Raw genomic sequence first — 121,896 nt, forward strand, 5'->3', positions numbered from 1 at the left:
GTTTGTGTGTGCAGCTGTTCAGACTGAGAGCCTCTGTCCGCAGTGTGATGCGGCTGCCCATCAACTCTGCCACCTGCTCAATCAATCAATGGCTTTGAAGAAAATGTTAAAGTTTGTTGGTTGAGAGCCCTTAATGAGTCATGAAACCATCTCTTTATAGTACAGCTGTTTATTTAAAATGAAATGGAGTGATAATTATCCAAGGCATGTGTTTGCTGCTGTAATAGGAACCCTGAGAGCCCCAGGAGAGGAAGGCTTGCATGTTGCTGGAATTATTATGACAGTATGTTCTGTTTACAATAAAGCAACTTAAATGCAGTCCAACTATAATAGCATTGCCAGCTCCACTCTCCTCCAAAAAAAGCTGTGAGAACAGTTTAGTAATCTTCTGGAGTGGAGCAGTTCTGTTGCATCACCAGTCCAGTCTCCATAGGTGCTGGTATCAGACTAAAAGGAAAAAGAATTAGCATTTATATAGCATATTAGGACGTCTCATAACATTTACAGCCAATTAAGTTACTTCCAGGTGTCATCAGTGTAGGAGAAGTGACAAACCGTTTGTACTCAGCAACTCACACAAACAGCAATGTGATAATGACCCAATAATCTGTTCCTCAGGGGGTGTTTGTGGGCTAAACTTTGGCCTGGATGCCAGGGAGAACTTTGAAACAGCAGCATGGGATCTTTTGATGTCCACCCAAAAGAGAAGATCGAGAAATAACAGCAGAAAGTGCCGGAGATACTCGGCAGGGTAGACAAGGTCTGTAAAGATGGGCGGCACAGTGGCCCCACTCGCAGAGCCTCTGCTTCACAGAACCAGACACCCGGGTTCAATCCCGTGTAGAGTTTGCATCTTCTCCCTGTGACTGTGTGGCTTTCCTTCAAGTGCTCTGATTCCCTTCCACATCCCAAAGATGTGTAAGTTGGTAGGTTACGTGGCCACTGTTGCCCCTAGTTTGTAGGTGAGTGGTAGAATCTACAGGAAATCGGTGAGAACGGGGGGGGGGGGTGGAGGGGAGGGGGGAATAAAACATGAGATTAATGTAAGATTAGTGTTGATGGGTGGTTGATGGTTGGCACGAATTTGATGGGCGAAAGGGCCTGTCACCTTGCTGTATCTTTCTCTGAAACTCATGGGATGTTGACTTTCTACCTCATCTGAAAGCTGGGACCACTGACAATGTTATATTCCCTCAGTGAGGCACTGCAGTGACACTTTCATATATGTTCAGCACTTATTGTCACCTCAGTCCACATATACACTGTGAATTTCACTGCCTTTCAGGCAAGTTGCAATACTATGGTAAACTTGCTGAATACACAGTAATTCCAAACATTTATTGTTTGTTTTTTTTCACACCGAGCTGTGGTGATAATGTTAGTCACTCACTACAAACCTGCAAAGGAGATAACTAGGGGTGTTTAGAAGAATCTACCTCTTCTGCTTGAGCACAATGGAGGCCCTTGCCAGAATCACTCCTGCAGCTTTAGCTCAATGTGTTAAGTAACATAGACAATAGCATTGAGGCTCAGGCAGACCACAAACAAGCAGTGTTCAATCTTGCACCTCCTTCGGCCTCCCTCTAGGTCTCTAAGGTAGAGAATTTCAAAGGTTCACCACTCTCTGTGTGAAGATATCTCTCCAAGATATCACCTCTGTTCTAAACCACCTAACCCTTGATCTGAAACTGTGCCTCCTAGTGCACAACCACTAATTCCACCCGAGCAATTACTTTAACCACGCAGAAGAAGGAGTTGGATTTTCTTCCTGTTGCACTCTTTCTTTTGTCGTCTAAGATCTTAGGACTTTGTTTTGTGTGACCCACAAGCCCTTTTTTTTTGTTAGTGGAGAGTGGCTCAGAAATTACTGTTGGGGATGTCAGTCAACAAACATTAAAGGGATGTATCTCAGGGCTCTCTGCTTGACTACAGAGTGAAGTGTTGAAGAAAGTTACCAAGAAGCAGGAGTTCCAACAAACATGACGATTTGTTCCAAAGGCTCCTTAGACTGACTGGAAGCTTCGAAAATCAACTTTCAAATCAAAGAGTGGTCAACCAATTGACGTTTGTTGTCAAGAGGTAAAGCTTTAATTTATCAACTACCCTTTCCCAACCAAATTATATATACTACAAGGGCCAACGCCATAAAGCCGCACTCCCAATAGGAGCAGCACCCACACAATGCTGGGGCAGAGGTGGGCTCATACCTCTGGTCCACACCTACTTTGAGCGCCATTTCTCAGTTAGTGGTATGGGGTGGCAGAACGAGTCCATAAACATGTTCATATGCTAGAGTTTTGCCCATTGTTTTAATTATCCAATTAAAGTAGCTAATGTCTCATCTTCTTAGACAGTCCCTCAGTCTTCAGGATGACTTGCTTCTGCTGGAGAGTGGAAGATACCTGTGCACAAGTTCTTTCAACGACAGTGTACACAAACAACCACACAGTCTTGTCGGAATCCAATAGCAAGAAGATCCAAGATGATTGGAGAGCAGGCTCTGCTGCATGGACGTATCACACACATGCGCAGTGATTTTGAGAGCCACTTGGATGGCTTGTGTGAAACCTCATGCCACTACCTCCCCAACCCCACACGAAGAATTGCCAACAAAAGGTAAGATAAGATCTCTTTATTAGTCACATGTACATCGAAACACACAGTGAAATACATCTTTTTGCATTGCGTTCTGGGGGCAGCCTGCAAGTGTCACCACGCTTCCAGCACCAACACAGCATGCCCACAACTTCCTAACCCGTACACCTTTGGAATGTGGGAGGAAACCGGAGCACCCGGAGGAAACCCACGCAGACACGGGGAGAACGTACAAACTCCTTACAGACAGCGGCCAGATTTGAACCTGAACCAAATGTTACTGCTTGACTTTACCATTGAAACAACTATTTTGATTTTGAACAATAAGTATTGATTTTTGATTTGCATTGTCTGACTTTAATACCTTAAGCAGGGTAGCAGCATCAATAAAGCCTCACAATAATTACATCTGTGTTATAGTAGACAAACTAATGTGTTCAATTCTATCAGTGTGTGTCCATTTATATTGGCAACAGTAATTTCAAGGTGTACCTTCTCAGTTGAATTACATTCTGAATACATCTGAAGTTAGTCAGTATGAGATAGTGAAAACTATCTCTCACTATAACAGTTCTTCAGCCACTTATCCGGGCTGCCCAAAACTTGTTGGTCTCCTAGCACTGTGAGATGTCCGTAGGGGAATGCTGCCGAGTAGCACATTCCAGGCTACAGGAATACATGCTGAGGGATGCACTGAAGCTGGGTGCAGCCAATGCAAGGGCTCGGTGGGGAAGGACGACTGTTTAGGGTTCTTCTGCCACAGGAGAGGGAGGGGCGGGGTCAGGCGAGGAAGCCCCTTAAAGATTGTAAATATGGGAGTGGCATAGGTGCTGCGGTTTGTGTAAAAAGTAACACTAATAATTGATGTACATGAATGTAAGGGTTTGCACTGCTTTATTATTGTATATAGTTTGTCTTTTATTATGAATAAAGTTTATTTTGGATAAAAAAAAAGCTCTTCAACCACTTAACGAGCTGAGCAAAATCCATGAAAAACATCCTAAGCACATTGAACAAAGTGAAACTGTAGCCATGGCGAGATCCACAAGACTTGTTGACATAACTAATTGAAGATAACACTTCTGAGACAGGATTTTCTGATGCTTGGCACATCTCACTTTGTAAACACACACTAATACAGCAAATATCTGTTAGACTGATGGGCAAAAGAATACAGAGTAGATGTGAGGCAACTTTTATTTTAATCTTTTGACCTGAACTCACTGCCTACAGTCTTGGGCTTTCACAGGGAACTGGATGGGTACTTGAAGAAAAATCACTTGAAGGGCTGCAGGTAAACAGCAGGAGGATGGTTTGCAGGAATTAGTTCAATGGCTCTAATGGCTTCCTTCCATGCTGTGATGATTCAGTGATTCTTTGGTTCATTCTCAGGGCATGTGGATCACTAGCAGGGCCAGCATTTATTGCCTGTCCCCAGTTATCCAGGGCAAGCAGTCACAACTCTTCTGCTAGGATGTTGACGAGGTGGGTTGGTAGCCATTTGATACAATTGTGTGGCTGGCTGGCTAACTTCAGGGAGCCGCTCAGAGTCAGTGAAGGACTGGAGTCACATGTCAGCAAGCTGGGTTAAGACAGCAGCCCTTCCTTCTTTAAGAGACATTGGTGAGCCTGTCAGTGCAGCTTTACGTGGTCACTTTTACAGATCCTACATTTGCGGATTAAGTCTTGAGGATCGGGTCACCATTCAGGGTGACAGCCGGGGGTTTGGATCAGCCAATCAGAATCAGTACTTGGGGATCAGGGTAGACTCCAAAGTGCTTAGGTCACCAATCAGGATCAATACCTGATGATTAGGTCATCTCAATAGGATGAGTGGGAATGGGGCTGGTGTACAGGGTAGATTATTAGGAGTTGGGTCACCATTTGTGATCAGTCCCTGGGGATCAGCTTGGTGATGAGGTAGGAAGCCATAGGTTGGGGTGGAGGGAAAAATAGAAAGGCAGATTACATAGTGAATTATCGAATGGCATTGATGTGAGGAGGAACCTGGTTGTCATTGTAAGCAACTCACTGAAAGTTAACATTCAGATGCAGCAAGCAATTAGGAAGTCAAACAGAATGTTGGCCTTATTGCAAGAAAACTTGTGTACAAGAGTAGAGATGTCCTGCTCCAGTTACGTAAGGCACCCATGAGACTGCATCTGCAATACTCTGCAGAGCTCTGGTGTCTACCTCAGAAGGGATGTACTCGCCATTGAGGGAGTACAGGAAGAGCTCACCACATTCCTTCCTGGGCTGGTGGATTTGTTGTACTAGATGAGATTAAATAGACAGGCTGTACTATCTGGACTTTAGAAAAATGAGAGGTGATCTCATTGAATCACACAAAGGTAGTTTGACAGGGTAGGTGCAGAGGTGGTGTTTCTCCTGGCTGCTGCATCTATAACTAGGGGGTCACAGTCTCAAGCAGGGGTGGACCATTCAAGATGCAAGTGAGAAGAAAGGATTCTCCTTCCAGAGCTCAGTTGTTGAGTAAATTCTAGGCAGATGGATTTGTTTTCCGATATTAAGTGAACCAAGGCGTATGGAGTTAGTGCAGGAAAGCAGTCCTGAGATAAAAGATCCACAGTGCTTTTATTGAATGACAGAGCAGGCGTTCTGAATAACCTAATCTTGCTTCTATGAGAGATCAAGGCCTTCATCTTAGGTCTCAGGGCTGGTGGGTCAAAGGATCCAGGGAACTGGGGCCTTGAGATCCTCAGATTGGGAGGTCAGTGGCCTCAGGGACTGATGGGGGGAGTCACACCCAGGCCAATCTGGGGTCATGGGGTGCATTGGCAGGTAGAGTTTTAGGGGGTGATACCAATTTTGGAGAGAGGACACAAAGATAGAAGGTGAGTATGGGACCCACCTTAATGGGGTCCCAGTCCAGCTGTGGGATAGAAGCACAGATATCCCAGGAGAGGAGGACTATGGTCATCCCAAGGGCAACATGGACTAATTTTCTAATTTGATGCCACTGACGCCTGGAAATGGCTGGTCAAAATGTCCTTACTGTGCTTCAGTCTGGGGAAGTTTCTTTTCAATCTGGTGGCACTGAATGAAACAAACGTGATTTCCGGCCCATCCTGGCCCACAGGATCTTCTTCCAATTCAAACTTTCTCAGGGGCACATGGTGATGTGAGAAATGGAGGTATGTCAGCATTGTGGGTAAATTACTGGTCTAATATCCAGAGACCTGGTTCAGAGACGTGAATGCAAAGCTGGTATCGGCAATGGGGACCGTAAAACTACTGGAAATGGGATCAGAGTTATGATGGGGTAAGAACCAAATGGTTTCCTGTTAAAGACAGTCTGAAGAAATCCTTCAGCATTAAAGCTTCTGCTTCTTTATCTTCTGGAACTGACATACTGCAAGTTGTTATGGACTTTTAAGTTTATTTCATGATCTTTAATAGTTTTTTCTTAATTTGATATCATATTCCATTTAACATTTTACCCATTTATTTTAAACATTTATTACAGTGTATTTTAAATCGATTACATCTTAACTTTTGATGTTAAATATATGTCTTTTTTTTAATTTGCTTCAACACCTAAAATAGTGGTCTTCAGGTTTTCTTTATACTGCCTGGCCTGGTTAAATACCCAGCCTCGTGTTTCTCCATGGGTGGCACTTCTCCAAATCTCCTTGGGTAAGGTCAATGAGAAAGGACTCATGTCCTTTCCCTTCATATACACTGATCTTCCATTGTTATCTGTTCTGCTTCAACTGAGCTTTTCCCACATTGGCTGATTCAGTGTCAGACCCATGTCCATTAAATGCAGGACTGGTGAATTGATGCACATGAGCAGCACCATCCGCCTGTGCCTCTTGGACCTTAAGTGCTCACCCCTGGAAGTGTGTTTCACACGCTCCACCCACCTGTCCCTAGGACCTCCTAGGCCAGTGTTACCATTCCTCACTCCACCACCCTCTGTCACCTTCCTGCCAACTCTTCCAAAATGTTTGCACTCACTGGCTCCCTGTACAAACTCCACTGAATCAGAGTAATGTACAGCTTGTCCCCTTTCGACCACATTCGCAACCAAACTGCTCTCCTGCTCTTTGACCACATTCTCAATCAAACAGTCACTTGTGTCTACAGCTTATCCCCTGCTAAGTGATCTCAACTATCCCCATCCCATCTGCCGAGTTCTCACTCTTGATTATATATCTCCTTCATGGCTCTGCATCTTACTGCCTCTGCCACCTCCACCGGCCCTACAACCCAACTTATGCCCTCAACTCTTCCGAATCTGCTCCGTCTCCCCCCTGCCTGTATCATCAAACCCACTCTCTCGCCATTGTTCTTCTTAAATCCTTCCACATGATGTCCTTCTTTACACTTTAAGAGCCTCTGCAAAACCTACCTCTTCAACTCAGCTCCGGTCAGTGCTCCGAACTCTCTCTTAAGTTGACACGACTTTCTCGATTTCTTCCCCTGACCTCCTTTCTTCATAAACACCTCGGGGATGTTTTGCCCTCTATCAATGTTGTCGCACTCAGTTTGCTCTCATCAAAATGTTCTGTGGTTTAAAAAGTCTGCAAGATATTAAACATACTCAAAAACATCACCCGGATCTTCTGATGTATAAAGTACACATGGTTCCACTTCCTGTGTAATGTTACCACATTTCCTGTTTAAACAAACAAAGAATCAAAACAATTGTTTCTTCCTTTCCCGAACAAACATGACTGGGGTGAATGCCGAGTTCTGCTTGGGTTCAGCTTCAACTTGGAGGAGAAGTTCATGACCAAGGGCACAGCCAGCAAAGGCATGGATCCAAGGTTCTTTTTTAATATTTTATTTTACTCAGTTTTTATTTGTATCAACTCACCAGATAATTTTCATCCTGACTTGAGGGGAAAGTGTTGAAGTTCAAAGAGATCTGACTGATCAGTGGTCACTTCCCGACAGACCCAGAGCTCAAACCACAGCTGTGCATCAAATGTCTTCACGAGTTGCTTTCATCAAGGTTGTTCTCATCTGGATGCCTCTCCTGGTCCCTTGTGTCTAAAATCAGGGCAATGGTTTTCCTGGTCAGTCTGAGGAGCCAGCCAACAGCAGGTGTAAAACTTACAAACACAATTGGTTACAATTTTCAACACATTGGGAAGGAATTTAACCTTAAGGAGAGGCTCTATTTTAATTTTTTTTACTGGATATTCATCCACCTCTAAGTACCTTTGAACCACTGACCTCCTCAGCCATTTTAGAAGGCAGGTGACCACATTGCTACATGGTTAGACAGGTAAGGATTGCTTCTCGGAAGGACATCAGATAACCGGATGGGTTTTAAGGCAATCAGGTAGTCACATGGTTATCACTGCTACAATTAGATCTTCAATTCCAGATTTATTCAATTAATTGAGTTTAAGTGTTGGGGGGATTTGAAATGTCTTTGAATTATAGTGCCATGACCAGTTACTGGTCTGATAACTTAGCCATCACACTTTAATTACTAACTGGGTCGGCCAGAAATGGTTGATGCTTTCTATTCCAATGGGAAAATGTTTCCAAACCATAGTGCACCATGAGGCAAAAAGAATGCATCACCATGGAGGCAAGTTAAACAACAAAGAGAATTCCAGTCAAGTGCCGTAATAAAAAAACCCTGCAGCTGTTTGGGGAAAACAGGAGTATTTACATTTCATGCAGCTCAACTGTTCCTTATCACAGTACTAAGTTTCTGGGATATTTAAAATATGACTGAGGACTATATTTTCCCTTGATTTTAATGATTAAAAAAGTCTTGCATCCACATATCAATTTTCACAACTTGGAGTCCTGACTGTGTTATAGCTAATGAAGGATTTGAAAGTCTTACCGCTATAATGTGGGAAGCAGCAGCCACCATGCCCGAATAGCCCAATAACAATCCAGAGGTAACCGGCAGATTCAATGATTTTGGTTGATGAACAAGTATTGACCAGGACACCAGGTATAACCCCACTGTTCTTCTTCACAATAATTCAATGGGATCACCTGAATAGGCAGATGTGCCTCAGCCAAAAGACAGCACTTCAGCAGATGTCAACTGCGATCCAGAGTAGGATTCAATGCAAGAGTACTGCCCACTCAGCCATATTCAAGTAAATGGTACTCAAGGGAGTCAGAAAGAATTAGTCATAGAGTCACGGAGTTGTACAGCACAGAAACAGATCCTTCAGTCCAACCCGTCCATGCTGACTGTGATGTCTCTCTACACGACTCCCATTTGCCCGCATTTCTATCCAAATATCTTTTAAATACTGTAATTGTATCCACTCAGTGCACTTCCTCTGGCAGCCTGTTCCATTGAACCACCACTCTCTGTGTGAAAAACTTACCCCCCAGATCTCCTTTAAATTTCTCCCCTCTCCCCTTAAATCTGCGCCCTCCAGTTTTAAACTCCCGCCACCCTTGGAATAAGTGGTGGTGTGCTACCTCCTTCAGCTGTGTGGTGAAGGTTTGCCCATACCGTGGTTGAGTAGGGATTGGTAACTTTCCCCTGAGCTGGAATTGTATTTGTGATAGAGGGCAACTTGGAATTATTCCCACTGTCCTTGTCTCCCTGGATGTAAGGGATGGGGAGAATGGTGGGGGAGGCATCACAGGAAATCTTGGCAAAGCAGATGCTAGACGAAAAATGGGATTAGTGTAAATGACTGCTTGATGGTCAGCATGAACATGGTAGGCCAAATGGCCTCTTTCTGCATTGTATGACTCCATGACCAAGTTGCTACAGTGCATCCTGTTGGAAATGCCATCTATAGATTAAATTAAGGGTCCCCTGACCTGTTAAGATCAAGCAGGATAGTTGCACAAAAATATCCGCCAATGTTTATCCTTCAATTAATGTCCAGCCATAGATTATTTGGTGATTATTTGTGGGAGCAAATTGGTTGCTGCATTTTCCTACATTGCAACAGTGACCTCACCTTATAGGCTATAAAGCTCTTTGGAACATCTTGAGGCCATGAAATGCACTAAATAACAAAAGTCTTGTAGATACAGTATCTACAGCATTCCAATGGTGGCTGCTCAGAATAGTTGGTTAGATAATAAAATATATTAATCATATTATGTGACTTATTGGTGCAGCTTGAATGGTTCTTACACACTGCCCCAATATGTGGGAGCTGATTTGTTGCTGTGATGATTGGCACCCTGTTTTAAAAGACCTGAAAATCATCAGAATCAGAATCAGGTTTATTATCACTGACAAATGTCATGAAATGTGTTGTTTTGCAGCAGCAGTACAGTGCAAGACATAAAGGCATAAAAATTACTATGTTACAAAAATAGTGCAAAAGAGGAATCATTATTGCTTACGTGAAGATAAGGCCTTGTGATTGGTTTCACCCAGCCCCATCGTAGGAAACCAAGGAATCCCAGGCCAGGCCGAGGGAGCAGAGGACCAGCATCATTGCAATCCTTATCCCTCTTAACTCTGCTTTTGTGCCCAGAATCTGTGTGTTCCCCAGACATTAAACAGAAGATCAAGCCTCCTGCCTTTTGTAAGCTGACCTGATCCTGACTCTCACTATAAAATGAGCACCAACCCTGAATCCTTTCTGCTTACAGTAGTATTTCATGTTTATTCATGGCCTTGTCTCAGACATGCTTTATCTTTCCTTGTGTCGCTATTCAATAATTGTTTATATCTCCTACAATACCAGGCAATGCATTTGGTAAAATCTATTAAACATTTGTAAATGTCCTGGTGATCTTTTTACAGTTTGCCAACATTGAGGTAATAAATCCAGATTAAAAGATTATGCTTTCAGTAATTGGAATCTGTCAAAACTTGACGGATGAGAATGGACACTCAGTCGTTGAGTATATTCAATAGGTTTTTGCACACTGAAGGTATTGATGACTACGGGGATAGGCCAGGAAGGCAAACTCAGGGCAAAGGATGAACCAGGACAAACAGTAACACAGAAGTATGCCAGCTCTTGCTGCTATTTCTTATCTGATACTCCTATTGACACAGATAGAGGCCATTCCACTCCCCATCTTCGTATTTCCCTGTATCCCTGAAACTTATTCAGCCTCACATATGCCGATAAACTCCCCCTTTTGATTCGTTTTGCCATTAACCTAGATTAGTGGCTAACTTACAGTAGAGAATTAACACACGCTACGTCTTTGGAATGTGGGAGGAAATGGAATGGTCACAAAGTGAATGTGCAAAGTCCACACAGACAGCACCTGAGATCAGGATTGAACACAGGTCCCTGGAGCTGTGAGGCAGCAGCAATGACTGCTGCACCACTGTGCCACCCATGTGGAAGGGTCGTGCCTTTGGAGAGTATGGTCTGTCTCCATTGCTTTAATGCTCTTTCTTTCCCTGTTTTTCCCTTTCTGCATTTTCCTCTTTATCCTTTTCTGCTTCCAAACTTTTGCATGGGAATTGGTGGTCAGGAAAGGGGCCACATGTTGGCAAACTGTGTGGGGTTGGGGTGGTCTGCTGGGAGAATACAGACTGTGGTGCTTAGCAGTTCCCTTCCCATTAGATCTCCCTACCATTCCTGCTCTCACACCACCTACCCTGCTAACCGCCACCACCTCCCTCATCACCTCCATCTGCACCTTAGAGGCAATCGAACCAGGATTAGCCCATTTGACCCTTTGTACATCCTCACCATTCAATACTGACATGGCAGATCTTGTCCCTCAGAACCACTTCCCTGCTCTAACCACGTATCCCTGAATTCCCCTAATATCTATAGCTCTCTCTTGAATATGCACAATGACTGAAAACTCACAGCCCTCACATGTACAGAATTCCAAAGATTCACAGCCTCCTGGTCTTTCTTATCTGTGTCCTGGATGGTCCACCCCTTTGAGTCTGTGACCCTTGGTTCCAGATATCCCAGGCAGGGAAAATATCATCCCTGCATCTACTCTGTCAAGCCCCTTAAGAGTTCTGAATAATTCAATAAGACCACCTCTCATTCCTCTAAACTCGTGGTTACAAGCCCGGTTCACGTAATCTCTCCTCATATGAGAAAACCCACCATGCCCAGAATCAATCCGGTGAATATCCTCTGCACTGCCTTCAATGCAAGCATATCTTCCCTTAGGAAGGGGGAGCAGAACACCGCAAAATATTCCAGATATGGTTTCACCATGGCTGTATATAATTTGAGCAAGTTTCCTCTACTCTTGTACTCAAAACCTCTTGCAATAAAGGGCAACTTACTTTCCCAATTACTTGTTGAATCTACCTGCTAGTTTTCAGAGATTCACATACAAGGACGCCCATATCTCTTTAAACAGCAGTACCCTTCAATTTCTCACCACTTAAAAAAACCAAAGTGGATAACCTCACATTTTCCTCCATTTTAATGCATCTGTTATTTCCTTGTCCATCACTTAGCCTATCGATATCCCCAGAATCTGTATCCTCCTTGCAGCCCGCACTGCCACCTAGTGCTGTAATGAAGAACCTGCACCCAGTGTGACAACAACCATCCAAGAAGAGCAGGCAGGCATCCTCCTGCTCTGAGGCTTGATTCTCAAAGGAAAAGTCTTTGTTTACTTTCAGCCTTCCAAAATTTTGCTATCTGCCCCCTTATCGGAGTTTGAGTCCCACTCTAGAGACCTGAGCACAAAAATCTAGGCTGACTCTTCAGTTGAGTATTAAATGAGCACTACACTGCTGTAGGTGTAACATTAAACCAAAGTCCTGTATGTCTTCCAGATGGCTGTGAAAGATCCTTTGGCTCTGTTGTGAAGGAGACCTAAGGAACTCTTCCCAATATCCTGACCGATATTTATTCCCCAGTCAACACTGCTAATGCAGATTACCCAGTCAATACCATATTGCTATGGGAGCTCTCTGGGTGCATGTTATATTTTTAACATTACAACAGTGTTACATTCATCTGAAAGATCTGAGGTTATGGCAGGTGATTACATAAATGCAATTCTGTCTTTGGATTTTACAAAGTTAACATCTACATGAGCCCAGAGCACAAGACGAGCTAAGCTCCCATACCTGAAAGTTGATGGAGGGATTTAGTCCATAAAGTCCATATAGAGCAAAATTTTCACAAGCTTCCAAGTTTTTGTTTGTTTAGTTCTTCCATGGTGCAATCATTTTGGAAAAGGCTCCTATCCCCTACAATGAGGGAGAACGGCTACTCACATTAGAAAATGCAGATACAGTAATGCAGTGACCATTTCCCTGTTCATTATCCCTCTCTCTTTACTCCTTATTTCTTGTCCAAACCCTCGTCTTTCATTTTTTGCAAATACCCACCTCTTCCACTAAATTAGTAGCAATAACATCTGGGAATGTAGGAATCTAAGATTATCTTTGATCTTCATACATGTTGAAATGAAATGATGCATACGTGCCTGGAAGACGATTATCAGTAAGACGAATAAAAAGTTTCTGACGAAATAACTGCAGGACAAGCTGGTTCCCTAACGCCTAAACAAAATGTCAGAGCTAATACAGCCAGTGTCTGGAAATAATTGCATTGACAGGTCGTTGACCTGTGTGTTAACATTATGAAAGGCTCACCAAACACAAAATACCATTCAAAATATACCACAAGCAAAAATTAGGTACAGATGGTACCGTAGGAACATTTTTCTTTCCCAAAGAAAAGCAAAGATTAGGCAGACATAAAAGTGATTAAATAAAGAAGGCCAAGAAGTATTTATTTATTCAACAGTTTCCTTTTATTCATAGATTAGCCAAAGCAGCTTGGCTTTGTTTATTTTTCTAATATGCAAGGCAGTCATTTTTATAGTTGAACCTTATGTTGATAAAGTAGTTTGGAAACCAATCTGTAGGCTGATAACCTATAATGGGACAGCTTTTGAATTCAGTAGTAATATACATTTATATAAAGTTACAAGACCTGCAGATTGGAGTGGAAGCTGCCAGCGAATGGTGCACCGGAGCACTCTGAAGCCTCACTTTCTGCTCCTGTTGCTCAGGGAGGCTCAGAATGTTCTTTTATATAGTAAGAGGGATGGAAAACCTGTGATAACAGTCCCAGCTGGTGATGGGACAACTGCCTTGTGGAATATATTAGTATCACTGGCAGCAGTTCATGCCAACTGGTCATTGATGCCAATGGTTAATGACACTCATTGCTTCATTTACCCCCTAGGCAAAATACATTTTCCCTACAGTAAGAATTAGATAAAACAAGTGATTTGATTGTGGCAGCTGCTCCATAGGCAACAGAGGACTGAACATGAGGCAAGGTCACACTGATAGCTCACACTCGCCTGCACCTTTGGCACAAGAGTTATGTCTACAGGTCAAAGGGTCCAGATTCAGAACCCTGTCAAAAATAGGAGAACATAGTAACAACTTGCACTATCAAAGTGCCTTTAGCACACTTTGAATACTTAAGAAGATAAACAGTACTTCCATTTGTTTGGCAACCTTTAACAAGGTCATGATCAAAAATAATCACTAGAAGGATAAAGAACGAAGGGTTATAAGAATGTGGAATGCTTTACCGGACATAGGTACTGAGGCAGATACTACATCATTTAAAAGAGAACTGGGTAAGTGTTTTTCCATTAAATGTCAAGTGCAGACCAATCAATGTGACATCACAGCTGGCAACCAAAAATCACGAGGGGAACTTGTGGAGAAATAATGGAACTATGACCATAATTATCTGAAATTTCATGAAGGGGAAACTTGTTCCCGGAGGCTGCATGTTAATATCCCTCTGCAAAAGAGACAGGGAGAATCCAGGAAATGATGAGCCAGATGAAGATGTCTTGGCTTTGGCAGGCTTTCAAGAAGTTTTTGATAAGAAATCAGTCTTATAGCAAAGCTGGTGTGGCAGAGAGGTGGGAGGGGGGCAGTAGGACAGTTCTTGGACTTGAATGGGACTCTGTCTGGGTCTTTTGGGGGCATTTACCTTCTGCAGCAAACCCCTTTTTTGCTTTAACTGGAGCAAGTGATAATAATCTGGAATATTCTGCCAGATACAGTCATAGAGCAATACAGCATGGATACAGGCCCTTCGGCCCAACCAGTCTATGCCAACCACATTACCCATCCAGCTAGTCCCAATCCTGCATTCGGCCATATCCCTCTAAGCCCCGCCCCTGCATGTACCTATCCAAGTGCTTCTTAAGTGATACTATTGTACCTGCCTCACCCACTTCCTCTGGCAGTTCGTTCCATATACTCACCACCCTCTGCATGAAAAAGTTGCCCCTCAGGTCCCTGTTAAATCTTTCCCCTCTCACCCTAAACCTATGTCCCCTAGTTTTGGACTCCCCTACCCTGGGGAGAAGTCTGTTACCATCCACTTTATCTATGCCTCTCATAATTTTAAACACTTCTATAATGTTGTCCCTCATTCTCCTACATTCCAAGGAATAAAGACCCAGCCTGGCCAACCTCTCCCTATAACTCAGGCCCTCTAGTCCTGGCAACATCCTCGTAAATCTTCTCTGCACTCTTTCCAGTTTAACCACGTCTTTTCTATAACAGGGAGACTAAAACTGTTCCCAGTGCTTCCATTGCTGCCTCACTAATAGATTCCTGAAAAAGGAAACATTTGGAGAGTAAAGTGCAGGATCTTAGGACTAAATAGGAAGTGCCTTCAAAAGTGCTAGCAGGAGTATGATGGGCTCAATGGCCTCACTCTCTGCTACTTCGTTTGCTGTGACGAACAGAGAAGGGTTACAGCTTAGGGCAGAAGAGCACAAATTCCTACAGAAAGGCTGGCTGCAGACGGGGTAAAGTTGCATGATTGAGATTACACCTTTCTCATGTGCAAGGGAACTGTGGCTGGATCCTGGCCTTAAACTCCCACCATTCACTGTACAAAGTAGAAAGCTCAAGTGACACACAGTCCAGGCTGCCTACTCAAGGCAGGGCCGTATGTCCACCAGCTGGCCAGGAACCAGAATGGGTCAGGGAAGCAGAGTTAATGCTTCAATTCAATGACCTTTCTTCAGAAGCCCTGAAACACCAACTCTCTTCCTCCCTTCACAGATGCTACCTTTACTGTTTTCATTTCAGAGTTTCAACATCTGCAGTTTTCGCTTTTCAGGAATGGGAGAACAGTTCATCTACACTGAGATCTATTATCAGGAGAGAGAGCCTGGAGGGAGTGGGAAAAGAAAGGTTTTTCCAGTAAATTTCTCAGATAATTTAGTTAATGCAGAAGTCTTTTCTCCTCTCATGCTTCCATGAAGCTTCTGTGTAAACAGGTAGCAGTAATGATGGTCATGAATGGTATATCAGGGTGAAGCTGATGCCTTCAGAACAAGTCTGTTTCATTGAAACAATACAAAATGAATATTTATTGTTGATTATTTCTTCAAACCTTTGTTGAACTTGACCTTCTGTTAAACATGTGGCAGGTCAAAGTTGAATATCTACCCATCCAACTGAGCAAACAAATCATAAGTCAAGGGTAAGGTCTATCTGTCTATCTCAGTTTCCCTGTTGATTGTAAACCTCCACAGATTCTAAAAGATGTCATTTGTCTTCACTGCTGTAGTGAACAGAGCAGTCCAATCTGAAAACTCAACCAGGTAACTGTTACCTCTCCCTGTAGTCTCTTTGGATTTTCCCAACTTTGTCCGTTATACCATAAGACACAGGTTATGCTTTTAAGAACATTGTAGCTTTCTCCTTCTTGGCTTACATATTTTGAATGTTTTCAAGTTCATCAGAAAGCACTTCAGGGTACATATCTAGTTGATGCAGATAGTTCCTTTATACTCCTGATCTCTCCCCAGTCTGGCGATATTCAATAGCCTCTCAAATTGGATTGTTGACCTTGAACAATCAAAAGCAGGAGCTTTGCTTCACTTTCACCACTTTTCACTCTAACTTCTAATTTCACTTTGATCATTTTCCCAAGATGGGAATGGAGGATAACAGATGACCCCTTGAGCTTTATTATACCAACAGACTAATGTTGTTTAAATTCCTGCTCACACATTACCAGCACTACAGCACCAATGTCTATTTCCATTGACACTCTCTCCCCTTCAGTGTACACTGATGAATGGAAATAGAAGGTATAATTCTGATTTAGCATGAGCAGCTGATGCAATCCATCCAAGTCACCACCTTCTTCACCTGTTTAAGTGTTCAGTGCCTTTTACTATTCTTTTCAATAGGCTTCACACTGTTTGAGTTTGCCATGGTCTTGTTTTGCTTTCAAGTGAATTGTCAACAGATGTCCCTTGATTTCACAATATGCAAATGGACTCTGTCTGCACACACTAGACTGATGTTGTGTGCTGAAACTACAATGACTTCTCTCCTTCAGATTGTTCATCCTTTTTCCCCAATGACGAAGTAGAACTTGGCCGTGGCTCATGAACACTCTGAACCTCACTGAGTGCTGTTGCAAATCCTATGCTTAATCATCACAGATTTCACAAACTACATAATCCCGCAGCACCTCCTCCAAATTTGAACCACATTTCCAGTATTTAGCAACATGACTCAAACCTGACACAAAGCTCACAGCAGTTTCATCTGGATTCTGATTTCAGCTGATAAATTTATACTGTTAAACTGTAGGACTGGGAACTTGTTAGCCAAATTCTTCAAATTTATTACCTCCTGGTTTTGCTGGACCCAGCAAGAATTTTAGCACCTATTTCTTCCTTCCTGCAATGTCATTTGCAGTGAAAAAGTATTCCATCCTTTTCAACATATCCAACTGAACTAGTGAGAGAAGCTGAAGCACTAGTTGTGGCCATTTTAACTTGACTACACCATAGCAAAATTGATGCAAGCACAAATGATTAAATCAATTAAATTCCACATGGTCTTAGTGAGGCACGCTTCTCCACAACTGCAGAGAAATAAGCCAGGAATATCCAAAAATCTAATACAAGCAAGGAACACTTAGTCCATCCTCATCACTAATTATCATAACAGTAGCAATCAACGTATTCAAAGGTGGAGTAGAAACAACACACTTTATTCAGCATTTAACTCATGTTCCACCCTATATAAGAAGCCATTTTTATTCTGCAGCCATTCCTGAGAGGCCACTGATGACAACAGGATCACAACATAAGGTTCGCCTGGGGCCTTAATAAGTCTGCCTTGATCAACACAGAAGCAAATCAGGATTCTTTCCTTTCAATATTGGAAATCCTAATTGAGGGGCAGAGCCCAGAGTAAAAGATAAGAACATATGGATGAAGAAAGAAAGTGGATTTAATCTGTAAAAGGAATCAATTGAAATGTACAGATGTTCTTAGTAACACCCTCTGTTGAATTCAATATAATTCTGTTTTGCTGGCCTGTGGTTTTCTCAGTGATCTTTAAGTAGAAATTGATTTAATCAGCCATAGGACATTCTCAAGAGAAAAGAGCTGCTTGATTATGAGATAGACTTTCTTCACTTTGTTATCACACCTGCCATCCACCCCAACTACCCAGCCACTCCCCTCACCACCCTATACCCATCAGCTGTCTCCCCATTTGGACCTACCTTGCAATAGGCTGGCTCAGGTTTCAGGATACCCAATATTGCACCAACATATAGTTGATAAAGGCACACATTCGACACCCTTTTGAAAGCAAGGTAATGATGCCCTGCAGTCACCGATTGAGATTCCTGCTCAGTGGTTAACATCAACCTCATAGAATTTTCCAAACTTACTGAAGACTTAGGAATAGTCAGAACAACAGCAGAGTATGCACCTAATATTGTTCTAGAATGTTAAAAAAGTTAAGAACATAAAAATCAGTGACTTCACAACAGTGTTTCTAATCTGTTCAACTTATTTTTTTAAATAGCATGTAAAGAATGATTGAACATACACCCAACGTCAAAATGTATAAATTGCACATATAGAGTACAATTAGCAGGAAGTTTATGTTAAATCTTTATAAAATACCAAATAGGCCACTAATGGAGTATTGCATCCATTTCTGGTCATCATACTTTAACAAGGATCTGAAGGTTCCAGCGGGAGTGCGAAGACACTCACTAGAATGGTTCCAGTGTTAAGGGATTTCAGCTCCAAGTTTACATTGGAGAAGCTGGGATTGTTCTGTTTGGCTCTTAACAGTCTCCTCAGTTCTGGGTAATTAGGGATGAACAATATTTTCTGGTATCACAGCAGCTTCTACATCTAGTGAAGGAATCAATGAAAAGAATTAACCTAGTCTTCTCCTTTCATGTCACGTCTCAGTTCAGAACATTCCCTCTGTTAAGAATACATGCCCATCCCCATTTCTCCACCCATAGCTGTTTTCCAGTCAGCATGCAGTAGGATGCTGAGAGTGAATCACACCTTATAATGTTACTCAAAATAGCCAGTGTCGATCATGACTGTGTGCACACATTTTATCTATATACACTCCCCCTACATTTTCATTTCTCTCCCAAATCTGAGTGCTGCTTCCTTTCCCCCTTACCCCCAGTCACTCTCCATTGGAACTATTTTAAACCTGTATCACATCTTGGTTAGTCTATATCTTGGAATACTGTGCACAGCTCTGGTCTCTGTATTATCCACTGCCTCTGACTCCTGCTCCTTCCTTTAATCTGCAGTTGGATTCTCTTTGGATGAGTGGACAATTATTTTTTTTTCAAACTACCCAATAAACCTCACTTCTCTTTTTCATCATTCTCTGCACACACTAATTTTACATTATTATCAGTGTGCATCCTTAATCTCTGGCCCTTAGCCTACTCTGTTCTATACTATTATATCTATATAGTTAGCACTAAAACATACCCTCTCTCCCTGTTGTGTGTTCCCTCCAGCATTATCCCATTATGACCTGATATCCTCACCTGCAAGAACAATGAAGATATGGCTCATTGCTTCTCTCTAGGTTTCAGTTGTTGTTGCACAATGATTCTAGCTACTGACCACATTCCGGTGATATATCCCCACAACATATATTATCACAAAATAATGGGATACCTCTGTGACAACTGGAGTAGTTAAGGGATCAATACCTGTATAAGTCTGTTAAATCAGGAGGGAACCACAAACTCAAGAAACTTGTGGTCAGAAATGCATGGGAAGCTAATCAAGTGTCAAACCAGCAATGCAGTGTTTTACTGTAATCCCGAACTTTCAAATGATTCGATAAAGAAGATTCTAGAAGTTGAAGAGAGATTCAAAATAAACTGATGCTGCAGCAATGGGCATGAGTCAAAGCTCCCTGGCCCATTACTTAAAGGTAATTGGTTATATGGAATGTTACTAATTCTTTAAAATATAAACAGAAAGAAACAGAAATGATGTACACTAAAAATAGTTGACAAGTTCCCAGAAGAGATTACTTATCTGTAATGACGCGCTTTGGTCCAGTGACAGATGGCTCAGTATCTAGTGTGTCAGCTGACAGCGACATTGCTATTCTTTCTGGCTCAGAATAATCCTTCTCCATAGCGGCTTGGGAGAGCTGTAGGTTAGGAATGGGGCTTTCAAATGACTTCTCGATCAGCTCCTCTCGCTCATAGTTAGAAAACACCTGGTTGGAGCTCAAAGTCTGAGAACATCTATCTTGTTACATTTTGGGTTCCTTCCTTTTTTAATCTATATTTTGGATGAAATAAGTGATTCAAATTTCCAAATTGTTTTGTTTTCTTACAAATTTGCCTCTGCAGGTTGCTAACAATTAGCCTTCATTTGCGGTACTGTCATCTCTAAGATGGAGAATTATGGCCCAGAGGTTCAGTGTGTTCTCTGGAGTGAAGCAGGTTCAGGACACAATCTCTGCTGCTGATTGACAAGGCCAGAGATGTTCCGGATATTTCCTCAGAGCCAGTGAAGTGTCAGCAGAAAGGGGTCTCTGCTGGTATTAAGGCAGCTATCTGGTAAGTGGGGAAAGATGAGTGATCAGTTCTGGTGAAAGGTTATCGAGTTGAAGCAAAAACCTTCTCCTCAAACACTGCCTGACCTGCTGACATTTCCAGCTTTTCCTATTTTCAAAGGGAACAGGATTTAGTTTTTTAAAAATGTCTGATGGGTTGAGACAGTATGATTTTCTTCTCTCTTGCAGCTGGCAGAAAGGTTTGAGAGGCTCACTCCACAAAGTCTACGCTCCTGATGATGATAGTTCTCCCCAGGGGCATGCTTATGGCTCCAGCAGGTGAATGAGAGGAAAATAAATGACGCCAGCCCCAGGCAGGAAAGAATGCACAGTGTGGAAGGGGAGGGAGACTAATGGGCAAGAGGTGTCACAAAACTCCTTTTTTTGGCATTCCTTGTGTTGGGCCTTCCTTTTTTGGTAGTCCTATTCTCATATTGCTGTCAGCTGTGGCTCATTTGGTTGCATTTTCACCCTGCATCAGAAGGTTCCTGGTTCAAGTCCCGCTCCAGAGCCTTGTGCATAAAGACCGAACTATCTCTCCTGTGTGAACTGAGGAAGCGCTGCACTGTTGGAGGGGCCTGTCTAAAAATTTATCGCAGGCAGTTGTGCTCAGTGCACAATATAATTGCATTGAAGCCAATTGGATGAACGGTAAATGAACTTCAGAGGCAGAATACAATGCACTGATCCAATGCAGCTACTTTAAATTACTAATTGTGGATAAATTTCTAGTCAGAGATTAAACAGAGGTCCTGGCTGCTCTCTCAGTGCACTATTTTGAAGAACAGCCAATATTTATCCCTCAATCAACTTCGATAAACAAAACAGATTATCTGCTTTTATCAAATTGCTGTTTGCAAGACTTCTTCCACACAACTTGGCAGCCATGTTTCCTACATCACAAGAGTGAGCAGCATTTCAGAAGGACTTCATCTGCTGTAAGGAGTTTTGGAATGTCCAGAAAGGTATAAGTTCTTTGTTGGCTAGTTTTGATATTTTTCTTGTCTGTGGTTTGCATCAATTTGAAAGAGTCTGTGTATTTCATAGTAACTTTAACAATATGATAATGGCATCCCCAATTATGTATTAAAGCTTTCATCACCTAGCCTGAGAACTTACAAATGACAATCCAAAAATGGCAATGAAGACATCTAGAATAACGACATTGCCAACAGATTTGAGTACTCCCAGCAACCTTCAGCGATTATGATCTGATGGGTCAGGGAAAGTTGCAAGAACCCTTAACTGGGAAATCTAATTGACCAACACACGTTAGATGTAAGCACAAAATATATTCCGACATTTGTCGAATGGTATGTTCAGTTTCATGATCTTCCCTAAAATGGACATTTCCATGGTGCCAAATCAACTGAATGAGATTGTTATTCCGACATCACTCAAACTTATTTTCAGAAAAATTATTTTTTTTTAATTCTGAATTTCCAGTCTTGGTTAGAGAGCTTGGAATGTATGTTTTGAATTGGAGCAGCTTTAAATTTGAATTTGAAATATATCCCAGGAAAGGGTCCAAATTGCACAAGTGGTACTTCAGTCTGAGGTTTGTGCTATGAGCTAATGTCCCCTGAGACCTGGATGGAGACTGTTAGGAATCCATTTCAATGAGACAGGCATACAGGCATCCATTTCTGAATTAGATTGAAGTTCGTATCCCGGGGCAGGAGAAAGCACAATACTTCAAAAAAAAAATTGTCATATGCTTTCTAGAAGTTGTTTTACTTTTTTCCAAAATGACATGGGCAGAAATTATGCCACCCCAATAAACAGTGCATGATCTTCCCCAGTTAGCTTAATGAATGAAGATATCACACATTATAGCTTGAAGCCATGCAGATCAAGAGCCGAGTTCTCAGCAGTAACCTTCATTGGCCACTGACGTCAACACAGCACAGTACAAGGAACACTGAACCAGTGGAGCATTCAAACATAAGAAAATGATGGGATAAGAAAAAGGCAGCAGATCTGTTGAGCCAGCTTCATGCTGTCATGGGGTACCTTGACATTGTGGCATCCCAACAATTATCAGCTTCCATCCACCATGTTACATCCACCTGTCACAATATCACCTGGAAGAGGCAAATTAAAATCTCTGAAGCAATTCAGGGAGAAAAATTATTTGACTTCCAAAAGTGATTAAAAACAAATTCTGGGAAATAACAGTATTTGCCTTAATTATCTTTTGCAGGTTGTGATGTCAGCGACAGTAAGGAACTCATCAAGATGCTTCTAAATTCATGCACACTGCTCTGGGAAACTTGTCTCCAAGGCTGATGACCCTCTGTGAAAAGTAAAACGTCCAGACATTTAAACCAGTTCTATGCTTACATGATTTATATACATGTTCCCTGGTCCTCTCTATCCAATCCAGTTCAAATAAATTAACTAACTAAGCCAAATCCATTCCTGTCCTCATTTTAAACAAATTAAATCTCAAACAAATCTCCCTGAATTCCCCAGAGTAAAGTTCAAACTCTCTCACCATCATTGCAGCTAAGGCCCTCCAATTAGGTACGAATTTGGTAGCCTTTCTCTAGAGCATTCTTAAGGCCTCTCTTGCTCTCACCAAATGAAGGAAGTAAAACAAGGGACACTATTCAAAATGCCATCTAATCTTGATCATATACAGGGACAGAACGACCGTTTCTCTGTGTTGGATTATCTTATTGGTACTTCCTAATAAATTGCTATTTGTTACAGACTTCAGCATTGGTCATGAACCTTTGGGATTCATGTAGTCTAAAACTCTGGCTTTTACTCCCATACAATAGGCTTTAGGTTGCAACTATGTATGATGTGCATCGGCCTGGAGCTGGACTGACACACATACACAGCACTTGATTTATTAACTGGCAAGCCCTGAGCTATTCTCTCATCACAACCACACATTGTATACTCATCTCATCTAAGGCCCTGCTTCCTATAATTACTTTGGTGTCAACTGTGAACTTGCAAGACCTTTCATCCAGAATATTATTAAAAACCAGGACCAAAGACCAATACTGATCACAATGGCATTTGATTAGTAACTGGAATCAGTGCATTCTGGCTATGAAAATTTGGCCAGTTCCTTTTCTGACATCAGTCCATTAATTCCACAAAGTAGTGTGTTTAGTACTGTCTTCAAAAGAGTGACTGCGTCTTTAAATCTGCCACATCATTAAACAGAATCATGTGATCAATTGGTCTTCCAGTTGTAGCGACCGTCCACGGAAGATTGACAAACTCATCTGGAAGCCCTTTCACTAAACAATCATGCTGTGCTGAGCTCTGACTTCTGAGTCTGTTTAGTTGCTCACCCAAACAATACAAATAAACCCAGACAGTATACACAGGACTCCATTTTACTTAGTCTGAAGCCTGATTCCTCATCAAAACTTTTTGTGCCATTGGAATTTGGAGTTCATATCAGTTCTCAAATGAAACTAAAATTTTCCAACAGAATTGCTTCAGTATAATGTTCATTAAGGCAGTGACTGCCCCTGTGCCATTACTGCTTGTACTGGGTTAAAGTGGTAGTGCAGTGGTTAAATTACTGGATTAGTAATCTGGAGGTTTGAACTAACGAGCTAGAGAGCAGAGTTCTAATCCCACCAGTAAATTCAATTACTAATCTGGAATTTAGAAACAACAACTGGTCATTGGTAATGTTGACCACAAAATAAACCAGTTTGCCAGAAAACCGAACTGCTTCAACGACACCCTTAAGAAGAGGAAATCTGTCCATCCTTACGTGATCAGTCCAGACCTACCACATGCAGTTGACTTTGAAATGACATAACAAATGACTCATTTCTGGGTGGCCCACGACCACCTTGGCAATTAGGGATGGGCAATAAATGTTGATGTTGCCTGTGATACATAGATCCTAAAGGATAAATAAACAAAGTATAAGTTTTCATATAACCCCCCCTATTGTGCCTACTTGAGCATGCTGCTTATTGTCTACCATTATTTCAAATTGCCTGAGAATTATCAGGAGGGCAGGCACGGTAGTGTAGCGGTTAGCGTAATGCTTTACAGCGCCAGCGACCCGGGTTCAATTCCGGCCGCTGTCTGTAAGGAGTTTGTACTTTCTCCCCGTGTTTGCGTGGGTTTCCTCTGGGTGCTCCGGTTTCCTCCCACATTCCAAAGGTGTACAGGTTAGGAAGTTGTGGGCATGCTATGTTGGCGCTGGAAGCGTGGTGACACTTGCGGGCTGCCCCCAGAACACTCTACACAAAAGATGTATTCCACTGTGTTTCAATGTACATGTGACTAATAATCTTATCTTATCTTATTTAAATATTTGTTATATCACCCACTCAGCAGGTTTCTGCTGCAGGCTTTCACCTTGCATCTTGTAAGTACAGAACATGCTTCTTTCTATCGGACATGATATGACAATAGATGAGACTATAATAGAGGTGCTCAAAATTATAAGTAGGTACATGGAGAGCAACCATTGCCAATGGCAGAAGGGTCACAGCCAGAGCATATTGATTTAAAGTTGTGAGTAAGAGAATCAGGAGGAGGGTGGTATTTGTTATGCAATGAGTTATGATCTTAAAACAAATTTTTAATGCTGGAAGGTGGGATTAGGCTGCGTTGCTGTTTATTGACCAGCACAGATATGATGGGCCAAATGGCCTTCTTCGGTGTGATAAATTTTCTGTGTTTTCAAAAATGGATGGAACTATGCAGCAAGTCTGTGGAGAGGGAAACAATATTTTGTATTATTATAATGATCTGCCTGAATGCAATGCCTGATAGGGCAGTGAGAACAATTCAGTCATAACTTTTAAAGGAGGTGAAGACTTGAGAAGCAAAAAGAAAACAATTGCAGAGCTATATGTAGAGAGCAGGGCAGTGAGACTAATTGAGTGCTCTTTCAAAGAACTGGGCTAGGTACAATGGACTGTATAGCTTCCTGTGCTCTGTGTGAAATGACAGCTTCACAGTTCCAGTTCTTAAAGTACACCTGTCATCTGTCACTTTGGTAAGTTGATGCTGATAACTGCAAGAGGCATCCCTTTCATGACATCTAATTCTGTTTCCAGTTGACTTTGAAAGCTTTCAACAAATTTCTTCCTTGTCTTCTCCAACATGACAATGGGAATCAATATTAGAAATCCAGGAATCTGGGACAGAAGTGAAAATCCAAAAAACTACAGGTGCTGGAGATCTGAAATACAAACAGAAAATGTTGGAAACACTCAGCAGGTCAGGCAGCACCTATGGAGAAAGAAACAGAGTTAATGTTTCAGGTCAATGATATTTTGTCAAAACTAAGGCCCTGTTCTGCTGCTGGCGGGCAAGGTGTGCCTCTGAGATTACGGATCCATAACATGGACCTCCATCCCACACTCAAAGCCTTTTGGCCTTGCTTCTGGTGGAAGCCACAGCCCAAAATGAGTTGCCAAAGCTACGATCACTGTGTTCCTTTAGCTGGAATTCTACTGTGCTGTCTCCAGATTTCTTACCTTACAGAGCTGGTCTAATTGCCAAGGGCACTTTCATTTTGTTCCTTAAAGTACTAATAGGTTTTGAGTCTATTAAATGTGGGTTGGTTTGTTTTTTTATATGCTGACAGTAAAGGTATGGTGGAAGGGAGAAAATCAATGCCCAGCAGAGCGCAGCACTGATGTATTGGATAATATTAACAGCAGAAAAACAGACCTTTCAGCCCACAGATCTATGCCCATCGTTATGCTTCCCACAAGCTTCTTTCCAACTTTATCTTGTCTTGTTAACATATCTCTGTTTCTTTCTCCCATGTTTAGGTATCTGACTTCTTTTTAAATACATCTGTTCTACTCTGTCAATTGGTCCATGTGGTCCCAAGTTGTACTTTCTCATTGCTGCATGAGTAAAGAAGTTCCTCCTAAGTTCCTTATTGGGTTTATTGGTAATTATGTCATGTTAAGTTAATGACCTGTTGTTTTAGAAATCACACAAACATAAATAGCTTCTCCACACTGACCTCCATGAATCATTTGCTTTGCTTGTGTATTTCCTTCTGATGCTATTGGAATCATAGTTATTCCTCTTTTGCATTATTTGTAACTTATAGTAATTTTTATGTCTTTATGTCTTGCACTGTACTGCTGAAACAAAACAACAAATTTCATGATGTATGTCAGTGATAATAAACCTGATTCTGATTCAAAAAATTGCCAGGCCCAGGAAGTCCCCACAATTTCTGATCGCCTCTGCATTAACAGACAATCCCAGCCAGGGTATCAATATACATTCTGTAACCTGAGTTTGGGATAGGGATTTGCTTTGGAGAGAGCATTACTCTGTCAATGACGCTTTCTTTCCAATGTCCCATTAAACCCAGGTCACTTGTTCAGGTAAAAGATCCCATTGCGATATCAAAGAGAAAAGAGTTTTTCTCCGGCAAAGTTCAACCTTCAGCCAATCAAGAACAACTAAACTAACCTAATATCTCATCTGAATCCTCAATGGACCTCAGCTGTTGCATTTGCTAATGTGTAGCACGCCAAAAGTAATTTGATGCCTTTGAGGAGGTGAGAAGTGCTGCATAAATTCAAGCTCTTTTCTTACAAGAGCCTGCAAATGCTGAAATCTGGAACAAAAAATCAGAATGCTGGAAGAACTCAGCGGGCAAGCATCTTCTGTGGAGACAAAAGGTGTAAGTTGACGTTTTGGGTCGTGTCCCTACATCAGGACTGCAGAAAGAGACATCATTTGAGTTCCATATCAAAACCCCATAAGTAATAAGGGCAATAACAGAAGATGTATTGAAGTAATAAGTGTAACAATGCAAGCTTACTGTGCTTCGAATGAACATTCCCATGTGTTGTAAACAAAAAAAGTGCTGGAGGAACTCAGCGGGTCAAGCAGCATCTGTTGAGGGAAAGAGATAGTCAATGTTTTGGGTCTAGAGCCTGCATCAGTCCTGAAATGTCAACTATCCCTTTGCCTCCACAGATGCTGCTTGACCTGCTGAGTTCCTCCAGCAGTTTGTGTTGTGCTCCAGATTCCAGCATCTGTCCCCATGTGTTGTAATGCTGGAATGGGGACAGAAAGCTGATTAAAGGATGGGACTGACTGCCTGATACTGCCAGCAGTGCTTTAGTTTCAACAGCTGCTTTGATTTTCCTTAATTGTACATTGTGCCTAATTCCATTACCTCACCTCTGCTGGAGAGAGAAGAATCAGCTGTGAATAAGTCTGATTGGAAGAAGTATTTTTGAGGGGGCCTCAGTGTTAGATCCCAGTAAACTGTTCTGCTGAACAAACACCTTTAAATGAAGAGAACAGTGTTTTACTCCACTGTGTTTATGAGAACTCAAGGCATAAAAAGGATATGTTGGTTCAGGGAAATAGCAGGATGCTTTGCTAATCGAGCACCATGTGGTTGTCTGTTTGTACATATGACTTAGAACGTGAGAAGAGGCCATTCAGCATTAAAATTCTTAACCTTTGGCAGACTGCCTCTCCCATTATTGCACCCATCTGTACTTTGTGTAAACTTTGCTTCCATTGCCAAATTATTCATCGCTTGAGTAAAATTCTTCCTAATATTTTCCCCCAGAATGTTTGGGATCTCGACAGACCATTCAGGAAGGCACAGTGTGCCTTTGAGGTGTTTTCCAACATGGAGAGAGGGAAGCATCGATGTGTCCCCATGTGACAGGCCTGTTAAAGTACAATGAAGTCAAGAAGTGAAACCAGATACTGGTGACCCCTGCGTTACAGAGTGGTTGCGTTCCCAGAAAACAATCTGTATCACAATTTTCCGTGACACAAAATCACACCGTCTACGCATGTGTCAAGAAACACAAGTTGAAAAAAATAAATTTTGTGTTTAACTATATACTTTTTCCACATAAATTCTGTAAGACTAAATTATATTCTGCATTTCAAATCTTTGAGCAGAGATTTGTGAATTTTGTAAGCGCAAATTTCCGTTACCCAAATGGCTGTATCACTGGAGTCGTCTGATGCTCACCTCTGCCACAAGCAAGGGAAGACAGTGTAAAGGTACTTATTCACAAGGAGAACATTAAACACTAAATGAAAATCAAAAAACTACAGATGCTGGAAATTTGAAACTAAAACAGAAAATGCTGGAACAACAGGGCAGCATCTGTGGAAAGGGAAACAGGTAACATTACAGGTTGAAGACCTTTCATCAGTTCCGATGAAATGTCTTTGACCTGAAGAGCTAACTGAGTTCTACCAGCATTTTCTGTTTTTATATTATATTAAACACCTTTGTTATCTTAGACTGAGAACACTTGCAGAAATTTTTATAAAATTTTTTATTCACCATACACATACTGCAATATTCAAAATTATTTATCCAATAAGCACATCGATAAAAGGACAGTTGCTTTAAGAGGAACATTTAGTTGTCTTTCAGCAATAATAATTGCTGCCATTGGAGCTCTAATTTGTCCTTTTGTCATCTTTAACACAGCCTATCTAAAGTTTTTAAAATAGAAACTGCTAACCCTGAAATGGAGCAATGGAAGTCATTACATCAGTGGCATAAGATCACTTCACCCAATCTAACAAACACCAAAACTGGATCAATATTTATCCAACCCATATTTTAAATAGCATCAATGGATATATTGAAGTAAAAAATTGAAATTTCTGCTCTCAGCTGCCCATTCTAGTGGTGCAAAGTGGACAACTTGTGGTGAGCGTTTCCTTCTGTCAGACCTCTGACCCTGTATGTCCAACTAGGAAAGACATTGTTCTACTTTCCAGTATGATCTCATCTATTTAAAAATGGGTGTCTAGGTTGGTTTGATGACACCCATATGTTGGAAGAAAATATAAAACAGTACAGAGCTATCTTGAATGATTTTTGCAAAGCATAGCTCCAATTCAACATTGATGATTTCTCTGCTATCGACAAATGCCATTTGCATGGTTGCAGATCAAACTTTGGCTTCTATAAGAAAAGTATTTCTTTTGGTGCATACAAGAACAGTAATTTGCAAACAAGGTTAGACACTGTCTGCAAGGGCCAAGGCCAAAATGTTTTGCCAGGGCTCACGTAGTGTGAGGCCATTGTCAGTTTCTACACTTGGGTTCCTAACAGCCAAGACGAAGGAAGAAGAACTGGGTGTTAATCTGGGCCTCAAGGAAAGGGATTAAGCCAGTTTCATCCACTCGTAATACAGAGATAATATTTTCAGTATCCACACATTCTCCCTCAATTAGTCAGCTGGAGGTATGAAAAAGAAAGATTGAAAAGAAAGTAAGTAAATGGTGCAAAAACAGTAGAACTACAAATTTTATCTGTCTTCTCCTATATACACCTCTGTTCTTAATTGCTAACATTTTATACCTTACTTGCTAATTTCTCTTTCACTTGGCTCCATCACTCCTTTTGACATTTAATCTCTCCACCCTCCATCTCCACCTGAATTATATCTCCTCCTCTTCCAATTTTTCTTAGTTCTGATAAGATTCATCAACCTAAACATTGACTCTATTCCTCTCTCCATAGATGCTGCCTGCCCTGCTGAGTATGCCAAGCATTTTATTTCAGTTTTCCAGCATTCAAAGTGTTTTGCTTTAAGATTTGTGATTAAGTATTAAAAACCTTTTGATTCCAAGCATTGCAAAAGACTGTTACCCAAGCATAAAGGAGAGGTGCCTTTTATGTATCCTTAAATGCACTTAAGTTTCAATTCTATGATTTTAAGGAACACTAATATTATCTTTATTTCAGAACTCAGTTTCCTACAAGGTACCCAATTACTTACTTCCTGGCTGCCTGGAGAATTATCACTAAAATACACCCGACACCTGTTGATCACTGTTGTACACTTACAAACGGCAATCAATTTTTACATTGTGAGATCTTACTAACAGCAAATAAATTCACATTTTCACAACAGTTGGCTGAGTGGAGAATATTAGCCAGAACATCAGAAGAGTCCCCTGCTCTTCTTCAAAAGGTGCCATTCAATCTACAACAGACAGGCAAAGGCTCAAGATTAACATTTACAGTAGTGATAATGCAGCCCATAAATGCCAACTGAGATTATGAGCTCAAATGTACTCTGGGATTTTGACTCACAGCCTTCAGGCTTGGAAACACGCTGAGTTCAGTGTGACTGTTAATCAGTTGCAAAGAATTTGATTAGGTTTTTTAACTTGCCTTAAACCTATTCCGAAATATCTGCATTCAGCATTGTCAGCAGGGATGTGAATTCCACTGTGTATTCAGGACAGGGAACCCTTTTAAGAACTGACATCCTTCGGAATAAAGGGGCTAGCTATAGAAGAGTGAGCGACAAGCTTGCGGCAATGACAATCACAATAGTAAACAAGCACATTCAGCAGGGCTGTCACTTGTAGTGGCTTTGCATTGGCAGACATTGAAAGTGGCAAGTTTTCTTCATTTTAAAGAGTAATTTCAACTATGATGCCTTTGGTTTGTTCTTATGCCCTGCATGGTGAAAATATGAATTTCCTGTAACATTTCCATAATTCTTGATAGGCTTGTTTTTGTGCCTCTCTCCCACTCTTCTCCACACGACTTTTATCATGTTTCATAAATACATTTGAAAGCTTCAGCACAATAGTGACTGGTCTGAGTGCAACTGTTAATAGTTTTTTTGGAACATTCTTGAGTGAAATATATACGAGTACAGGATGGTCTGAGATATGCCAGCTCCCACAAAGACTTGAATCATTTGAGCTTTGGGCTTTCTGTATTGTGAAGACTGGAGTCCACTATGAAACAAGCTAGAACTCCAGTTAATTGGCCAAAGCCTTCGTAATTTTTCTCAGTTAGAGGGTTTAATCCACAGGTATTATATCATTTGGTAAATCTATGCTAGAATTTAAGGAATTGCCATTAACATTCTTCAGAGCGTCATTAACATCAGGGTTGCTATTTTCAACAATGGAGGCATCTGTGGAGAGGGAAGCAGTTCTGATGAGAAGTCATCAACCTGAAACTGGAATTGTGTTTCTCTCTTCTGCTGTGTGTGCATTTCTATTTCCATTTCAGGTCTGTGTTTCCATCTGTGTTTTTTCTTTCCATTCAATATTGAGGCTTTGGTCTGCACAAATGATTGGGTATTTTTTAAATTGATTTTTGGTACCTGGGTATTTCTAACAGCATCACCATTTATTGCCCCTCCCTAATTGCCCTTGAGAGCACGAAACATATAATAGTACAGCACAGGAACAGGCCTTTTGGCCAGTGATGTCTGTGCTGACCCTGATGCCAATTTAAACTTATCCTATCTGCCTGCCTGCCTGGAGGTCTATATCCCTCCATTCCCTGCTTGTTCATGTGTCTGTCTAAATGCCTCTTAAATGTTGTTGCTGTTTCTGCTTCCACCACCTTTGCTGGCAGTTCATTCCAGGGATCTACCATTCTCTGTGTAAAAAACTTGCCTCACAAATCTCTAAACTTTTCTCTTCTCACCTTAAATCTATCCCCTCTAGTATTTGACACTTCCACCCTGAGAAAAAGGACTTTGACTATCTACCCTATCTATGCCTCTCATATTTTATAAACATCTATTTCTGACCCTCTGTTGTGAAACAGGTTTAAGGTCTCGAAGGTCAAGGACTCCGAACACAGTCTTAGAGGTAAATGATTTATTTACAAAGACAAACATGGGAAAAGGTGATGGGGCAACACACACACACGCGCGCACCAGTGATAGCGAGCATGAGAAAATCGCAACAAGGGTAAAATACACATGCACACACAACGAACTGGGTACAGACAATCAAGGAAAAGCAATACGATACCTGCCACCCCTTGGCTCAGTGCAGGCACAGCTCTACACTACCGGGAATACCAACTAGAACGCTCCTAACCCTATTGAAGTGCACACCTTACCAATGATCTCTCCAGCGCCGTTCCACGGTTCCATGGCCTGGGATGAAGCAGGGTGAATCCCTCGGAGACAAAGAGCTGAGCCAAGCACATGTGGCACTCTTTATAGTGCTGGATGGCTGGGGGGTCCAGCCCAGGTAATTTAAAAAGGCCAATGGCCAGGTGTGCACTGATGGGTGGGGCGGGGCCAAACCTTGATTGGCAGTGGTGTGTCTTCCACCAGGTAGGGGCAGTGTTGTCGTGTGATAGCCACGACCCTCCACAATACACCCTCCAGAGAAAACAATTCAAGTTTGTCCAACTTCTTCTTATAGCTAATACTCTCTAATCCAGGCACATTCTGATGAACCTCTTGCATCCACTCCAATGCCTCCACATCCTTCCTGTAATGCAGCAACCAGAACTGTAGATAATACTGCAGATGTGACCTAACCAAAGTTTTATACAGCTGCAACATGACTTCCCAAATTTAATAGTCAATGCCCCGCCTGATAAAGGCAGTGTGCAGCACGCCTTCTTTACCAGCCCATCTACTTGTGTTGCCACTTTCAGGGAGCTGTGGACTTGCACCCCAAGATGCCTCTGTACATCAATGTTCCTAATACCGCTGTGTACTTCCCTCTTATAACTGGCCTCCCAAAGTGCAACACCTCACAGTTGTTCAGATTAAACTCTATCTGCCATTCCTCTGCCCACATTTCCAACTGATCGATATCCTGCTGTATCCTTTGAGAGCCTTCCTCCCCATCCACAACTCTGCCAATTTTTGTGTCATCTGCAAACTTACTAATCAGCCCATCTACACTTCTGTCCAAATCATTTATATATATCACAAACAATAGAGGTCCCAGCATTGATCCCTGTAGAACACCACTGGTCACAGACCTCCAGTCAGAATAATACCCCTCCACAACTATCCTCTTGTCTTCTATGGCCAAGCTGATCTCGAATCCAATCTACCAAGTCTCCACACATCCCATGTGCCTTAATCTTCTGGATCAACTTACCACGCGGGACCTTGTTGAATGCTTTACTAAAGTCCACATGGACAATATCCACGGCTCTTTCCTCATCAATCATCCTTGTTACCAACATAAAAAACTCAATCAAGTTTGTAAGAAATGATCTCCTCCGCAAAAAGCCATGCTGACTGCCCCTAATAAGTCCGCACTTTTCTAGATGTGACTCTCTTTAAGAATCTTCTCCAATAATTTCCCAACCACTGAAGTAAGGCTCACTGGCCTACAATTTCCTGGTTTGTCCCTATTGCTTTTCTTAAACAAGGGAACAACATTGACTATTCTCCAGTCCTCTGGGACTTTGCCTATGGCTAAGGAGGATACAAAGATCTCTGTCAAGGCCCCAGCAATCTCCCCTATTGCTTCTCTCAATAACCTGGGATAGATCCCATTAGGTTCTGGGGACTAATCCACCTTACTGTTCTTCAGAACACCCAACACCTCCTCTGTCTTGATATCAACATGCCTTAGAACCCCTCCCTGATCTCTTTATCTTCCGTGTCCTTCTCTTTGGTGAATACCAATGCAAAGTCCTCATTTACTATCTTGCCTACTTCCTTTGGCTCCAGGCATAAATCTCATCCTTTGTCCTTGAATGGTCTTATCCTCTCCCTAGCCACCCCTGTTTTTAACGTAGGTATAAAATGCCTTGGCATTCTCCTTATTCCTACTCATCAAGGACACTTTATGGCCTCTTTCAGCTCTATTGATTCCTTGTTTAAGTTCTTTCCTGTTTTCTTTATATTCCTCAAGGCCCCCCTGCCCAACTTCAGCTTCCTAACCTTACATATACTCCCTCTTTCTTTGTGACAAAATTTACAACCTCTCTTGTCATCCAAGGTTCCCAAACCTTGCCAACCATGTCTTTATTCTTCACATGAACATGTTGGTCCTGTTTTCTAACCAGCTGACCTTTAAACAACCTCCATGTCTGATGTAGATTTACCTACTAACGACCACCCACAATCTACTCTTCCTTGCTCCTGTCTAACACTGTTGTAATTAGCCTTCCCCCAATTTAGCACTTTCCCCCAGAGGTCCAGTCTTATCCTTATCCATAACTAGCCGAAAACTTAAGATCACTGTTCCCAAAATGCTCTCTCACCGGAACTCCGATCATCTGGTCAGGTTCATTTCCCAACACAGCTGAGAAAATGGTGAAGACCTGGTGGTGAAGGTGCTCCCACTGTTATTCGGTTGGGAGTTTCAGAATTTAGACCCAGTGGTGATGTGATAGACCAGTGATGGTGCTGGAGGGGTATCTGCAGTAGGGAATATTCCCATGCCCCAGCTGCCCTTATTGTCTTGGTAAAGGTCATAGGTTTAGGAGGTGCTGTTGGAGTAACCTGGGTCAGTCACTGCACTGCATTTTGTAGATGCTACCCAATGCAGCTGGCATGCACTAGTGGTGGTGGGATTAAATGTTTAGAATGCTGCAAGGATACTATTCAAGCAAGTTACTTTGCCCTGGAAGGTGTCAAGCTTTTAAAATGTTGTTGGAGGTGCAGGATGGACGCAGATTATTCCATCGCACTCCTGACCTATGCCTTATATGTGGTGGAAAGGAATGGAGTGTCAGGAAGTGGGTCACTTCCCACAGGATGTCCAGCCTCTGATATGGTCTTGTAACTATGTTACTTTTGTAACTGGTTCATTTGAGCCTCTGATCAATGGAGCCCCTCAGCATATTGATGGTGGGGAACTCAACAACAGTAGGTGGTTGGATTCTTCATCATTGGAGATGGTTATTGCTTGGTACTTCTATGGCACAATTTTACTTGCCACATCTTATACAGCCATGTTTTATATGCCAATCTAATTATTGGAGTTATTTTATGGTCCTTATCATTTACAATAGGATAAAATAACATTAATAGTATAATCAATAGCTTTAGAGGAGATTGATCAAAAATTCCAACTAGTGGCCAATGTTAGTTATTTCGAGCAAGTAAAACAGAACTGTTATCCAAATAAAACTTAGGCAAGGTCATCATTAGAAGAGCTTCACCATTCACTCTTTAGAATGTTCATGTAACAGAGATGATAAAGGTTGGTTCACAATAATAAAATAACTAGAATTAATACTACTATAAAATAACTAGAAAAATTGAAACTGTTTTCTTTAGAACATTGAATATTATGTGATTGATGAAAAGTCATTATCCTGAGCATTAACTATGTCTCTCTCGCCACATATGCTGCCTAACCTGCTGAGTATTAAGGTCAGAGAGATGTTTTCCATGTTTTCTTGTGACTTAGAAGGAGGATCACTGAGTCTATGCCAGCTCACAGAGCAATCCCAAACCCCAGTTCTCCCTGTAACCTGTTGTTCCCACATTCCCATTAACTCTCCACCTCTCCTGCCCACAAATTCTACCACTCACCTACACACAAGGGGCAATTTACAGTGGCCAATTTACCTGCTAACCTGCACAACTATTGGAAGTGGGAGGAAACTAAAACACTTGGAGAAAACCCACATGGTGACAAAGAGAACATGCAAACTCCAACCAGACGCACCAGAGGTCAGGATTGAACCAGGTCACTGGAGCTGTGAGGAGGCAGCTCCACATAGTCGCATTACTGTGCTGCCATTACTATTTTATACAAATGGTTATGAGACTAGAAATTGCACCATTGGAGTTAGTGAATGGAGCAAGTATCATGTTGACATTTAAGAAGAGGTTACATGGGTGATTGAAAGAAAGCAGGATAAGAGAGAACAGAACACAATGGGATGCTCACATGGAAATTAAAAAGCAACACCGAGTGATTGGGCTGAATGGTCTCTTCTCATGTTTGAACTACAATTCTTTGTTCTTTACAGACCACAATTAACTCTTGTCTTCAATGATTGTAAAACATTTACATATTTAAACCATGTGTTTAATGTTTGCAGATGCTTTTGAAACAGATTCTCTGTAGGTTAATGTTTTATCAGCTGCTTAGTTTGTAGGAACCTTTTAACAATTTTATGACTAACATCTTAATTCCAGTCACACAGAATTTTGTACTGTGTTTTGCCAAGAGATGTTCTGTTTTGTTCAGAGTTCTGTTTCAATATGGAATCTTGACAGTGGAGTAAAAGAGATTTAACTTCAATACTCAGAGCAGAAATGGGTTGGAGTGTAGCAAGAGGCTGATTAAATACTAAATACTGCATCTTAGCGACCTCCTGTGGCTGGATGGAGGCACAAACTACAGCAAAACAGTTTTATGCAACAACAAAAAGAATAACTTAAAACTACTCCTGTTCAAATAGCAAAATCTAATGTTAACTAAATTAAATGGCTGACACCATGTTTTGATGACTCTGGGATTTAATTTTCTCTTGGAGCCCAGTACTTATTACAATTACATCAAATTGTGAATGCACTTTATCACATTTTCCCCAAAAGCATTAGTTTAATATTCTGAATCCAATCACATCCATAATCTAGTGTTTTCTTTTTTTTCTATTTTGCTTGTTTTATGTATTTCCAAGCCAAAAAGAAATGAATGAATTCACTGCAAAAAGTGGCTGTGGAATGTGAGTCCATTACTTGTTCTCCACCCTGGTTCATGTCTCACTTCCATTTCCACTTCCCAGGCTCCTTCTCTCTACCTTGGTCTCTCAATCTTCCATTATCCTTCATGTTTCACTTTCCTCCCTCCCCTCTAGATATTTCTCTGCGCTTCCCCACATTAGAAATTATACTCTTCAAACCTACCTGAATGTCTATGAAGATGAAATGCTTTTGGGAAGTCCTGAGATTGTGATAGACCTACTTTTACTCATTCACTCCTTGCTCACAATAATGGATGGCAAAATGCTCAGAACTAGGGATCCTGATCAGCTACCTTGTTGCAAGCTGCACAGTCAAATTTTATGTAATGGACAGAGAGTTGGAAAAGACTTTGTTACTATAGGTTATAGAGGGCAGATCTGTGTATCGTAAAGCACACGTAGATAGCCCAAAGTGTCTGCCAAAGATTGCGGCCTTGTACTGCTCTGGAAGACTTGGATGAGGATCATTTGAGGGCAGTTCACACACAAAGGGTGTTGTACAAGATGCTTGGAAAGCTGTGTACAGGCCTGGCATCCTTGCCAAAAGAAGAATGTACTTCGACAGATAGAGTGAAGGTTCAATGGATTCCTGTGGTTGGGTTTTAACCTATGAGGAGAGATTATGCCGACAAACTTGGAAGAAAAAGAGATATCTCACTGAAACCTTCAAAATTCTTACAGGGCTTGACAGGATAGATGCTGGGATGGTATTTCCCCTGCCTGAGTATCTAGAACCAGTCTCATAATAAGGGTCTTTGAACCTTTGCAATGCTCTACCCAAGGGATAGGGAGGCTTGGTCACTAAGTATATTCAAGACAAAGGATTTTTGGATATTAAGGGATTCAAGAGATATGGTGTAAGCATAGTGCTGTGCCTAAAGATCAGCCATGAGCTTTTAGAATGATAGAGGAGTCACAAAAGGCCAAATGGCCCCTTCCTGCCTCTATTTCCTGTGTTCTTATGCTCGTTCTCTCCTTGCAGCCATCTAAGACCGTCTCCGCTGCAAGTGAACAATTATCCATCAGCCTGAGCCATTGGGAGAATACTGCCTAGAAATGGTAGGTTAGCCAAAGCCACGCAAAAGACAGGTGCTAAATGGAAGCACAGGGGTGATTAATAAGCAATTGCAGGATTTTATGATTGGTTGAACGTATAAAAATTACTTGTCAGGTCCATTCAGTGGCTTCCTGCCTCGTGACGTGATGGCGTGAATGCTGAGGTAGAGGGTCGGTACTGTGGGGACCCAGGCTTCCCTTTATTCAGAATCACTCATCAGGAGTGGGCACTGCCGGGAGCTCAACATGGCCTGGTGTGAAAGATCATTCCAAGCACCAATGAGGTGGTGAGATCCACCTTCCCAACTGCTGAAATGCTTGCGAAAAGGGAGCTGATGGGCGGGAAGCTCCAACATAATGGGCATGCAAACATATAAGAAAGGGGAAATTTATTTCCAAGTCAGATAGGGTGTGACTTGGAGGATCCAAGCAATCCTGCTTTTGTCCTTCTGGGTAGTAGAGGTTGAGCTCTTTCATTCATTCACAAGGAAGCCTTGACAAGCTGTTGCCATTCAGTGTGTAAATTATGGACACAACAGGCACATTGGCTGATGGTGAATGCAATAAATGTTCAGACTGGTCGATTAGGTCAGGCCTTTTTACATGGAGTGAGTTAAAGTTTCTCCAGTGTTTTTGAAGGTTGTGGAGGTAAGTAGATAACATCTTCCAGCACCCTGCCCTGTGGAAGGTCTTTATGAAATCAGCAGTGGAGGTCCTTGCTACTTTTCATCTGCCCTTGCAGCCACAGTAATTAAGTGGCTGGTCTGCTAATGGCCAGTGCTGGACACCAGGATCCTGACGGTGGACAGCTGGGTAATCTAAACTCAAGGGAAAAGTATTGGACCTCTTATTGGAGGTGACATGACGGTAGCTTGCCACACCATTGATACTCCTGTGGCTGCCAAAGTCTTGATGCAAGTGGGCTCTGACTTCATTGGAGCCAACGTTCAATAATGGAATCCTCAACTGAACCACAGTGCAGCCTCTTAACATAGGGAGGGACAGATTTACAATTAAACCACATCTGAGGGAAACACATTTTGCTTTGATGTACCATTCAGAAAAATGTATAGACTAAAAATGATTCACACCTTCCTCTAAGGAACACAAAGACTTTTCATTCCCCATCAGTCACCTCCTGTTCATCCCCCTCCTCTTGCTGTGTCCTCTTTATGATAAAATTGTGGAAGATTCAGCAGATGACAACAAAAGATTCTCTGCAGGGTGCCCCTGACTTATTCGAGCAAATAAATTTCAGCACCCCTATGGAAATCTCTATGATATTCCTATAGGCCCCATAGTTTATTTGGAATTTCACCCTGCGGATACAAAGGATTGTCCTCAAGAACTATTATTTCATTCACTGCAGCTACTAAAATCTGGCAGACTCAGTCACCTGCCCTAGCATGATGAGTTCTGCAAGCTTCCCAGGTACATGACATTGACCATGAGGACCATCTGTTAGTCAGTGCACACTATGTGCACGTTTAGGGAATGGTAAGCTTTTCTGATAATGGACGTCTCAGGGATTCCTTAGTGCATAACGTGTGCAGTCAATCACTCTCTAAAGGTTTAGGAAGCCTATAATCTAGCCAAATCTATGTGCTCACACTGTCTATTGCACTCCACTTGAAGGAGATGATGAATTCCTCTCTCACTCAGCAGACAGCAGTTGCAATAGTGAATTGCAAACTGTGAAACAGCACATATCAACACAGTTGCCTGGAATAATCTAGCTGCTAAGATGTTCAGGGCTGCTGTGGTGTTCACTCCCACGGACAGAGTGATCCAGACACAGTCCTGCAGCTGGAGCTCTGGTGTACGACTTCTACATAGGGAAGGCCAGATTTAAAATCTGAACCACACCTGAGACACATTCATGTGAAATACATTTTGCTTTGACGTACCATTCAAAAAAACGCATAACTGCTCAATTTGATTAAAAATGGTCCACACCTTCCTCTCAGGCACACAAAGACGTTTTATTCCCCTAAGTCAGGAAGCCGGAAGCAATTTCCCCTTCCATCTGCAATAACCAATGAACTTCAAGTTATGCCTGGACATGACAAGAGTAAAGTCTGCGAGGAAGACCAAGGGATAATAATTCAAATAATTTTACAGCCAATTGTCCCGATACCATTTCCTTAAAAGAGCTCTTAAAAACTGCAGTTAGTATTAGTTAAAGGACCTGCACCCACTAATATCATAGGCATGGAATGAAGTGACAGATCTGTGTCCACTTGCACTACACCTAGTGTCATGCAATGATGGACCTGTGTTAACTTGCACTGTGCTCCAGTGTTATACAGTTTCAGATCTGTGCCCATAGGTATGGTACCCTATTGTTATATTGTGACAGATCTGTGTCCACTTGCACCACACCCAGTGTTATACAGGGACAGGTCTAGGTTCACCTGTAGTGTACTCCAGTGTTATTCAGTGTCTGTCTATACACTGCTGCACTCCCAGAAGACTAAGGTATCGGGTTTTCTGGAACCTAAGTCCTTCCTTCCCTCTTCTTTTATCTTACCCTGGAAACCAGGCAAAGCATCTTTCCCTCTCCTCCTGCTCTTGGTCAGACAGGAGGCCCAGCTGGTTGAGGCATGTTGCATCAAAATGTGTGACAGCTTTCAATTCCTTACGTTGAAAGAAGTACCTATGACCCCAGCAGCTCCTAGGTGTAGCCCCACATAGCAGCTCCCTTCCAACTTGTGGCCCACAGGGTGTGGGACTGTGTATGCAACCCTGCCTGGCAGGGCAGGCACTGGATGTGTGACAAGTGGATTGATGTGTTCTGTGTGCTGCAGGCTTGTATGGGTGATCCCTGTGTAAGGCAGTTCAATGTTACCAGTAGCAGGAAATGCAATAAAATATTGGGATCATCAATTACGATCAAAATTACATGCACGGCAATCCAAAATGCATCATGGAATATCTACCTTTCAGCCTCTAATTCAAGATCTTGCCCACAATGAAGATAAATGCTCCAAACTGGTGTACTGGCTGCGCAGACTGCCACCTGGTGGGCAGTGACGGAGAGGCAGAATGAGAATTGTGAGCCAGGTGGAGGGACAAAGAAGCAGGACAGACTCTGCGTGCCGCTCTGCCTGAGCTGAAAACCCACCCAAAAGCAGACGATTAATTTCAATGTAGAAGTCCCTTAAAGCCTTTCCACAGCGAGGCTGCAGGCCTCTCGCTTGTCCACAGTGTGCACAAGAGGGCAGACTGCTGCAGACTGCAGCGATTAGTGATTCTCTGACAGTGGCACACTCCTACAGTGCATGTTCTGTACCTGGCCATTCATGGAAATAACTGGCCAATTGACAGCATTTTACCTTGTAGTTTGAAATTACAGCTGCTAATTTCTCAGAAACAGACCTGTGGAGCATTAAGATAGGATTTCCCAGATCCTTGCCCATGACACAGTAGTCTGAACAGCAATCAGAAATGATCACCAATATTTGATTGCAATGGAATCACAACAGACAAATGGATTTGCAGGCTATTTAGAGAAGAAGTAACAAATTCTCAGTCAATCAACAACACAGATTAAAACATTTCCCAACAGCTTCAATTTTTGCTTAATTTTGGCTTATGGAACTTTTTCTTTGGCAGTGCCTCAGGACAGAGGATATCTTGCTTCCACTCTTGCCACTAGTGAGGCAGGAAGTGGTTGACAGGGTAAGTGGGAGGGAAGTTTGGAAAGTGCACTCCTTCTGCCAACCCATCTGTTGGGTGGGTTTCCATGTGCTCCTGACAAATGACCTCAAGGTCCTCGATACCATCCAAAGAGCTCTTTCTCCATTTTGAGAGGCCATGGGCCAAGGATTCTGAATCAGTGGTGATGTTACATCTTTTCAACAAGGATTTGCGAAAGTCCTTGAATCATTTTATCTGTTCACTTTGTAATCTCTTGTCATGGCAGAACTCAGAATAGTGGATTTGTTTCAGGAGTCTGGTATGTTAAAGACATGGCTTGCCCATCGGAAAAGACTAACTGGCCTCACTGCTGGGGATAATGGCTTCAGAGAGGTTCATATCTTGGCAGTGAATTTGGAAGATTTTGAGAAAACAGCATTGCTGGTACCTCTCTAGTGATTGTGATTGCCTGCTGCAGGTAGTTCATATCTCAGGAGTGTTCTGGAGGGCAGGAATCCCAGTTACCTGGAACTACTTGTACTGGATTTGAGATCTTGATCTTCAAACAATCTTTTCTTCAGACAGCCAAGAGATACGCTGGTGCACTGAAGGCAATGGTGAGTTTCATCATTGATGTCTGCCTTGTCAGGAGTACCCTTAAACCCATTGTTTTGCCACCACTGCTGACCTACAAGAAGTTTATAAATCCATATGTCAACTCAAAAGCAAGAAGGTCCCAAGTATCCCTACTGAGTTTCTAAAACTTGGTGGAAAGGAACTTTATTCACAAATTCACAACTTCGCCTTCCATTCCATCAATCGAGAGGGACAGTGGAGCAATCTGTTCAAATTTGGCTATCGTCAGAAATGTGCCTTCAGTTTGTGCCACCTTCATTATGGCCTGCAAGATGTGATCTTAACCAATGGGTCCACAACAAACACAATCTTAGTGCAGAATAATGTCAAACAAGGCTGCATGATCATTCCAAAATTTTTCTTAATCTTTCGCATCCTGGTACTGCCCCTCACCTCCAACTAGCCTCCTACTGGCATGGAGCTAATACTCGGGAAAGTGGGAAAGTGCTCAACCTATGAAACATCTTCTCCAGTCCCAATGTCACCCCAACTTCAGTGATCGAGCTCCAAACCATTGTTAACTTATGGAATCTACCTTTACAGAAACTAGATTTGACATAAAGTGTATTGGTCACCCATGGTGGAGCTCTGCTTTCATCACAATACATCATGTGCCTTTCCGCAGCAGTGACATTTACTCAGTTCTGACATGAATAATCAGACAGAGATCACTCTTAGTCAATACTTCTTAAAACTGGACTCTGTATTTAAAGGAGACTTTAAATGTTAATCATCACTCTTTCCTGGCAGTAGCTCCCCTGAGCATAAATAATTCCATCCCTTGGAGAAAAATATTTCTCAGGAGTTACAATATGGACAGTTGAGTATCCCATAGCATAAAGGTTTTAACTATAAGCTCCTTGTCAGAGAAACATATGTTCTCTGATAATCCCCAGACTGGTTGTTCGCTCTGTATATCTCAAACAGTAACTCAGATCTGGTTTTCAGTTCAGGTTGACAGATTTACTGATCCCAGCAGAACTTTAACATTCCCAGTGAACTTTAACAGAACAGAAGAAATAGAAGCAGCAGTAGGCCATTCAGCCCCTCGCATCTGCTTTGCTATTCAATAAGATTACGGCTGATCGTTTACCCCAGCACCACTTTCCTGCACCAGTCCCATATTCCTTAAATATCCACCAATCTTTCAACCTCTGCCTTGAGCCTCTACAGCTCTCTGGAGTAGAGAAGTCCAAAGATTCACTATATCTGGAGAAAGAAGTTCTTCAACTCTCCTTCTTCTAAACTCAAGGAGGTATTTGCCCATTCTGTTTTAAATCTCTCCTCACTGGAAAAATCCCTCATCCCAACAAACTATCTGATGAACTTTCAGTTCTTTCTACCGCAAGTATATCTTTACTCAGGTAGAGAGACCAAACACATTCATGTTAATCCAGGTGCTTTCCCATCTGGGCCCTATATAATTACAGTAAGATGCCTTTATTCTTGTACTCAAACCCTCTTGCAATAAGGCCAACATAATGTTTGCCTTCTTAACTCTTCTGGTGAGACCACATCTGGAGTATTGTGTACAGTTTTAATCTCATTTTAAAGTGGATTTACTTACCACAGAAGGAGTGCAACAAAGCCTTACCAGACTGGTTTCTGAGATGATATGTTTGCTGTGTAAGGAGAGATTGAGTATTCTAGATCTGTGTTCTCTGGAGTTTAGAAGAATGAGAGGTGATCTCATTGAAATTTACAGCATTTTTACAGGGCTCGATAGGGTGGATGAAGGTAATAGGTTTCCCCTGGCTGAGGTTTCTAGGACCAGGAGTCACAGGCTAATTTGTACCAAAAAGAGAAATTTCTTCACCCGGGGCAGTGAAGCTAGTCACAGAGTCAGAGAACTAAACAGCACAGAAACAGGCTCTTTAGACCAACTCATCTGTGCCGACCAAGTTGCCTAACTGACCTGGTCCCTTTTGCCTGTGTTTGGCCCATATCCCTCTAAACCTTTTTTATCCATGTAACTGTCTAAATACCTTTTAAATGTCATAATTGTACTCGCCTCTACCACTTCCTCTGGCAGCTCGTTCCATATACTGACCACCCTCTGTGTGAAAAAGTTGCCCCTCAGGTCCCTTTTAAATCTTTCCCCTCTCACTTTAAACCTATGCCCTCTAGTTTTGGACTCCCCTACCCTGGGGAAAAGACTTTGACTATTCACCTTATCTGTGCCCCTCATGATTTCATAAACCCCTATATGGTTTAATGACATCCTTCCAATAGCAGGGCAACCAGAACTCCATGCAGTACTCCAAATGTGGCCTTACCAACATCAAAGGAATCACTCCAGCTTCGAATCACTGCAGTCCCTGCCTATTTGTACGGGTAATGTCTGCCCCCGCCAGAAGAGTGTCAGGCTCTCACTTGATGGAATAATGTCGAAAACATCTGAGTTCAGGAAAAAAGCGGAAGCCACTGCGCCATTGACCAAGGGGAGGACTCACAGAGGAAATTCAGGAACTCAGTCCTCTTGGTCACAAAGGCCATGAGGAGTATAGTACATGCCTCTTTTGTTCTCAGCCCTTCTTCTCTCACCAAACTAGATGAATAGGTAGTTCCCCTTGCCCTTATCTTTTACCCTGCCAGCTTCCACATTCAATGGATCATCCTCCCTAATTTCTGCCACTCCTCATGGGATTCCAACTTATACTTTTTCTCCTCCCTTTTTAGCTTTCTGAAGGGACCATTCCCTCTGTGGCTCCCTTGATTCAGTGTTTCATCCCCACCATCCACTCCCCTTCTCACAGCATTTTCCCATGCAAAATTTTACCTCTTCCCTTCCCACCATCTAGGCACCAAAGAGTCCTTTCAGGTGAAACAGCAATTCACTTGCACTTCTTCCCATGTAGTGAATTTGGTACTCACATTGTGATCTCCTCTACATCAAAGAAACCTAATGATTGCTTTGCAAAACACCTCTGTTCAGGTCCTGAGGACAACCCTAGACTTCCAGTTTCTTGTCACTTTAAGTCTCTACTCACTCTGAACTCTCTGTGCTTGGCCTCATCCATGGCTCCAACAATGGCCGACATGTTTGAGGAATAGCATCTCATCTTCAGTTTGGGTACCTTGTAGTCCTTGGGACTTAGTATTGAACCTAAACATTTCTGGTAATATTCTTTCTTTCCACGGATGTGGCTGTAATCTTACTGTTTCAATCTGCTTCATTTTTCTCCTCTATCTTCAGATGCCAGTTTTAAAGTAATTTTTACCCGATAAATTTGGTCTGCATCCTATCACAGAGTTGGTATGATGGGCAAAGCAATGGCACATAGAATTTAATCCTAAATTTGGGGTGATGCATTTTGGGAGGACTAATAAGGTAAGGACATACACAATAAATGGTAGGACTATTGGGAGTATTGAGGAACAGAGGGACCTTGGAGTATAAAATCCAAGCATCCCTGAAGGCAGCAGTGCAGGTAAACAAAGTAGTTAAGAAGGCATACATGATACTTGCATCCTTAGTTGGGACATAGTACATAAGAGCAGGAAGATTATAGTACAACTATGTAAAATATTGATTAGACCATAGCTGTGGTAGTGTACAGTTCTGGTTGCCACACCATGGGAAGGACATGATTGCATTGGAAAGAGTGTGATGGAAATCACACTGCTGCCTGGGATGGAGTGTTTCAGGTGTGAGGAGAGACTGGATAGGCAAGGTTTGTTTTCCTTTGAGCATATGAGGGTGAGGAGGGAACCTGATTGAAGTATGTAAAAAATGATGAGGGACATAGGGTAGTTAGTAAGAAACTTTTTTTTCCCTGTGCAGAAGTGTATAAATCTGGAGGGCATAGACTTAAGTTAAAGGTAGGAGATTTAGAAGGAATCTGAAGAATTGTTTCACCCAAAGAGTGGTCGGAATCTGAAACACACTTCTTGAAGGGGTGTTGGAGGCAGAGACTCTTAAAACATTTAAGAAGTATCTAGAGTACCACATGAATTTCCAAGGTTATGGGCCAAGTGCTGGAAAATGAGATTGGTATAGATTGGCGTTTTCATTGGCCAAGTAGGGACACGGTGGGCTGAAGGGCCTATTTCTGTGTTGTATGAGACATGTCTGAGACATCTCCCCGGCTTCCCCTTTTCTGCAACCTAAAACACGCTTATCTTCTCACTGTTCTAGTTCTGACGAAAGGTGCTCGATCCGAAAGGACGACTGTTTTTCTCCTCGCTGATGCTGCTCGACTGGTTTGGCAGTTCGCCCGTCCTGTTCGTGTTCTACACTGCTTGGTGCTCCAGTCACCCAGGGCAACTGGCGAGCCCGGCACCCACTACCTGGTCCTCCCGGCCACTCGGGGAGCTGCTGAGTGCTGGGGAAAGGCAGTGGGGGAAGGCGGGGGCTGGGGCTGCTGTCGCCGAGCCGAGAGGGAGGGCTGAGGGGTGGCGCCACGTCACTGGGCCGCTGCCTGCTGCGGAGATGCTGCGAGGGGCTCGTTGCGTTCTTCTTCAGGGGTTGGGGCCCGGGAGGCGGCAGCCGCTGCTGGGAAAGGCGCTGGACGGAGCTGCTTGGATTTCTGCGGGGTTATCGCCGGCCTCATTCGGTCAGAATTCAATGGAGCGGTGAGTAAGATGAAGTATTGTTATCGTTTCAGCAGGACAGACAATGCAGTGTTGACAAGAACAATAATATTGAAATTTGCAGCCCTGGTATTAATACTGCACTATTGTGCTGTCATGAATAATAATGCCTGAAATGATTATACTGCATTACTGTAAATATTACTTAACAACCCAATTAATAATTTTGCAATGTCCCTATTGTATAATACTGCATTACTTGAAATAATACCTCACTTACTTTAATGATAGTGCATTATCCTAAATAATATTACGTTATCCTGAATAATATTACGTTGCCCTAAATACTGCATTGTGTTTTTTTTAACTTACTAGATGTGTGTAGTGCCAGCAGGGCAGATGTTTATTTCCTGTCTTTAATTGCCCTTGACACAAGGTGGTAGTGAGTGACAGCAATGAATTGTGGTGGTCCTTTTGGTGAAAGTGTTTCCATAGTGTTATTAGGTAGGGAATTCCAGGGTTTAGAACCAGCATTGATGAAAGAATAGTGATAGATTTCCAAGTTAGGATGATGAATGACTTGGAGGAAAGCTTTGCAGCTGATATTGTTCCTATGCTCTTGCTGCCCTTGACCTATTGGGAGGTGGGGAAGAAGCTTTAGTAACTTGCTGCAGTACTTGTAGATGGTATACACAACAGCCATGATATGCTAGTGCTGGGTGAACTGCCAATCAAGCAGACTGTGTTGTCCTAGTTGGTGTTAAGCTGCTTGAATGCTAGACCTGCACTTGGAGGGTAGTGTTTCTTGGGAATTCTCTCCTGAGAGACTGTGGAGACTTGGTCACTGGGTATATTTAAGACAGAGGTCAGTGCATTTTTTGACATTAAGGATTATGGGGTTAGTGCAGGAGGTAAGAGATCAGCCCTGGTGCAAAGGGCTGAACAGCTGACTCCTGCTTCTATTTCGTATAATACTCTTTGCTAGCCAGGATAAAAATATATCACACTCCAAAGTAATACCTTAAGTAATACTTCAGTGAAGTGAAGACCATTGTCTTGAATAATAATGCTGGCTGAATTAAATAATCTTATTTAAGAATGGTAAATTTACCAATTTACCATTGCAGTGTATTTAAATGTTATCATCCTGAGTAATCCTGAATCCTTGCCTTATTCCACCTGTTCACATCTGCCTTAAAATCCTTATTGTTTGCTTTCATCAAGCCCTCATCTCCTCACACCCTGAGTTTGTCCCTTGGATATCCTCCTTTCCACCCTAAGTCTCCTGCAGAATTCTTTCCCATTTCTGGTAAATTGGTCTTCATCACAACTTGTATCCTATCTTTTGTTTTGCCTAATTTCTCCCACCCAAGAGCTCTGTTGCCATATTTATCCACATTTCCCCAACCACGTAATTTCAAATGGCTTCTCTTATCAAACTCTTTTAGTCATCTGCAGCCAATCCCTAGAGTCCACCCAGCTTGAACACGTCCTTTGTCTGACAAAGGAATAAACTTCCTCCAAAATTCCAACTATCTAGCCTTCTGTTCATCACATTTCTAATTTGCTTCCTCACTCTCTCCACCTTGCCCAATGTTCTCTCGCACCTCAGTGGCTTATCCTGGTGAGATTCTCATTTTGGCCCTGAAGTTCTGAAAGATAGTGTCTTCAATGTACCTTGTGCACATACTGCTCCATGGCAAGATATGGTCAGGTTCACATCAAGCATTGGCCATGTTCTCCTCTGTCAAAGTATTTTACTCCTTCACAATCATCCCAGATATCAAAGATAATCCCAGGGATCTTTGCTTCCAAGTGTCCCCTGAGCCCCTCTTTGGTCCACCTTCTCATCCAACACTATATGAGGAGCGCACAGACCATCTTGTCACTGAGATGTTGAACTTCCTCTATCAAGTCCATCGTTCTCCTCCAGCCCACCAAATCAAACCTTACCTAAACTTCCCCTCTGAACCATATATTTTTCTGCTTTCTCAACATTTCACCTCATGCCTACTTTCAAGTGTTACTTGCCCAACCCCTCCTTGAGCCCCATATTAGCTGTCATTGGGACTATTGCCCTTTCTACAAAACTCACCCTTGATACCTTGGGATGAGACCTGGGGGCATCAGAAAACAATGATTTTAAAAGAGAAATTCAAAAAAAACTGCTGATGCTTAAATCGAAAATAAAAACATAAATGCTGGAAATACTTCAGAAAGATATTCAGCCTGAAACGTTAACTGTTTCTCCACAGATGCACCCTGACCTGCTGAATATTTCCAGCATTTTCTGTTTTTATTTTAGATTTTAAAGACAAGTTGGGAGGTAGTCAAGATTGTTTGGGAGAATGCTGTGTTCTGTAGGATTTCTCAATGTATAACATTCAGCAGAACTCAATGCTATTCAGTGATATTCAGCAGTAATACCCTGGAGAGCGCAGTGTTATTAGGTGTGTTCTAACATGCACAACCCTTTCAGCAGTTTTCCTTTCCTTCCAAGTCCTTCAACATCTTTTACTGGAATCAATAACTGTTGTACATGCAACTGTCATGTTTGAATCTCCAATCAGTTTCTGGCCTTTCAGAACATTGAAACTGTCCCAGTAAAAGTTGTAAAATAAAAATCCTCTGCCTTTGAAGCACAAACTCTGCTTGTCCTTCCTCACCTCTTTATTGTCTTTGACGTGGTCAGCAGGACCATCCTCAGCAGCCCCTCTCCATTTCCAGAAAATTAGATATGTCCATGCTTGTAGCTAGATTGTCTTGAGAAGTGATATTCTGTTACCCTTCGAGGAGCCTTGTGCTTCCTTGCCCACACTTCTTAGCGTTTTCACCCGAGAGCATACAGTTGGGTTCTATATATACAAGATGACCTTTCTCTCCACCACCTCCCCAATCACCCCTATCAATCCTCCACACCTTTGCTCTCAAACTGCTTATCTGGCATCCAGTATTGACTTCAGACCCTATAACAAACCCTTTTGATCCTGTCCCTTTTCCTGGTTGCTCTCTCCTGGTGAACAGACTGTGATAGTCTTGATGTCCCATTTGACCCTGAGCCAAGCTTCAGACATCATCAGAAATACTGCTTGCTTCCAGTTCTAGCAAAATACTTTGCTCCATTGAACAGTGCTGCTGATCTACTGTCATGAATAATAGTGTTCCAGTGAAATATTACTACATTGCCGAAGCAAATATGACCACCGTCTCGTGTTTGGTGGTGATGTGCTGTATTGAATAATATTACTGTGCTGCATTGAATACCAATGCTTTGCTGCACTGAAAACTGTTACAACCTCGTGCTTTGGTATTAGATCATCAGATTAGATGTATTAGATCACATTTAATAAGTACGTTCTTGTGCAGTGTAACTGCAAAATTCAGCATCTGAACCACTGTTCTTCAGTGTAGCAGAGATGTGACTGGTGAAACCATTCTTTTCATTGCTGTATTAATTGCTAAGTGGACATTAAACTGGATATGCAACAATAGCCAACTGCTATACATAAATTCTGAGGGGATTTCTTAAGGTTGCTGTGGAAATGTTCTGATTTAATTAGTGTCCCACTTGCCATGGACTTTTTATCTGTTTTAGCAGTGTCGACAGTACTTCTAACCCATGCATATCCTGGAAAAGAATTGGTGCAAACCGATTGATCATTTGAGAAAGGGATAAGATCAGCGTTTTTTTTTCAGGATTTAATGATCTAAACAAAGTTATCTCTTAATGTGACCTTGGTAGCATTTGTTTGACTTCTGTTACTATATTGCTTATGAGAATTTGATCATTGTGACCATATAAACACAGGAAAGAATAGTTTACCAATACAAATGTTAATACTTTATATCCATGCAATCCTGATGGTTTCAAAAAAATTGGTGTAATCACTCTTGTCCCTTTCCTGATCACTCTTCCATTCATCTCCTATTAACTATATTACCCTTTCAGTTTTTAGGTTTCTGGCTAATGTCTGTAACCCCATCCTGATACTTGGGCCAGCATCAGAGAGAGAGTGGAATTTTTACGAGTGAAATGCTGTTGTACACATGGTGGGAAGAAAATTGGTTTATGGCTGCTCTCCGCCAACTTCTAGCAAATAATAGTGGCAAAGACATTGAGCTCAGCCCCTTGTGATTTGCGGTTGGCATTTTGGGTCCCTTCCCTGTCCTAGTTTCACATCCTCATCAGTAGTGATGGGTTTTGAACCCACTAACCTAATCTACAGGCATCTTCAAGTTGTGGTTACCTGACCCTGACATGCCACTCAACCCTTTTATAAAACCCACTCTCATCAATGATACCCGTGGTCCCTCCCTGATTCATCCTCCGTTCATTCTGGATTTCCACAACGATCTGTACATCATGTCAATAATTCTTAAAATGTCTTAACAAACTGAGGGCCTGTTTTCACTTCATTGTTAAACTGGCCTTTCACGTTGGCAGAATAGCTGAAAGGGGAGGTTTGAAACTCCGGTATCTCCTATGTTACATCAGGGACTAGATTTCAGAAGATGTTCGTTGGCTGTAATGTACATTGAGGTCCTGAGGCTGTGGTGTATAAATGCAAGTCTGTCTTATTTTGCACATGCCCATCGTAAGTTCCTTTCTAAAAACATTTCTGGAAGAAACTGCTTGTTAATTAGAGCTTTCAGGTCCCTCAAATTAATCAGGAAATCAGATGTAGCACATAAGATCCTGAAACTCAATTGCTTGTTCTTTTTTTTTGCTTCAATAATCTTGGCAACAATAGAGTAGTTGTAGCATCTCAAATACCATTCAGCATTATGTCAATGTGGCTGCATTGGAAGAGGCCTATGAGAGAGAGAAAGGGGGACTGGGTGCATCTGAAAACCTTCCAGTCAAACATATTCCCACTCAGTCTTTGATTCTGATCCTCTTTCTAAGCAAATGTTGATTCAGTTTATTTTTAAAAGGATTTGCTTGGCTTGTAATTAACCACTCATTCCATGCACCTGCCAACATTTCTAATCTTGGTCAATACGTCAACTCTGTAATTCCATGCTGACTGTAAAAGATTAATAGCCTCCTTACTCAGTGTTATGAGTGCCTTCTGTGGAATTTTTTCCAGTGTATTGTTATACATTTGGTAAAGGTGATTAGTCCAATCCCATTGAATTCTCTAGTGGGCTAATCAGCGTTATTATGATATGCTCTGACTTGTAGTCCAGTGCCTTATTCCAGCAATCTCCTCAATGACTTGAATAACAGCTCCAGTAAGCAAGCTGGGTGGGTTGACATTCTTCAACTTTGGGTGGAGATAAATATTTAGTTGGTCAACAGTCACTGGTAGGAGTAGTATAAAGGCCCCATAACAGTAGTTCTACTGAAGGACAGATTATTGTAAGAATGGTGCTGCAGTAATCAAAGAGATGTTAACTGTATAGATTGGCCAAATGAAATTGGCAAGGGTAGCCTTGCATGTGTTCAAGGAATGATTTCTTAAAGCAACACACTGAGGAACCTACCAAGGAGCAGACTATTTTAGCTCTGGCAATCAGTAATGATTAATTGATTAATTTCTTAATAAAGAATCCCCAAGGAAAAACTTTACTGTGTTGTAATCGTTCAAATTCAGCTTGAGGGTGTGAACCATGGGTTTGAAGATTGTGTCCTAAATTTAAATAAAGGCAATTACAATGGTATGAGGACAAAGTTGGCTAACATGGGTTGGGAAAATAGATTAAAGGATGAGGTGGCAGATATTTAAGAAGATATTTTGTAATTCCCAACAAAGATATATTCAGGTGAGGAAGAGAATCCATAAGAGAAGGATGCACCTACAGTGGTAACTAAAGAAATTAAGTATGGTAAGAAAAAGCATGCACTATTGGCAAGACTAGTGGTTGGCCAGAAAAATAGGATGCTTTTAGAAACCAGCAAAAGATGACTAAAAATTATAAAGAGGGAAAAGATGGAATAGGAGAGCAAATTAGAAAATAATATAAACAATGGACAGTAAAAGCTTCCACAATCTATAACAAGGAAGGAGAGACTGGATAGGCTGAAATTGTTTTCCCTGGAGTGAAGAAGGCTTAGGGATGATCTTACAAAGGAATATAAAATCGTGAGGGGCATAGATAAGGTGGATGGTCAGTCTTTTTCTGAGGGGAGGGGAGTCTAATATTAGAGGGCATAGGTTTAATTTGAGAGGGGAAAGATTTAAAGGGGACCTGAGAGACAGCGGTGGTAGGTGTTTGGAACAAGCTGCCAGAGGAGGTGGTAGAGGCAGGTACCTGTTTTTCCACACAGCGGTGGTAGGTGTTTGGAACAAGCTGCCAGAGGAGGTGGTAGAGGCAGGTACAATTACAGAGTTTAAAAGACATTTAGACAGGTTCATGAATAGTAAGGTTTATGAGTAGGATATGGGCCAAATGCAGGCAAATGGGACCACCTCAGGAAAGCACTTTAGTCGGCGTGGACAAGCTGGGCGGAAGGACCTGTTTCCGTGCTGTATAACTCTGTGACTATTTATAATCCATCTTCTCTTCCAAGCCAGTCCCCTGAGGTTGAGGATGAGTTCCACTTTGGTTTTTTGTGTTCTGAGATGGCTGATGGGGCCAATGTGAGAACTGCAGACTTGTATTGATGATATGGATCAAGTGGCAGTGTACTGTAGACAAGTTAGGTGATGATACAAAGACAAGTAGTTTGGCAAGTTGTGAGGAGGATACAAGCAGCTTGAAAAGGGATCCAGTTGAGGTAAGTGAGTGGGAAAGAAGCTGACAGAGTATAATGCAGGAAATTTGTTATCCACTTTGGGAGGAAGAAATGAAAAAGCAAATTATTATTTAAATGGAGTGAGATTAGAAAAATGTTACAGTACTAGGGGATCTAGTACATGAAAAGTTACCATCCAGATGGAATAAGTGATTAGGAAGGCTAATAAAATATTGGCCTTTATTGCAAGTGGAGCATTAAACTAGGGAAGTTCTGATGCAATTTTACATGGTACTCATGAAACCACATAGAGTTTTGATCTGGATGTGTTTGCATTGGGGACGGGCAGAGAAATTTCTTCTCTGAAGACCATGAATCTTCGGAATTCTCCATCCCACGGAAGTGTGAAGATGGGAATTGACAGACATATAAACACCATGGGGAAAGGGGGAGAGGGCAGGAAAGTGGTACTGAAGTTAATGATCTTATTAATTGGCGGAATCAGATCGAGGGGCTGATTGGTCTACTCATGCTCCTGTTTCTTAGACTTTATGCAACAGTTTCTTCCAAAATTGTTAAATATGTCAACCTTTTTTTAAGTTAACAATTCAAAATAAAAAATACTGATGACTGTCAGATAATTTCAGGCTACCAAAAGCGCTTGTTTTAGAAATCATAAACACAGTTATTTAATCTTCTGTTTCTCAGTGTATATTGGTCAGCATTTTATTTGCTTATCTCCCTTTCCCTTTGGCTAACTTCTAGCACATTGGTTGATATTGTGCACACAAGCTGCTACTAGAAAGAAAGTAAATTCAGCAACAAGTAATTATTCTCAGAGAGAGATTGGTAGGAGGCTATTTTAGAAGATGTGTGCTTGCTGTAATAGATTAGTAATGAAAAGTAAAACTATTTAATAACGTGGAACAATCCTGCTTTTTGTAATATTAAATCAGCTTTCTTTTTCCCTCCAGCTGAAAGCACTCCAGATATCCAAGCAGCTTCACAATGAATCTAGCTCGACTCGTCTGTCGTCACAAAACAGCCCTTGGTATTGCCACCTTGTCCTTGTTTGCACTGATGTTACTTTATTTAGCTAAATGCACGTCAGAGACATTGAAATCTCCAGGCTTACCTCATGGGGTTGAAAGACGGGCAGACGATCAAGGTCACAGCAGAGCCAAAGGGGTCTCAGCCTTTCTTGTGCTGTTGATCACCACTGGCCCAAAGTATACCGAGAGGAGGAGCATCATCAGGAGCACTTGGCTAGCCAATCGGGACCCAGAAGTACTCCCTTACTTTGCCATCGGCACTAGTGGGCTTGCACCAGAGGAAGTTCAAAACCTGGAGCAGGAAAATAGTCGGCACCATGACCTACTGCTACTCCCAGACTTAAAGGACTCCTATGAGAACCTTACCAATAAGATTCTTCACATGTATGCATGGGTGGACCAGAATGTGGATTTTAAGTTTGTCCTGAAAGCAGATGATGACACTTTTGCCAGGTTAGATATAATTAAAGAAGAACTGAAGGCAAAAGAGCCTAAGAAACTGTACTGGGGTTTCTTCTCTGGACGAGGAAGAGTTAAGTCCACTGGAAAATGGAAGGAGAGCAATTGGGTACTGTGTGACTATTATTTGCCTTATGCTCTTGGGGGTGGGTATGTTCTGTCTGCTGATTTAGTGCATTACATTCGAATTAACATTGATTATTTAAAGGTTTGGCAGAGTGAGGATGTGTCTTTGGGTGCCTGGCTGGCGCCAGTCGATGTCAAACGCCTGCATGACCCACGGTTTGACACAGAGTACAAATCGCGCGGATGCAGCAACAAGTACATTGTGACGCACAAGCAAAGTATCGAGGATATGCTGGAAAAACAGCAAACACTCCAAAGGGAAGGAAAACTGTGCAAAGAAGAGGTAAAAGTAAGACTGTCATATATTTATGATTGGTATGTCCCACCATCCCAGTGTTGCCAGCGAAAAGATGGCATACCCTGATGTACAACGTAGCCCTGGCAAGGAGGAGTCAGTGGGACCTGCACAGAGAATTCAGAATGGTGGATTGGCTGTCAATGCAGGAAATTTCTCTTGAAAGGAACTCCAGCACCTGTTATCAATACTTTGGGAGCACATTGGTCTTTTTCTAATTGCAAGTCTGAGATTTGCACTTGTATAAGTAGTGTTTTCTTCCAAAAAGCACAAAGTTGCTGTTCTTCCTGATCAGAGTAGAGAATAGCTCATTGTAGTGCCAAGAATTCAATCCCTGTCTGATTACCTTCAGAGACAGATTTACATTTTTCTCACTCTTTCTCATTGTTTCTGGGTTCAAAAGGTGCACTGAAGAATACCTGGTGTTCACTAATTGAAACAATGATTACAGAGGTCCATGGGTCCTATTGTAGTTGTATTTAATTGCACAAGAGTCTAAAACTCTGGAATTTGTCTAACTTAGCAACAGTAAATGTTAATATATTTGCGTGTATGCATATGCATCTGTATGTTTGTATATGGGTATAAATTAACACAGCTTATTTGGGTAGAAGCCTTTGGCTTGACTCTGAGCCTTGCATTTTGTCAATTTGTTCTTGTCCGTATTGCAAAGTTAGAATTCACCCTCATCTGACAAAGTAGTCATTTTCACAAGTAAAATTTACCAAATATAAAATTGGTTTTTAGCTCAGAAAGCAGCACATTGTTGTTTTAAAACAAAATTTTGGAACCTGGGGTAATTTGCATTAAAACGTTGCAATAGTGAAATATTATCAATACATCCAACTAAATTTGCATGGCAAATGCAGATTCTTGAATGCTGCTGTTGCATGATCTGCTGGCATTATTCTGCTTTACTCTCTGACCAATGGCAGAACTGTTTCATCTTTAAACTACAGCTCTGCTGGGCTTAGAAAAAAAATGTTTTGCTGTTTTAACTTTGAGATCTCACTCTCCCATTGAGTTTACTCAATTATCTAGAAACACTGGAATCCACAGTGAGAATCCTTTCATGTAGGGTTTGTGCTGTGCTGGTTTTCAATGCATGGAACTGTAAAATAAAAAGTGTGAATTTTATCCTTTTAATAGCTTAGGGTGATTATGAAAATGTTGTTGTTAAGTGGCATTTTGGGGAACTTTTTAATGCAAATATCATAACAGGCTTGGTGAATCCTGTAAATTAACGTACTCCATAGATTTGAGGATATAATTTCCTGCTATTACAAGGATAAGTTTAAAATATTTCAGACATTTTGCAATTCCACGTGTGCTTGCAAGTAGCCAAGAATATTTGAAATGGGAAAAGATAGAGAATAATGACAGCACAGAGAAATCATGTGAAAACAAAATACCAACAAGTTTTAAAACCTGCGGCACCTTGTATAATTTCTGTGTGGAAGTAAAATGATTTTTCAAAATGTTGCCATTTCTTCTCAAAGCATTTGGTAAGGTGCATCAGGTTTGATGCAGTCTGAACTGAGTTTTCAATGTTTCCTGACTGATGCCAGCAATGTCCAGTGATTGGGGCATACTTCTGTTATCTGGTCTAAGAGCATGTTCAGGTTACTGCCCTTCAATTACAGTATGGCCCATTCACTGGTGCAATTGGAACCTTGAGTCCAACACAGCAGATAACCATCATGAAGGGGTTGCAGCACAAACCAGCACCAATTGAAAGTAAGACCTGGTAAGTTACTCTTTCATTAGTCAGTGGGTAAATAGAGGTGACCATACTCCTTGTAAACTCACAGTTCTGGCCTTCACCTTTAGTGCAGGGCTGTGATTAGTGGTAATTTCAAAAACATAGCTAGTCATTTGGCTGAAAGATGCTGACAGCAACACTGTTTTGGAGGAGTTTGAATTTTTTTCCCCTCCCCAATTTTGATCCAGAACTACCTAAGATTTTTTATTATTTTGGTAAAATATCTTGGAGTAAATGAGGTATTTATTAATTAGTAGGAATACAATTAAAATGGCTAGGTTCAAGGGGGAAGGTTTTATTCTGGAACAAGAATGGTTCTCACAATTGGAGAAATGACATGAACAAGTGGTACAGTGTGTTCTACAAATCTTGATGGAGGGAACATTTTACTTGAATGTAGATCTGGGAGTTTGTAAATTAAGAAGGTTAATATTTGCTCCAAATATGTTTTTGCTTATCCAAGGAGGTCTTGTAAATCTTAACCCAGTTCTCTTTTAGCTTTTGAAAATATTAAAATATGTACAAATTTAACTTGCAAACGCATTGAGTCTTAAGCCAGCCAATGTACAATATACCTCTCGTGGAGCTGTGTCATTCACTGTGCCATTAGGTTGAAATTTCCTCTTGCTGTAAAGCACTTTAAAGAGTGAACCATATGAGTGAGTAAAAATTAAATGTAATTTTATTTCTTTTCTATGAAACCTGCAAATCATTTCTTGTAATAAAGTACTGGTTAATCATGCTTGACAAAACCTTCCATCCAGAATGACACTAAGATAAATAACAACAACTTCGCTCATTATCAGCTTATGGTGTATTAAACTTGCCATGGATGTTTACCTTATTTGGGCATCACCTTTCTTTAATGCCTCTGACATTTCAACAGAACTTTCCTATTATATACTTTAAACTTGCCATGGATGTTTACCTTATTTGGGCATCACCTTTCTTTAATGCCTCTGACATTTCAACAGAACTTTCCTATTATATACTTTTACCAATCAAGCTATCTCACCTACCAATGCACTACCATTCAATGGAGGCTTTCAAATTCCAGCAGCTGCACAGCCTGCTGCCTGCAGCATCACTAATGCACTCTGAGGGATGTTGACTTACTGGAGCTAATTGCCAAGATGTTCACCATTGCTATAACTTCTACCAGGAACCTCAACAAAAAGAAAAATTGGACAAATTATGTGTTGTGCTTGAAAGTTTCCATATATGGATTATAATGGAGATTCTGCATCAAAGAATGCTGAGCTGAAAACCGATCTCTTGACAGATCTATTGCATAAGAATGAGCTGTTGGAATTGGAACTCTTATTTCAGCTGGATTCAGTTAAAAACTATTAACCTTGCCTCTGTTTGTGCATGAGTTCTTACTGTCTGACTGCTGAAAAAACACACTTCCATTTTCAGTCATTTGGTTGAAAATCCAGTACTTGAAGTTTTATTTTCCATAGTATTTTGGATGTTTTCTATGTGAATTGTAGAGTTACGGTGATGCATTTCAATGTTCAGTGTAGTGAAAGTGTAGAAAGTTAATAGTGGATACCAATATGTAGCCTTTAACAGTACCACAATTTGAGTATGCATTTTAGTACAGGAAAGGTATTAAATGCATTTTTTTGAAATGTCCTTTCATATTATCAATACTGTTCATTAATTAAAGTCAGTGGTCCCCACTTTGGTCGAAAGCCCCATTTATTCAAACTTGATTAAAAAAAATACATGTACCTTGCCCCCATAGAAGACTGATGATGGCACAGACTGCTTCTGTGTCAGAGTTGGGGCAGACTGGGGACTTTCAGGGACAGATAGCAGAGGTACAATCAGGGCAGCTGATGTGCATAATTTTTTTAATATATTGAAAATCATCAAACTAAATGCTGTAAATCTATCAAAAGACAAAAAGCAAACATGGAAAAGGAGAGAAGTCTTAAACCTGAAACGTTAACATTTTTTTTCTCGGGTTGGGAACTAGTGATTTAAATCACCGAGGTGTTCATTGTGACATACAAGGAACTGATGCCGTTCCCAAACCTCAGTAATTAGGAAATCACAACTTGTATATAAAGAAACAGAACTGGACATATTTAAAAGTTAAAGATACAAATTAGTTATCTAGGATCTTCAGTGTCAGATTTCTCATTGAATTATATTGCTCATGCAGTTTATGAAGTCCGATCCATGTTATTGCATCTCTAATATGTATATTGCATATTCAAAATTCCTTTTATCCCATTATTTACATTTAAACCACACTCCTCTTGAATCTCTTGAATACTGCTGAGTTTTGTGCCCTTCGTGGCCATCAGCTGCCTGTCAGCATGCTGCTATTGCTGCTGCACACGTCATTCCATATGGGATAGAATAGGAGGTCTGCCTGTGGGCAGCATGTGGCCATGACCACCAGCCAGCTGAAACCTGTAACAAACCCAGTTGGCTATGCCCCTGGTTAGTCCTTCACCAGCTCTGATTACTAGACTTTGAGGGTGCAGGTAAATCTGCTTTGAAGCAAATTCTACAGAAGTTTTGATGTATTATGCAGTGACTTTAATGAACAAATTTAAAATATAATGCTGTGTTTGTTGAAAAATGCTGGAATCATGAAGAAAATGTGACAAGATGATAATGTTTAAATACTTGTATTGTGATCAATAAAGTAAAACTAAGTATGTACACCCATTATGATGGTTATTTATGTGATTTATTATTCCCCCTGCTCTTCCCCCCCCCCCCCAACAACACCACTTAACCCTGACAGCTATGGGTCTCAGATCCATTGGGAGGTTTCAAGACAAAGATCAGTAGATTATCTTTTGTTGAGTAGTGTACTGAGGTCTATGGAGCAAATGTAGGAAAATGTAGTCAGGATCCAGATCAGTCAAGATCTAGATGGCAGAACAGGTCCTTGACACTTCTTTTCCTAGTTAAGTGGAGAAGCTCCAGCCAACAGCCACTAACGAAACTGTCCCAAGGACACATTGTGCATTGTGAAGCCCAATAGATGTGTGTAGAAGAATGGAAACACACCTGCCATCACTGTTGGTACAAGCAATAGACTTCCTTGCTTTTATTCAGCATTTTGGACCTTGTTGATTAATGCAATTTGCATGGGAAGATTATCTTCTGGCTCAGTTTAAAAAAATCAAAAAGAGATGCGAAAACAGTGGTATCGTGAAACGGTGAATGGTAATCAAAGCAGCTATTTCATAATGCTCAGAAATTTATTCTAATCAAGGTTAAAAAAAAGGAATATGAATTGCTTTTATTTTGTGGTTTAATATTTTCCTTGACCTCCTTTGTTGACCATGGATGGTTCATCTTTCCCATTGAGTCCCTCTTTCTGATTGGGATAAATTTCCGCTGAGCATTATGAGATAGCTGTTTAAATATCTGCCACTAATCATCCACTAACCTTTCCCTTAGCCTTGTTCTCCTGTCTACTCTGAACAAATCTTCTGTCATACCTTTGTAATTGTCCTTATTGCTCTTGTTCACCTTCAAACTCTATCTGGAATTCTACCACGTTGTGATCACTACTCCCAAGGCGATTCTTAATTACAAGATCTCTTATTAATCCCACCTCATTACACATGACTAAAGTTAAAATAGCCTAGCAAAAGTGAGTTGTAGATCAGAGGACTAGGAATTTTTCAGGAACCAGCAGCAGAGGACTAAAAAATAAGGAAGGGAGAAAATAGATTGAGAGGAAACTGTCAAGTGTCATCAAAACAAGAGCTTATGTGGACATATAAAAAGGAATAGGATAGTTAAGATAAGTGTGAAACCTTGCAGAGTGAGACTGGGGAAACAAGGAAATAGTAGATTTTGCATCTACCTTCAGAACAGAGGACATTGCAAACATCTCAAAGATAACAGATGGACAGGTTTCAAACAGGAAGAAAACTTGGAACAGTCCCTATCACAAAGGACAAAGTTTTGGAAAACTAATGGGACTAAAGGCAGTCAAGACCCGATGACCTGCATCCAAATGGTTTATAGGAAGTGTTTTTTTTAACTTTGCAAACTGATGCCATTTCCTGAATTGCTTTTTCGCTTTTTGCTTTTCCCTCCTAGACATGGTACATATCTGACTGCACCCCTACATTAATATCTTCATTTCTGGAGATGCTAATGAACAATATCCCTGATAACTCTACCTTGCTACATTTATTCTTACCCAACTTTCCATAAGAACTCTATTCCAATGTCCCATTTTCATTGTATGGTGATGCTTTCTCCCACATTAGTGTTTCCAACTTGACTTTTTTTCTCAGCTATGGATTCTCTACCACTGTAGTTTCCAGGGCCTTCAACTAAGCCTTTCCCACTTCTAGAACTTACTCTCAGCCCTTCCCCTCACTCTCACAGCCTCCTCCTATCCTCACTTTCTACCTCACTATCCCTCGTATCCTGTGAACCAAGCTGCACTATCTCCAGCACCTCCACTATTACCCTATAAGAATTTTGAAGGGAACATTCCCTCCATGACCTCCAGATCTATTGCTCACCCACCAATCCAATCATATCCTGTCGTCTTCCTATGAAATTGCAGAAGATGCAATACTTGCCCTTTTACTTCTTCCCTTCTCACCAGCCAGAGCCTTAAACAGATTTTACAGGTGAAACAGTATCTTGCTTGGCAAGCAGTGAACAGTGTGCTAAGTTATGTGATGTCCTCTAATTCAGGGATACAGCAGCAATGTAGTTAAATTACTAGACTAGTATCCGAGGGCTCAACACTATTGATCCAGAGACAATATTTCAATTCCCACTGTGCGTGCTGGGAATTTAAATTCTGGCAATTAAATAAATACAGAATGTAAAAATAAAACTCATCAGTTACAGAGATCATGATTGGAGAATCAAATGTGCTCATATGACAATGTCCTTCTGGGAAGGGAAACTACTGTCACCCCCTGATCTAACCTGTATGTGAACCCAGACCCACCAATGTGGTTGACTCTTAAACTGCCCTCCGAAATGGCCTAGCCAGCAGCTCAGTTTAGAGCCACTTAAAGATGGACACAGGCCTTGTAAGCACCATCCACATCCTGAGAACAAATAAAAAGCATGGGAAGAGACCAAATGCAGGTTGGGTGACCATTTTACAAAACACCTCAATTCAGTTTGTAAATGTGATACTACGAGTCTAGTGTATCTTTAATTTCCCCTCATACTGCCTTCCCTAATTTCTCTAACCATAGCCTCCTATATTGCTTTATTGAAACACTATAAGTTTGAGGAACAGCATCTCATCCACATTAAAGCCAGCCTTAATGAGGACCTCAAAATTTTCAGGTAATAAATTCTGCTGTTCCAATTTACACCTCATCTCTTGCTTCTTAACTAGTCCCCATTACTATCTCCTTTTAGACTTGCAACATTATTCCCTTTGTCACATAACCGTGCTTAATTACAAACCTTCCTATTTGTTCTTTCTTCCACTCCTCCCTTTCCCCACATGTGCGGTGTTTTATCTTTTTACTTTTTTCCCCCAATTCTGATGGAAGGACATAGACCCGAAGCATCAACTGTTTTTCTATCCACAGATTCTGCTGAGTATTTTGAACTTTTTTTGTGATAGAACATTTTCTCAGCCACCGACAAGAATCAATGCTATTTGACCTAGAAGCGATATACATTATAGTCAAATCCAATAGTTAACTATTGTTAATTTGGGTTTTTATATAAATATTTTATATATCCTTGGACGTAATAGTGTAGGTCTCTCAAACACAGTAGTGTAGGTCACTTCACTAAATGATCCAACTACCTGCTTGTTATGCACTTTAGGTTAGAAATTCACTCTCCCACAAAAAAAGACATTGCTGTGCTGTTGAGAATTAAATTGACCTCAAGTAGAGTGATTTTGCACACATTTTGAGTGCCCTCCTGCTTGTCAAAACAATTGTCCTTTCTCAGAGGGACTCTTGAGCTTCAGCATTTTTTTCCTGGCATAAATCTCTCCCAAATGGTATTAAAAGCAGTGCACCATGTAAAATTTATCTTCCGAGACATAGAGTATTTAACTTCACCAGTCTGAGAAACAACAATCTTTATTTATTTACAGAAGAGTCAGATTTTGCAATACCTGTTCCCCGCTGTAGTCATGCTATTTATGGAGCCAAAACTTAAGTGTTGACCTTACTGAGATTTCTGACCTCCTATAGCTTCAATGACAAATTCATTTGTGTGCCTTGATTGCTTTGCCCACAAACGTCAGATTATTCTCACCTTACTAGCCTCAGGATCACTCCAGGGAGCCACTGCTGATCTTTGCCACTTCTCATAGTTTACTGCTCCCTGCATTAGGGAAGTAACACAAACCCTATACTCAAGGAGAGAAAACTTCCTCTACTTCTCTCCACAGAAGCAGGCAGAGCGTAGGCATTTTCCTGCATTGCAGGCTCCAGACACTGCACTGTGTTCTCACTGAGACCTCCCTGCAAACTTCATGCAGGTGTGGCTGTAGCCCTGGAGGATCTTTGGACATTAATAACCTGCAGGAAGAGAATTAAAGTTACAGGTGATCAGTTGAATCACATTCGTGAACTGAAATGCACTGTTCTTTACCAGCTTAGCCAGTTCATCTCACTGGGAAAACTCTCCCACACCTTCTCTTCATGAAATCATCTATTCATCCAGAAGGAGAAAGAGTGTTATTTGTATACGTTCCTTTAAGAGCTGGCTGCAAAGATCGTTTGTGCTGTGCAATATGTTAAGGACTGCAAGATCTTACAACACTTCAACAGGGAACATCATGTTGAAACCGACAATGTCAATGCAGTGTTACACAGGGAAACCAGATAATGCTGTCCTATAAAACTTGAAGTTGAAGTCTTGCACTTTTGCAACTTTCACAAACTGGACCAGGGTGCCCTCAGCACTGTTGCAACGCCAAAAACAGCACTGAGCAATTTCCAGACCACTGATTCCCACTGCCAAAGACCACTGGTAGGATCTGGGAGTGTAATGATGAAATTTCCCTGCAATCCAAGTCAGATTGTTACATCTTGCCAATGTGTCTGCCTTCAACCTCTCTGACAAAGAAGTGAATTAACATGAGAGATAAACTGCTTTGTTCAACACTGGATAAAGGACTGAAGCATGAGCATGATAAGAATTGCTTGATACAATCGAAAGTACTTAATATTTACAGACTGCTAACATCAAACTATATGCACTATTTCACTTTGGTGGGTCATCCTCCTTAACTTCTAAGGATGATCTGTCAATGATTAGATAGTGTGGAGGTCTCAGAAACTATAGGAATAGTTAGACAATGTAAGGGTGTGAGCAAAACAATGGCAGATGCAAACAATTGCAGAGTATTGAACATTGGAAGAAAAAAAATGTCATGCTATTTTTTAAATGGAATTTAAATACCTAAAGATGAGGTTGAAAGAAATCGTGGAGTCATTATAGCTCAGTGCTAAAGCTGGCCAACCATTGCTGAATAGCCATCAATAAAACCAATAATACATCGAACTATATAGCTAAAACTATAGCGGATGGGTAAGAGGAGATCATTTAAAGTTCATAGTTTTCAAGAAACAATATCAACATTCAAGCTCTGTAGGCAATACAGGGAAACTTCTGATGCAGCAATGCTATGGGAGTGTCCTTACTATAAGGACTCCAGTGGTTCAAGAAGGTGATGAGTCACCAATTTGTTTGTATAAAGACATGGAAAGAAACATTAGTAACTATTTGGGGCTAATTGCTGATGTGATTGTATGAGAACAATTTAGAAATTACAATCAAAATGCATATTCAATGTGAAAATGGACAGAATGCTGGACTGAAAGAATGAGGTAAATCTGGGTTAAAAAATAGTAGGATAAGTAGGTTGCTTCAAAGAATAAGAAGAATTATTAAAACTAAACATGGTTAAAAGGAGGAAATTAATAAGGTGGAAGGGCACAAAGAACGAGAGTGATTAGTCAAAGAAATAACATAGATTCATTGGGTTATACAGCACAGAAACAGGCCCTCTGGCTCAACTCATCCATGCTGACCGAGATGCCTACCTAGGCTAATTGCATTTGCCTGCATTTGGCCCATATCCATCTAAACCTTTCCTATCCATGAGCCTGTCCGAGTTCCTTTTAAACACCGTAATTGTACTTACCTCTACTACTTCGTCTGGCAGCTCGTTCAATATACCCACCACCCGCTGTTTGAAAAACTTGCCCCTCAGGTCCCCTGTAAATCTTTCCCCTCTCACCTTGAACCTATGCCCTCTAGTTTTAGACTGTGATTATCTACTTCCATCTATGACTTCCATAATTGTTTAAACCTCTATAAGGTCATCTCTCAGCCTCCTTCGCTCCAGAGAAAACAGTCTCAGCCTATCTAATCTCTCTTTATAATTCAAGGTCTTCAGTCCTGGCAACATTCCTGTGATTTTGTTTTGTGCACCCTCTCTAGCTTAATCACATCCTTCCTAGAGCATCCTAACTATTTGTACAGCTGTAACATTGCATCCCAACTCCTATACTCAACGCCTTCTTCACCACCTTGTCTACCTGTGTTGCCATTTTCAGGGAACTATGTACTTGTAACCCAAGGTCTCACTGTTCAATAACACTCCCTGGAGCCCTGCCATTCACTGTGTATGTCCTGTCCTGGTTTAGATACCCAAAATTCGTAACTTTGCACTTTTCAACATTAAATTCCATCAGTCATTCCCTTGCCCACTTCTCTACCTACATTCTCATCCAAATCATTAATATACATGACAGACAATAAAGGACCCAACACAATCCCCCCATCATACCACTGGTCTCCAATCTGAAAAGCAACCTTCCACTACCGCTCACTGCCTCCTCCCACCAAGCCAATTTTGTATCCAATTAGCTATGTCAGCTTGAATCCCATGTATTCTAACCTTCCAGCCTACCATGCAGGACCTCGTCAAAGTCCTTGCTAAAGTCCATGTAGACAACATCCACCACTCTGCCCTTGTCAATCCTCTTGGTCACCTCTTCAAAGAACTCAATTAAATTTGTGAGACAAGATCTCCTATGCCGACTATCCCTAATCAGTCCTTGCCTTTTCTAATGTAAATAAATCCTATCCCTCAGATTCCCTTTCAAAAACTTTCCCACCACTGATGTAAGGCTCACTGCCCTGTAGTTCCCTGTGGGAAGAAGGGCCCTTCTTGAATAAAGGCACAACATTAGCCACCCTCCAATCTTCCAGTACCTCAGCTGTGGCTAATGAAGATACAAAAACCTCTGCCAAGCCCACAACGATCTCCTCCCTTCTTCCCACAACGTCCTAAGATACACCTGAGGGATTTATCTATCTTTATGCACTTCAAGACCGCCAACACCCCCTCCTTCATTAATGTCCATATGTTTCAGGATATCACTATTCTCTTCCCTGAACTCACTAGCTTCCATGTCCTTCTCCACAGTCAATGCAGGCAAGAAGTATTCATTTAAGACCTCACCCATCTTCCATGGCTCCACACATGGATTACCACTGATCCTTAAGGGACCCATTCTATCCCTAGTTCCCCTTTTACTCTTAATATACTTATAGAATCTTTTAGGATTTTCCTTTCCCTTATCTGCCAAACCTTTTTTTTATGCAGTGAGTGATTAGGGTCAGGAATGCACTGCCAAAGGTAGTAGTGGAGGCAGATTCAATTATGGTGTTCAAAAGGGAGCTAGGCTAGTATCTAAAAAGAAATAATTTGCATGGCCTAGGGGAATTAATTGCTCTTATATGTGGCTGGTACGGTCTCAAAAGCCCACCTTCCGTGCTATGACCTTTGTGTGATTCTGTAATAAACCTGGAGATAAATGATAAAAAATTTAGACAGGATTGAAGAGGGATATTAAAATCTTGATAGTGTAAATAAGGAGAAATTGTCTGCAGTGGCAGAAAGATTGATTACCAGAAAATGCTGGGGATAGTTACTTTATAAGCAATTAGGTGTGATGCAAAGGATATTTCAGGAATAAAGATGGGCTGATTACTCTTCCTTATCCTTAATTATCATAACTAACATTTGTGCAGCAACCTTGCTGTGGCAACTTCTGTGCATCATAATCACCAGCAGAAGGGTTCCTGTTGTATAAAGGACCAAGATGCCCCATCCACGCTAGTCCCTCCTACAATGAACAGTATGAGGGACTAGCGTGGATGGGGCATCTTGGTCAGCATGGACCAGTTGGGCTGAAGGTCCTGTTTCTGTGCTGTGTAACTCTATGACTCACTGAGATCAGTTAAATAGCCCAAAGTATTTCACAGCAGCACAGATCAGAATTCACACTGAGGCAAAGAATGAGATGTTACTGGAGCAACAAACAGTCTGCTGGAGGAACTCGGTGGGTCGAGCAGCATCTGTAGGGAGAAAGGAATTGCTGATGTTTCAGGTTGAAACCCTGCATCAGGACCCTGTATCCAATATTCTTCCTCAATTCCAGCATCTGCAGTCTCTTGTGTCTCCAATGAGACATTCCTGACCTGATTACTACATTGGTTGATTGACTGGAGGCAGAAGGTGACGATAATTCACAATGTTCTAATTGGCAGGAAATGACTAATGAAGTCAAACATGGTTCTGATTTGGGGATGCAACTATTTGAAAATGTGCTTGATGATGGGGCAGAGAGCTACTTACCTAAATTTCCTGATGACGTAAAGATAAGCGAAGCAGTAAAGATAGAAGCCTAAAATTACAAGGACGTATCTGTAGATTAAGAAAATGTGTAAAATTGTGTCAGATGGATTTCAATGCAGTGAAATGTGTCGTCATTAATTTGGATCTAAAAAGAATGGATCAAAGTACTATGCAAATGGAGAAAATCTAAAGCAGAGACTTGGGGATCCATGTTTGTAGATCATTGAAATGTCATGAGCAAAGAATAATCAAATATTAATGGAATGTTGGCTTTTATATCTGTAGGGCTGGAATACAAAGGATTGGAAGTCTTACTGTGGCTATACAAGACACTGCTTAGACCACACCTGGCTTATCATGTTCAGTTCTGGGCATCGCACCTGAGGAAGGACATAATGGTCTTCAGAGGTTTAATGGAATGATGCCAGTACTCCAAGAGTTAAAGTACAGGAATACATTATACAAACCAAGATGTATTCCTGAAATTCAGAAAATGAAGGCGAGATTTGATTTCAAGATATTAAGAACAGAGAGAAAACAATTTCCACTGTCTGGACAATTTGTACATGGGAGAATCTGCAATGTTATTGAAATATTAGGGTAATGAATTTGGAAAACTCCTTACTATAAAGGGTGTTTAGGCATTGGAACCCTCTTCCATAAATTGTTAATTTTAACTTTGGAAAAGATCTATTTCTGTTAACCAAAGGTATTAATGTATATGGATAAAAATTGAGTATAGGGAATTAGGTCACAGACCAATAAAGATCTCATTGAATAGTGGGATAGTCTCATGAGACTAAATGGTTTCCTCCTCATTCTATGACCCTAAGAAATACTTTATGCTTTGAGATATGGAGGGGTTAATAGAAGGGTTCCAGAGCTCCTTTAGGTGACTGAAGGGACTGTTGAAATGCAGGCCAAAGAAAGTGGGGGCGGAGTTGGTGATGCACAAGAAACAATTAGAGGAAGGACATTTAGAGATAGACTGGAGGAAGCATTTCAAGAGTGATTTTCGTGTCACATTTAGAACTCCTCAATATGCTTTACAATCAATCAGTGTCATCTCTGTTGTAATGCAGTTAGTTGAGGACCAGGTTCCTAACTGAGTTTCAGGATTATTCAGGCATTAAGATTAATTTCCTGGGCTCTACAACATGTACCTAAGGAAGAACAAAGAAAGATCATTGGGCCATAGTACACCTGGGAACTTTTGCAGTTAGTTGACCTTACGGGTCAAATGCTGCAAGCTGCAGTTTTTAAAAAATTTGGTCGCAGGATGTGGGTGTCAATGGCAAGACCGGCATTTGTTGTCCGTTCCCAATTGCCTCTAAACTAGTGCATTAGAACATTTAAGACAGAAGGTGAGAGTAAACCACATTGCTGTGGGCCTCGAGTACATATAAACTAGGCTGGGTAAGAACAGTGGAGTTCTTTTCCTAAAAGACATTGGTGAACCAGTCGGGTGTTTACAGCATTCCAGTGGTTTCACAGACTAGAACTAGATTTTTATTCTTGATTTTTTTCATTATTTTAATTTCAATTCTTTGGCCATGGGATCATCGCTTGGTAGTCCAGACCTCAGGTTATTAATCCAATCATTTTACCTCTCCATGTATATGCAGCACCTCCACAAGCCCCAATCCCCAACATCCCCCAACTTTGGGACCGCAGTATTCATTGGAACCTGTGACATAGGCCTGAGGTCAGGTTGCCCAAGTTTGCAACAAAATCGTTTGAGCTCTAGTAATTCTCATGACTCCAGGTCACCTTAAAGGAGTTAGCAGTGTGGAATACATGCTGCTTTTAACTTTTTTTCATTGAACACCACTTATGGTCCATACAAACATTGGAAATGGTGGGGGGGGGGGAATGCAAATCTGGCTGGGTAAACTTGAAATATATCCAACTATGTTGTGTCTCTAATGCAACCTGTTTGTGATGCTATTGCAAATAAGCTTTTCATTGCACCTGCACATACATAAACTTGTGCGTGTGACAATAAACTCGATTTTGGCTTTGACTAGAGATGACTACCCTCGGAGAGATCTTGAAACTGTGACCAGTTGAGGGGTGTGTCGGTTGATGCACCGCACGGCTTCGAGTGCTCATCCTCAACCCCCGAGGGACTGCCTAAGAAGATGAAAGCCAAGTGCACAGCAACCAGTCTCCTCCCCCGAGCCGAGCCCAAGGGGATTGGCAGAGGGCGGGAGCCGAGCGCAGAGCGCCAGGCAATCAAGTCCTCCAGGCCAGGAGGCGCCAGACGGGTTCCTTCGCTCGTCGAAGGCTGATCTTGCTCAGCGCTGCAGCCCAGAACCCTTCCTGCTGGAGAGCCCTTTTGTGGCAGGATTTATCCCGCCGGTTTCCGCGCAACCAAGGCGCAGTGTGTGGGTCGGTCACCCGTGTAAGGTAGCGGGGCCCCAGGAGCCGTGAGCTCAGTGACCTGCAGCGGACGGCCCTGTCCATGGCCGAGGCCAGGTGACGGGCGCTCGGCGTTGACGCAGTCGCTGGCAGTGCCTGGGGTGTCAGTTGTATCGGTGCGGTTCCTGCCGCCGCCTCTCCCTCTCCCTCCCTCACTGCCCACACACACACACACACACACACACACACACACACTGTGGCCATGGTCTCCGTCAAGTCCGTCCTGTGCAGCATCGCCAGCCTCTACCTGGGCTGCTTCTCCATCTTCCTGCTGGTGGATGTTTACGCCCGACCCACCAACAACTCGGCCGCCAAGAGGGAGAAGTCGGTCGTCGGCAAGGACGAGAACGAAATCCAGCCCCCGGACCATGTGAACGGGCTGAAGCTGGAGAAGGGGGGTAACCTGAACAAGGACTTCCACCAGGAGGTCTTCCTGGGCAAGGAGATAGAGGAGTTCGAGGAAGACTCGGAGCCCGTGAGGAACAGGAAAAAGTTGATTGCCATATTCGAAAAGTGAGTAACATTTCACAGGGTGCGCACCATGAGCATAACGACAACGACTGTTGCAAAACTTTCTAAATTTTCAGTAACTTTGAAGTCTTTGGCTGCATCTAGTTGTTATTTTCCGAGTTTCAGAAATTCCAGAGCAGATCCCACAGATTTTGACATAGCAAATGTAACCCCACTATCTAAGCAGTGAGGAAGAAGAGAAAATACTAGAATCTATTTTGTCAGTTGCAACAGAAGACTTACAAAATAATAACAGTTGAACTGGGTGGTGTAGATGTGGATTTGAAAAGGAAATCCTGATTGATAAATGAGTTTCCTTGGAGTTACACCTAGCAGAAAAGATAAAAATGAATTATGATGTATCTGGACTTTCAGAAGGCCTCCCTATACTGGTAGCTGGTTGGGCACCCATTTAGGAATGTGGATAAGAACGTAAATAGAAGTTCTGTCCCCCGCTCCTCATCAATAATCTACTTCTATGTTACTTTGCTGCCACTTCTCTATACTAACCCCATGGCCGTTGATTCCCTTAATATCTAAAACAAACCCTACCAACGTTGGTCTTGAATATATTTGGTAAGTGGTACTGCTGCCCAGTTTTGTAGTATTGGCAAACTTGGATATATTACACCTTGCTCCTTCACAAATATTGGCTTTAGATTGTAAGCAGCAGAGACCTCAGGCACTGATCCATGGGACACCCCACCAGATGCAACTTCTCAATCTATAAATGACCTGTTTATTCCTACTGTTTTCTGTCTTTTACTATGTCAGTTTGTTAGGCTCAATCCCTTGTGCTCTAATTCTGTATAATCACTCCCTGTGTGGTGTATTGGAGGCCTTCTGAAAGTCCAGGTACATCATAATTCATTTTTATCTTTTCTGCTAGTTGTAACTCCAAAGAAACTCATTTGTCAATCATGATTTCCTTTTCAAATCCACATCTACACCACCCAGTTCAACTGTTATTATTTTGTAAGTCCTCTGTTGCAACTGACAAAATACTCTAGTATTTTCTCTGCTTCCTCATTGCTTAGATAATGGGATTACATTTGCTATGTCAAAATCTGTGGGATCTGCTCTGGAATTTCTGAAATTTGGAAGATAACAACTAGTGTCTCTAAAACTATGCCTTTCAGGACACCATATAAGCCATCAGGCTGCCCTTCAGTTCTGTTAATTTCACCAACACTTTTTTTTCCCCCTACTAATGCTAATTTATTTTGGCTGCTCATTCTGTCTAGACCTGTTCTTCTGTGTCGTTTCTGGGAGGAAAGTCACAAAATATGTGTTCATTTTCTTAATATAACTTCTGCTGTCTAGGTCTGTAAAGAACCCACATCAATTTTTTTTAAACATATCCATAGAAGTTTTTACAGGCTCATTTTATGTTTCTTGTTTAATTTACTTCTGTACCTTCCTTTGCGTTAAAGTCTTTGGATAATGTCCTTGGACAAAACCAGATGAAATATGAGGGAAAGACTTGTTTACACCAAGAGTGTTTGTACAAGGAAGCTGGCAGATTAATACAAATACCAAACTATCTTTTCAGAGAGTTGCATAGATGTATTGATAATGCTACTGTTTAGATAACACTAACGTTATGGGTAAATGGTGAGAGTTTCTGACTGGAGACGGTCATTGCCTGGTACTTGTGTGGCATGAATCTTGATGCTTCATTATGAGAACTGAACACTGCAATCATCACTAAATATCCCCATTTCTGACCTCCATGATTCTGAAGCCGGCTGAAGTTTGTTGGTCATCAACCTGAAACAGTAAACTTCTCGGCATGGACACTTGGTGGCCTGTAAGTATTTCCTCTGTTTTCAGGACTTGAAGAAGATGGTTCATCCTTGAGCATGGCTTTTGCATTTATGGATTGTCTTAATATAGAAAAGCAGAGCCAAATCAGGTGATTTAGATTATAATCAAAGTGATGAATTTAAAAATGGCTTTAAAGAGCTTAAGGATGGAATTCTGGAACGTGAGACCTGGATTACAAAGGCCTGGGCAGCAGTGGTGGAGTGAAGAGAGGGAAGTGGGGAAAAGAGCCCTGAATCATGAAGAAGAGTTTGGTGGTTTATAGGGCAGATAGAAGTTGCAAATATGGGGAGAGATGAAAACCAAAACAAAGTTGTGCATGAGGATGAGAACTTTAAAAGATTGACCAAGAGCTAATATCCTAAATGAAGATAATGGGGAGTGGAGTCTGGGATAGGTAGGATTTAACAGCAGTGGTTTTGGGTGAGTTTATGGAGATGACGACCTATAATAGGATGTAAGCTAGAACATTGGAAAGGTCAAGTGACGAGCTAGATGATAAATCTAATGGTAGATCGACTGGGGTGATGTAGATGATACTACATAGTTGATGTTGAGTAGTCTGTCAGAGAGCATTTCCTGGGCAGTAGCTGCTTTGCTCTGGAGCCTTACCTTTGTTGTGCAAACCCTTTAGCCAACCCTATAATCACCTATCCAATTGTTCTTCAAAAAGCAAAATACTGCAGATGCTAGAACTCTGAAAGAGAATACAAAATACTGGATAGTTTGGGCAACATCCTTGGAGAGAGAAATGAATGTCCATTTCTGGTCTGTGAACTTTCACCATGTCAGTCTGAAACAATATCTCTGTTTCTCTCTGCATAGTTTCTGCCTCACCTACTTGGTATTTCCAGTTTTTGCTGTTAGGCCTAATTTTCTCAACTCTTGCTGAAATCTTATTTTAATCTGATTGCATTCCTGTGTAGCTCCTTGGAATGTTTTTCTTTAAGTTAAACAAATTTCCTTATTTAAATTATGTATTTGTGGAGCCAAAATGCAATACAAAATCTTGGGAAGCCAAAAGTTCAAATATTTGCATAAGGCAAGCTTCTGCAAACTTGCACTAATGAACAGAACATGTTTTTGCATGAGTAAAAAGCAAAATAAAAAAAAATCTGCAGTAAAGACAAAATGCTAGAAAAATTCATCAACTCCTGTGCTATCTGTGGAGAGAGAAACAATTAATGTTTTAGGTCAAAGATGCAAGGCCATCAATCTGGAAAAATTAATTCTCTTTTCCTCTTGTTGCCTGTCCTACTCAGCATTTCTAGCATTTTTTTTTCCTGAATTTTAGTGGTGATAATAAAGGGATAAATATCAGCCAGGGCACTGGTGGGGGTGGAATTCCTTTTAAAAGAATCATCTGCATCCATGTGTAAGAACAGATGGGGCCTCAGTTTAACATAAATACAAACAGAAAATGCTGGGGCAGGCAGCATCTGTGGAGAGAAACATTGTTAACATGTTGGGTAACCTCAAGATCTCATCTGACAGTGCGTCACTTCTGACGGTGTTGAATTGTAGCGGACTGGAGCATCAGTCTAGATCTGGTGCCCAGTTCTCTCCGGCAAGACTTGAACCTATAGTTTTCTTACTAGGAAGCAAGGGTGTTGACACCACTTCTTACTGTCGAGACACGAGAACAAGAGCCGGTCCCTCAAACCTGCTCTACTTTCCTACTTGAGTTCCATAATCTGCAATTCTCTTAAATCCAAAAAATACATAACTCTTGATCTTGAATAACCTCTGAGTGTTAATCCACAACCCCCTAGAGTGAAGATTTCCAAAGAATAACAACCTTTCGAAGAAAGAACTTTCTCATTTGAATCATGTGGCATAATCCTTATCTAGAGAATCTGTCCCCTTAATCTCGACCATCTCAGCCAGAGGAAACAGCCTCTCAGCATCCACCCAGTTAATCCTCTTGGAATCTTGTATAAAATCTTCTCATTCACCTAAACTGCAAAGAATAGGACTGTCTTCCTTGATATTTCCTTTGGTGGGTGGGTGGGAGTCTATCCTCATCCTATTGAATTTATCCTGCAGTACTTCCTAGCCAAGTATATCCTTCCCTGGTATGGAGACCAACCTTCCACTCATGACTCCAGACACAACCTTGCCAAAATCCTTTACAACTATCTTGTGTACATAATAGCATGGATGGAGGCCACTGGGTCCATGCCACCTCCTGGGGGCAGCAATCCCGTTAGTCTCATTTCCCCTTTCCCTTATTTCCCTATACCTCTACAGCTCATGTTTTCCCTTTCCCAATATTAGTTGCTTTCCATTTACTTCTGCTCATAAGATCCTTGTTTTCCCATTATATTAGGTATGGTTGTGTCTTCTACTTTCTACAAATTACTCCAATGTCTCAGCCATTTCTTTCTTCCCTATTATAATTTCTCCTGCCTGTTCCTCTAAGAGATTTGTGTTAACTTTCACTCCTGTCTCTTTCACATATTTTGAAACTTACACTCTTTTATTTGTTTTAGATCAGTTTGGTTTGAATGTACTGATGAAGTGCTTTGAGATCTTTTACCAGGTTAATGATGCTCTGCAGGGGTGATAGTTATTGTGGATAAATGTAAGTTGTTGTTGCATCTGATCACAACCAAATTCCTGGCAGCTCAGTGCCCCCAAAGGAGAATCTGATATATGAAGAAATACTGGTCCAGGCAAATACGTCAGACAGCAGGAAACCACTATCCTGGTTACCCAGAGTTTGTGCAAATGCATCCAAATTACCTTGTCCTGCCCCTGTATATTGTCTGTTTACTTTGGAAGGACATGGGTGTATACAGGTGGACCATGGGTTACGCAAGTGTTCTGTTCCTAAGAACTGTCCATAAGCCAATTTTTGTATAGTAATCCATATCATCGCTCTACATACGCCTGCTATAATTTCATTTCATTGAATAATTGCCTGTAATTAAACTAATGGACTGTATACTGTATCCGGTCATTAATGAATACCATGAAATACTTTTATTAGATTGAAAAATGCTTTAAAAGTGTATGGGAGAATTTGCATAAAGTTGGATTTCCATAAGTTGGCTCATTTGTAACCCCGGGAGCCCCTGCATAGTGTAACTTTGGATGTTCAAAGCAGCTGAGCCAAAAAGAAGATCACTTTCCCCAGTGGTCTGACTTCAGAGTACAGGCTCTGCTATGTCATTTATTTCCATCTTTGGCTCCTATTCATTGCCTGAAATGGGCACAGGATAGTTACATGATCTTTATGCTGTGATTGCAGTGCATAGGGGTTTGTAAATTGCCACACTCGCTGGAAGTGTCCCTATGTGAGTCACCGTGGGTCAGAACCTTCCCAATAAATAGTTTTGTTTTGGGCGGGGGGGGGGGGTGTGTGTGGGGAGGGTGCGTGGAAATATCTGACAGATCAGAAAAAAGAGAGTGTGATGGGCGGTCTGCAGGTAAGAGTTGCACAGGTTGCAGGGCAGGGGAGTTTGATAAGTTTTGAAGCTACTTGTCCCATCCATAAGGTAACAAAGACATCATCCCTAATGAGGGGAAAGTTGCAAGTGGAGTGGGAGGCAGTCCAGGAGTGAGGGAGGAGCACTGTAGCAAGGTTGTAGTTTGGGGCTGTGAAAATTTGAAGCATAGAGAGCATCCTCTGCAGTTGAGATGAGCAGTCCAAAGAAGTGCCTTACTTGCCTGATATGAGGATAAAGGAGATGGGAGAGGATCCTTGAACAAGATCCAATTTTCTGGAAAACAGCAAGTTGACTTTTTCAAACAAAATATTGAATGGGTGATAGTTTTGAAGTTACCATCCATCTAATCCTGGGGTAGTAATCTTGGGACTACTACATCCAAGCCATCTGCTAAATATACAAACATACAAATTGAGTAGCAGGCCACTTAGTAACATTATGGTTGAGCTGACTGTAACCTCAACTCTACATTCCTGTCTATCTGTGGTAACCTTTCACTCCCTCTCATTATCAAGTGTCCATCTACTTCTGCTATAAAAATATTTAATTACACTGCTTCCATACCCTCTGAGGAAGAGTTCCAAAAACTGAAACCTCCTGAGAAAAATTCACTCCTCGTCTTAAAGGTTCAGTCTCTTATTTTTAAACAGCGAGCCCTTAGTACTAGATTCTCCACGATGGTTCATCCTCTACTACTGCACTCTGCTGAGATCCCTCGGGATCTTCTGTTTCAGTTGAATCCCCTCTAAAGTGCAGTGATTGCAAACCTAGCCTGTTTAAACTGTCCTCGGAACAACCCATCTATTGCAGGTGTAGTCTAGTAAACCCTCCTCTGAATTGCTTACGTGTGTCAACATTCTAGACATAAGGTGAAAACTTGCACAGTACTCCAGATGTCCTCTCATAATTGCACTGTATAACAGAAGCATAAGCCTTCTATTCAATTCCCCTAGCAACAAGTGATAACTTTTTGTTAGTTTTCCTAATTACTTTCTCTACCTGCAAGCTAGCCTTCTATGAATCATGCAATAGGACACCCAGATCCCTCTGCAATGCTCTGCCAGTTAATTAATGTTCTCTGCCAAAGTCCACACTGTATTTGCCAGACCTTTGACCTTTCACTTAACCTGTGTATAATCCCTTTGCTGCCTCCTTGTTTCCTCTCAGAATATACTTTCCTATCTTTGCTGCATCAGTAAATGTAGTGACCATACTTTTAATGCTTTCATCCATTTTACATGAACTGAAATGTTGCTCCAGCATTGAATTCTGTGGCACACCACTTGTTGTTTCTTGCCAACCAGAAAAAAAACTCATTTATGCAGCAGCTTGGGAATAGACAGATCGGGAAGGAAAGTATGTGTCTGACACTGCTGAATCCATTTCACAAATACTAGCATACGAAGCCATGCCACTTGACCCGAGCTGGAATGGGAGCTGAGTGGGGATGCAAACACTGAAAAAAGCAATGTGACTGAGATGTTTATTGAATTTGGTCAGCTGGCTGGATCATTTCTACTGCACAGCAGGCAGTATGTACTGACCAAGCCTTGGTCTGCTTAGCTGGGTGCCCACAGGGAGTACAACAAAGATGCTGATCTGTTGCTTCCCAGGGTCCTAATTGAAAGACTAAATTGGCCTGTGGGAGTGGATAAGATGAGAGAAGGCTGAAGGTGAAGGTCTGAACCGAGGAAAGGAATAAGGGGCAGATGATCAAAGAACTAAAGATTTTAGAGTGGTTTTGCAAATGATCATGGGCATTGGAAGACTGACCGGCACCTCCACTGATCGAGACCTTGAGCTCCTGTAGCTGGAACAGTCTCTGCGGACAATCTTGGCTGCCCAGCTCCAAACTCTGATTTGTTCCGCTCTCTGCTGGTCAGCTGTGCTGCAAGTTGGCCGAATATGAATCGGGCTTGGTTACAAGTTTGAAATTTATTATTGGCCTAATAATTGGTAAAGAGAGTTTTTGTCTCCACTAATTTAGAGGCAGGATCTGGTGCTGATGAGTGAAAGGTTAGTGTATTAAACTGACTTTTTTGGGGGGATCTGGGTGTTAATGGCAAGGGCAGTATTTATTGCCCTCAAAAAGATGATGGTGAGCTGTTGCCTTGAACTGCTGCAGTCCTTCTTATGAAGGTACTCCAGTAAGGAGGCTCGGGGTTTAAATCCAGCAATGAGGGACCAGTGATATATTTCCCAAGTCAGGGCGGTATGCAACCTGGAGGGTGAACCTGCTGGTGGTGGTGTTTCCACACACCTACTACCCTTTGTGGCAGCAGAAACCACAGGTTTGGGAGTTGTTGTCAGAGTCATCCTGGTGAGTAACTGCTGTGTGTTTTGCAGATGGTGCACTCTGTTTTGGAGGCAAAGGGAATGAATGTTTAGAGGGATTAATTGGAGTACCAATCAAGCTGGCTGCTTTGTCCTGAATGGTATTGAGCTGCTTAAGAGGTGTTGAAGCTGTACTCATTCAGGCAAGTGAAGACTGTTCCATCGTGCTCCTGACTTGTGCCTTGCTGATGGACAAAAGGCCTTGCCAAAGGATGCCAAAGCCAAAATCTCTGACTTGCTCTTGCAGCCACCTGCTGGTCCAGTTGAGCTTGTGGTCAGTGGTGACCTCTTGCGTGTTGATGGTGGAGGGGATTTGCTGTGGTAATTCCATTGAGTATTGAGGATTGGTAATTGGACTGTTGGTGATGGATGTTGTTTGGCACTTAATTGGCAAGTTGTTTTCATGTCACTAGTCAACCCTTAAGTCTTGCTGCATGCGGGCATGAGCTGCCTCATTTGGCGAGAAGTTTAAATTGAACATTCAGTTAATCTCCCACTTCTGACCTTTCCATGATGGAAGGAAATTAATTGGTGGAACAGTTGAAGATGGTTGGGCCTACATCACTGCCCTGAAGAACTCCTGCAGTGGTGACCCCTGGGACTAGGATGATTTATCTCCAACAACACTACCTTCTTTGTGCAACGTATGACTCTAATCACTGGTGTGTTTTCCTCATGATACCCCTTAGTTAAATACTGCATTGATGTGAAGTATGGGCACTCTTAGCTCACCTCTGGAATTTGGACCTTGGGCCACATTTGAATGAAGGCTGTGATGAGGTTTGGAGCCGTGTGGTCCTGATGAAACCCGAACTGGACATTAGTGAGTAAATGCCACTGGAATAGCACTGTTACTGGCACTGTCCATCACTGATCAAGAAGAAATTGGGTGGTAATTAGATGGATTGGATTTATTGTGCTCCTTGTGAACAGGAAGTGTCTGGGCAACTTTCAGCATTTTCTGGTAAATGTCAGTGTTGTAACTGGACTGGAACAGGTTGGCAGAGGTGCAACTGGGATGTTATCTCGTCCCATTGCCTTTGTTGTAGGCAAATTGGCTGCCTGTTTCTTGATATCACAAAGTGAATCAAATTGGCTGGAGAGAGGCTTTTGTGATGGTGGAGATCTCTGGCCATCTGTTTAGCACTTCTGGCTGAATGAGGTTTTCAGTGCTTCAGCCTTTAACACTCACTTGCTGGTCCCACCATAATTAATGATGGGGATGTTCTTGAAGCTGCCACCTCCCACTCGTTGTTTGGCAGCTGTGTCCTTTTACCACTCGGTCAATGTTAGCACTGTCTATTCATTCCTGGTGATGGACACTGAAACCCCCTGAGATTCTGTGCCCTTGCTACTTTGGTGATGCCTCCATGTATTGCTCATCATGGAGGAGTGCTGATTCTTGGTTTAAGGAGGAGAGTAGGCAGTAATGAAGTTTCCCTATCCATATTTAACCTGATGTCATGAGCCTTCATGGCTTCTGGAGTCAGCAATAAACACTCTGGGAACTACTCCCTCCTGCCCAGATACCACTTTTGCATTTCATTTAATGAGTACCTTTTGGAAATGCTGGTTCCCTTGGTTTCTCCTCATTCCACTGGTGGCTACGTCCTCATGAAGGTTTAATAGTTTTGTCAAGAGTGGTTCTCCTCTTGTAAAACCATGTTGATCTGCCTTAATCGTATTATGTTTTTTTTTTCCCCAATACTCTGTTTTATAACTTCCTATAAATGATGGATTCCAACATTTTTTGGCATCTTGGCATCGGACCGACTGACTCTGCAGTTCACTGTTTCCTCTCTCCTGCCTTTTCTTGAACAGTAGAATTACATTTGTTATCCAGTTTCCTGGGACCATTACAGAAAACAGGGAATTTTGGAAGGTTGCTATTAATACCTGCACTATGTAAGTAGCCACCATTTTCAGACTCTCTGGATGTTGATCAGGTCTGGAGATTTGTCATTTTTGAGTTCTTATCCCTCGTGTTTTCCCTTTGTCAATATTAATTGCTTTCCATTTTCTTCTGCTCATTAAATCCTTGTTTTCCCATTATATTTGGTATGGTTGTATCTTCTACTTTCTACAAATTACTCCAATGCCTCAGCCATTTCTTTCTTCCCTATTATTTCTCCTGCTTGTTCCTCTAAGAGATCTGTGTTAACTTTCACTCTTGTCTTTTTTTGCATATTTTAAAACGCTTACAATCTTTTATTTCAAATCAGTTTGGTTTGAATGTACTGATGAAGTGCTTTGAGATCTTTTACCAGGTTAATGATGCTCTGCAGGGGTGATAGTTATTGTGGATAAATGTAAGTTGTTGTTGCATCTGATCACAACCAAATTCCTGGCAGCTCAGTGCCCCCAAAGGAGAATCTGATATATGAAGAAATACTGGTCCGGGCAAATACGTCAGACAGCAGGAAACCACTATCCTGGTTACCCAGAGTTTGTGCAAATGCATTCAAATTATGTTGTCCTGCCCCTGTATATTGTCTGTTTACTTTGGAAGAACATGGATGTATACAGGTGGACCATGGGTTTACGCAAGTGTTCTGTTCCTGAGAACTGTCCATAAGCTAATTTTTCTATAGTAATCCATACCATATCGCTCTACATATGCCTGCTATAATTTCATTTCATTGAATAATTACCCTAACACTACCCGTAACTAAACTAATAGACTATATACTGTATCCAGTCATTAATGAATACCATGAAATACTTTTATTAGATTGAAAAATGGTTTAAAAGTGTATGGGAGAATTTGCATAAAGTTAGATTTCCATTAGTCTGGTTACCTTTCATTCCCTTTCTTATCAAGTATCCACCTACCTCTGCCATAAAAATATTTCATACCCTTTGAGGAGGAGAGTTCCAAAAACTCAAACCTCCTGAGAAAAATTCACCCCTTAAAGGGTCACTCCCTGAATTTTAGACAGCGAGCCCTTAGTACTAGGTTCTCCACGATTGTTCATGCTCTACTACTCCACCCCGCTGAGATCCCTCGGGATCATGTTTAACCTGATGTAGTGAGCCTTCATGGGTTCTGGAGTCAACAATGAACACTCTGAGGACTACTCCCTTTTGCCCAGATATCACCATGTAATCCCCTCCGTCCTATCAGTGGGACAAGACCTACCCAGGGACTGTGATGGAGGACATAAAAGGTACAATTCTGCAAGTGTGATTAATAAGCAGTGTGTCACTGTTGTTTGGCTCTGTCAGGTTAGATAGCATTCCCCAGACATTTGAGAAGGATCTAGCAATGTCACTCTCAGCCCAGTTCATTTGTTATGTCTGAATTTGGTGTCTGGTAGTATGTCCTCTTCTGTTTGAATGAGTGGTAATGGTACATCTGAGTGGCCAGTTCAGAGGGCATTTAAGAGGTGGCACTGTGGTGATAGAAATGCTCAGTAGGTCAGGCAGCACCTGTGGAGAGGGAGGGGCAGAGAACATAAGAACTAGTAGGAGGCCATTTTCCACACCCCCTGGCCCTCCCCCACATGTCTCCTCTGCTATTCAGAGAGGCCGTGGCTGATGTTCAACTTAAGCACCACTTTCCAGCACTAAACCCATACTCCTTGGTTCCCTTAATATCCAGAAGCACATCAACCTATCTTGAGTATACTCAGCAATTCGGTAGTGAATTGCAAAGATTCTCTGCCCTAAGACTTCTCATATCTTGAATGGCCGACTCCTTATTTTGAGACTGTACCAAAGGACTTCCAGAAGACAGATTCAAGAATTGAGGGGTAGTGCCCAGTTCTGGACTCGCAGGGACATGACTTGAGCACCATGGGTACACCCAACAGAGCCGGGAAGGCAATGTGGCAAATTGTACAAAGCAGCTTGTGAAGGAAAACCACAAGGTTAAGAAATGACATACGATTAAGTCAGTGGACTGACAAGACAGTTGGAGAAACAATCTATGATCAATTACTGGAGATACAGATGATGACGTTTGTGCAGATAAGATAAATGGATAATCAAGCCAATAATTAGACTGAACTGATGACTTCCAAACTGAAACTGATCAAACAAGGGCTAGATTTATCAAGTGAATAAACAACTCTCCAAGAGGATATAAGGAGGAATAAAGTTCACACTGGCACCACATCTCCATGGAGACTAACCTGTCATAAAGAGTGATCCCTCTATGTCCAGGATGTGAGAGAGACCAGCTCTCAAGAGTCAAGAGGAAGCCCCTACACCTGGGCCAAGGAGATCAGACCTAGACAGTTCAACATTATGTATCTGTTTTCACTTTGTACGGGTAATATCCGAACTAACTTGTTTTTAGTAACTGAGTAGTCTTAAGCATTATTATTGAGAACACTTGTGTATTAAAAGACAAATAAACGTTGAGTATAAAATGTATATTCTGCCTCAGACTCTAACTGTCCATTCAAGTTCATTGTCATAGGCATATGCACCCAGGGTATAAATGCCTTTTTTTGCAGCATAACATAAACTTAACAAACTTAATTTTACATAAATTATACTTGCATGACAAAATAAACATAATGACATTAGTGCAAGTTGAGAGGGAGAAAAAGAAATATAGTCTGAGGTAGCGTCGGGGTTTTTTGGGTGGTTCAAGAATCTGATGGCACTGAGGAAGAAGCTGTTGTTGAACCTTGAGTTGTGGGTCTTCAGGCCCCTGTACCTCCCTGCTCTGGCAGCAATGGGAAGAAGGCATGGCCCAGATGTTGGATATCAACTTCCTGAGATGTTGCCTCGAAGGTGGGGAGAGCTGTACCCGTGATGGAACTGGCTGAGTCCACCACTCTCTGTAGCCTCTTATGTGCCTGTGCATTAGAGTTCCCATACAGGGCGTGATGCAACCAGCCAGAATGCTTTCCGCTGTACATCTGTAGAAGTTTGTTAGAGTCTTCAATGGCATGCTGAATCCTCTTAAACTTCTAAGAAGTGTTGCCTCAGGACATGTACAACAGGATTGTGACCTTTTTGGCTTCAGGTGAATGATCTTTCTTCAGAACTTGGGAAAGTTAGATACAGTTTTTAAGATGCAAGGAGCATGGGAATGGAGGGGAGAGTATGCTATCTTTCTGGAGTATTGAGGGGAATGTGCATGGTCAGTGGAGCAATTTTTGAAATGTGCCATCAAACTGAGATGTCTGCCCCTGCAGCTGAATGTTTGTAGAGGAACTGGTGCATTCTCAATTTTAAATTTCAATTTCATCCTTTTTTAATTTGGGAACTTAATGTGCAAATTGGCTTCTGTTCAGTTTGCAAGATAAATATTTTATTTGAGGTCTAAAAGTGCAATTTAAATGCAAATCGCTGCTTCTGTGCATTAACTCTTTCCACTGGGAGGCAGAGTTGAGCCATTTCAAACTGCACTGAAAAATGTTGAGCTGCATTGCCATTTAATGTCAAGGGATGACAAGGCAAGGTGTACGAGGTTTCAGTTGCTAAAGAAGTGCATTAGCTGAAAGTATAAAAATTGAAAATTATGAAGGGATCCAAGTTGCATGTTGATATTTCCAGTGGGAAGGATGAAGATGGGAGGGGAGGATGTGGGGATGGGGTTGTGCTCGGAAATGACTGCTGATAGTTGAGGAGGGAGCATTCATGACGCAAACAGTGTGCCACTCTTGACTTGAAGCTACCACTATTATTTAAAATCTCCACTGTAAACAAGACCAATATCCTGGTGGGGAGCTACTAGTCTGGCAGAGGGATGGGACCCAAATTAGTAGTGTGGCAGATGAGAAAGTTGAGGTAAATATAGAAGTTTAAATCAAGCAAGTTCAGTAAGCAGGATAGGGAGTGAGGAAGTTCTGAGAAATTAAACTGCATTTATATTAATGCAAGAAGCCTGACCAATTAACTTGGGGCATGCAGAGGCATGTGGGACTGGGGTATTGTAGCTATTACAGAAACACACTTGAGGGATGGGTAAGCCTGGCAGCTCAATATTCCAGGGTGCAGATGATACAGGAATGATAGAGGTAGAAATAGGAGAGGAAGTTGCATTTTTGATTAGGGAGAACATTACTGTAGTGGAGGAGAGGATATTCCTGGGGCCAGACCAAGTGTATCTTAGGACCTTGTGGGAAGCAAAGGAAGAAATTTCAGAGGACCTGGCAGAGAATTTTGTATCTTCCTTGGCCACGGCTGAGGTACTGGAAGACTGCAAGGTGGCTAATGTGCCTTTATTTAAGAAGTGCTCCAAGGACAAGCAGGAAACTACAGGCCAGTGAGCCTAACATCAGTGGTGGGAAAGTTACTGGAGGGGAATCTGAGAGGCTGGATCCATCTGCATTTAGAAAAGCAAGGACTGATTAGGGATAGCCAGCATAGCTTTGTGTGGGAAATTGTATCTCTTGAATTTGAGTTTGTTGAAGAGGTAATTAAGAAGATTTCTGAGGGCAGAGCGGTAGTTGTTGTCTACGTGGACTTTAGTGAGGTTTTTGACCTGTGGGTGGTAATGGAGGATTGTTTTTCAGATTGGAGGTCTGTGACCAGGGGTGGACGGTAAGGATCGGTGCTGGGTACTCTGTTTCTCGTATATATTGAGTTAAATGAGAATGTAGGTGGCATGATTACTAAATTTGCAGATGACACCAAAATTGGTAATATGGTGTGGTGGATGGTGAAGAAGGTTGTCTGAGGTTACAACAGGATCTAGATCAACTGGGAAAGTGGGCCAAGGAAGGGCAGATGGAATTTAACTCCAAGTGCAAAGTGATGCATTTGGGATAGTTAAACCAGGGCAGGATGTATACTGTGTGACGGGGCCTTGGAGAGTGTCGTAGAACATGGAGACCAATCGGCTTATATGACATGAAATTTGTTGTTGCAGTGGAGTGCAAACACATTAAGTTACTGTAAATTACAAATAAATAGTGCAAAAAAAATAATGAGGTAGTGTTCATGGACACTGATGGTGGAGGGAAAGAAGCTGTTTCTGAATCATTGAATGTAGGTCTTCAGGCTCTTGTACCTCCTGGGGCAGCAACATGGGTATACAAGGTGGTGAAGAAGGCATGGCATGCTTGCCTTCAGATGGGGCACAGAGTACAAGAAGTTGGTGAGACCGCAGCTGGAATTCTGCAGTTTTGGTTGACGTAGTATAGGAAGGATGTGAGTTAAGCAACAGTAGCTATTGGAAAGGATTCACGAGGATGTTGCTGGGACTGGAGGGCTTGAGTTAGAAGGAGAGATTGCATAGGTGGAGTGGGGGGAGAGGGGTGCTTCCTGATTGTAATTAAGGGCAGTGCATAATGCATTGCAAACTCCAGAAATGCGTCCCTTCAGAGTTGACAACTGTAACCAAGATCTAGAGTCAAATGATAGTGTCAGAATGATATTTTCCCCCACTGTTGCTAAAGTGGTAAAAATCCTTGAACATTCACTCCAACTGTTCTAGGTTCCAAACAGCGATCACAGCTGAGCCACACTCCCGTGATTTCTGCATTTTCTTTAAGATTTGCCTCGCCTTGAAAGGTCAGAAAGGTTGGGGCTGGGGGAAAGTGATTCAACCCATCAAGATCCTGCATTTAGTTTTGTACACGTGCATTCTAGGGAAGAAACTGAGTCACCAGGCAGCTTGTGAAAGTGACTTGACGTTCAGCTCTCAGCTGAGGAGTTGGTCATCTAAGTGGTATCACACTTCAGCATGCACTCAGATTCCTGCGTAAAGTGCAATGATGTCTCAAGTTCAAAGCATTTTCCTGCGGAACATTTGCTATCGGTGCATTCAATTAAAAGCTTTGACTTCATTTAGAAACCCTTTTAAGTAGGTCTGGTCACCCACTGTGTTTCATGGTCAGTAGATGACTAAGAACAATAGAAGGCTGATATTTCACTTGCACTGCATCTACAGCTGTGGCCACAATAGGGCTTCCCTGTGCAGTCATTATCTCACTACCTGGCAGAACAGAAGACCTGTATGGGAGAAGGCCCAAGCAAGGCATGAGGTTGTGGGTGGTGGTGAAATCTGGTGTGATTTGGGCTCCTGTTAGTTAACAGATGGTTAAAATTGCTTGTGCAATCCCACAGTGAGTAGTCCGTCAGCAGGCTTGGGGACTTTATAAGGTACAAGAGGATTATTGATTGATTTGGAACAGGATACCACCACAAGTGACCAGAGAGATAAGGTTGGAGTAATGATTGAGCATATGGTGGGAATGTGATCCATGCATGTTTGTGGTGCATATCTGTGGCACTCTTTGAGGAAAATGCTGAAGGACAAAGGAGGCAACCTTGCCCATGGCTTAGCATCATGTGATGCAAGAGTTCTTAATACCCGTGATCCTTAGGGTGATGAGTGACTGGGAGTAGACACCATTCCCCTCATCATGACTTTCTGAACGTAGTGTTTGACACTCTTGTCTCCAGAAGACTGTGGGTTCAAATCCTGCTCTGAAGACCTGAGCACGAAAGATCTGGACTGGACTAAGGGAACGCTGTATGACTGGAGATGATGTTCTGATCTGCATTCTTGGCTGGGTGTATTTAAATTCCCTCAGTGTCCCACCAGTATTAATCCCACAAAGATGTCATGGAGACAAATTATCTGGTCATTGTCACATTGAAGCATAGACCAAATCAAGTATAGGAAAACAAAGTATTGGTTGTAAACTGCTTTGAATGTTCTGAGAACATCAAAAATGCTCCATAGATGCAGATTTCTCTATGATTGCGTGGCTGCTGTGTAAACCTGGCGTCTGGGCAAACTTTGTGTGTGGGGAGGATGGGTGGTGCACACACCAGTCAACTACTTCTGAATTTCAGCCCTGACTTTAAGGTGACATTCTTGAATTTAAAAGAAAAGACTACGGAAAGCTAAATCTTTTTATTGTAGGACTTGGTATTTTGCTGGGAGCGTGGGGTGGGAGTTGAGATGAGAAAGCTGCTGCTTCTGCATACCAACCAATCAGGGCTGTACACAGGCAGACAGTTTCTAATGGTGGGGAGGCAGTCAGGGTAGATCTGGATCAGGAAACTGCCCCCCACGTAGTAACTAATTCAGAGACTGAATTATGATCTTTTTGGTTCCGTGACAATGGTGAACAATTTGAAACAGACTACTGCATCACTTTCTGTTTCAGTCTTTCAATGACTTTGCACTATCAGTATCAGTCCCACCCTTGAATTTGTTTATTCCATCAAAAGCAGTCCTTTGAAAACTAACCCCAGTTATCTACTGTGCTCTTGACTCAGTATCACTTGGAACCTTTTCGTCCATTGACCTTGGCGTGTATCAATTACTCTAGTGATCAGCATCCTGCCAGTTTATATTCTAGCTGAAGTCGTGGACTTCTCACCAGCAGCAGACTGAACAGGGAAGTGGAATAAGGCTTTTGGTCCTTCACCTCCTAAAACTCAAGGGAAATTCTTATTCTTTCTCCCATTGTTCCTCCCTTTCACACAAATGTACAACTTCCTATGCATTGCTTTCTCTTGCTGAAACCACTGGCAGTTCCTTCTGGTGCTGGTTAAATTCCCAGGAACTAGTAATTCAGAGGCCTGGACTAACAGTTCTGACATTGAGTTCAAATCCTACTACAGCAGCTGTAGGATTTAAATTATTTAATAACTTTGGCAAATCAAAACCAATAGTCATCGGTTATAATGACTGTAAAAACAATTGCATTCTTGCTTTAAAAGAAATGTGGTTCAGTATCCTTCAGGGGAGGAAATCTGCCATCCTTGTCCAGTATGGCCTTTATGGAAATCTGGACCCAGCCCATGTATTGGATGCTTAAATGCCCTCTGATGTAGCCTGGCAAGCTACCCAGCTGTAGACAGCTCACTACCACCACCTGGGGGAAATTGGGAATGGGCAGTAACTGCTGGCCTCGCCAGTGATGTCCACATCCTGAAAAATGAGTAAACAACTGAGCCTTCAGTTTGGGTCAGTATCATTGGGCATCACAGCTGAGTTTGACTTTCCAACTGCCCCAATTCCCAGCAAAGGTCATTGCAGCAAATGATAATGGTGCCTGAATATTTTCATCCCTTCTATCTGTTGTCACAGGGCACCAAACCAATTGTGGCTCACTCAGATTGAGATTAGTGGCAATAAATGCAGAGCCTGGAATGTTAGGCCCAAGGTTGTGAAATAAGGTATTTGTTCGTCCCAGGTTGTGCTAGTAATCTTGTCATTGGTGGACTTACTGGGGGTGAAGGTGTTAATGTAAGACAGATGTGCTTTTGGTATAATCATTTCTGTCCTCCATGGGATAGGGGGAGGAGGATGCAGTGACACTCCCAACATTTTTGGATCATCTTGGGTTTGATCTTCATTGCTAGCTGTTGGACGTGTCCATCATACTGGAGACCATAGATCCTGGGTATTAAATCCTTCCTTCTGTGCTGTTTGGTGAAAGATGATGCTTGCATCTGCTTGTTGGCAAGTGGTGTTTTGTTTGTGAAGAGTCACCTGTGATGACCAGGCATTGAGGGCAAGCTTTATGCTCTTTATCGGCAGCAGCCTGGAAGTGGGTCGCCTGCCCTAAAGTGGGTTGGAGTCGTGCCTGATGGGGGTGGGAATAGAAACTTGGTGTCTACTGAAAATAATTGCATTAAAAGAACAATGACTGGTACAAGTCTCAGATTTTTGGAAAAAGTGATTAAGTTGTGAAGTACTCTGTATGCTGCACTCCCACGGCCAGACTTCACTAGATAGCGTTAGCCAAGTGCGGTTTCCTTTACAAGGCTCATTGTGTTGCTGCAACTTCGTGTAGTTTTTCTTTTGATCTCATTTTCCTTGATTTAAAAAAAAATTGGAAAATGCTGGGAATACACATCAGGTCTGAAGTAAGGTAATTTTCTCTCACGACCAGCATCTTCCTTCCCAAACTCTCTAAGGCTAGCATCCCTTTCAGAAAGGGAGCCCCTTTCCATGATTGCTCTGTCACATCCCTGCCTAGGAATCCCACAGTTCGCCATGATCAAGTTATAGAGGCAACTGTAGCAACTTGGATATTTTAACATAGTAAATACAAGAAACTTTACAGACTAAGATTAACCAGGTTACAGTAGCACAGATGTTAGCTTCCAGAAGGCTGGATCACTAATGCAGAGTGATTTTGAATCTTGCCACTAGAGCTGAGAAATTTAACTTCAAGTAATTAAACTCTCTGGGGTGATGATGGAGAAAGCTTGTGAGTAACGGTGACCACAAACTCCCAACCTGGTAATGTTCAAAGAAGGAAATCTGCCATCCTTGAGGTCTGTCCCATATGTGACTCCAGACTTGGCCATAAGGGTCTTGGACTGAGTCTGGAAGCTGTGAATTTCCAGTGTGTTCTGTTTTTGTTTTAGATTTCTTGCATCTGCAGATTTGATTTTTTTATTTCCAGACTTTCTAATGCAATTGACTCTTAAACTCTGTCAGAAATGGTCTATGATCAAGAGGCTAATAAGGATCAGTGATACTAGCCTTGCCAGTGTCACCCACATCCCATGAAAAAATAAAATTTGACAGCAAGTCACTGGATGTTGGAACAGCAATGACAGCTTGTTAGGGAGTTCGGCCTGAAGGGGAAGAGGAGAGATTTGAGGAGGGACTTCCAGAGCTTGGGACCTTGGCAGCTGAAGGCTTGTAGGGGGATTCAAATCAATGATACACAGGAGGCCAGAAGTGGAGGATTGCAGGTGTCCCTGAGGGTGGTGTGGGTGAAGGAGTTTAGACCAAGGAGGATTTATTAGCAAGTTTGCTTAAGCTAGCAAGCATGAGTAAAGGGACTTGGTAAGGCTACAGACAAGGCTGGGATGAGTTTGTTTATGAAGGTGGGAGATTGTCCAGTAAATTTGCAAATTGAGGAGAATACTCTGATTTCTTTCTTTTGTACAGTGAGAAAAGCAGTGCATACTGGAGACTGGATCTCAGCTCCCACTCAAAATTCCGAGTGTTCCTGTTGTGGTGCCTCTTGGCCTGCACTGTGCTCCTTGTGTTTTCTGCTATTGATCACCAGATTTTCTTCCCCTTTTAAACAAGTTAATTGTTGAAACTTCTATTTTTAGAACAAGTTTCAGATTACCATCTGATCCTTAGCCCAATCACTTAGCTTAATTACTGCATAGTACATTGTAGTCATTGGAGAAATGGACACACATTTCAAATGTTGCAGTATGAGAAGTTTTTTTTGGAGAAGCTTTGAGTTTTTCCCCCATGTTTTATTTTAATTGCAATCTTTAGACACCACATTAGCTATTTCCATTTCAGGGTTGAACATTCCCTGAATTTTATGAAACACAAAATGATTAAGTCCTTTCTTGCACCACCCTCTTGGGCTTTTAAAAAACCTGCTCGCTCACCCACCCTCCAGAAAACCATGAGCACCCTCCAGAGAACACACAAGCACATCAACTTTCCAAGCTTGAAGATCCAACTAGTTTCAGTATTTGCTTTTTGTGGTTGATTTGGGTCAGGGGCCTGATATCAGGCACTAAATAGGCTCTTCCAATGCCTTGATCCTTTTTCCCTTCTTTGATCATAACTTAGCTGGCAGGAGAATCTCCTTCAGATAAATAACCTCGAGGTCCTCTGGAAACAAAGGCATCATTCAACTAAAACAGATGTCCATTTGTTTAAACCTTTTTGAAGGCAACAATATATCCTGGGAAATGTACCCATTTAACTTAACAATTGGTCTGAGAATCTCATTCTGTAACACTATGTGCCATAATCTTTTAGAGCTTCTCGTTTCTATCCAAGCTTTCCCAAGAAACCCAGAATATTTGAATTGAAGTATCTTGCAGTACAGCCAAAGACCAGGTGCTTATCTTCACTAATGCCATGTCACATCAAAATTCTTTCTTGAAGAGAACATTAGACACCATGCGGACAAAAGTATTCACCAAAAAAGCCAGTCCGGTGAATGATTAAGCCAGTAGTGGAGTAAGATTGACCAATTCTGCCCAAAGTTCCTAAACCCTAAGTGTAGTGCTGTTTGAGCTTTGACCACAGGACCTCCGACCGTGTTAGTGGACCCAAAGGTTGATTTTTCCTGTGCGTACTGTTAGGCGATGTTCACCATTTTACTATGTTTCTGTCTTCAGGGTTGATGCCAATGTTGACAAGAAAATTAGTGCAAGTGAGATGCAGCGATGGATTATGGAGAAAACTGAGGAACATTTCCAACAAGCTGCTAAAGAGAACAAGCTCTACTTCAAAACAGTGGATCCTGATGGAGATGGTAATGCATTTTTCTCCATGTCTGTGAGACTCCCTCCCTGAAACCCTCTACCTATCTCTCCACCTTCTTTAAGAAAAAGTGATCTCACGAATAGTTCCAGGGACAGTGGTGCAGCTAGTAGAGCCGCTGCCCCACAGCGCCACAGTCCCAGGTTCAGTCCTGACCTTGGGTGCTGTCTGTGTGGAGTTTGCATGTTCTCCCTGTGATTGCGTGAGGTTTCTCCCAGATGCTCTAGTTACATCCTACATCCTAAAGATGTGCAGCTTGGTTGGTTATTGGCTGCTGTAAGATGCCCCTCATGTGTAGGTGAGTGGTTAAAATCTGGGAGAATTAATGAGAATGTGGGGAGAATAAAAATGGAGCAGTATAGGATCAGTGTAAATGGGTGGTTGATGATAGTCACAGACTTGGTGGGCCGAAGGGCCAGTTTCCATGCTGTATCACTTTGTGGAAGGTGGTCAGAAAATGCAATTTAAAATATTCAAATATCCCTAGTGTTCTAACTGAAAGCTTTTTATTTAAATAATTCTTTATTTTAGATGTTGTTAAATTAAAGTACATGTGACTAAATGGGAGCATTAAATTACTTGTTGCCTGCAGAGATCCTGAAAGCCAGGAAGATCTCCTGGTGAAGCTAACAGTTGAAATAAACCCTGTTCCATGGACATTGTCATTTGCTGGGCATATTTGGAATGTCCCCAATACATCAGAAATGAGGCTCCACCACAAAAGTCATCTGAAGCAGCACAAAAATATATCCAAACTTCTTAATTACAAAAACTGAGAATAGAAGCCCTCGATTCTTTAGAACTGAAAACTCCAAAGTAAGAGTTTCTGGTGGCAAGCACACAGCACAATCCACTCCATTCCTTCACCTCTGACTTACTGCAACATTGTTGAGTTCAGGATGTTGGGTTCCCTTCTATTCCTCTTCACTAGCACCTAGATCCCCTCTGACTCCTTCACCGGCTGCAGCTCCTGCTAGCCGGCCACCCCCACCCTGACAACCTGCAACATTCTCTTAACTGGATCTTTATCCATACCCCATGTAGCTCCATTAATTTTCTCTAAGTTTTCTGATCTTGGGTCTCTGCTACACCTTGCAGCACACATCATATGTAGAGCATACTTCGTTGCTACCCTATTCATTTCCCTGCTTTGACTCTACTTGTGTTACCAGGTGGTGTGGCCTTCAAGTTCAAGTCCATTGTTGTCATGGGCATGCATGCCCAGGGTATAAATGCCATGAAAATTAGCTTTTTGCAGATGCAGCACAGTACATGATGAACATAGGGTAACATACATTAACACAAATTCAATTTCCTGTGTTTGCAATACCTGGTAGTAGTTCTTGCATACGCCCCTGCGAATTTTTTTGCACATTCAACTCTGTAGTACAACTTTCTTGCCTTTTTTACATTTTCAGTGTTGAAGGGTTGAGTTTGATAAGATAAATATGTATAAATACTTAACAGGCACTTTCTGAATTTTTTTTCATACACTCAAGATAATTTCTTTCCTTGTCTTCTGCCCTCGTGGTTGCTGAGGTGTAGTCATTAATCTCAAAAGAGACATCAAATAATCCTCTGACGCAATGAATTCATAGCAGGTACGAAGAAACTACACTCCAGACCGCAAACTGAGGCCAAGTTAATACAGAATCATCAAAATAACTTCCTTACCAGAATGGTGTCTCTTACTCTGGAAAGTTGTCCACAAAAGATCTGTACACCTTCACAATTATACCAAACTTTGCTTAATGAGACCTGGAGAGATTTGAGTCTGTTTTTCTCTCTTAGTGATCTCCTTAAGAATTTTACATTCTTTACAAGCTCATCTCTCCTGCTTGGCTTGCATTTGTTGCTTGATCTGACATTGGCAACGTGTTTTTCTTTAAGTATAATTTTGCATACTTTCAGAGCTTTGTAAGGTTTTGATAGATTTTTGTTACATTTCAAAATTCCATTCTAATGAGAAAAGTTCTGTTCCTCTTAAACTCACGTTTTGATTTTTGTTGGAATCAATTTCATTTCTAGCGTCCATCGACAACTATCAACCTTTCTTGGTTTTAGTGAATCGTCTGACCACTTGTATACATTCTTCAAAGTTTTAAATGCTGATACTTTGGTGTAACTACCCATTCTGCAATCCCTTGTGATCATTTCAGTTTAAAAGAACTATTTATCCATAAACCTACAATTCTTCCTTCGTTCTTCCACTTGGACATTCAATAATAAATGTCTGTCCTTCTAGTTGTGTTTCAGTTGAATCCAAGCATTTTAATGTTCGTGGGTCACTTGCACTGTTACTCAAGTCAGATACTAATTTATTTTAATATTCACATTTATGCTGATTTGTTTAATTCCTGGCTTTGAAACCTATAGTCCTAATGCTCTGAGATCGCTTAATTTTTCCTGACCTGCTTTGTTATTTATATAGTTTCTGGTATTGATTTAAAATGGTAGTTTTCTAGAAATCAGTGCATTTCTCAGTTGAATACTGTCAAGTTCGCAGAATACTTTCTGGCAAAGCCCCCAGGCTCCTTCATCTCCCCTGTTGACCATAATGTCCCACCAACAGGGTGAACAGACCTGCATTGTCCGATCCAGAAGAGGGAGTGGTCTACGGAGTCTTCAGCATCTACTCTGAACCACATTAAACCTGAAGGCTTTGGGTTAATTAATTCAGGGAAACCTCATGGTTGCCACTTATTCTTCCATTTTTAGCCGAATAATCCATCTTCCTCCATGTTGGATGAAGTACTGAAAGTAGAAAGGGTGTGATGTATTCTTGGTCCATGTCCATTACTGTGACTGGCTCCATAGTACAACTGGTTGTGTCCTGAAGGACCTGGCCACAGCAGGTCATGAAAGTGGCAGACCAATACTTTCTCAAGGCCAATTAGGGGTGGATCTTGAATGTTGGCTTTACAGATTCTCATACATTTTGCATGAAATTTAGAATTAAAAGTGGAGCACAGAGCCTGTCCAAATCAAATAGTTAATCTGTATTTGCCTACAGAAGAGAATTTCTCCCTTGGTTCCACATGTGGGGAAGCATTTCTTGTCCAATTCCTGAGTGTATGTGGAGTTGTGGGGGAGATATGGAGGGATGTAGAGCCATTGTTCTCTGGTACATTTGGATGAGTAGGTTAGTAAGTTCGCAGACGATAGAAAGATTGGTGTTGTGGATAGTGTAGAAGATTGCAGGATATAGATCAGTTGCAGATGTGGCCAGAGAAATGACAGATGGAGTTTAATCTGGCTAAGTGTGAGGTGTTGCACATTGGAAGATCAAGTGTAAAGGGACAGTGCAGAATTTATGGCAGGGCCCTTAACAGTTTGATGTACAGAGGAATCTTGAGGTCCAAGTTCATAGTTCCCTGAAAGTGGCTGCACAGGTTATTAGGGTGGTAAAGAAGGTGCACGGCATGCTTGCCTTTATTAGTCAAGGCATTGAGTCCGAGAGTCAGGAAGTTGTGTTGCAGCTTTATAAATCTCTGGTTAGGCCACATCTGGAGTGTTGCATTCAATTTTGATCGCTCCATTATAGGAAGGATGTGGAGGCTTTGGAGAGGATGCAGAAGAGGTTTACCAGGATGCTGCCTGGATTAGAGGGCATGTGCTATAAGGAGAGGTTGGACAAACTTGGGTTGTTTTCTCTGGAGCAGTGGAGGCTAAGGGGAGACCTGATAGAATATTATGAGAGGCATAGATAGACAGCCAGTATTTTACCAGAGTCTAAGTGTCTGATACCAGAGGGCATGCATTTAAGGTGAAGGGGATAACGTCAAAGGAGATGTGTGGGTCAAGTTTTTTTTTAGAGTGGTGGGTGCCTAGAATGCACTGCCAGGGATGGTCATGGAGACAAATACGTTAGAGGCATTTAAGAGGCTCTTGGATAGGTACATGAATGTGCAGAGAATGGAGGGATATGGACATTGTGTAGGCAGAAGGGATTAGTTAGGTGCTTAATTATCAGTTTAATTAGTTTTGCACACATCATGGGCTGAAAGGCCTGTGCTGTACTGTTCTGTTTGGTGATGGTCACCAGAGATTAATTTCTCCTTAATGAGTCAGATTTTCAGGATTAGGAAGAAATGTTGCTGTCTTTTAGTTATCTTGAACTTGAAGGGAGCTGTTAGGAATTTATTTGGCTTTAATAACAATTCTCCTGAAGTCTCCATCATTGAGGCCTGTCTTCAGCCAATTCATTCCGTGTGATATTGAGAAATAGCAAAGAGCACTGACACAACAAAGGCAAAGGAACCAGACAGCATCCCAGCTGTAGTACTGAAGATCCACAGTCCATAAGCTGCACCTTTAGTCAAGTTTTTCTAGTACAGTTACAACACTGGCATCCATTTGACAATGTGAAACATTACCCAGGTATGTTTGTTCACAAAAACCAAAACACATCCAAACTGGCTAATTCAACTTGCTCTCTGTAATCAGCAAACTGATGGAAGATCTCATCAAGTAGTACAGTGGTTGTCTGAGGCCAGTCATCCCAGTTCCCAGATATTGCTACAGCAATTCCTCAGGGTGGTATCCTAGGCCCAGTCTTCTCCAATGGGGATGCTCTCCAATGATGACACAGTGTTCAAATCCATTTGCAGCAATTTAGCAAATGAAGCAGTCTACTTTTGTATGCAGCAAGACCTTTGATTTCAGCCTTCTTCCAAATGTTAAGTGGCAAATAACATTTGCTTCACAAAATACCAAACAGTGACCACCTTCAACAAAAGTCTAACCACCTACCTCTGACATTTAATGGCATTGCTGTCATTAAGTCCCCACCAACTATTGTCACTGTTCAGAAGCTCAATTGGACCAGTCATATAAATAGTGTGGTTACGTGAATAGGTCACAGGTTGGATATGCTGCAGTGAGTGATTCTCCTGATCTTTCCACCATCTACAAGGCACAAGTCAGGAGTGTGATGGAACACTCTCCACTTAGCTGGATGAAGGCAGCTTCAACTATTCTCAAGAAGTTCAACACCACCAAAGGCAAAGCAACTTGCTTGATTAGCACCTATTCACTACCTTAAACATTAATCCCTCCACTACCAGTGCACAAAGGCAGCAGCAGGTATCACGAAGTGCCATGCATTTATTTGTCCAGGCCACACCAGTTGCACCTTCCAAACCCATGACCCCAAACCACCAAGGAGGACAAAGGCAATAGGCATATGTGGACACCACAACCTTCAATTCCCCTTCAAGTTGCAGCCATCCTGATTTGGAAATTGCTGTGACTTCATCGTCATTTAGTCTAATTCCTGGAACTCTCACCCCAATGTTATTGTGGTGATACATTAAGGATTATTAGTGCAGTTCAAGGCAGGAGCACGTCACCACCTTTTTGAGGGCAATTAAGAATGGGCAATAAATGCTGTCCTCGCCTACATTCCAAAAATTAAAACTTGCAACTTTATTAAATCGGATTCTTAAGAGGCTAGTTTGAGTCATTTCTGAGTACTCATTGACAGTAATCTTTAGAAAAGCTTCTCTTTTGTTTTGAACAAAACAAAACCCGCAGGAAAATTTCATTTGGCACTCTCAATGTTTAAAATTCTCAATACCTTCCATCATAGTGAGCTGTTCTTGTAATGCTGAGTGCTCCTAATTATTTGATTAGATATCCAGGAAATTGCTTGGGAAAGAGCTGGTTACTGCAATGCTTAAAGGAGAAGACAGCCAGGTGCCTCCCAGATGAGTCTCCTTCCCCTGCTCCCTCACAATGCCTTGCATTTCTCTTTTTTTTCTTTACTTATCCATTTCTCTTTCGAAAGTTTCGTTGAATCTGTTTCACCCACATTCGCATTGAGAACACAGTTGATGGACTAAGGGCAAGACTGACCTACCAAAGAGAACTCAGGGGCTGCTGTGTGCTATGTCTCACTGAAATGTGGCTCACACCTGCCTCACCTGACTGCACCATACAACCTGAGGGCTTCTCAATTCACCAAATGGACCATAGACCATCCTCGGGCAAAGTTAGAAGTGGAGGGGTTTGCTTCTTAATCAATAACTTGTGGTGCTCAGATGTTACGGTCCTGGTGAGCTCCTGCTCACCCAGCCTGGAATATATAATAAAGTGCCACCCATACTCGCTGCCATTGGGAGTTCACTTCAGTTATCCTGATGGCAGTCTACATCCCACCCCAGACGGACGTGAAGTCTGCATTGAATGATCCATACTCAGCGGTCAACAGCCTTAAAACAGGATACCCTGAGGCCCTCTTCATCATTGCAGGCGACTTCAACCAGGCCAACTTCAAGTGTGTGTTACCAAAATACTACCAGCACATTTCCTGTCCCAGCCGGGGCCTAAACACCCTTGACCATTGCTATACAACCATCAAAGATGCCTACTGAGCCACCCCTCACCCTCACTTTCGTAAATCAGGCCACTAGGCTGCGCTCCTTCTCCCTGCATACAAACAGAAACTGAAATGGGAGGATCCAGTACAGAAAGTCGTGCGGTGCTGGTCTGAGGAAATAGATGAGTTTCTACGTGACTGCTTTGAATCAGTGGACTGGTCCATGTTCAAAGACTCAGCTGCCAGCCTAGATGAGTATGTCACCAGCATCACGGACTTTATCAGTAAGTGTGTTGAGGACTGTGTACCAAAGAGGACAATCTGGGTGTTCCCAAATCGGAAGCCATGGATGAATTGGGAGATCCACTCCCTACTGAAGTCTAGGACTGCAGCATTCAAATCAGGTGACCTTGACCTTTACAAGAAATTGAGATACGACATCCGTAAAGCTATCAGAGATGCCAAAAGACAATATCAGTCCAAACTAGAGCCGTCAGTTGTGGCAGGGCTTACTTTCTATAACGTGCTGTAAAACAAAGTCGGGCAGCATTGCCATTGAGCTTAACGCATTCTGTGCACATTTTGAACAGAAGGGGATTGGTATGTCACCACCCACTCCAACAGTCTCCAGTGCACCTGAACTCATGGTCACCGTTGAAGATACAAGATCAGTCTTCCGGAGAGTGAACCCATGGAAAGCATCTGGCCCAGATGGTGGCCCAGATGGTGTCCCTGGTCGTGTCCTCAGATTCTGTGCAGATCAGCTGGCGGGGGTATTTGCAGATGTATTTAACCTCTCCCTGCTTCAATCGGAGGTTCCCACCTGCTTTAAGAAGACCACTATCATCCCGGTACCTAAGAAAAACAAGGTAATGTGCCTTAATGACTACTGCCCGGTGGCTCTGACATCTACAATCATGAGGTGCTTTCAGAGGCTGGTCATGGCACGCATCAACTCCACCCTCCCAGAAAACCTCGACCCACTGCAATTTGCTTACCGCCAAAACAGGTCTATGGCGTATGCCATCTCCCTGGCCCTACACTCGTCTCTGGAGCATCTGGACAGCAAAGACACCTATGTTAGACTATTGTTTATTGACTACAGCTCCGCCTTCAATATTATAATTCCAAGCAAACTCGTCACCAAATTCCGAAACCTGGGACTCAACACCTCCCTCTGCAACTGGATCCTTGGCCTCCTGACCAACAGACCACAATCTGTAAGGATAGGCAGCAACACCTCCGGCACAATTATCCTCAACCTTGGTGCCCACAAGGCTGAGTCTTCAGCCCCCTACTCTACTCCCTATACATTCTTGACTGCGTGATCAGATTCTGCTCTAACTCCATCTACAAGTTTGCAGATGATACCATCGTAGTGGGCCGTATCTCAAATAATGATGATTCGGAGTACAGGAAGGAGAGAGTTTAATGATGGTGCATTAACAACATGGTGACTTTCCTTCAATGTCAGCAAAACAAAAGAGCTGGTCATTGACTTCAGGAAAGTGGGTGGTGCACATACACCTGTCTACAACAGTGATGAGGCTGAGAGGGTTGAGGGCTTCAAGTTCCTCTGAGTGAACATCACCAATGGCCTGTCCTGGTTCAACGTAGACGCCATAGCCAAGAAAACTCACCAGCGCCTCTACTTCCTCAGGAGACTAAAGAAATTTAGCGTGTCCCCTTTGACACTTCAACTTTTTTTTATCAATGCACCATAGAAAGCATCCTATCTGGATACATCATGGCTCGGTATGGCAGCTGCTCTGCCCGTGACCACAAGAAACTGCAGAGTTATGGACACAGCTCAGCACATCACAGAAACCAGCCTCCCCTTCATGGACTCTATCTATACTTCTCACTGTCTCAGGAGAGCAGCCAGCATAATAAAAGACCCCACCCACCCATGACATTCTCTCTTCTCCCCTCTCCCATCAGGCAAAAGATACAAAAGCCTGAAAGCACGTACCACCAGGCTGAAGGACAGCTTCCATCCCACTGTTATAAGACTATTGAATGGTTCCCTAGTACAATAAGATGGACTTTTGACCTTACAATCCACTTCGTTGTGACCTTGCACCGTACTATCTACCTGCACTGCATTTTCTCTGTAGCTGTGACACTACTCTGCATTCTGTATTGTTTTGCCTTGTACTCCCTCAATGCACTGTATAATGAATTGATCTGTATGAACGGTATGCAAGACAAGTTTTTCACTGTACCTCAGTACAAGTGACAATATTCTAATTCCACCACTTTACATTGTAACATGGCCTTACTTTTAAAATAAATTCTCATCATCTTCCTTGGTTCTTCAGAATCAAAGATAACATAGGAGCACAAGAAAGTGAGTCAGTGTTGGCCATCTGGCCCATCAGTCCTGACATTTAAATCTGCCCTCTATCACCTGTCAACAGAAACCACTTCTGCCTTTCTGCAATCAAAAACCTTTTGCAACTTTGGACATTACTATAAAATGTTCTATTCAATTCCCCATTTTAGTGTCACGTGTAATACGAAGCAGTCATTTGTTCACCTTGCAGCATGGATGACTGAGCCCTGTGGAAGTGCTGCTTGACAATGTGGTTTCCTAGGCCATTACTTACGCAGAGGCTTGTGATCAAGACAGGGATTTCCTGTGCCTCCACAGAGAAGCTCACACAGCTGCAAAGGGGAATGAGACATTGCAGGTCATCTCTGAACGGCACTTGGGTGCATAGATGTGAATTTCAAGCATTTTGTTTTCGGCAAACTCCTATCAAGCTGTGACTTTTTTTTTGCTCCCACAGTTTACCAATAATAACTCTATCTCAACTTGCTATCTGAAACTTTTGGACCAAAGATATTTTTGCCTAGCCTTGTTAGCTTCCCCTTTAAATTGCAACCAAAGCTTTGCACCTACATCTTGGTTGTTACAACATCGGCAGTTAAAGATAACCATGGAGGAGATTGCATTCAACACTTGATTTTTTTTGTTTATTAAGATGTATAAATGTTTCGATTTGTGGACTTTGAAAGGCCACTTGTTCAAAAGCCAGAAACCCCAAGCCAGGGGACGAAAAGCAAAAAATTGGTTGTTTGAATTTGGAGAGAGGCAGCTAGCAATCAGAATCTTGGGAGGTTTCCAGAAAGCTCATTCAACATTCCCAAAAAATTACTGCACTGCTAATTTGAAGTTCCTGCACTATCTGGTATAACTTCAAAGGACCTTGGCTGAACCTCTGGACCTAGGACAACGTTCAGCCCCTTTCATTGCATTCTTGAGCGATTCTGATTTTCAGTGAAAGGACTACAAAGGAAATTCTGTGTTAAGGCAGCGCTTGTAAAGAATGGTTGTGCTTTGATAGTTTTATCTACTTGTGCATTTGAAATATCTAAAAAGAGCTTGTTATTTAATTGTGCATACATGTACTTGTGCATATGACAAACTTGACTTTGATAGTCCTTTATGTATTCAATAGCTAGAAAACTTTCTAGAACATCCTGTGATAGCATTGGTAGATTTTAATGTTTTGCACTTTAAAACAAGATCTGCTTTTGAAGAGTGAACTGTGGTCTAATTGATGTATTAGGTAGCTCACTATCTAAAAGCAGTTATCAAACAAGATTTGCTGGAGTTATTGCAGTGGTCTCAAAGAAGGCTAAATGCTCTTCAGAGGTATATGGAGTTGTACTTCTCAAGTGTGACCAATTATGGGAGTAACAAATTTCCATTTCTTTTTTTAAAAAAAAGTCCCAAAAGAACTACATTGGTACTTTTTAACATTTTCCACTCAGTTGCTTAATTGCAGAATAATGTGGAGGCTGTATTGACCTGTTGAGTTGTCTCTCTCCTGCTAGATATCCCCAGAATAATAAAAAAGCTTTAATACGCAAGCAGGACTTTGCGTCACCAACTGCATCAGCACTGAACTCTGCACTGCACACTTGATGTGCACTTTGAGGAGATGTACATAGTCAGACCAAGTGACTACCCCGACCACTCCCAACTGTCCATCGTTATAGGGCAACATCCACTTTATCCCGCTTAAAGAATGAAGTGAGCCCTAATTGTACTCTATTTGATTACTTGATCATGTTATGTATCTTCCTGCAGAACATAATTTTTCAAGGTATTTTAACTTGTTTTTTTAAACCTCTCATTCTGTTTGATTTTGTGGCTGCTAACTAGTTTGACTAGATGGAGATGCCTATATGACCCTTAACAGATCTGTCATTCAATTTTCCTCCAATTAATCCTACACTACTTGTGTCTCTGAAGTGTTTATTTATCAGTATTACACTGCATTTGACAGTCATGCACCCACTTCGCAAATCAAAATTCCCAATACCTCATAGTGTGACTCTGTTTTCTTGTTAGTGGCCACTAGCTATTTTGCTCTTCCAAATTTTCAGATGTAACTGCTCATGCCCCTTCCAGTTGTTGAAGCTTACCTGTCCTGAAGCAGAAGACCCTGGCTCCCTGCATGTCCATCCCTAGGACCTGCCATTGAGATGCACACTCTGCGAGTAATTTTAATCAATTGTACTTGATTGGGTAGAACGCCGATTTTTGTAGCTGCCCGGTATTATAAAATGTTCAGTTCAATGGAGAGTAAAATTGGGTAGGAATGCATCATATCTTGTCAGTTTCACAATAGTGTCTGTCTCCCAGCTATGAAAACATTCATTTAATGCTCCTTCCAAAACTTTGCTGATTTTATTTCAACTAATTCCAGCTACTATGGAGAGATGGTGATGATGCCATGAGACAGACCAGGAGGAAAATGGTGAAAACGGGAGTAGTTTCTTTCTGACAAAAGGAATTTGAGTGCTTTGGGATCAGAAAATTGATATTGTCTGTCCCCTGAGTCTGCTATGGATTTCCCACCTTTGGAAAAAATCCTGTTTGATTTGCTTCCACAAAACTATACATGTGTTGTTTTTTAAATAAAAAAAAATGTGTACCATCTCTCTGTAGGTCAGGTATCCTGGGATGAATATAGAGTCAAGTTTCTGGCAAGCAAGGGGTTTAATGAGAAAGAAGTGGCAGAAAAAATCAAGAACAATGAAGAGCTGAAGATTGATGAAGAGAGTAAGTACTTGTCTGCAGTTAGCCATTAGAGTCCCACACTTCTTTCCTGCTGTTGTTCTGTTATGTGTGCGTGCCATTGATTTCACGTTCTGACCCAAGTAACTAGGAAGACAATCAAGAAATGAGGTGAGCATGACTGCTCTTGACATCAAAGCAGCATGTGACTGAGTGTGGCATCACAGGACCCTGGTAAAACTGAAGTCAGTGGGCATCAAGGGGAATGCACTCCAGTAGCTGGAGCTGTACCTTGCACAAAGAAAGTAGTTCATCCAGGACCAATCTTCTTCATCAGTGACCATCCTTCCATCAAAAGGTCCAAAGTACGGATGATTGCAAGATGTTCAATTGCATTTGCAACTCCAGAAATTGAAGCAGTCCATGCCTGCTTGCAACAAGACCCAGGCAACATTCAGGCATGAACTGAAGTGTCAAGTAATATTTTCACCACAAGTGCCATAAAGAGAAAAAGAATCTAACCACCCCTTGATGTTGAAAGGTGTAATCATCATCAAGTTCCCCATCATCAGCATCCTGGGTGTTGCTATTGACCAGGAACTCAACTTGCCTAGCACATAAGTGTAATCCAAGCGTAGACTAGGTGACTGTTTTGCAGCACACCTGTGCTCTGTCTGCAGTGGCCATCTTGAACTTCTGGTTGCATGTCATTTCAATTCCTCTTCCCATTCCCACACCGACCTGTCTGTCCTCAGCCTTCTCCACTGCCAAACACAAACTAGAAGAACAGCACTTGGTATTTCACTTGGGTAGCCTACAGCCCAATGCTAAGATCATTGAATTTTCTCATTTCGGATAACCTTGTGTTCCTTTCCCACTTCCACCAGTCCACCTAGGGTCTCTCCTGTTCACCTTTTCGATCGTTCTTCCCCCCCCCCCATCACCTTGACTCCTCGCCCTCCCCCACCTGCTTCCATCTACCCATCACCCACATACCTATCTGGGTCTCTTCTTCCTTGGTTCACCTTTCCTAATTCTCTCCCCTGCCACCTGGCTCCTTCTGCACATCATCACCTGCACCCCCCCATCTGGTTCCACCTATCACCTAACAGCCTCTGTGTGACCTCTCCCTCTCACTACTACATACCAAATATCTTCCCTCTACATTCTCAGTCCTGATGTAGGGTCTCTACCCGAAATGTCGACCATCCCTTTGCCTCTACAGATGCTGCTTGACCTGCTGAGTTCTTCCAGCAGTTTATATTCTGCTCCAGGCTCCAGCATCTGCAGTCTCTTGTATATCCAGGTACATAAATACTATGGCTGTAAGTACAGGGTGGGGGTTGGATATCCTACAGCCCGTGACTCACTTCCTGACACTACAAAGCTTTCCACCATCTTCAAGATCCTTTTTTTTCTTTTGGAGAACTGATTTTGCATAAAAAGTGACATCAGCCAGCCTTCCCACTCCTATCGTGGTGGTGTGTGGGGGTGTGTGTGCATTTAATATGCTTAAGCCTGGGTCGTAAGGAATAGCCATGCACCTTGAGCTTTCAGAAGAACACGACCATTTGAAATTAACTTAGCTTTCTATTTTTCTTTTTCTCTCTGCAAGAACATGAAGTTTGATTGTTGCAGCACCCCCTCAAGAAAGAGCACTTCTGCGCGCACACACACACACATACACTGATGTTATCAGCATTGCCTCCAACCTTAGAAGTCAGAACTTTTTGCCCATACAACAGTGGAAACATTTAATGTGTAAAATCTGAGTAGAGGTTGTGTAGTTACGTTTGGGGAAATTTTCAGGTAAGCTAATTCACCAATAAAGGGGTTAAATGTCAGAAAACTGAAAATACATTCTGTTCCACTCACTTGCCCTATGCATACATTAGAATCGAGCCGTACCGTCTTCAATTCGTTCAGTGTTGCTGCTTCATGTGTTCCATTTAACCCAATCTCTGGGTGAAAAGTGCAACACAATCATTTTGTGCTGTTGTGATTCCTTCTGCACAGAAATTCATGGTTTTACTTTTGCCAGCAAGCTGGTGCTTAAAGCTCTGGATATTACTTTTATGGATAATGGCTTGACATCGTTCTGGTGAATCAGTGCTGTGTCCCTTCTAAGGTATGATGCCTTAGGCATTGTCCAGCCAAGGTATCTACAACTGCTGCACCACATCCATTCCCCCTTGCTTTCTTGCCCTCTTGAATTAGATGGCCAGTATTCCAATCCCCTTTTTATTTGCATTTTGATTTGTCCACTGGCTATTCATGCTTTTTGTCTGAGAACCCCCCAAATCCATTGAGAGGATTATGGGTGGGAATTTCTGTCCTTCAAATCAAAGGAAAATGTCAGTGGCATTTATAAGGAAATATTGATGAGTGCTCCGACTTGTTACAGACTTAATATCAAACTGAAGTATTACAGCTTGTAGCAAGAGGGTCTTTAATGTGACAAAGAACTTGAGAGCATAGTGAACTATGAGAGGATTGCAATAAACACCAAGGACCTGTAGGCTGGTGGAATGGATAAATGCGATTTAATGCTGAGATGTGAAGTGTTACTTTTTTTGTGTAGGAAGAATGAGATGAGACAATATAAACCAAAGTGCATGAGTTTAAAAGGTGTAAAAGAATAGATAAATGGGGTATTGTTTGAAAGAGTGGAATAAATCGGAAGTAGTTTTTAAAGAAAAGCATCTGGAATCCTGGACTTTATAATCAGAGGCAGAGTACAGCAGCAAGGAAGATGTGAACTTTTATTGAGCACTGGTTTGGCCACTTCTAGGGTATTTGTTCAGTTCTGGGCTCTACACTTGAGGAAAGATGTGTGAAAGCTTTGTGAGGGTGCAGAATAGATTTACCAAAGTGATAAAGGGGAGAAGAGTTTTAATTATTTGGGTAGATTGGAAATACTAGGGTAGTTCTCCATGGGATAATGGAAGTTGGAAGGAGAACTGCTAGGGGAATTTAAAATAGTGAAGGGTATAGGCAGAGGAGTTGGAAGGAAATCTTCATTCTGTGTCCCTGGTTCTTGACCTCTCCTCCAATGGGATATGACACAGCCAGTAGCTGGGACCTGGAACACACTGGCAGAAGTGATATACTGGAGGCAGATTCAATTGTAGCATTCAGAAAGGAGCTGGATAATGTTCTAAAAGAACCAGATGTTTTGTTTTTGTGGTCACGGTGGATTCTCTTGGGTAATTGTCAAGGATGCAAGATCACTTATCTACTGTACTGCAAGTAGGTAGTGGGGCCACTGACTCAAAGGGAACAGGGATGTGGACAAGCCGCCCAGACCAATGAACCAGACTTTAAAACAATCACCTGTAAAAGTCTAGGATAATGAGGAATTGGCGGTGGGGTGGGAGGGGTGGGGGGCAGGGAGGCTTTTGCCACATACTTGCCAACACATCTGTTGGCTGTTCTCACATGAGATCTTGGAAGGAGCTAGCCTGAGAGGGTTGAGCTTTGTGTGTAGCAGGTTGATCCTGAGAGGCAGGAGGTGGCAGACATTGGGTGATTAACCTTTTCACCTCCTGCCCAGCTAAGAGATGGTAAAAGCACACACTGTTCAGTCTGCTGAGTGAGGCAGATAGATCCGAGAGCACGAATTGACCAGGAAGGTCGAAGTTGACAGACATATGATCTACAAGGGAGATGAAGGGCATGGGGACAGACTGGGAGAGTGGTATTTGAGGCCAAGAATGGATGAGCCATAATCCTCTTCAATGGCAGACAGAGCAAGTTCAAGTAGCTGATTGGCCAGCACCTGCCCCGGTTTCTTGTGTTCTTATAATATAATGGTTAACCCACTAGCAAAGGCTGTGGTACCGTTTGCTATTTTCCTTTTTGTGAGGATAGTGCTGAAAATAAACTGTTGTTCAGTGTGATTTGCTGCAATTTAGAATCAATCATACAGCACGGAAACAGGCCCTTCAGCCAACTCATCCATACTGAACTAATTGCCTACCTGAGCTAGTCCCATTTGGCAGATATCCCTCCAAGCCTTTGCTTAAATGTCTTTTTAACCATTGTAATGGTACCAGCTTCTACCACTTTCTCTGGCAGCTTGTTTCACATTAACCTCGGTGTGGGAGAAAAACCTGCCCTTCGCATATCCTTTAAATCTTTCCCCCCTCAGCATAAACCTATGTCTTAGACTCCCTAACCCTGGGGAAAAGACTGTGACCATTCACCTTATCTGCGCTCCTGATGATTTTATATACCTCTGTGAGGTCACCCTTCAGCCTCCTATGCTCCAGGGAAAACAGTTCCAGTCTCTCCTTATGACTGCAGCCTTCCAGTCCCGGTAACATCCTTGTGAATAATTTCTAATGATTCATTTCACAATTATTAATGAAAATCTGCATCAGACTCTTGAGTACTCAACAGTGCCAGTAACTTCTTGTTGGTGATCAACATTTGGGTTTTGTTCCTAACTTGGGGGGATCTGATAGAGTTTAGAAGTGGAACAGAAACCCAACTAGAAATTACCAGTGAAGTTGATAAGTCTAAGCAACACTGAGAAGAGTTCTGCTTGTATATTGTTCTAGTTTATAGTTTGGATATTCACATTGTTCATTGAGTTTTTTTGTCTCGTTCTTTTTCCTGTTACTGATTTATTTCTTCCCTGTTTGCCATCAGTGTTTGATGCTGGTTTCAGATGTGGTTAGCAACAGTAAAAGCAGCTGTGTTTCCAGTCAGTTTATCTTAGTCCAACTCAGACCCGCTCAGTGGTTCCCTCAACTACTCATTGATACCAAGGAAGTGAAATACAAAGAATCTGCAGGTGCTGGAAATTTAAAATGGAAACAGAAAATGCTGGAAATGCTCAGCAGGTCAAGCCACGTCTGTGGGAAGAGAAATATTTCAGGTTGAAGACCCTTCATCAGAACTTTCTTGGGTAATTCGCCAGAGGGAGGTATCCAGGTGGATCGGGAGTACTGAAGACTGGTGTAAGGGTCCACAGTTTGGGGTGAAGGCTTCTGGCCAAAGAAATGGACACGGAGGCAGAGGCAGCAGAAGAGTTAAACATCACGTCCAGCTCGGAATTCATTGAGATGGGGAGGTAGGGGACTGAGGCCTCTGCTGAGGAAGATCATTTGGCATCCAAGAGGGAACGATTAGAAAGAATGGTGACAACGCTGCAGGGGATAGGACTTGGGGTCTGAGGGAAGTGAAGGGGGAAAAAAGATCCAGAGGGTTATTGGAAAGCAAGAGCCGTTGGGTTTACAATCTTTGATGCCTGAAAGGAAGGGGAAGAGTTGTCTATTGCAGCAGTGAATGTGGTGAAGAATACAGTGGAATTGTGGACTACAATGGCTTAGAGTGAGTCAGTGTTGCAGGGAGTGGTCAGGAGCATACATATGCTGACACATAGCATTGCGTGTGGATCTGAGGATGTGAAGAGAACAGTGCCTCAAGACGTTGGATAGTTCGAACATACTTGTGATCCTGGGTGAGTCTGAATTGTGAAGGGCGAAATGTCAGTTGGAATCCACATGGGATTAGATGAAGCTGCAGACCTTTACTAAGGAGAGAGATGTGACTGTGGAAGACTGTTTTGGTCAATATTTTATCAAAGAAGGGAAAGAGATGCTATAGGGGCGAACAAGGTAAAAGAGAAAGAGTCCCTTTCAGAGCAGAGTAGAATTTTTTCAGGTTAGATTCCTGGAAGAGAAGTGGTGAATTCAACAATTGCAAATCAAAGATGCTAGAAATACCTGGCAGGTCAGGTAGCATCTGTGGGAAGGGAAATGATTAATGTTCTGGGTCAAAGACCCTTTGTTAGAACAATTGATTCTGTTTCTCTTCCCACAAATATGGCCAGACCTGCTGAGTATTTCCAGCATTTTCTGTTTTTGTATTGACACAAAGGCTTTCTTTGAAATTGTGGCATTATATTCATTAGCAGCTGAGCCTCCAGATGACATGTCTAACATACAAACATGTATCCTTGTGGTTTGCAGCTAACCATTTGGATTCTTGTTTTTCTAGGAAAGTTAATATTAGTCAGGTAGGATTTTCCCATTTTTAAAGCACTGTTGGTTGAGGTTTATTTAACTATTCATTCAAAATCAAACTGATGGAAATCAATAACTAAAAGCAGAAAATGCTGCTAATGGTCAGTGGTTTGGGTATCGTCTGTGGAGAGCGAAACAGCCAGCATTTCAGATCTGCTCGCGCTCTCGATGCTAACTCTCATTAGATGCCCAGAATTCTCCAGCCTTTGGACTGATTTCCTACATCTAATTTGACATGAATTGGACATTAGCATGCACTTTGAGGACCTCAGTGGAAATTAGTAAGAATTTGATTTAAAGCTGGAATCTGATATACTTAAAAGGAAAATATTATGCAGGGCAACAAGGAAAGAAGTGAGGAGTGGAACAAATTGGAGTACCCTTTTCCAAAGAGGCGTTATGGGCTGAGAGCTTTTTCCCTCTGCCCGGGCTTTATTTTTTCTGAAAGGCAGGTATTTGAAATGAGTTTCTAGTCAGAAAAGAGATTTTAAAACCTTATTGTTCAAAACCGGATCATTAACCATGATAAGGAAATGTAGCTGACAGAGTGCTGAGCGTCTGGGTGGTCATGTGGACGCTGTGGCAAGGCAAGGGTTAAGTGTACAGGCAGAAATGGTTTTCCTAGAGTCTTCAGTCACCCATACTGAGCAAGGTCCTTGATAGCATAGCTCCTCTTTGTACAGCACGGGAGCCAAGGGCACCAAGCATACCGAGACAACGAAGGACTGCAAGGCACACACTAACTATTGGACAATTACTTTACTAACTCGAAAGTATTATTAGCCATTAACATGTAGTTTCTATCGGTCATTAACACCTATATTAATGGAACATGCTTGGTACTTTATGTATACAAATGAGGGATTCTAAGGTGCCCAAAGATTTTGATTGGTCAATATCTGTTTTTAAAAAACATACAATTCTTTGAAACTTTAAAGTAGTTCAGTGACAGGGGCAGGACTGTTCTCCTTGTGCACAAGTAAATTGTGATTGAGAAATGAGTGCAAGTTGTTGTATATAGTTTGTTTTTTTATGATGAATAAAGTTTATTTTGGAATAATAAGTTAATTGGCGATGGCAATCATCTCAATGCCATTCGGTCTCCCCAAGCAATGGTGAAGGCAGAGGATGAACAGGTCGGTGTGGGAGTAGGAAGAAGATTAAAATGACATGCATCTGCTGCCAGTCAGGGCATTACTCTACAGATCAAATTTTTGAGTGATCCGTGGAATTTCAGAACACAAGCAAAATATTTCCAGTATTGGAGTTCTTAATGAAAGCAGCAAGCTAAGGACTTTCTATTTTCTGTCTGGATTCTGTCAGTGGAAAGAATGAATTGGAACCCCAAAGAATTGGTAGAAATTTCAATTTTATTACCTGTATTCCATTTTCTGTGTATGTAGCACATCAGGGCAGTTTTTTTTTCCAGCTCTGTGCCCTAATTTAGTGAGTTGAGTATGAGATGTTGGTCTTCCAATTTGCATCTGGTCTCTCCATAGAAATGGAGAAGGCTGAGGACAGGCATTTTGGTGTGGGAGTGGGAAGGAGAGTTAAAAGGAGAGTCTGCAACGACCATCACAAGCTTCCAGATGCATGTCATTTTAACTCTTCCTACTCCCACACCGACCTGTTCATCTTCTGCCTTCACCATTGCTATGGAGAGACCGAATGCAAATTGGAAGAACGTCTCACGTTCTGCTTAGGTAGCTTATAATCCATTGGTAGCAGCATAAAATATTCCAATTTCAGGTATCCCACACCCATGGTGCTCTCCTCCCACAGACTCACCTGTCCACTACCTAGTTTTTTTTTTCTCCCTTTGCTCACTGTTCCCATTCACCTTTCTCCTCTCTCTATCTGGTTCCATGTGCCTCTATCCCATCCCACTGCTATATACTGGCAGTCTTTCTTCTTCACTCTCAATCCTAATGCAGGGTCTCGACCTTAAACATCAACTTGCATTTTTTGCTTCCACGGATGCTGTTTGACCCACTGAAATCTTCTAGTGTTCTGTTTTTGTGTTCCACATTCCAGCATCTGCAGTCTCTTTTGACCTTAATGGTATTTTTTCTTGACACGAGTCCAGAATAGGAATGGGAAGTTGCAGCAATTCACCATGAGTTACAGTGGGGAATCTATTCAAACAGCCTTTGTTGGGTTAGACTTGCTGGAGGGAGCTTCAGTTCGTTGTAATGGAAGAGAATGAGTACAACAGGCTAAATTAATAGTTGCATTTTCATTGAGTTTATATAAATATTCTCAGGTGTTGTATTTATAATTGTTTGAATAGCTTTTAAAAATGTAAAAAAAAGTTTAAAAACCTGTCCAAAACATTCACTGGGTTTAAAAACTTTGACAACTGTCCAGATTACGGGTGAAGGTTAGTCACTCAATGAGCTCTCATTCAGCGTTTTATGCCACAATAGATGGAGCCTTGTTTGTTCATCTAATTCCTGTCAGGGGAACCACACAAGGTAAGTGTGCTCTACTTTTTGTAGATCACTGGAGATAATGGGTAACTGGCCCAGAATTTGTGTTTGGTGGTAAATTATTTTTGCACCAAAATATAAACTTGAAATTGCTACATTGATCAGTAAAATTTCCTCTTCTCCTGCCTTGAAAATAGTTTTTTTTAAAACTGCAATGTTGTAAAATATGCTTTTGTTGATTTGCAGCTCAGGAGGTTCTGGATAATCTAAAAGATCGTTGGTTTCAGGCTGACGAACATCCTGCCAATCACCTCCTGAATGAGGATGAATTCTTGGCTTTTCTCCATCCTGAGCACAGCCGTGGAATGCTCACATTCATGGTTAAAGAAATTATTCGCGATTTAGGTAAGGGATTTCATCCATGTCGTTGCTCATAGTACACAGCTTGCGAGGTTAGTTTATAAGACCGATAATGTTACACCATCTCACTAACCATGCATCAAATCTGTTAAACTGGAACTTCATGCATGTGATGGTAATGACACCTAACTAGTTGTAAGTAAACAGTTTAGGATTTCTCTTGCTTTATATAAATGTAAATAGACTATAAAAAGCAAGAGATAATGTGGCTGAGCCAGCATTTAATTGCCTATCCCTAGTTGCCCTTGAGAAGGTGGTGATATACCCACAATGCTGTTCAAGCCTTTCAGGATTTTGACCCAGCGACGGCGAAGGAATGGCGATATATTTACAAGTCGGGATAGTTGGTGGCTTGGAAGGCAACTTCCAGGTAGTGGCGGTCCCATGCTTTTGCTGTCTAAGAAGTCTTGGTGAGTTGCTGCAGTGCATCCTGTACATGGTGCACACTGCTGCTACTGTGTGTTGATGGAAGTGTGAGTGGATGGGATGTCTATCAAACAGGCTGCTATGCCCTGTGTGTTGTCAAGCTTATTGAGTGTTGTTGAAGCTGCACTCATCCAGGCAAGTGGAGAGTATTCCATCACACTCCTGACTGGAGCCTTGCAGATGGTGGACAGGTTTTGCAGAATTAAGAGGCAAGTTACTTACCATAGGATTCCTAGCCTCTGACCTGCTGTAGTAGCCACATTGTGTATATGGCTACTAGTATGCCGTTAGGTTTGACCTCTCAGAAGAGCTTGAGCAGATTGAGAGTTTAGAAGCATAAGAGGTGATCTCATTGGGAAAAATACAACATCGTTATGGATTGAAACATCCATATTTCTTACGATGCAAGAATAATGTTTTCTCTGGGTGGGGGTGTCTAGAACCAGGAACCAGTGTCTCAAAATGGGAAGCAGGCCATTCAGAACTGATATGGGTGGGGTTGTGGGTTGGAAATCTTCAGTGAGAGGGTAGTGAATCTTTGGGATTCTTTACCCAAGCTGGAGGCTGAATATAATCAAGACAAATTGATAGATTTTCAGACATAAGCGAGTCAAAGCGAGGAAACCTGAGGGGCAGCTTTTTTTTTTACACAGAGGGTGGTATGTATGTGGAATGAGCTGCCAGGAGAAGTGGTTGAGGCAGGTACAATAACAGCTTTAAAAGACAGTTTTACAGGTACATGGATAAGAAAGGTTTAGAAGGTATGGGGCAAATGGGATTAGCTTGGATGGGCATCTTGGTCAGCATGGATCATTTGGGCCAAAGGGCCTGCTTCCATTCTGTATGACTCTATGACTTAATGATCTGTGGTTAATGTGGGGTGGAGAGATCAGATGAAAAACATGATGATGCTGGAGGAACTCAGCAGTTTTTCATCTAGATTCCAGCATCTGCAGTTCTTTGTTTCTCCAGTGGAGAGATCAGCCTATTTTTATCTGATCTTTCATCCATGTGCATGAAACATGCCATATGTCCTTTGTTTGTGTTCTGCCTCTATAATACTTTTATGATGAGTGAAACCATTCAAAGAAAATATTTCAATAAATCATACGATTCCAACAGCAACCCGAACTCTCTGGGGGAGGGAGGGACAGCTGAAGACGGGAGAAGGTTGTCGCAGCAAGGAAAAATACCTTGCAAAAAGAAGTAGAGTTGGTGTCAGTCTGTTCCAAATATTCCAAAATAAAAAGGGAAGTTCCACAATAGTCGTCATTTCCTGAATCAAAATGAAAGCGCCCTTCCCATTCTCTCCTACACCAGTTTTGCCTACATTATAAATAGTGCAACTTCATGTATAACTAGAATAACTCATAATTACCACAATTCTCCTTTTAAGTATAGCTTGTAGTTCACTGTGAGAACAACATTCATCTTGGAGTTGTGTTTCAATGGTTTAAGTTTTGTTAGTTTTCTGCATTGGTTTGGAATTTGTTTCATTTCAGTCCCCTTTACAGGCACTTCACTCATTTCCACCTGTGTAAGTATCCCAGCTGTATAATAGAATAAAATAGAATGTAGCTGGTATCTGGATCCCAGCATTGCTCTTTTAGTGTGAGGGTCTGGGCTTGAACACAGAATACCAGAGTAACCTTTAAGCTGCTTTGAGTAGTCACATTCCAAGGGCGACTGGAGTCTTACTGTAATTGGGAACTGAGTTTGGCAGTTTGCTCCTAAAGCATCAGAGAATACTGGAAAGTCAAATAGTCAGTGTAGTGAATGTTGTAGGAAGAATCCCCAGCTCCCTGGCATGGTTAGATGTAAAAGATGCCCTGGTATAATTTGGAGAAAGATGTATTTAGGTTTCCTTCTCAACGTCCTTCCTTCAACTAGTGCAGCAATTGATTGGTTAGTGTGGTCCTGAGATGCAACATAAATGCAAGTTCTTTACCATTTCTATGGGGTGCGGAGAGAAAAGAACAAAAGAAATCTGAAGTGGCTTTTTATAACTCTGCTGTGATGCATTGTTAACCGAACTGCTGGCACTCTCAGATGGGTTAATCTTCTGCTTAGAAGTCTCATGATCAAGGATGACCAGCTCAAATTCTGCAGCGCTTGGGTTTTCTGTATTTATGTCCCAGCCCTCAGCAGAAAGGCTGGAATCCAAGGTACCAGCTGGATTCTATTTTAAAATAGCTCAGATAATTTTAACAGGTGGAAAAGAATGAGATTCATGATGTTTCATTTGCCAACAACTCTGCCACAGTTGGGATAGAAGGTGTTTGCTGAGGCAAATGTTTGGATAGTTTGGGAGGTGATACTGTCTTCTGCTATTTACACCAGGCTCCTGTGGATGGACTCTGGGTTCTCAGCACTTAGCCTGTATTCTCCTTCATTTTGAATTGTCATGAGCCAGGGATTTCCACAATGGAGGAGATGTTACACCTCAAGGAAGCTTTGAGAACATTCTTGATTTGTTTCCTTTGTCCAGCTGGTAATCTCTTGTCATGATAGAGGTCAGAATGAAGTGTTTGTGTCAGGAAATGGTGTGGCCTGCTGAGTGAGTGGAATTAAGGTCTCATTGTTGGTCTGGGGAAAGTGCTGACATTGGTTCACATGCCCAACCAATAGATCTGGAGGATTTTGTGGAGAAGCATTGGTGGTCTTCCTCTGGTGCTTTGAGGTGCCTGCTGTAGGTTGTTCATCTTCTTGAAACGTGAGGAAGGCAGGGATCACTGCTGCCTGGTCAACCATGCAATTTATTCTGGATTTGAAAATGCACTTTTTTTCCCTCAAGCAGCCAAACGCTGTGCTGGTGCATTTAAGGCAATGCTGAATTTCAGCATTGACATCTGCCTGTATGGGAGTGCCGATGACTTCATGCCACATGTGGTCCAGCTGCATTGTATCTGTCACTGTAATTGTCTTCAGGAAAGGAAATGCATCCAGTGGCAGTAACTGTAGGGAAGTCTCCTTGCTAACTATCGTAAATGGGGTCATTACAAGGGTCCTTCTCAACTGCCTGCTCCCAGTAGTAGAAGAGCTGCTTGGATTACATCCATCCAGAGGTACAATGGACACCTAGCTTCTCTGCACATGAATGCAGGAAGCAGCATCAACCACTATATACAGCCACCTTGACCTCCCATGTCAATCAAGAGAGATCTGTGGAGCATTCTTTTCAAATTTGGCTGCATGCTGAAATTCATCTCCTGTTATTATGACTGTTGTGTGATGATGCAAGCTGTGATGTTAACCAATAGGTCCACAACGCAGACTAGTGTTAAGGAAGTCTGGGTTATCACCTCAACACTTACCCAGGTCTGTCTTCTCTCAGTGGTGCACCTTGCCTGAACATGCTTCCATCTAAAGTGGAGCTAATCTACAGGACGTTAGGGAATCTGTTCAAACAATACCACATGTACTGCAGAATCAAGGTCACTCCAAGCTTACTCGACTGGCAGTTCACAGCCGCACTAGCAGATGTGTGTGTTGGAGGCAGAGAGCATCATTGACTTGCTCACTGAAGCATGCAGGAGAACAAGCCTTGCAAATAGGATCTACAGAACAAAAACCCTGTACCAACCTGTTCCTACACTACAACGCTGTCCGTCAACAAAAAAGATCCAAGAGACCCTGGACTGTTTCTCCTATCTCAGGATCCATGTCCCAAGGATTGGTTAATGTGATATACAGTATAGCAAGTTATTCTTATCTTTTGTAGGAGGATCTGTGGTTTCTGTGAAGGTTTGATGTGCCCAGATCAATCACGTAGTCACACATTTGATATTTGGGTGATACCTTTTCAAAATCACTAATCCAGAGGAACACTGTGGTCTGCTTTGGCAAATGATGCTTGATAGCAAGGAGATCTAAAGGGCTTGGGGAAGGTGGGGTGGTGATGTGGAAATAAAATGTTCCAAAAGGTGGGGAAAGCTTTTGGATGGTGAATGAAAGTGCTGGGAGATCCACTATGATTCCATTGGGGGTGGGGGGCTTCTAATAGCCTTGGGCGGGCTATGGGCCACTTCTCAATCCCAGAGTGGGCTGAGGTTAACACTTGGCTAGTGGCCCAAGCTGACAAGAGGCGCTGGCAAATTAAATGGATCCTCCACCATCCTGTTATGAGGGGGTCATGGGAAGCCCTACTCCCTTAATGGGCTGCAAATATAAATGGGCAACAATTCTATTGTCAGCAGGGAACCGAATTTCAAGGTGACTGCATCCCTTTGTTTTGATGTAGATAGTTTATGTTGGGTTGAGTTCATGGGCAGGTTAAGCCTATTTAATTAGCAAAGAACACTGAACCACTAAGATAGCTTTGCAATTAAGGTAAATTGGTAGAATTTAAAAATGATCCAGTACTGTGAACTGCTGCACTAATCTGTTGTTTTCACATTCTTCTGCAGATCAAGATGGAGACAAAAAGCTGACTGTATCAGAGTTTATTTCTTTACCTGTCGGCACGGTGGAAAACCAGGAGGCTCAAGACATTGATGATGATTGGGTCAAAGAGAGAAGGAAGGAGTTTGAGGAGGTTATTGATGCTGACCGAGACGGTATTGTCACAATGGAAGAGTTAGTGGTGGGTACTTTTGTTCAAGCACCCTTTTTCGTAATTGTAAGAATGTCAAACGACAGCTTTTCCTTTTGAACTTCTATACATGTTTGAATCCAGCTGAATCTACTTAAGCTTGCTCTTTATTGGGGGGGAAAATTCAAACATCCCACACTAGTTGTAACTTTGATTCAGTTTTACAAGCATTTTAATTTTTGAGCTTTAATTTTGCCCTTTTAAATGGAGAGACTCCTTCCTGTCACACCAGACTCCGAGGCATTAGTCTGAGATTAATACCTGAGCCTCAGTTCTCAGTATAGCTCTGCAGCAGCTGCCAAATGGATTAGTTTCAAATCAGTCAGTTAAAAAGATGTCCAAAGTTGTGTAATTATAAAGCAACCCAGAAACCTACAAAATAAAAATCTTGACAGTGCAATCAACTTTTCCAAGAACTGTTTGATTTATCGGCTTCTAAGATTGAGTCTTTTCCTGATAGTCTAGCGATTGGCATTGCTTTCTACTCCAGCTGCCAGTCAAGAACACTGCTCCAAGAATGGGAGTGTGATTTCCTATTTACAGCCACACAACTGTGGTCACTTCCTGGACCCCTGCATGGGGAACTGACCATGGTTGCTGCTCTACTCTGCAATGTCAGCCTTGGCTCAGTGGGTAACACTCTCCCTCCTGGGTCCAGTAGTTGAGCATTCAAATCCCACCTGACAGACCTGAACATAATCTAGACCATGCACGTTTCATAAATTCACAAAGGAAGGTGGAGTCAGTGGGGAGAGCTGATAGAAGTTCATAAGATAATGAGGCGCATAGTGTAGACGGCTGGTATCTTTTCCCCAGAGTGGAAATGTCTAGTACTAGAGGGCATGCATTTAAGGTGAGGAGGGGTAAGTTCAAAGATGTCCGGGACAAGGTTTTGTTTTACACAGTGAGTGGCAGGTGCCTGGAATGTGCTGCCAGGGGTGGAGGTGGAAGCAGATATGATAGAGCCGTTTAAGAGGCTCTTAGATAGGTACATGAATGTGCAGAGAATGGAGGAATGGAGACATTGTGTAGGTAGAAGGGATTAGTTTACTTACGCATTTAATTACTAGTTTAATTAGTTCGGCACAACATCGTGGGCTGAAGCGTGTTCCTGTGCTTTACTCAACTGAGGTCCCATTTGCTAACTAAGGTAGACACAAAGATTCCCTTTGCAACATCTTGAAGAGGAGCAGAAAATCAGTGCCGGTGTCTGGTCTGGCGTTTAGCTCTCAATGCAATAAAACTGATAATCCAGCACCTCAGGTGCCAGCCTGGCAGATTTTTCAGATTATTGGATGTTGTTTCTATTAACACCCCAATATACTCTTGATGCACATCTTTCAGAAGTTACACAGAATTATAATAAATTTTCCAGTAAGCTCGATTAAATTTAAAGGGAGCGCGGGAGCCAGGGTCCTGGTGAGTGGGGAGTGCAGCAAACATCACCTGGTGAGCCAGATGTCAAACCATCAGGACTTACAAATAATCGAATCGAGGACTATTGGAGCTTTGCTGTACACCTAGAGCAAACTGTTTTGGTCACTGTACACAAATTAATTGTCATTTTGTGCAGTTCCTCACTGGCTCGTGAGCAATTTGGGGCATTGTAAAAGGAGAATGCAACCTTTACCCAGAGAGAACAGGACCCCCCAGTTCCAGTGGCACCTTCTGAGATGTTGGGGTACACCAAATGAGAGAATTAAAACTACAAAGGAACAGAGCTGCAAGATGCAATGCTCCAGTCATAAGCTACAGGAAGATATTTATTTACGTTAAAATTGGCTCATCTCTTTTCTAGACCCAGTGGTCTGGGCCACGCTGGGGGAAATGTCCACAAGTGGTGGACCTGACCACGTGGGGGAGAGCTGCACCATGATTCAAAGGGAGAGAGGAGGTCTGCCCATTTCCCCCACACCCCCCACCAGACTCTTATTGCAACAAAAACAACAAAACACTGGAAACACTCAGCAGCTCTGGCGGCATCTGTGGAAAGCAAAACAGAGCTAACATTGTGGGTCAAAGCCCCTTTGTCAGAAATCTGGTAACTGTTTCTCCTTCCACAGATGCTTCCTGACTGCTGAGTGTTTCTAACATTTTCTGTTTTTATTTCAGATTTCCAGTATCTGCAGCATTTTATTAATTTTCATCTGTTATTGTATCTAGTCTCCTTGTAAACCCAATAAATCGGGGAAAGAAGCCAACGTGAAACCTTGGGTCGCCTTTCCCTTGCTGCTTGTCCTGTCTGAGAATAATCTCAGTGGGTGTGCACACCAGGCTACTCAATGCCTTCACTACTCGAGGCATTGAGTACAAAAGTGGGGAGGTTATGCTCCAACTTTATAAAACTTGGTTAGGCCTCGTCTGGAGAACAGCGTGTGGTTCTGGGCGCCACGCTGTAGGATGTGATAGTGCCAGAGAGAGTGTGAGGAGATTCACTAGCATGTTGCTTGGGATGGAGTGTTTGGTTATGAGGAGAGACTGGAGGAACTGGGTCTGTTCTCTGTAGAGCAGAGAAGGTTAGAAGGGGACATGATTGAGTTATATAAAATTAAGGGGTATAGATGGGTGGACTGCAGGAAACTTCCCCCATATCCAAGGTAGGCAAAACAAGAGGACACAGATTTGGGATAAGGGGGGCAGAAACTCAGAGGGGATACGAAGAGCACCTTTTTCACCCAGAAAGTGAGTACCTGGAATGCACTGCCTGAGAGAGTGGTTGTGGTGGGGTTGCTGACAGCATGCAAGAAGTCTCTAGATGAGCAGTTGGATTGCTTAGACATAGAAGGGTTTGGGCCAAGTGCTGGGAGATGTGATGGACCCAATGGCCTGTTTCCATGCTGTACGCTCTGACTTTGACTTCCACAGACTTGCGTCCTCCATCAACCTGAGGTGAACATTTGGAACAGTCCTAAACGACCTCTGCTTTGGTTTGGGGGTTGCAATGAACAGAAGGTACAAGGTTCCCCCTTCCCTGCCTTAATATCATTAATCATATTGATCTGTGTAATACCCTCCAAAGAGCACTCTGGTTTAAATGTGTGCATGTGTCCTTGTTGGATTTAATTATTTTCCTTTCAGTAAAAATGACACATTGCCACCTTTGTTCTGCCTCCCATGAAACTGAGGAACATTGGGCTGTCTCTAACACATTGCTGTTTCACTGCCAGGAATACATGGACCCCATGAATGAGTACAGTGCTATGAATGAGGCCAGGCAGATGATAGCTGTGGCAGACGAGAACCAGGACCACTACCTCGAACTGGAAGAGATCCTGAAATACAGCGAGTACTTCACAGGAAGTAAACTGATGAATTATGCCCAGAGTGTACACGAGGAGTTCTGAGGGATGTGGATTCCCACGTTAGAACAATGTCATTTGAAATCCCTTCAGCTTTGTCAACCCGAACATGCGCTTAACAAAATATGCTTTTTACACTACTCCCATTGGTATCCTGTGTCAATACAATTTCCCTCGCTGCTGGATGGAGCTCCTTAACCATGAAGCAGTAACACTGCTTTGTTTGAAATCTCCTTGGAAGGCCAGCACAGTGGAAGCTCTAATACTCTGCTCCAGCAACCACACTGTGCAGTCTTTCAGAAAGCAATGTTCAGGGACCAGTGGGTGAAAGTCTCTGTTTGCTTCACAGCGATAACTTGCTCTACAAAGGACTCTTCCTGCCGAGCTAGAATGACTCCGGCTAAGCTGAGTTGTAACAGTAACCAAGTGAATTTATGTTAACCTGGGTATTACCACAGATGCTTTGTAGCTCATGCGGCATGCTAAATGCCACTGGTCTAAGTTGTAGTGACTCCAGCTTGTGTGGCTCTACTGTCTGCACCCAGAGCTGAATGGTTTGACTACTTTATACTCTTTGTGGCAAAAAGAAGTCTTTGATTTATGCAGTTTCTTTAAAAGTTGAGTTTGAGAGTTCCACAGTGGATCCCCTAATCCACTACAAAGTCAGCAGAAAGCAAACACTGAATAATTTGAGACTGCAGGCCTCCCAATCACGATGGCTGATTGTAGTGTAATGGACAAGTTGAGCTTTCTCATGACCATCATGTGCAGGATGGCTAATTCTGTGGCTGGAATGATCATCTCCCTGCCCACTTGGTTTGTTGCCTTTTTTGAAATTGCAGAAGTTTATCCAGTTTTGGAGACGAGATTAGTTTTGCCCAATTCATGATCACCGGCTTTGGGTGTGATGTTATCCTAACAATCTATCAATAAGCAAAACAATTAACTCCCTATCTACTACTATTGTTGCCAGCTTGTAACTGTGAAATGGTGACCGTGAGCTTGTGTGAAGGCTGATTTTTTTTTCCCTTAAATACTAATCCAAGTATTATTCCACAGTCAGTACAGCTATCTCAACAAAAATCTCCGTACACTTTGTGCTGGAAAATATTCTGGATAATCATGATGATTGACTTCTTAAATAAGTTTTTTTTGTTTCAAAGAATTATTTCTGCATCAGCTGCCCACTACATTTGACTTCTAGCTGTGTAGAATGCTGATTAAGGTTAATCTAGCAGAGGAACTACTGGAGATTTAATTCCAGCATAATTCTCTCAAAGTAGGGATTTGTGTTGGTGCAAATTCAGTAGTCCTCCATTGGTAATGACCATTTGACCAATGTGTTAAATAGTCTTCACATTTGATTCAATAATTTAAATTGGTTTTAATCTTAGTCTCTGAGCTTGCCTTTGCTTTTTATAGTTAATATTTATTGTTTAAATGAAATCTGTTTGCTGCACATGCATTTAAATCAAATAAAGTCATGAATCAGAGTTACAATAGAAATCTTGTCTTTAAACAGGTATTTCAAAATTACTCAGTGAAAGTACAGTGGCTACTGTAACGCCACATCAGAACCCTCTTTGAGATGCTATTGCCCTGTTCGCAATTGGAAAAAGTTGAAGTTTCCACCATGCATAGCAATGTTGCTGAGTGGTGCTTTCTGAATGGCCCACCAAATCATTTAAGAGCTGAGGATCTGAGTTGGTGGCGGTGGTGTGAATTTTTAATTTTCACTTCTACATCACTGAAAAGAATAAAAGTAGTTGAAATAATAGGATGACCTGATGCTGACTCTAATTCAGGACCAAAGCTTACCAAATTAGCAGAGCAAATCGAGGAAAAGCAGGAGGAGGGACTGAAGAGCTTGTTCACTTATACCAGGGGTGAACACACTTAATGTTGCTTTTCAAACGTGTGATACTTTCCAAAA

The 121,896-nt window shown here is 42.0% G+C and overlaps 2 protein-coding genes across 3 annotated transcripts; both read left to right on the top strand.

The window, feature by feature from the left end:
* Window positions 1–46,545: 46,545 nt before the first annotated feature.
* On the top strand, window positions 46,546–68,125 carry b3galt6 (UDP-Gal:betaGal beta 1,3-galactosyltransferase polypeptide 6). 2 transcript variants are annotated; one of them, XM_052039613.1, is made up of 3 exons: window positions 46,546–46,715; window positions 54,327–55,272; window positions 67,977–68,125. In XM_052039613.1, exons 2-3 carry the CDS (start codon window positions 54,361–54,363, stop codon window positions 68,073–68,075), a joined length of 1,011 nt encoding a protein of 336 aa, XP_051895573.1. In that variant the 5' UTR covers window positions 46,546–46,715; window positions 54,327–54,360; the 3' UTR covers window positions 68,076–68,125. The 2 variants fall into 2 exon arrangements, with proteins under 2 accessions (XP_051895573.1, XP_051895574.1); XM_052039614.1 differs by lacking the exon at window positions 67,977–68,125 and having other exon boundaries at window positions 54,327–59,735.
* Window positions 68,126–69,826: 1,701 nt separating this feature from the next.
* Window positions 69,827–121,456, top strand: sdf4 (stromal cell derived factor 4). Its single transcript, XM_052039293.1, has 6 exons — window positions 69,827–70,625; window positions 91,271–91,407; window positions 102,698–102,811; window positions 111,474–111,632; window positions 116,480–116,655; window positions 119,832–121,456. Exons 1-6 carry the CDS (start codon window positions 70,315–70,317, stop codon window positions 120,006–120,008), a joined length of 1,074 nt encoding a protein of 357 aa, XP_051895253.1. The 5' UTR covers window positions 69,827–70,314; the 3' UTR covers window positions 120,009–121,456.
* Window positions 121,457–121,896: the final 440 nt, after the last annotated feature.

Source organism: Pristis pectinata, chromosome 26 (genome assembly GCF_009764475.1).
Source record: "Pristis pectinata isolate sPriPec2 chromosome 26, sPriPec2.1.pri, whole genome shotgun sequence".
Lineage (NCBI taxonomy): Eukaryota > Metazoa > Chordata > Chondrichthyes > Rhinopristiformes > Pristidae > Pristis > Pristis pectinata.

Coding starts and splice junctions, on each gene's coding strand:
- b3galt6 (XM_052039613.1), top strand. CDS start 54,361: ATGAATCTAGCTCGACTCGTCTGTCGTCACAAAACAGCCCTTGGTATT. Junction 55,273..67,976: donor GAAAACTGTGCAAAGAAGAG/GTAAAAGTAAGA, acceptor TTATATCTGTAG/GGCTGGAATACAAAGGATTG.
- sdf4 (XM_052039293.1), top strand. CDS start 70,315: ATGGTCTCCGTCAAGTCCGTCCTGTGCAGCATCGCCAGCCTCTACCTG. Junction 70,626..91,270: donor TTGATTGCCATATTCGAAAA/GTGAGTAACATT, acceptor TTCTGTCTTCAG/GGTTGATGCCAATGTTGACA. Junction 91,408..102,697: donor AGTGGATCCTGATGGAGATG/GTAATGCATTTT, acceptor ATCTCTCTGTAG/GTCAGGTATCCTGGGATGAA.